Source organism: Podarcis tiliguerta (genome assembly GCF_965153285.1).
Source record: "Podarcis tiliguerta genome assembly, chromosome: 10".
In the NCBI taxonomy this organism is placed as follows: domain Eukaryota; kingdom Metazoa; phylum Chordata; class Lepidosauria; order Squamata; family Lacertidae; genus Podarcis; species Podarcis tiliguerta.
In genome coordinates, this window is record NC_139543.1 from 37,730,253 (window position 1) to 37,848,702 (window position 118,450).

At 43.9% G+C, this 118,450-nt stretch overlaps 2 protein-coding genes across 5 annotated transcripts; both read right to left on the reverse strand.

Moving 5' to 3' along the window:
• Positions 1 to 40,736: 40,736 nt before the first annotated feature.
• On the reverse strand, positions 40,737 to 47,943 carry DUSP6 (dual specificity phosphatase 6). The gene is made up of 3 exons (XM_083400992.1): positions 46,589 to 47,943; positions 44,413 to 44,850; positions 40,737 to 42,274 (listed from the first exon to the last, which is right to left on the reverse strand). The coding sequence occupies exons 1-3, from the start codon at positions 46,998 to 47,000 to the stop codon at positions 41,967 to 41,969; spliced, it is 1,158 nt and encodes a 385-aa protein (XP_083257118.1). The 5' UTR covers positions 47,001 to 47,943; the 3' UTR covers positions 40,737 to 41,966.
• A 32,458-nt stretch (positions 47,944 to 80,401) lies between these two features.
• On the reverse strand, positions 80,402 to 107,537 carry POC1B (POC1 centriolar protein B). 4 transcript variants are annotated; one of them, XM_083400972.1, is made up of 12 exons: positions 107,392 to 107,529; positions 105,363 to 105,447; positions 104,141 to 104,312; positions 103,194 to 103,373; positions 102,900 to 103,007; positions 100,977 to 101,092; positions 96,920 to 97,053; positions 95,236 to 95,304; positions 94,777 to 94,929; positions 91,628 to 91,708; positions 82,461 to 82,706; positions 80,402 to 80,667 (listed from the first exon to the last, which is right to left on the reverse strand). In XM_083400972.1, exons 1-12 carry the CDS (start codon positions 107,494 to 107,496, stop codon positions 80,569 to 80,571), a joined length of 1,548 nt encoding a protein of 515 aa, XP_083257098.1. In that variant the 5' UTR covers positions 107,497 to 107,529; the 3' UTR covers positions 80,402 to 80,568. The 4 variants fall into 4 exon arrangements, with proteins under 4 accessions (XP_083257098.1, XP_083257099.1, XP_083257101.1 ...); XM_083400973.1 differs by lacking the exon at positions 107,392 to 107,529 and adding an exon at positions 107,271 to 107,387; XM_083400975.1 differs by lacking the exon at positions 107,392 to 107,529 and having other exon boundaries at positions 104,141 to 104,293; positions 105,363 to 105,437.
• Between the last annotated feature and the right edge of the window lie 10,913 nt (positions 107,538 to 118,450).

Sequence of the window (118,450 nt, forward strand, 5' to 3'; positions counted from 1 at the left end):
TTCTAAGGGCAGGGATCGTTCATGCATACAATGCCATCACCTCTTCCTGCTTCCGCCTGACCTTCAGGAAAAGCTTTGCCATTAAGAATGTGTCCAACTGTCCATCTTGTTTCTCAGAGTTCATGGAATGTGGAAGAAAGCATTTTTTACATTCCAAAACTCTCAGGGGCAGATCTAGGGGGCATGGAGAGCTGCAACAGTGAGGGAGACACAGCAAATAGCTTTACCATCAGTTGAGCAACACCATCCTATACAACCTCAAGAGCTAGCACATTTGCAAAGCTAAGCAGGGTCCGGTATGATTTCAAATTGGATGGGAGACCACATGCTGCACTGCAGGGGTGGACTGGATGACCCTTGGCATCCCTTCCAACTCAAAAATTCTATATTCTATTATACATGAGAACAGTCTGCTGAATCAGGTCTCTGGTCCATCTAATCCACCATTCTGTTCTCAGAATAAAACCAGGATAACAGCTTTATCAACGGGTAGTTTGGAGGTGCCCTGGGTTGTTGAGTTCCATTTCATAGGTTAAAGGTAAAGGTAAAGGGACCCCTGACCATTAGGTCCAGCCGTGGATGACTCTGGGGTTGCGGCGTTCATCTCGCTTTACTGGCCAAGGGAGCCAGCGCACAGCTTCCGGGTCATGTGGCCAGCATGACTAAGCCGCTTCTGGCAAACTAGAGCAGCGCACAGAAATGCCGTTTACCTTCCTACTGGAGCGATACCTATTTATCTACTTGCACTTTGACGTGCTTTCGAACTGCTAGGTTGGCAGGAGCAGGGACCGAGCAATGGGAGCTCACCCTGTCGTGGGGATTTGAACTGCCGACCTTCTGATCGGCAAGCCCTAGGCTCTGTGGTTTAACCCACAGCGCCACTCGCATTCCATATCTAGGCCTGAACTTAAAGTTATAGCAGATCCTCTTTTTCATCTCCTTTAACAAGTCTACAACAACATCAACAAAAGGCAAAGGGAACCCGGTTGTAAAACTAAATTGCATGGAGAAAACACTACATATGTTTCTCTATTACACAAGCGAATCCACATTATTTCTCTTTCATGATTTTGCAGCGAATGCACTCAAACAGGAAATGCTAATCCTGTTTACCTTACGCCTTCTGGCCTGGCTATTTCCAAGTGAAATGTTCAGGAAGAAGAGAATGCCCAAAGGAATCTGCCTGCTTTTGAAGCTGTCTCCATGATATCGCTTGCAACAAGCAGCTGTAGAACATTTATTGGTGGCTCACAAACATGTTGCACCTCTGGCTAAACCCAAAACATTTGAAGCATTGAAGAGAGAACACTTCTCAGACAGGAAATGTTAAATATTTAATGGCGATTTATCTTTCCGCCCCCCCCCCCCAACTGCTTGGCATGGAATCTTACAACCCCAAGCTTTCTATATAATATAAAAAGTACACCTGTCATTTCCTGAGAGAACATGAAACTAAGACTTTGCAAAAACTAAACACAGCTGTGACAAATTGTCTACATTTCCAAATGTAAAGATTTATTTATAGTGAATCATGCCTTGCAGACCACTCTTTCATGTGAAAGCACTTTGCATTTTTTAAAAATTAACATGATCAGAGAGGAATTATTACAGAAGAGAAAACAATGAATATGACACCATAACTGTCTGCATTGACTTTGACATAATATATTAACTTTGCCATTAATGCCAGGATCCATATTTAATGTAAGGTTGATTTCCAGTATTTTAAAAACCTAGGACAGTTCTCTTTTTAAAAAATCCTGCCTGAACACCATTCCATTTTCATGAGAGTCGATTGACAACTAATGGAGGCCTTATGCCATTTTTTAAAATAATATTTTTTATTTGTTTGTTTTTTTTGCATAAAGATTATACATCACAAGTATAACAGTTCCAAAGGAAGAAAAAAAGAGGGGGGAAAGGTTCTCTTGAACCTTCAGACAACAACAACAACAACAATTTTCATTTATAGCCCGCCCTCCCCAGCCAAGGCCAGGCTCAGGGCGGCTAACAAGCAATAATAAAAACAAGCCGAATGAACACAACCCAAAAACAAGACCAAAATACAACATTAAAATATTGAAACATTAAAATATTAAAATGCAGCCTCATCACAGGAGGAGAGAGGAAAAAGAAAGAGGGGGAGGGAATCAAATGAGCGTTCAGGAAGGAGCAGAACACACAGTACACTGTTTTTCAAATATCTTACATTTTCTATCAGTTTGCATTAACTTTCACATCTCAATTAATGGTACTATATTTGTTTGAGGCCCAGCTGGCCCTGCCATTAGGCAGGGTGAAGACACTGCTTCAGACGGCAGAATCCCCTGAGGTGGAATGCTCCCAGATGCCCAGCCTGTCCCACCGTCTCTGCCAGGGGCAAGATTGTGTCCCTTTTGGGTGCAATCTTATCTGAAATCAGGGATATCTTGTCCAAAGTTGGTGCTGATGGCGGTGCAATGGGGCGTGTGGTGCTGGTGGCAAGAGCAGGTAGGTGGTGGTGGTAGGAGTGGCAGCAGCGGCAGGCCCAAGTGGCACTTCCTGTTTCTCCTCAGGCGGCAAAATGGGATGCACCACCCCTGGTTTGAGGGCCCCATTTTAGATACTGAAGCTGTACAGTTGCTTATACTTCTTATTACAGAAGGAAGACTATCCGTTGCACAAAAATGGAAATCGTCTGGAGAACGAAACAAAGCTCTGTGGTACAGAAATGTCTGGGAAAGTGCAACAGCTTTTGGGCTGTTTCATACATTACGCAGCAGTGACACCAATAATGCATTCAACTCAAAGCCTTGGCCAGTCCTGGTTGCCAAACTACATGTTACCCTCCCCCCTCCCTCCCTCTCTCCATGGGTTCCATTTCTAAATTTTATTCCTGCATCTTTAACTGTAATCTATCTGCTATATATATCCATAACATCCAAAGTTCATGTTACTTTACAAGTGTCATTGTATTCCTGCCAATGATTTCAGCTGCTTACAGTGGTCTCTCAAATATGTTAAAAAGTTGTTCCAGTCTTTCACAAATACTTGGTCTTCCTGGTTTCTGATCTTTCCCTTCAATCTTGCCATTTTGGCATATTCCACCAGCTTGGTCTGCCGCTCTTCTCTGATCGGTACTTTTTCTTCTTTCCAGAGTTTTACACCATTTTATACTGGGGGACTGGGAATGCCAAATGGTGAGAGCTCTGCTGCAGTCATATCTTGGTTGTGGACTTCCCTTAGGCAACTGGTTGGCCACTGTGAAAACAGGATGCTAGACTAATATGAAGCTTTTGTCTGATCTCCTTGTTTTATGTTCATAAGATGCTACTGATATTGCACGTCCAACATCTTATTCCACAACCAATGCCATTGGGCAAGCTATTACTCTTCCCCGTTCCCCTACACCCTTGGCACCCAAAAGGAATCCTGTGTCCTATTTGCAGCGATTAATAATGAATAAATTTGTCTAGCCAAATCTTTTTGATCTGAATCTTTGTCTGCCTTGTTTGTACGAATTGGAGGAGAGGGACAAGCAAGGGTCTTTTCACTTCTTCGTAGGAGAACACATGGCTTTCCATAATTAGATCCAGTTTCAATCCTATAATTATGCCACAATGAAACAATGCCAAGTTTGTTAAATGTTAAGCTGTTCACTGTTTTAAAATGCACTTTTTAAAACAGATGGTTTTCAGGCCTTCGGTTTTCTCTTCAAAACAGGAAAGTTGTCATTGCTTATCCAGGAGACATTCAGCTCTATTTCACTTCTTCATCCACCTCATGTTTTCCCGCCATTTTGGTGCTTACTCGGTGCCCGGCCACTGTGTGCATTTCCTTAACTTGGAAAAATGTGGGAGTAAATGGTAATATTTGGGGTGGTATTCCAGCATACAGAATTATTTCCTGCTGTTTTTGTGTGGGAATCCTGGTGCTACAGAATAATGTATGTGAGGAAAGGGTGCAGGAGTAGTGACATTGTCCAACAATGTTTGTTGTTGTGTCACACCATGGACACTGGTGTGAATGAAATCTAGCATCAGATGCTGATATATTGGTAAACAAAAAACCCAAAAAACCCTGATCCATAATATAACAGGTACCATAGTGTGAAAAGAGTGTTAGAAAACGGAACAGAAACACTAGATTCATAATTAGGAAAACGAATGCAATATCCCCCATGTCTAAATGGGCCATGAGTTGCTTTGAGCATTCCTGTATGATCTCTCAGCCTAACCAGGCTCACACCAAAAAATTACAGAGAACTTTGAAGATTTACAAATCTATGAAGCTAAAGTAGTGCCAGCCCAAGACATTCTTCTGTCTGAGAGCCTGAGCAGAGTCATGTTCCCCACACCAAGTCAAGATACATAAGATACCAAAGGTCATCCACATTATTCTGATATTTGAGATAGAAAACCCCCACAAGCGTCCTCTTTCCTCCAACTGTAAAAAGACAATGGCCACAAATGAAATAACTAGCACCTTCCTGCCGTTTCACGACCCCCAAAAATCTGCTGGCTGAGGTTGTCATTTTATCCTACCTAGCAGTATGGTTGGCTCCTTCCATTTGTTCCAGAGAGTAAATGAACTTTCCTAAGTAGGGTAGTGGTGTGTCCTACTTTACAGAGGACACTCCTCCATTTCAAGGACCATCTGCTCCAAATCCAGTATAAACATAAAGAACCATAAGAAGGGAGAGGGCTTTGAGGTTGCCCATCAGTGGGTAGCAGACTGAGAAGGCATAAGGAAAGAAGGCCCAAGGGTTCTTAGCATATCTGGACTTGAGTAGAAATGGGGTCAGAAGGGAAGCATAGAAGCCAGGCAGACCCTGAGTGTGGCATAAAATTCAAGTAGAGTTGCCTGGCCTAATACTGTAAATCTAAGAACTGCATTGCCTACTGTACAACAGCTTTACATTGGTGGCTTGTAGAAGTCAGCCAGCCGAGACCTTGTAGATCTTGAGTCCTTGAATACTTGGTAGGAGGAAACAATTCACAGCTTAATCAGGAATCAAGAAGCCAGACAGATAAGACAGGGCCCCGCATGTGATTTGTTTGTAAATGCCCTTCTGGGGGGGGGGGGGAAATAGTCCCAGTTGGTGGTCATTTTATCTGCAGTCTAGACAAGATTGGTGTCCCAGAAGACACCAGGCTGGTGTCCCAGAAAAGCAGGCTGTTCAGCCCTTGCAGTATAGAAGATTTCAAGAAGATAAGGCACATCTTAAGAAATAGAGTTTTCCAAAAAGAAACGTTGACAGTTACTAACAGCTACATACTGAGAACAAAGCCTTGTTAACAGTCTAATGTGGTTATTATTCTTTGCTGATTGATTCAGGTCAGGGCTGGCGTCAGCACTTGGCATCTTTGGACAGCTGCCAGGGTCCCAGCGCCCTGGCAGGAACCGCTGCTGATACCTAGCCTGTTCTGCCTATTGTTTTATCCCTTTGGCCTGGCCAGGCAGCTGGATCCTGCCACCCTTTTAATTTCCAACAATATTCCAGATGTGGCCATTATGCAATTCCTGGGAGGACACCTTTCTTTAAAAAAAAGGTTTGCCCACTGCTCAGCTGATTCCTGTGCACATGCCCCATTTCTACAAAAGTAACACATTCGAATCAACTAACTGGAAAGCAAAACAAGGCAAAAGAGAACACCTAAGTGGTGTGGATGGTAACAAGTGGATTCGTCTTCAGCTTCAACTGCAAATGTCAGGTCTGAATGGAGAAAACATGGATTCCAAGCAAGATCCAACACAAATGTGGGAAAGTCCTCTAACACTTCAACAGGGTTTGAGACAGGTGCATATTTCTGCAGAAAAGTTAAATAATACAGACATGTTAATTGATCATTTCCCTATATGGACCACATTTACATTGCCTTGGGTTAAAAGACAGGAGAACAGGTATCTATGTATTTTACTTAGTTCTTTTCTATTCCCTAAACTAGCCAGTCTGGTTTCAAAAACCATGGAGTGCAACAAACAATGAGTTTAATGTGTAATGAAAGACCAAGGAATTGGGGGGGGGGCACACACACTAGGGAATCTAAGTTTATCCATTCTAAAGTCAACCTCCTGGCAAATAGAAGGGGAAGAAATGGAGGCAGTGAGAGATTTTAATTTCCTGGGCTCCATGATCACTGCAGATAGTGACAGCAGTCATGAAATTAAAAGACGCCTGCTTCTTGGGAGAAAAGCGATGACAAACCTGGACAGCATCTTATAAAGCAGAGACATCACCTTGCCAACAAAGGTCCGTATAGTTAAAGCTACGGTTTTCCCAGTAGTGATGTATGGAAGTGAGAGCTGGACCATAAAGAAGGCTGATCACCAAAGAATTGATGCTTTTGAATTATGGTGCTGGAGAAGACTCTTGAGAGTCCCATGGACCGCAAGAAGATCAAAACTATTTCTGAAGGAAATCAGCCCTGAGTGCTCACTGGAAGGACAGATCCTGAAGCTGAGGCTCCAATACTTTGGCCACCTCATGAGAAGAGAAAACTCCCTGGAAAAGACCCTGATGTTGGGAAAGATTGAGGGCACAAGGAGAAGGGGACGACAGAGGACGAGATGGTTGGACAGTGTTCTCGAAGCTACCAGCATGAGTTTCACCAAACTGCGTGAGACAGTGGAAGACAGAAGTCCCTGGCGTGTTCTGGTCCATGGGGTCATGAAGAGTCAGACACAACTAAACGACTAAACAACAACAAAACTCAACAAAACAGAGTTGCTAATGGCATGTCCCTTCCAGGAAATTTCATTGAGAAAGAAATAAAAGTGAGAGATCTGTGGTGCAACAGTATTGTCCCAACATTAAAAGAGTTATTTGAACATGAGATTCTCAGAACTATTTCAGAGGGCCAGATCAATTTCTTGAACACCATTATCTGGGAGTAAGTAAAGTGTTCTCTATCAGTCTTACGTTTTTTTTGTAATCTGAAGATGGTTTTCTGTAGTCTGCAGTACAGGAACAAATTGGAAGAGTGCAAAATTGGCACCACATAGCACCAGCATTTCTGTATTGTTGTGTTTCCATGGTCACAATCAGGCAGGTAGCACAGAATGGCTTTGTAAGGTGCTTTCAGTTCTAGGTCATGCTGCCTCCTGACATCACCTTCCAATATACCTGTAGCCAAATTTCTATATGATTTGCTTCATCCTGGATCACCTTGCTGACCCCATGGTCTATGCTGAAAAAGATGTGTAAGAACTCTGCAGAAATTCTTAAGAGCTTTTCTGTTTTGAGAAGAGCTACTTTTTAGAGAACATGTAACATATCTGTGGCTCAATTCCTCTAGAAGGCATGGAAGCAGGGTCAATGAATGTTCATTGGCTGGATTGAGACAAAAAGACACTGGTTACTTTGAGCCACGATCCCAGTGACCATAGGAGCATAGGAAGTTGCCTTGTACTGAGTCAGACCATTGGTCCACCTACCTCAGTTATGTCCACACTGACTGGCAGCAGCTCTCCAAGATTGTAGACAGGGGTCTCGCCCAGCCCTACCTGAAGACACTGAATATTGAGCCTGGGACCTTCGGCCTGTGAAGCAAATGCTGTGCTAGAAGAAGAAGAAGAGTTTGGATTTGCTATCCCGCTTTATCACTACCTGAAGGAGTCTCAAAGCGGCTAACATTCTCCTTTCCCTTCCTCCCCCACAACAAACACTCTGTGAGGTGAGTGGGGCTTGAGAGACTTCAGAGAAGTGTGACTAGCCCAAGGTCACCCAGCAGCTGCATGTGGAGGAGCAGAGACGCGAACCCGGTTCCCCAGACTTACGAGACTACCGCTCTTAACCACTACACCACACTGGCTCTGAGGTGACAGGCAGAAAAAGAGATGGTGTCAAGGAGCTCCCTGTCTGACTTAGAACAGGATCCATGAGTAAGGAAGTACTTCAGACCTTCTACATCCATGATTTGGAGGGTGATGGATATGGTGATGATGTAGCTTAACACCCTTGTCCCTACTCTCCCTGCTCATGTGTCGTTTCTACACATGAGCATAATGCCCAAATCAGGCCATTGTAATTTCTCTAGTAAACAAGGAAAGGGGTCTTTGTTTTCTACCACCCGCTCAGCATCTACAGGTCTTCCTCCAAAGAGAAGAACAAGCACATGAACTTCTGCTCCATAATGACACATGCTCTTATGGAACAATCTGATTTAAAGGCTGAACCTCCTGCTGGAAAAGCCATTCCTTGGAGAGAAGATGAGTTCTTCTCTTTGGGGTCTTTGTTTTCAAGGGAGAAATATGGAATTAATAAATTCCATGTAATTACCCACACAACCAAGTAGTAGGGACTGCTTAATGGATGCTGCCATTCCCAATTAACCAGATGTTTTAAGACCAAAAGGAACTGGTAAGCAACCCAAATGGGTACACATGTTACCAATTAGTATGTCCAATGGGGCTGGAATGAAAGCATGCCTTTAAGCTTTGATTTTATTCTCTCATTAGCTCCAGACAATTTTGTAAATTAAAGCAGAGGACACCCCCACCCCGCACAAACTACCCCCTTATAAATGAGAAGGCCTAAGGCGTTGTTTTTACATTTCGGTAGCTGAGTGTCTCAAAGCTTCACATGAATGTTCCTGTGGAGCTTTTAAGACACCGGTAATTGACAGTTCCTGTCTGCTCTCTTTAGCCTGTGCAATCAAGTTAATTTGTGCTGGTTTCAAGCTGCAAGGCATATTTATGGCCATTTAGGACTATGGGTCTAGCAGACCATTATGTGTTGCATATACGATGTCAGGAGCCCACGGGAATTAAGAGGTTTCTGCACAATGCCAAGGCAGAGGGTAATCTTTTTACCATAGCCAAATCACAGCCAAAGACTGAGAAATCAAGTTGTCATAAACCATAATTCCATATTAAGCTGATTTTTTAAAGTTTAGGTTGAGAGGTTGTGGCTGAACAGGGATTTGAACTTGTTTCCTCTACATCTCAAGCCATCACTTCATCCACTGTGACCCAATGTGCACAATTAGGTACCCATTAGTGTATGAATGTTTAAATATGACTCTCTTTCAAGGTGGCCTCATCTGAGTCTGAGGACACGGAAACTACAATTCCTTTGTGAATATTAGCAGACATTTTCTGTAACAGTGTCTGAACGGAATGGTACTGCATGGTGGTGCAGATACCTGTAGGTTAATCCAGAATGTAGACCTATTTCTTGAGGAAGGAAGGGGAATAAGCTCAGTGGTAGTGCACCTGCATTTCATGAAGAAGGTTCTATCCCTAGCATTTCCAGGTAGAACTGGGAGAGGCCCCTGCCTGAACTCCTAGAGAGGCACTAGTTGTGATCAAGACGGACCAATAGTCTAAGCCCAGGGGTCAGCAACCTAAGGCCCATGGGCCGGAAGCGGCCCATGGAGGCTGTTTGAACAGCCCGTGAGCTGCCCCTGAACTGAGCTGCCCACTCTCACGCTGCACTAAACTGGCATGGGGACTAGCTTCCGTGGTGCCATAAATTGCGTCTGCGCAGTCGCCAAAAATTGTGGGCAGACACACGATACGGCCCACGGAGGGATCTCTGCGGGAACAATCTGGCCCAGGCAAGATAAACCTTGCTGACCTCTGATCTAAGCCAACTTTGCATGCTCCTCAGTAGGCAGTAAATCTGTGTCTAGACTGGCCTATTACAGGTAGAGATTCACAAAATGAAATAATCCTCAATTATTTGGAAAGGATATACACATTATAAGTTTTCATGTGGGCAGATTTCTGTAGAGCTGCATCCCCTCATTGGAGTCCCAGATGCAGCTCAGATGCAGGGGAGGACCACAACTACACTGGTGTGTGTGTGTGTGTGTGTGTGTGTGTGTGTGTGTTTCTGTCTGTGTGTGTGTATACCACCCGCCATGCAAAAATGGCTTTCAGGGTGGTATACAAAGACATTTTTTGAATGCAAACACAGGAATATAAAACATAACCAACACCACACTAAAATTAAAAGGGACAAAACCATTTAACCAGCTAAAAAAAACCACCATAATCTAAAACGCCTGAGCAAATCCAAAGGTTTTAAACTAGCACCAGAACTTGCTCCCCATTCTCTTGAAGTTGAAGCACCTTGTGTTTTCAGTGTTCCAAAATACTTAGCTTCATAACATGCAGTTGCTTAAAGAAACCTCCCCTTTCAAGCTCTTTGGATGGTGATAAAATGCTGGACCCTCAGCAATCCCAACAGCACTCCAGGGGACTTGTTTGTGTGCCCAGCCTAGGAGAAGCACCTGGGTGTGACAATACCTGGCTCCTTTGGCAAGTTGTGCTGATACTAATCTGAGCAAGGAAAGGCAATTTCTTATGAAGTATGACAGGCTGGGAAGGAAGCGAAGCTTTTAAGAAAATGAAGTACCAACAGCCTGTGTTGGGCTTTATATAGCACCTGTTCATTGTCCTGGTATCTAAGCACTGAACAAAGACCCAGATGAAAAGCAAGAGGCCTAGAAAGGTATTTCGTGACATGACATTCATATTCTCATCTTGCAGTGACCTTTCCCAGGGACCTTGTCAGCCGGGAATAAAAGCAAGAAGTTCCTGTACAAGTGAAAACTGCGGCCCCAGAGAATAGTTTGCGGGTGAGGGGAATGAAAGAAACAAGCCAATGGGAAGGCAGAAGAAAGAAGCATAGAACAGCAGAGTTGGAAGGGACCACGAGGGTCATTTGTTCAACCCCCTGCAATGCAATAATCTTTTGCTCGATGCGGAGCTCAAACCCACAACCCTGAGATTAAGAGTTTCATTCTGTACTGACTGAGCTATCCAAGCTGGAAGGGAGGGAGGGAGGGAGGGAAGGAAGGAATGCTATTGTTTTGTTTTTTAAATATAGGTAAAGGTAAAGGGACCCCTAACCATTAGGTCCAGTCGTGACCAACTCTGGGGTTGCGGTGCTCATCTCGCTTTATTGGCCGAGGGAGCCAGCGTACAGCTTCCAGGTCATGTGGTCAGCATGACTAAGCTGTTTCTGGCGAACCAGAGCAGCGCACGGAAATGCCGTTTACCTTCCTGCCGGAACGGTACCTATTTATCTACTTGCACTTTGACGTGCTTTCGAACTGCTAGGTTGGCAGGAGCTGGGACTAAGCAATGGGAGCTCACCCCGTTGCGGGGATTCGAACTGCTGACCTTCTGATCGGCAAGCCCTAGGCTCTGTGTTTAACCCACAGCGCCACCTGCGTCCCCTTTTTAAAGATACCAGAGGAAAATCTAACAGGATACTGAAATCAAAAAAGGGCTACCAAAAAAATCAAGGGAATGGAGCAACTTCCCTATGAAGAAATATTGCAATATTTTGGGATTTTTAGTATAGAGAATTAAAATGATATTTAGAGTGGTATATAAAATTATGCATGGCATGCAGAAAGTGGGTTTTTTTTCCTCTCCTTCCCTCATAGCACAAGAGCTCAAGGACATCAATTGAATCTAATTGTTGCAAGATTCAGGACAAAGGAAACTACTTATTCACATAGTTAAAATTCTGGGATTTCCTCTCACCAAAGGTAGTGATGACCATCACCATGGATGACTTTAAAAGACAAATTCATGGAAGATAAGGCCCTCAATAGGGATGCAGGTGGCACTGTGGGTTAAACCACAGAGCCTAGGACTTGTCGATCAGAAGGTCAGCGGTTTGAATCCCCGCGACAGGGCGAGCTCCTGTTGCTTGGTCCCTGCTCCTGCCAACCTAGCAGTTTGAAAGCATGTCAAAGTGCATGTAGATAAATAGGTACCACTTCAGCGGGAAGGTAAACGGCGTTTCCGTGCACTGCTCTGGTTCGCCAGAAGCGGCTTAGTCATGCTGGCCACATGACCAGCTGTACGCCGGCTCCCTCGGCCAATAAAGCGAGATGAGCACCGCAACCCCAGAGTCGGTCACGACTGGACCTAATGGTCAGGGGTCCCTTTACCTTTACTTTACTGTAAGGCCTTCAATGGCTACTAGCCAAGATGGCTATGTTCTACCTCCACTGCCAGAGGCACTATGCCTCAGCATGCCAGATGCTGGGAAGCACAATTTGGGAACAGTTCTGTTGTGCTCAAGTCCTGCTTTAAGGCAGCACTTGGCCTCCATGGGAACAGGATGTTGGACTAGATGGGCCATCAGCCTGATCCAGCAGGACTGGTCTTATGTTCTTAAGATGATAACAAAAAATTGTCTCCATTTTTAAGGAGCTGGGGGCAGTGAAATCTTTATATTTTTAGACAGTTGCTGCGTCGCTTGTAGATTATGGTATGAAGTACCATTTCTGGCCAAACTGGAAAATATATAGAGGCTGCCTGAACTCCCAAGTGTTGCTTGAAAGGCAGCTTGTACCTTGACTGTACAAAGGTAGAATATAGATTCATTGCTCTGCACACTTTTGCCTTTGGTCCCACCTGCCACTAGCTTATGGTCCCCAGAATGTTATCCAGAAGGTGATGAAAAGAAGAAAAGGTTCTTCCTCAGCCCTGTTGAAAAGGAACAATTCATATAAACTAGTAAAGTTGGTCTCAGCATGGGCTGACAATACTTTCTCCTGGTTTTGTTCTTCCCAGGGGTAGGAGGTGGGACAGTCATGCTCGCTGGGAAAAGTACCGCAGACACATATGTGGGAGGGGAAATCCAGTCTTAAAACAGCACCCTGGATTCATCCTTGCTGATTCATAACTTCCTACATGCATTAAAAAAAACCAGTTCAGCCATTTCCAAGAGATGCAGGCTAACAACAACAAAAAGTGAGATGAAAAATTCAGGCACCATTTAGTTCCTTTCTTCCCATGAATTTTTTTGGGGGGAAGAAGGGACATCTCTTTGATCTAAGCTTTGCAGGACAATCCAAATGACAGCCAGAGTTCAAACAAGAGCAGCTCTAGGAGTGCTCATGAACCTTCAGCATGTGGAGATATGCTCGGAGTTGTCCTTTTTCAGGTGTGTTCAACAGAGGGAATGCTCTCCAGTTTTGCCTCAGCTGGCTTTGTCTCCCATATTCATGGTGAAGCCAGTTGCACTTGCCCTGACAAGGCTGCTATAATGGGGGCAAGCAGGAACCTGGAAGTTGTCTCAGACTGAGTCAGACCATTGGTCCATCTACTGTAGCTCAGAATTGTCTACACGGTAGCATGAAATCTGGCCCCAACTTCCTACAAATCCTCAAATAAATATACTCCCAAGCCTCATCAAAATGCAGAACTAACATGGACTCTATATATATAGACTCTATATATAACTCTATATATGGACTCTATATATAACATGGACTCTATAATATGGACTCTAACACCATAGCAATCCAAAGAGGCACAAAACAAGGATGCCCACTGTCTCCCTTCTTCTTTATCCTGGCTCTGGAACCCTTAGCAATCTGAATCCTAGCAGCCACAGGCATCAAGGGAGTGGAAATAAAAAGCAGAACCTATAAATTAGGGCTCTTTGCAGATGACCTAATGGTCACAACACCAGACCCCTTAAACACAGCAACCTCCCTAATCAGAGAACTCAACACATTTGCAGTGGTGTCGGGCCTACAAGTAAACTTTGCAAAGTCAGAAGCTATGTGCTTCAACACCCCTCCTCACACCCAAAAAGAACTCACTAATGTCACCAAGATAAAACTTTGCCACACCATGTTCAGATACCTAGGGGTACAAATAACCAGAAGCCTCAATAAATTATACCTCCACAACTACAAGCCCCTGTGACGCCAAATTAACAAAGACCTAAAGAGATGGAACAACACAAATTTCAATCCCTCAGACAAAATAGCCATGATCAAAATGACCACCCTCCCAAAACTAACCTACTTATTCTAAACCCTCCCAATCTGGATTTCCCAAACCCAACTCCACAGATGGCAGAGAAAACTACACTCCTTTATCTTCTCATACAAAAAAACCATGAATAAACCCCAAATACATGCACCTCCCCATCTCAGAAGGAGGATGGGGAATCCCCAACATAGAAACATATTACATTGCCAACCAAATATGCCATATAATCCCATATATACTAGAAGATGAGACAAAACAATGGATACACCTAGAGAGGGACACAGTTGAAAGTACCTGCACCACAGCATACCCTCTCCTCCCAAACAAACTAAGGAAAATTCCCACAACACTTAACAGGTACACATAGACCATGCTCAAAAATCCACCAACAGCATACAAATCAGTGTGGCTAACCTGAACCAAAACACTCACCCATCCCACTCACACATGAAAACAAAGACCACCACAGCCAACCACAATTGAACAACCGCACCCTAGGCCAACCCCAACCTCTCGCACCAGCAAAGGAACACAAGTGAACAGCAGAGAACCTGCACAAGCAACGCTGACACCAAACCCTACATATATTAAGTAAAATAGAAACATCATCACCCGACCCCACCCCCACCCATCTTCCCCCCCTCCACCCCTTCACCCCTTTTCTTCCTAATGTCTCAACAAATGAAACTAATTTGTAAAAATGTTACATGGAAAAAATACGAGAGAGAGACATTGCACATACTTTTGTAAATCAAGAAAATCTTTAATAACAATACATTTTTTTAAAAAGAATTGTCCACACTGTCAGGATTGTAGACAGCCGACATTCCCAGCCCTACCAGGAAATGTTGGGGATTGAACCTTCATGCAAAGCAACTGTTCTACTGCTATGCCCTTTCCCTTTGCAAGTACTGTGCACACATGTGAAGGAACCACATTCTGCTAGTGCAACAGGAAGTAGTCCCATCTTGGACAAGCACCTGCCAGTCTTCCTTGCTATTGAGCTAACATAGCCAGGCAATCCTCCCACGCACAGAGTGACATGTCCTGTGTTATAGAGGACAGCGTTCTATTTGAAGGGCTGTCCTGGTCCAAGTTTAGTTTAAAGATAAAGAAGCATCACATATGACTTTGAGGGAAAGAATGTGCTTCAAATGCTTTCAAGACATAGTGTGTACACAACCCAGAGGGCAAAATGAGATCTAATGGGCTTAAGTTGCGGAATGGTAAATTGCTGTGGAGTATTAGGAGAAACTTCTCAATGGCAAAAGCAGCTGGATAATGGGATACATACCTAGAGACGTGGTGAGCTCTCCTTTTCTGGAGGTCTTCAGGCAGAGGTTGAACATACATGTCTTGTGGGAAGCACTAGGTCTGATTCTGCTGCGTTGAGCACGTGGTTGGATTAGATGGTTGGTCTAGAGGACCCCATCCAGCTCTATGATTCTATGAACATAGGCCAGGAATGGGGAACCTCTGACCTTCCATATGTTTTTGGACTCCAACCCTCAACGCCCCCAGCTAGAATGGTAAATAGTCAGAGGCAATGGGTAGTCCAACAACATCCAGAGGACCACAGGTTCCCCTTCTCTGTAGAGCAGTACAATGCCAAATGCTAAGCTTTGTGAGATACAGCATATTTACAGAAGTAAAATAGAATGGTCTTCAACAAACTTAATCCTCAGGCTGTGTACACATTACCAGCTTAAAATGCAGCTAGGTCATTCTTTGGATCAATATGGATTAAAGTTGGCTTGGGGTGAACTGCATCAAAATGCAGTATTTCGCAATAAAAATGGTCACATGGCTAATGTTGCGCATCCACCACTTTCCAAACCAGGGGTGGGATGCAGAGGAAATAGGGGTATGTACGCACAGCAGACGTAAGAGAGAAAATGCTTTCTTTCCAAAGCATCTGCATATCTTACTGTCTTCTCGCTATGCATCTAAAAAGGAAAACAAATGAACTGCACTTCGGCTTCATCTGAAGGTACCATTCATTTTTATAATGGTTTCAGAGCCTGGAAAAAACCCATTAACTTAATTGTAACTTGTTCCGCCCTCTTACTTTTTCTTGTAGCAATAAGAGGACATGTGAGGAAGTTTTTTTAAGTGTCTCATTTAAGCACTCATATCAGATCTGAGGCTGCAGCCTTGTTTTCAGTTCTGAGAACATAGGTCCCTGGAAACCCATTATTATGTAATCTAGGTATAAGGTACCCCAACCAATCATACCGCTATATTGCCTTGGGGAAATGATGTATTTCCATAAAGCTGAGCCATGGAACACTTTCTGGGGTCATTTGTGTCCTCAGAAATATTGGAGGAATCTCAAACAGTGTGTACCCTTTGCCTCCATCAATTAGATCTTCAGTTTCTAGTATTTTCTGTTATTTTCTTGAGCTTATAAACATTGCATCTTTTGGGGTATATGGGGTGCTAGGGGAGGGCTAGTACCTCTGATGGGGGACACGTCATGCATCTTCTGGGGTAGTTTGTTCCCCTTTGATCCCCACCCTGCACTCAGCTCTCACCAGTGGGGCCTAGAAACTGTCAGCATGTGACAGTAGCCACAGCCTGTGAAAACAGCTTCAACTGCCCACCTCAGCAGGTGAGGATAGCCAATGGGTCTCAAACCCTCAGTGAGTTTGGAACTTGCCCTGCATTTGAAGACAGGCTCTGTCAGATTGAGCAGAAGAGACTAATAGTGGGTCCAATGGTCAAGAAGGTGGTTTGTAAAGAGAAATGAGGGGCAGGTGGGGATTGTCAACCTGGGAAGACAGCCCATCTAGGAGAAGGAAAACTCTGATCCTAAACTTCTGCTGCCTTGCAGGATATCTTCGGGAGAAGAAAAAACTAAGGGGTAAACCCAACACAAATCCAGAGTCCCTAAGACGGTTGGATGGTGCCTTGTACACCAGCTTCCAGCAACTCCTGCAGTCAAGCTGGTGCCAAATGTATTGCTCTGCTTTCCTTTGGACCACATCAGAGAGGCTGAGGGGGAGTCTTGTCACCTGGGCAGCCCAGGACCTCCATACACATTGCCCAGGCCAGCACCCTGGGAAGGTCACTTTGGTACTGCTAATGCAGTGGTTTGACTTCACCCCCAGAGGCACACTCCATTGTCTCTCAAGACAGACGGATGCCAACAACATTTAATGTTCTACAAATCTGATGCACCAGTTTGGGGTTTTCCTAAATATTAAGCAGCTTATAAATACTTGTAAATAATGAATGATAAAGAAGCATTTGCCTCAAGGCAACCTTCCAGGAGCTGCATGCCCACGGTGGGCGGGTCAGAGGCAAGGGTGGGCAGAACACATATTGTACATTTCAGCTCCACATACCCTCTCTATCCAAACAAGGAACAGACTTTATCAGACAAATTCTAGCCAGGCAAAAACACTTGGGGTGGGACGCAAAGCCAGTGAGGGCTGTGGCCTGGGGAGAGATCCAAGGGAGATGGAGGGCCATTTTTCTCTCCCACGTCTGAGGTTCCCTGTCTCTGAGCTAGACAGACTGTGGTTTGATTCTGTATAAGAAAACTCCCTACATCGCACCAAAGTACTGTATTCCCCTTCCGAACACCCTGTTACTACACTGCTTAGCATTTGGGAAGCCATGAAAGGCACTAGAGAAGGAGAATCTCAGGTTTCACGTCTCCTTCTGTTTCCATGGACACCGTTTTCTAATTCTGTGGTGGATGCGTTTAAATCTCCCAACCTTGTTAATTCTGCTCTAGGAGCTTCTTTGCTTAATATTTTGCACAAATGCCCTGAAATAGTTTGGCATCAGCAAAGAAAGTAAACAAAAATAGAAGATAAAGCACTTCTTCCAAATATGTTCAAGTGGGCAAGGTGGTGAAGATGAATGGGAGACACAGAAATCCTTAATCATCCTCGTGGCTCTCACAGAAGCGGTCCAGGCTAGAACAGTCTGGATAGCTCAGTTGATTAGAGCGTGGTGCTGATAATGCCAAGGTTGCAGGTTCAATCCTTGTATGGGACAGCTGCATATTCCTACATTGCAGGGGTTTGACCAGATGATGCTCAGGGTCCCTTCCAACTTTACAACATAATAATAATAATGATAATAATAATAATAATAGGGCAGAACGATGGGGGTGGAGACGCTCCTTCAGGTCTGAAGCCGTTTAGGCTGAGGCCGTTTAGGGCTTTAAAGGTCAACACCAACACTTTGAATTGTGCTCGGAAACATACTGGGAACCAATGTAGGTCTTTCAAGACTGGTGTTATGTGGTCTTGGCGGCCGTCACCAGTCTAGCTGCCGCATTCTGGACTAGTTGTAGTTTCTGGGTCACCTTCAAAGGTAGCCCCATGTAGAGCGCATTGCAGTAGTCCAAGCGGGAGATAACTAGAGCATGCACCACTCTGGCGAGACAGTCCGCAGACAGGTAGGGTCTCAGCCTGCGTACCAGGTGGAGCTAATAGACAGCTGCCCTGGGTACAGAATTGACCTGCACCTCCATGGACAACTGTGAGTCCAAAATGACTCCCAGGCTGCACACCTGGCCCTTCAGGGGCACCGTTACCCCATTCAGGACCAGGGAGTCCTCCACACTAGCCCGCCCCCTGTCCCCAAAAAACAGTACTTCTGTCTTGTCAGGATTCAACCTCAGTCCATTAGCCGCCATCCATCCTCCAACCGCCTCCAGGCACTATGATCTAGGGCACCAGAATCTCTTCAAACAATACAAATGCCATGAGTCTTTTGACTGCTTTACAAAAGTTGGTTGTCATCCAAATCACCTCCCTTCACCTTGCAGTGGCACAGGTCCATCCCTGGCTTTGAGCTCTATTCTTCCCATTTCCTGTCTTCTCCCTTCTGGACACAAGGTAACTCCACCAGGTAACTAGCATTGGTTGTCACTTTAGTTTGATCAAACAAATTTTGCCATGAAGGTTTTCCACCGCTCTCACAAAAAGGCAAATAGCACAAGCTGGGAGGCCTGGAAATTATTGGTCAGGGTAAATTTAACCACGTCTGTGATTCTACGGACACAAAAAGCCCTGCTTCACTATGCCAGAGACCCATCTAACCCAGAATCCTCTTCTCAGAGTGGCTAACCAGATGCCTGTGAGAAGCAGAGGGGCCAACTTGAATTACCGTGTTTTTCACTCCATAGGATGCACCCAACCATAAGACGCACCTAGTTTTAGAGGGGGAGAACAAGGGGAAAAAATTATCTCCCTTTCTGTGCAGCGCTCCTTCAGCAAAGTGGCAGGAGAAACAGAGTCCCTTCCATTTCTCCTCCTGCTTTGCTGAAGAGGCACTGTGCTCCAGAGGCTTCGGGCGGCTATCCCTGAAGCCTGGAGAGCGAGAGGGGTCGGTCTCCTCTCACTCTCCAGGCTTCACGTTGCTTTTGCTGAAGCCATGGAGCCTGCATTCACTCCATAAGACACACAGACATTTCCCCTTAATTTTTGGAGGGGGAAATGCATCTTATAGAGCAAAAAATGTGGTAAATATTGGGTGCAGGTAAGCCCCATGCTGCATAATCAATCAGAAGACCTGGCACATGCAAACCCTTTGAATGGCAATGCCCATCAACCGGGGAGGGCAGCCCCCTCAAATATTTTATTGGGGGGAGCAGGGCGGCGAAAGGACCTTGGCCCCTGGGAGTTGGCTCCTATGCCTGCAAGTAGCCCCTGAGAGTCTCTGCCCTCTCGCCTCTTGTGATTCCAGGCAACGGGCGTTCAAAGGCACCCTGTCTCCAACACGGGAGAGAGAACAGAAACCGTCATAGCTAGTTGCCATGGTGAAAAGCTCTCTTCTGAAGCTAGTCTTTGCTGGGGGAGGGAGTGCTTGGATGTCAATGAGGGATTTCCTCCGTATGCAGAGCTACAGGGGATTTTCCCTCAGGGCTTCGGCAAGGGAGGAAAGGGCCAAATTTCCCTTCCATACCTGCTGCACTCCTAATAAGTACTAACTCTTGATGCTGCCTGTGTTTGGGGATGGTAGCCCGAGAGGAACTCTGCACTTTAGAGGCATTAATCCACAAGCATAGTTTGGCCATTAAGTTCTTCATGGCAGAGCTCCTCTTCCCCGCTTTCCCCAGAACCTCAGCCAAGGATTAGTTCCTTGGCTCACCAGAGCATTTCCTTTTGCCCAGAGGCTTCCTGTCTGGCATCACAATCTGCCTTCCATATCCCAGGGCTGGAGGCTCCTCGGCTGGTTCTCACTCTCTGCCAACTGGCTGCCTGTGTTTGCTTTCCTTCCTCTCCTGTCTTCCTTGCCTCGTAGCTTCCCCTGGGTTCCTTTCAAAGCCCCATCTGCTAGAGCTGTGGCGTGAGTCATCAGGACAGAGGAAGCTCCTTATATACTGTCAGATGCATTGCTCCGTCTAACTCTGCACCCTCGACACGGACTGGCAGGATTTCGGATTGAAGCCTTCCTCAGCTCTGCCAGGAGACGCCGGGGATTGAACCTGAGACTTTCTGTATGCAAGCCCACTGTTCTCCTGCAGAGGTACAGCCCTTTCTCAAAGACATCTGCTTCCACAAATAGCCTTGGACTGTTGCCTCGCAGCTCATGCTTTGAGCAGTCCTTGCATTTGCCCAGTTTGCTTTTATATCAGGGGAGCTGTGTTAGAAAGGAATTAAGCAGGCTCTGCAGTTGGAAAGCAAGGGCCTGGATTGGAATAGCGGCTGGGGAAAGGTGTGCTGGCCCCTCCTCCAATTCCATTTCTTCCACTCTTCCATTTACTAGTTTAAACTAGTTTAGTCTCTTGTTTATTTGCCCTGATTAAGGGTAGGGTGGGGATACAGGCCCCTTCACACACACCCCTACACACCCCTTCAAACAAGATAAACAGAGACAGGGGCAACACTCAGAGATCCGCCATCACTGATCCACGTTTGGCCCTCACTCTCCATCTGAAAGCCAGCCAGGAGCATTTGGGGCATGTTAGAATGAATGGCCTTGGTCAGATTTAAACTTTCCACTCACCTTGCCAGAATTTCATGCCCACAGGAACAAGAGGGCCTGACACACTTGGTTAGATCTACTGTCCTGCAATGGTTTGTTTTGTACGCATTCGTATCTGATCGGGAGAAAACCGTCCACAGCAGTTACAGTGTTTGTTTTCTGCATCGCATCGTTTATATGCAGACGGCACATTCGAAGCATCAGAGACCTCCTGCAATTTCAAAAGACCATAAACACCATTTGCAAAGAGAAGTGTTCTCTGCTAAATTCCTCTATCTCTGGCAGAAGGTGGCAAAGCCCTTCTGTTTTCTTAGACAACCTTTCTTTTACTGCTCCTGTCCCTAGAAAAAAAGGAAAAAAAGTTTAAGGAAAGTAAAAGGGATGTAGCCCAGCAGTAGAGCATCTGCTCTGCATGCAGAAGGTCCCAGGTTCTATCCCTACATCTTAAGGAAGGGCTGGGAATGTCTCCAGTTTGAAACCCTGCAGAAATGCTGCTAATCAGTGCAGACAACTGAGTGAGAGGAACTCATTGTGCAGGGTAATGAAAGTTAGCCAGAAACTTAGTATTCCGTGGGCAGCCATGGAAGCACATCACCACCCTGTAGGCCTGGAATGGTCAGCTGGAAGTCAGCATGAACAGAGCTTTGCTCCCAAGTAAAAATGGGTGAAAAGGTGAAGGACCCCTAAACGGTTAAGTCCAGTCAAAGGCGACTATGGGGTTGTGGCGCTTCAGGTCCAGGGAGCTGGTGTTTGTCCACAGACAGCTTTCCAGGTTATGTGGCCAGGATGACTATGCTGCTTCTGGTGCAACAGTGCACTGTGATAGAAGCCAGAGAACATGGAAATGCCGTTTACCTTCCCGCCACAGCGGTACCTATTTATCTACTCACCCTGGTGTGCTTTCGAATTGCTAGGTTAGCAGAAGCTGGGACAGAGCAACAGGAGCTCACCACCATCGAGCAGATTCGAACTGCTGACCTTCTGATCGGCAAGCCCCAGAGGCTCAGTGCTTTAGACCACAGTGCGACCCACATCCCAAGCCTTTTGCTTGCTTCAGTCCCATAATATTTGCTTTAGCATCTATAGTACTTTCTCTCTCTTGAGAGAGAGGGGGGAGGGAGAGAGAGAAGACCCCCCCATATCATTAAACAGCTATATTTCCTAACAAGCTGTATGATAATATGCCAAAATCCTTGGGATTTCAAGCATAAAAGCATCCTCTGAAGGCAAACCTCGTCACCATGGTGTTCCACAAGCGGTAGGAAGTTCCAAGAGCAACCTTAGTTCATTTCCCTCTGGTGACATCACCAGTAGTTTAGAGTGTATTTTGAAAAATGGGTTTTTTTATGGTGCCCACAACAGTTTCTTAGACCTCCAGGTATACCCCTGGGCTCAAAAACGTTTGGGGGGTCCTGCACTGCACACATGCCATGGGGATGCTGTATAAAAATTAAAATAAAGCCTTCCAGTCCAGAATGTCACGTCTGGAAGTGCTTACCATGTGGCTCATTGTCATCATCTTGAGAACCTTCCACGCTCCTGCCAGATGCTCCTAAAAGTCCCACTCAGTATGGAAGTGGGTCACGTAAATTCACAACGTGGCAGCAGTCGCCCATGGGATGATGGAGATGGTTTTGTCAACTTTGTAACACCGAAGTCTCTCAAAGCCACTTGCTTAATAGGTACCCGCCTCCTCAGCTGTGTCCCATGTAAATAAGCCAGGGGAGTCTAGAATATATGTCGATCAGTATCAGCTAGGTAAAAGCACACTAATTCGCCTCCATTACCAAATTTGTTCATTAAAAAATGATGAAACGGCAAGCAGAGTCGTGACAGTTTGGCACAATGTGGGTGATCAGCCTTTAGCAGCCTCCAGCTACAAATAACACTGTTCAGGAGCGCTCTCCCTTAGATGGAGAGAAGAGAGACAATCACTTTTCTGACACCTTGGAATAAAATTAGATCCCAGGATTGCAGATAAAAATAGACTGAACAAATGCACAAGAATCTGGGAACTGAGTTACTGTCTCGTTAACGAAGGATATACACAGTCGTGCCTGACAAGCGTTGTGTTCAAAAGTTGAAGGCTCAGATTTTGGGGAAGTGAAAGTCACCGGGGGGGGGCAGGGAGCACCAAAAGCCCATCACTTCCTAATGCTTAGTAAGTGTTGTCAGAACTGATAGCACTACCACAGTTCTGTGGGGCAGGTGCTGCATGCAGAATATCTGTACAGCCTTTTTGCAAGAAAACATGTTGTTCTTTTGCTAAATCAGGATAAGCAATTGTTTTAGACTGCAGTCCGAACCCCACTTACATGGGAGTAAGCCTCAATGAAATGGTTAGTATTGTGCTGTTAGTCAGTAAGAGGGTCACAACTTTGACTCCAAAGAAAGCAGGCTGTGGGGCTAAAAAGAAACATCATTTCAGACAGTGACATTCTACAGGGCAGAGAGGTGTTAATCTGGATATGGGATGACACAGAGCCTGAGGAAACACGGTACTTTTTTTCAGAATGCATAAGGAGAGAAATGTTGCAAGCAATGTTTAAAACAGGTTCAACCAATCCAAGGGATTTCTAATAAAAGATATGCAATGGGACCAGCTTTCTCACTGCACTTTGTACCCTTCTTCTTCTTTGGCAAACACTCGTAGTCAAGTAAGATTGCCTTCCATGAACACGGTCTTAACAGTGAGTCCATAAGTGACGGTGGAGGCCGATTCTGGATCCACATGTCCTTCCACAGTGGGGACATAGGTTTCTAGGCTGGAGTTGATCATGATAAGGGTTTGAGGTTTCTGGGTGGGAGCTGATCATGGTGAGGGTTTGCCAAGCGTGCCTTCCTCTTAGCATGTTTCTCCCTTTCATCCTGAGTTCAAGTGTCTTCAAAACCCATGACACCTTTGGTAAAGGCTCTTCTCCAATTGGAGTGCTCACAGGCCAGTGTTTCCCAGTTGTCGGTGCTTATACTACATTTTTTTAGATTTGCCTTAAGAGAGTCTTTGTACCCATTTCATACCTGAGTGGTACATCTGCCTTGCCATTTCCACACAATGCCTACTGCCCTCCACAACACACCCTGGCTCCATCTCTGAGTGCTATTTCTGAGAAGTAGTGAACACTGCAACAAAGAGCCATCCTTGCCCACTTAATGTTCCTTGCATTGTCTTTGAGGTTAAGAGGAGGAACTGTGGGTGTGATTCCATCTGCCTCTCCATCCCACACAGTATATCATCTGGAAAGTGCTCCAGCGTGATGGAATAGACAGAAGGAGTCGGTGAATTTAAGCCAGCTACTTCTTCTCAGCACAAATAGCCTACATCAAAGGGTTGTTTCGGAGAATAAAAATCAGGTTGTATCATGTATGCAGCCCACTCTCTGGATTTGTTCTGTTTCAGATGATTCACTTTGTATTGTTCTTTTTAATTATTATTTGGAGAAAGGCCATTCATAAATACTTTAAATCCATCCATCAATCAATTAATTTCTTTGAAGGAAGAATGCACTGAAAATGTAATAACTTAATAATACAGTATTTAGAATTTCAGACCTGTCAATCACCTCACTTTACGTACACTTGGATCTCTGTTGGACTGTTATTAAGTAGGTTGAAACTGTTTATTGATTATTATGCATGTTTTAATTGTATTGTATACTGTTTTATTGATGCATTATTATGGAAACAGTTTGGAGATCAATTTGTTAAAAAGCAGTATATAAAAGCCTCGAATAAATTAAATAAGTGGTCAGGAAACACATAAAGAAAATGGTTGTCCTTCAAAAAGTTGCAGTGGTGTATTTCATTTCTGGCCATTCTTCTGGTATTAAGAAGCGACCTAGTGGAAGACATAGCTAGTTTCACATTACTAAATTGGTATGAATGAACGTTTCAATAGGTCAAAGTAAGCACAACAAGTTCTGTGCACTATGGTATGATTTTATTTCCTATTCAAGCTATTAAACTCATGGAAGGGGAGTTCCCTTGGTTTATCGTGTACTATGGCTTTCAATATCTATCAGTATTGTTCTTCTATCCCGCCATTCAAATTTTATTTCTTTGTTTTTCCCTATGTATTTTAAAAACTCAATGAAAATGTGTCTCTAAAAATACATTGGTATGAAGCTGTCTGCAAAAATGTGTAGTGGTTAAGAGCGGCAGACTCCTAATCTGGGGAACCGGGTTCGCGTCTCCGCTCCTCCACATGCAGCTGCTGGGTGACCTTGGGCTAGTCACACTTCTTTGAAGTCTCTCAGCCCCACTCACCCCACAGAGTGTTTGTTGTGGGGGAGGAAGGGAAAGGAGAATGTTAGCCGCTTTGAGACTCCTTAAAGGGAGTGAAAGGCGGGATATCAAATCCAAACTCTTCTTCTTCTTCTTCTTATGGAGATAAACAATTCAGAAGAACCACAATTATGTTATATCTGATGTTATAGAAACAAACAAGGCCTACTTGATTTAGATTAAGAAAGCAACCAAAATTGAGAATTTAGGCTATCAAAAATACCACATGTTTAACTGGTAAAATAAATAATTTGATTCTGCAGTCTAATTGGAAGCTAATTTTATTACAGAGTAAACAAGTAGCTTTGCAATCATATTTGTTTAATGTTACATTTAGTTCATTTAAGAAATACTTTGTTGGGGCACAACCCAATGTGCCATATCACAATTTTAAAGCATGAAGTGACTTCAAAGAATTTCAGCGTGAAGCTTAATTAACAACTGAAAGCCTTGCATTCTTTACAAAACCTTTTGACCTTTGGGTGACATTTAATGACCAAAAGTGAAGGGATGACTGACTGCTTAACACTTTGCCAAAAGATCTAAAACTGTCTTGCTGTCAAAACATTTTCAGCTACTTGTTACCAGAAGCCACTACCATGATCTATCAAAGAACAAGAAAGTAGAGTGAGCCACCTCAAAATATTAGTGCTATATACAAAGTTTATGAAATCTGTTGGAATTGTGCTTTGAAGTGGGAGCCAATAATTATGGTCTAAGAGACTATGCCTGTTGCCTTTGTCCATGGAGTTTTCTTGGCAGGGATACTGGAGTGGCTTGCCGGTTCCTGCTCCAGGTGGATCACGTTTGGTCAAAACTCTTCACTATGACCTGTCCATCTTGGGTGGCCCTGCACGGCATAGCTCATAGTTTCTCTGAGTTATTCAAGCCCCTTCACCACAGCAAGGCAGTGATCCATGAAGGGGAGGAGGAGACTCTTGAGAGTCCCATGGACTGCAAGAAGATCAAACGTATCCATTCTTAAGGAAATCAGCCCTGAGTGCTCACTGGAAGGACAGATCGTGAAGCTGAGGCTCCAATACTTTGGCCACCTCATGAGAAGAGAAGAATCCCTGGAAAAGATCCTGATGTTGGGAAAGATGGAAGGCACAAGGAGAAGGGGACGACAGAGGACGAGATGGTTGGACAGTGTTCTCGAAGCTACAAACATGAACCTGACCAAACTGCGGGAGGCAGTGGAAGACAGGAGTGCCTGGTGTGCTCTGGTCCATGGGGTCACGAAGAGTTGGACATTACTAAATGACTAAACAACAACAATAACAAGAGACCATGAGGATCTGGGAATAAACACAATCCTCCAAAATAAGACCAACCTAAGTAGAACCAGTGTGGTGTAATGTAGAGTATCAGATGGGGACAGTGCCAGATTTATGTATAAGCTAAACACGCTATAGCTTAGGGCCCCACTCTCTTGGGGGGGGGGCAAAAAAATTAAAGGGGAAAAAATGTACATTTCCAAAATATTTAGATCGAAAACAACTAAAATAAAACCTACATACAGCAGCAGTGTTTTGTATTGTGTAGGCTCCTATGATGTAAGTATGGTAATAGGCCCTGCCTGCTAGCCTGCTCCCTAAAATATCACTGGTTTGCTCATTTCTATATATAGGGTGCCTACATTCTGCATGGACTGGTTGCATAGCAACATGTGCAAATGGCTTTAGATACCTATTAGGTCCATAAATTACCATATAGCTTATATTCAACACAAAAACCAGTGACAATTTGTTGTTGACAGCTGGACATATAAAGGGCCCCATTACCTTCAGTAGCTTAGGGCCTCATCAAACCTAAATCCGGCCCTGGACGGAGACTTGGGAATTTAAACCCCACTCAGCCTAACCTTGGGCCAGTCACTGCCTCTCAGCCTAACCTACCTCACAGGGTTGTTGAGGGGATTAAATGAAGAGAGGGACAACCATGTGTGCCATCGTTAACTCCTTGGAGAAGAAGGTGGGATGAAGATACAATAAAATCTAAATAAATAAGGAGTGCTACACACAAATAAGTGCTACACAGACTAGACCCACTTAAATTAACAATCATGACAAGATTAGGGCGATAAATCTCAATCAATGTTATCTGAGAAAAACTTAGTTGAATACAACCCAAGGTCTTCTGGAACCTTAAAGACTAACACAGTTTATCACAGCACAAGCCTGAACTCTAGTACATGAGACGTGGGTGGCGCTGTGGGTTAAACCACTGAGCCTAGGGCTTGCCGATCAGAAGGTCGGCGGTTCAAATCCCCACGACGAGGTGAGATCCCATTGCTCAGTCCCTGCTCCTGCCAACCTAGCAGTTTGAAAGCACATCAAAGTGCAAGTAGATAAATAGGTACTGCTGTGGTGGGAAGGTAAACGGCGTTTCCATGCGCTGCTCTGGTTCGCCAGAAGCGGCTTAGTCATGCTGGCCACATGACCCCGAAGCTGTATGCCGGCTCCCTTGGACAGTAAAGCAAGATGAGTGCCACAACCCCAGAGTTGTCTGCGACTGGACCTAATGGTCAGGGGTCCATTTACCTTTACATGAGAATGTATGAGACACAAAATGTGCTAGTCTTCATTGATTTTACTGCAACACACCAGCACAGCTATCCTTCTAGAAGTTGTTACAGTAATTAACTGGTTCTTAACATGAAAACTGTTGCTTGGCCGTCTTATGAGAAATGCTGTCCTTTAAGAAGGTGATAAATGGACAGGGCGATCGGGTGGTCTCTTGGACATTGCTCATATGTCACAGGAGCCCATCTATAGCTAAATGATGAGAATTCTGGCAATCACACAAAAGAGGAACTCCAAGGAGCTCATCTATTAACAAGCCAGTGAGAAGTCAATTGGCCCCCATGCTTGCAGTAAAGAGTAATGGCCCTGCCATCATTTCCTTGGCTTGGGCCTCTCAGAATGTAGACTGTTTGCATTCAGTCAACACTCCCATTTTATAGGTCTGCGGAGCCAAGCACTGCTAGACATTTGAACCTTGGGCTGCCTTCTGTCTGGCTACACCCTCATCTTCTGGAGCCAAAATCTTTTTAACAACTACACAATAACAGGTAATTAGGATGAAGTCTGCTAATCCTCTCTTTTAGGCCTTGAGGCGATGTATTTAGCAGAATCAGCTGGGGTGAAGGTTGAATTGCTGTTATCAAAGCCTGAGGTCACTATGTGAAAGGCTGAACTATGGGGTCAAGGAAATGTTAACTGAATAAAGGAAAGCCCAGTCAGGTAATGTTCAGATTAAAATCACTCCATTGAGACACTGGCTGTGGTTCCCTTTCAAAACAAGTCAAATGTGTTTGATGTCTCTGGACTAGAGGAAAGTTGACCCATTCTTTAAAAACAAAAGAGCTTTCTAACACTAGCTGAGACAGTTTTCCACTCATATCTATATCCCTATCTTAGGGTCAAGTTAAGATCTTAAGTCGGTATACCAATTATACTGCACTGTTTATCACTTGTGCAGAGGAGCTTTTGATAGCAATTACAATTAATCTCAGCGGTTTTATCCAGAGTCAATACCCAGGCACAGAATTTCCATAGAGGAAACTTCCAGACAGAGAAGCCACTCTGCCACAATTTTGATGTAAATAAAGGGAAGTGTAAAGAATTATACTGCGGTGGTTGTCGTGGAAGGCTTTAATGATATTCCAGTCAGGAAGCTAGTGGAGAAGTTTATTGTTGCTCAATAAAGGGACAGCTACTCTAAATCAGGGACATCCCTGGGAAATAGGGACACTTGGAGGATCTGAGATGTATGATGAGGCCTTCCTCCCCAATGGGGACATGCCCCAGCCAGTAAGTGCTAGGAGTTAGTCTGAAGGGGGCTGCCACACTCACACATGGAGTTTTTAACACAGGGATGGGTGCCTAAGTCAGCCAAGGTTGATCTAATGCACAATCTGACAGCTACCTTAATTCAGAGCAGGGACAGCCAGTTTGGTGCCCTTCAAATGCTGCTAGACTACAACAAACCCCAACATCCCTGACCGTTGGCCATGCTGCCTGAAGCTGCTGGCAGCTGAGTGTCTCCTGCCCCTTCCCACCCACAAAGCCAAGGTGCAAAGGATCCAAGACTAGTTAACTTGTTTTTACACCGGAGTCAGAAAAACCCCAAAGTGCTTCTCTCTTTTCCCATCCTTAAAAATGCAACAATAAGAAATTAAAGAGCTAATAGTTTGCTGCCCTTTCATGATCCTCAAAATCATCTGCCTATAGGGTTGCAGGTGGAGTAGGAACTAAGAAACACAAGTGCGGGTCATCTGGGAAGAAGGCAATATTGCTTTTAGCCCAGCTGTGTGGTACTATCTGCCATCTTTTCCATTACAGTAAATACCTTGGTTCTTGAACTTAATCCACTCGGGAAGTCCTTTCAACTCCTGAAACCATTCGAAAACCAAGGCGTGGCTTCTGATTGGCTGCAGGAGCTTTCTGCACCCGAACGGAAGCCGCGTCAGATTTTCAGTTTCCCAAAAATGTTCGCAAACCAGAACACTTACATCCAGGTTTGCGGCATTCGAGAGCCAATTTGTTCGGCAACTAAGCCATTCGAGAACCAAGGTATTACTGTACATCCCTGCAACTTAGCAGGATAAATCAAACCCCTTAAAGAGGCAAGAAAGTCTGTAGTTTCCAAAATTAACTCTCCAGTCCCATCTGTTGGTACCATGGCAATAGATGTTCTGGACATCCCTGGCATGTCTGTGTGGACAGCGTCTCTTATAATCGCCTCATTATTTTCTTTCCGCGACTCAGTGACGTGGGTTGTGATGACACTTTAGGTGTATAAATTGAGAGAGACTATTTTCCCTAAACGAGACACAAAATTGGCACAGGCAGGTGCCAGAACACTCAGTGAAAAAAATGTCCGTCATGTAACTACTCCCACATTGATCCAAAATGCAGAGATGTGGGCCATTAAAGGAATATTAACATCTAAAGGTGGAAAGCCCTCTATGCAATATAGTACATGGCCACCACCTGGTTTGCAGGTGACAAATCACATGGTAACTGGAGGGAGGTGGGGGAGAGAACCCCAGATTTCTAAAAGAAGTCTTTTAAATAGTGAATCATAACAGCGGCAGGCGCTAAAGAAACCTGCATATCGTTTTGGAAATTGTCATATGATGTCCTTCCTCAGCCAATTTCAAGTTTGCTTGGTTTTTATTTTTAACTAAAACCCATTTCTTGCTTCCTATATTTGGATTCCATGGTTTGTTTCTTTCATCCAAGTTTTAGTTGCATACGAAGAGATGCAAACTAGAATTCCAAAAGGACTGAAGCTTTATTCCGCCGCCCCCCCCATTGTATATCATCTATATTCGTTCCCCATTTGTGCAGATCTTCCTGCATCAGCAGCTATATGGCAGCATTAATTAATCATAGAAGCAAGTCTAAAAATATCTCATATATATATATATAATGCTAATTTGTTATTGAGCTGTACAAACCTGGCAGACAGTAGCAGAAATAAACATAGAATCAACTTTTCTGGACTCCAAAGGACACTGCTACACCTTTATTACTTATTAAATTAATGGCACAGTCTCTTTTTTAAAAAAATGCAATGAAGTGGATACATTGTAACACACAAGACAATAGACACAAACACATAAGTAAATGGAGTAAGCAACCATTTTCTTCAGCACAGATATTTCTCTGATGCTTAAGACAGTCATTCTATTTCTACTTACTCTAGATGTTTCCTTTCCTTCTGCACTCCTTATATCCATCTTTCATTTCCTTTTTAGCCTAAACTCTCAGCCATTGCACATGTGCATGCGCGTGCGCACACACACACACACTCCTTCATGGATCCTGGCAGAGAAAGAGATGCTGTTATAGAGAGGGCAGGTGGGCCTAGCACTTCCAGTGACAAATCAAAAGATATTGTATGTTACTTTACCATAGAGACCACAAATGCAAAACAAGATCCTGGAAGAACAGTAAAAGATCCCATCAAAGAGAGTGTGACCCACTCTGAGAAACTGGGAATTAACTGGCAGAGGAGGATGAATAGCACCCAGCTGAACAGCTAAAGAAAGACAGCGAGTAGCCACTTCAAGACAAATTGAACCCCAGTCTAATACTGTAGTGTCAAATCTTCTCAGTTATTCTCCTTCATTTGTTCCTTCTGTCTGCTACCTCACTGCAAAGCAGCAGTTACTGAAGATCTTTATTTATTAAATTTATATCCCACACTTCCTCCCAAAGGAACCAGGGTGGCAAACACACAAGAGATAAAACTGTTAAGACTTCATTAAAACATCATTGAAAAAATTCCAGTGAAGATGCAAATCTTGCAGATGAAACAGAGCTTGCCCCTGTGGAATCTATTTTACCTCCCTGTTTTCCATCACTTTTTATTTCCCCCCAATTGCTGTCTTTTGTTTTTTAAGAGTGTGGGGTTCTGGGAAAGGAAGCAAAAACCACTAAAACTATCTGTTCTGTTTTTGTCGTCAGCATGAATCTGGATGGGACTACCCAAAACGCACAACTTTGTCTTCAAAATGAATTTTTTAACAGTAATTCAAATGGTGTGATTAACGGAGACTGCAGCAGGGAGTGGAGGTGAGGAGTAGAAGTAAGTCTGTTCTTACATAATAATTGTAAACCCATCAACGCTGACACACACATGCACATTCTGTAAATAGGTCTATACACACACGAAAGAGAGAAACGGGAGATGTTTTTAACAGACTGAAACCAGCATGGATTTCTTTAACAGTCATGCTTTTGGCCCCATGAACAAGGTCTTCACCCCAGTCTCCTGCTGAAAATAAACAGACCTCCCATCTAGTATCATTTTTTTGTCATTATATCTCCAATATCTGCATGCTGGATAGCTCAGCCAGCTGGAGAATACTTTGTCTTGACTCCTACGGAACTGACACAGTTGTGAAATAAATTAGCCTTATTTCCCCTCCCAAATATAGAGCTGAAATTCTTGCTTCCTGTCTCCAGTGGGTTTTCTCCCTCTTCTAAACATACCCTTCATTCTCTTGTTACACATTATTATGAATTATGGGAACATGTGTCGGGCACATGCCTCTAGACACACAGGCGACTGCTGTAGACGACAGCAGGCTTAATGCTCAAACCTGCTACCTTGGTGGCTTCCCTCCCCCCCCACCACCTCCTGCTCCTGAGGGTTGAAGAAAGACCAGAGCCGTCTTTCCCATTGGTCTTAGTGGTTCGTTGCAGTGGCGTAGCGTGGGTTGTCAGCACCTGGGGTAAGGCAAGTAATTTGCGCCCCCTAACCCATGGATTTGCGCCCCCTAACCCATGGATTTGCGCCCCCTAACCCATGGATTTGCGCCCCCTAACCCTAACCCCCAGATGTTGCGCCCGGTGCGGCCGCCCCCCCATGCTACGCCACTGGTTCGTTGCACCAGGGCGCCGGCCTCTGAGGGATGCCCTGGTGAGTGGGGGAGCTGCGCGTCTTTGCTGGCAGCCTCCCCTTTCCCTGCACGCCCGCCAGCTGCGCCCCGCCAACTATATGGCTGGCGGGCATGCAGCTTCCTTCCCAAGCCACCGCAGGAGGAGAGCGATCTCCGCAGAGGCTTGGAATGGAAGCTGCGTGGCCTCTGCATCTGCTAAAAACGGCCTTTCTGGCGAAAGGCGGCGTTGCAGCCTTCCTGGGTTGCCTTCTCGGGCACCCCAATGTCAGAGAGCATGTCCACCAGCACGTTTTACTGCTTGATCACCGCCACCATGCTGGGGATCAGGGCAGTGGGGGAGGCAGAGAACATCTTCCACCGCCTCCTCCCTTGTTTTGGAGGGATCTTTGCACCATGGCACCAGGTATGCTTAAGATGGCCCTGAGAAAGACAATTCTCCATAGGCTGTCTACGTAGCCAAGCTCATCAGCACAAGGACAGTTTCCTTTATGCCTTTCCAGCTACAAGAAATGGGCTGCAGAAATGGAGATCCAGTTCCGATGAAGCAGGGAGCATTCTTGTGCCCCTTTGCCCCTTTGCCCTTATACCTGTTTTATCCTTTGGTACTGATGCCTACCTGCAGAGCATCTCTTTTAATATTGCCTACTTATGATGATTTATTTATTTTCATGATGGTATTGGGGCAGATGATAATAATAATAATAATAATAATAATAATAATAATAATAATAATAATAATAATATTTATACCCCACCCATCTGGCTGGGTTTCCCCAGCCACTCTGGGCAGCTCCCAACAGAATATTAAAAACACGATAAAACATCAAACATCAAAAACGTCCCTAAACAGGGCTGCCTTCAGATGTCTTCTAAAAGTCAGATAGTTTTTTATTTCCTTGACATCTGATGGGATGGTTATCAAACCATCAATTCTAGCACGCGGGGGGGGGGGGCACCTAAATTGTATAATTTGGCATCTCAAGGATGGGTATTACTAATTGTATTATAATTTGGCATTCTTATAACGAGGCTATTATTGGATTGTTGTAATTGAAAACTAATAAAAAAATATCATCAAAACACCTGATGGGAGGGCATTCCACAGGGCAGGCGCCACTACCAAGAAGGCCCTCTTGCATCTGCAAAAGTATATGAATACTCATATTGCTTGGTTTCCAATCAGTGCATACCCCGTACCTTGCTGCTGAAATCCTGTAGGTTTTTACCTGTAAATGTTCCAGGGTGTTTTTGTCCCATGGTTGTTGTGCTATAGCGCAAGAGAGGGCAATAGTGCAACAACACTGGAAAAGCATTACAGAACGGCTAAGAACTCAGAACGCTGTGTCAACGGTCCAGTCTAAACCCACCATGGATGCACTATTGATGCGTCAATGGCATATTGCAGAAATAAAAACCCTGTTTGTAGAAGCAACTGTATGGCAGGTTGTATTTTTGTATGTATGTGGGAAGGAAGGGCCCTATTGTGAGCCTTATGGAATGTGCAGAGACATTTGGGAGGGGGCGGGAAGCAGAGAGACAACATTGTAGGTATTGAAAAGGGATGGGGTGCTCAGAGTGAGAAGCTATATTATTATTATTATTATTATTATTATTATTATTATTATACCCCATCCATCGGGCTGAGTTGTCCCAGCCACTCTGCGTGGCTTCCAACACATATAAAAACATAATATAACATCAAACAATAAAAACTTCCCAATACAGGGCTGCCTTCAGATGTCTTCAAAAAGTTGTGTCCTTCTTTATCTCCTTGACATCTGGAATGCAGTGCTTGGAGGTAATAAAACTTCTAACTTTCTTCAGAGATCCAAATACCCATATACAAATGTGGTTACAAAGTCAGCCAAATTGTCATAGCGTATGCAAAAGAGTGGCTTCAAGATGCAAATGAGTGTTTGGAGTCAGTCTAGGAAGGCAGATCCTTTGCTCTGATCAGAGAAACAGAGGAGATTTTCCACTTTAAAAAAAATCTTTCAAATGTTTAAAGAGATATTCAGTTCTCTCCCTCCCCCCCCCTTTTCCTATCTTCTTGTTGCAGCTGGTATGCACACCAATTAACACAGAGAGACGACTTAATGAAAGGATCCTCCCTTGCCCCTTCCAATTTCCAGCTGAAGACTCCGCCTCCTCGCAACTTGTGGGGCTTTTGCTTCAAGTCCAGATAATTTATGACTCCATCTTTCAAATGATTTTATCAGCTGCTTCAGCAGCTGCCAAAAGAAACACCCAACATACATCACAGACCTCACTCTTAACTCCATCAAAAAAAACGAAGGAAATGGCATTTGGCAAGGAGAGGGGGATGGGAGAGGACAGGATAGTTAACCTCCAACTGGGTGTGATAAATGGCAAGGAGGAATGGCTTTCCTGGTTAGCTGTGTCGTAAAATCAAACAGGCTGTGTCCTGCAAGAATGCACTCCCACCAACACACACATATAACATCCTGTAAAGATGGTAAGTTCTACATCTACTTGTCTGCATCCCCCACCCCACACACTATTTATTTATTTACTTACTTACCTACCTACCTACCTACCTACCACTTAATTGCCAAAATGGCTTCTAGGTGGTTTACAAGTAAAAGAAAAGTTAAAGGTAATGTAAAGGACGGTTAAGTCTAGTCAAAGGATGGTTAAGTCCAGTCAAAGGTGACTATGGGGTTGCGGTGCTCATCTCGCTTCAGGCCGAGGGAACCAGCGTTTGTCTGCAGACAGCTTTCCGGGTCATATGGCCAGCATGACTAAACCGCTTCTGGCGCAACAGAGCACCATGACAGAAACCAGAGCGCACGGAAACACCGTTTACCTTCCAGCTGCAACGGTACCTGTTTATCTACTCACGCTGGTGTGCTTTCAAACTGCTAGGTTGGCAGAAGCTGGGACAGAGCACAGGAGCTCACCCTGTCACAGGGATTCAAACTGCTGGCCTTCGGATCGGCAAGCCCAAGAGGCTCAGTGGTTTAGACCACAATGCCACCCGGGTCTACATCTATATCTACAAATGAATGAGTTGCAAAATACCCAGTTTCATTTTCCCCCTCCCCATTTCTGTTTTATCTAAGAGGAAGGGAAAAGGAAACTCTTGTGACTAGGGGACTTTTGAAGTACAACTTGCAAACAGGATTCATTCTATTTCCGCAGGTGACGAAAAACATGTGGCCGCATGTGGCCAAAACCAGCCACCTTTTTAAAAGATGGTTTGAAGACGGTCTTTTTAAAAGATGGCTTACGGTTTTGTCTGCTTCTGTTCTTGCTAGCACCCGCCTCAAATAAAATAACTGCTCTAAGGTGGGCAGCTGGAGGCTTCAGTTATGTAACATGAATAAGGCACCTACTCAAGACTCCGTGGGTAGCACATTTGGCTGTAAATGCAAACCATTTTGCAGGCACCACGCTGATAAAAATAGCACTTTTATCACACTTATATCCCACCTTTCATCCAAGGAGTTCAAGAGAGTAGGTGCACATGGTTTGCTCTTCCCATTTAATCCTCACAACAACAACCCTGTGAGGAAGGTTAGACCTAGAAATGATTAACCCTACATATATATACACACACACACACACACAGAGAGAGAGAGAGAGAGATTTGAACCTTGATCTCCCCTACTCTCACTTTACCTACTCTATCACTTTAACCACTATCCTTTACTATCTCTCTTTTTGCATACAGTAAAAAACCACAATCCACTCACTTTTCCCTATGCCAGAGGTGAAGAGTCTCCATCTCAGTAGCTGAGTATGGCCCTCCAGGCTGCTCTGTCTGGCCCTCACGACTCTCCCCATCCCATACCTCCATCTGCCCAAGACATAACCTTCCCTGATCTGGCATCTGGCTCCACACACACACACACACACACACACACCAAGTGTTTTGCTGCCTGCTTCTTTCTTGCCTGGATGGAAGATGAAGAGGTCTTTACTATGTGTGTACATAGCATATCCTGACTCTTCTGGTTGAAATGTAGCCTACCCCTGTACCAAGGTCAATGTCTCCATCCGCTTTCTCCTCTGCCTCCCCCCCCCCCAGGAATATGGCCCCTGGCAAGTTGTCCAGAAAGGAATGTGGCCCTCAGACTGAGGCGGGTTTCTGCAGCCGTGCCCCAGTTGAGTTTTGCCACCCTTGCTAGCGACTGGAGAGACTCGAGTCCCATTGCTTCCCTTGCCCCTTGCCAGAGAGAGACAACAACAGGCCTTCGCTGTCAGTCAAGCAGAAACTCTTCCAGTGTTGTGAATCAATGATGAGATGCAAAGGTTTTGCAGTGAATTCCCCCCTCCTTTATTTTAAAAGGAGTGGGGCGGGCAGGACGGTGGAGGGGGCAGGAGGAGGGAAAAAGGAAGCCGTACACTTTGCTGAATGGGAGCGGCTCAAATTATGCTCAGCTGGTTTAGTTCACACTGTGACCCTGCCTGGCTTCCTGCTATTCAGATGTGTGACTTCCCCTTTGTGGTAATGGCCTGTGGCACTGGGCCAGGGAACGTTATTAATTTCAGAAGTGGCCTGACAGCAAACCCACAGCGAAGCGAGAGGAAGTGGCAGGGAGGCCATCTGTTGGTTTCGGCAGAACAGTAGGAGCCCGGCTCCGTAGGCTGAATGAGGAAAGCAGATTAATAATCCACAAAGAGGAAACTGCCTAAAATTATCCACAGACCTTTTTTTTTTTTAAAGGGAAAAAAGAAAGATCACTTGAGCTGCAGCTGGACAGGAAATTGCTAGGGCTGCTTGCACTTTTCTGCTTTGAACGACACAGAACAGGGAAGGCCGAGAACAGTTCAAGGCTGGCTTATAGGCAACAAAGCAGGTCTCTCTGTAACTCGCCTCATTTATAGGCACTCATTCAAGGCTCAGCAAAGTTGACTTGCCCCACCACCACCCCATTCCACTGCAATGTTTTGTTTTGCATTCCCAACCTTACAATTGCCATCTTTGCGTGGGTCAGAATTTCCCCCGAGTCCGGAAGCTTCCAGCTCTTGAAGGGTGCTGCCTTATTTCTGTGGTTCCCAAACATTTTTAGTCCACCGCCCCCTTGGCTCCATAAATTCATAGTCACCTCACCCTTCTCTACCCTCTGAAAAGCATCATTCAGAACTGTGGTTCTCACAACCCACTAAAGAAGGACAAAAACCAGGAAATAGTGCATGGAAAGTATTTTTTGACGCATTCTGTCTAACGAAAACATAAGGGTGAAGGAAACTGATAGCGCAAAATATTTATCTAGAACTAGTTACCAAAGATGCACAATCCATTAGTACAGCAGTGAATTCACAACAGAATCATTAGCTGTTACCCAAAATTGGCTGTCCTGTGACAGCTCTAAATTATGAATACAAACAAACGGGACCAAAGGAAATAGATTTGAAAGTGATAAGAGCAGTAAAACTTTAAAGGTGTAGTCCGTTTCGAGGGCCTGTTCCAGCCCGCCGGTTGGTTTATTTTGGCCCCTGTGGCAGTTTATTTCCTGGGGTAAAATCCTAAACTTCAATCCTAAACTCAACAACTTTGGGGTAAAATCATAAAAAAAAATCTCAACAGCTTCAGTCCTAAATAAAGGTTAACAACTTTGGTTGGCCCTATGATTGGCCCTCACGGCCCTTCACTTCATCAAATCTGGCCCTCTTTGAAAAAAGTTTGGACACCACTGCTAGGCAGTGGCTTGGTCAATCATAAATCAAAGATCAGCTCCCTATTGCCTGTTTGTCCCTTAGCAACCCCCCTCCAGTAATCCCACCCTGCAGGAGGTAGTACCACCTGGTTTGTGAAACCACTGAGCATCCCTCCTCATAGGTTTGTAGGGAAATTAGACCAACATTGTACCAAATGCCACCCCACACTTTCCAGTGCATTTCTCTATCCCTAGTCATATGACAAAAAGTCTGCAATCTTTTGGGAAATTGGGTTTCTTGCCCAAGGCTTTCCAACCCACAATCATTGTGCAACCCTGAAAAACAGTGGCTGTCTCTCAGCAGCCAGCTCCTCCTTTGCCGGGCTACACATGAACCTTGGCTGAAATAAACAGGAAGCGGCAGTGTGCAGCATTTCGGTTTCTGCCGTGTGATTTGTTTCCCTTTCCTTTGAAAGAGAGTCATCTCGAGGCTTTTAGGGAAGGGACAGGGCTGTTCACACACTGGTTGCACGAAAATTGCTTCGCTCACCTCCCCAGCCTTGCTTTCTTTGTGCAGCTCCAGCCCATGGGTTACCCAATGGCACAATCAGCTGGCCACACAAGAACAGGGCATTTCATTTGTGGAATGCTCTCCCCAGGAAAACACACCTGGTGCCCTCTTGGTCAGTTTGTAGGCACCAGGCTAAGGCATTATTATCTACCCAGGCCTTCCATAGCTAAGCTAATCCCCATTCATTTTTCAGGGGGTGAGGTAGGACTTGTTCTTTGTCTTGTGTTTTTCGATGAACTTCCTTAAATCTACAGTGGGCATTATTAAATAGGCACAGGTAGACCTGCAACAAAATTTTGCAGTTCAGAGTACTTCCTATTCAAGATGTTTTCTACTATACAGTGGTACCTCAGGTTACAGACTCTGCTAACCCAGAAATAGTACCTCAGGTTAAGAACTTTGCTTCAGGATGAGAACAGAAATCGCACGATGGCGGCGCAGCAGCGGCGAGGCGGCAATGGGAGGCCCCATTAGCTAAAGTGGTGTCTCAGGTTAAGAACAGTTTCAGGTTAAGAACAAACCTCTGGAACGAATTAAGTTCTTAACCCGAGTTACCACTGTATTCCATTGTAGTGCTCCAGCCCTAGGTTTTCCATTTCCCTCCCTAACAGTTATCATGCTATGGGCAATGAGCATGGTCAGTCCTGGCCAATGCAGGCAATGTGAGCCTACGAATGACTATACAAGACACATCCCAAATCATACTGGGTGCTGCAACTGGAATCCACCAAAGAATAATCCACTCTGCTGCATAAACTAAGCAGAGCACTTTTAATGTGTTCAAGAAGTGCTTCACATACATTATCTTGCTATAATCATTACCGCAGCTATAATCATTTTTGTGTGTGGAGGGAGACAGGATTAGGGATGTTTGATACCAGTTTGATACTCTTTTTGCAATTGGTGAAAGACCCTCTAGGGTATGAATGAAAGGTCCCATTAGCCTAGTGGTAAAGGGAACTGGATGAACGCAGAAGACCAGGCTAAAATCTTAGTTCAGGTATCTCAGACTGAGTCCTGTGTTCAAAAAAATGTAACTGAGATCTTGTGGAGGATGCCCAAGAGAAGAAATTCTCTCTACACATTAGGAAATCCTGCGTCAATTTTCACTGGCAGAGGAATCAGCAGCATACTCTTTATATGGGAAGTGAAGAGAGTGCCATTGCAGTAGAGAGGTCACCTCCCCTTCTCCATGTCTGAAAGAAATGCAACAAAAGGAGATGAGACTTGAAGATGAGGGCATGTGTTTAAAAGTCATGGAATCCTTTTTCTAAGCCCAGTAAGGGAGAAGAAGCTCTAGAAACAAAATGCAGACCAGCTAAAACAATCTGTATGTCAGGTACAAGCATATGGTTAGGAGAAGATGAACAGCTTTATTTAAGACTAAGAAAAAAAGGAGATAGAAGGAAAGTAATTCAGCGTTTTCTTCACTTAGCTTGAGCCTAGTTCATAAATGCACCTTTGTCACAACAAAGGCTAGCATCAAAGGATGATTTGCATTTGTGAGCAAGCCACCTAAGATCTTCTGGCGCTTACCTGTCCCCCACAGCCTTGTTGCATCTTGAAAATTGCCAACAAGGTGATTGTACTTTCGAATACACATCACAGCCCAGAAAGGGTGAAACATTCATGGCAACAGAAACTATGGGTGAAATTCAGACATACATCCAAATGGTGTGGGTTTTTTTTATTAAAAAGAGAGGATTTAAATTGCTTTGCCTTCTATAGCATGTTTATCTGCATGTACACCCCTCCCAGAGGTGTAGGAAAGGGGGTGTGGTGGGTGCAGTCCACCACAGGTATCATGACTGAGGGGGGTGGCAAAATGGCAGTCGAGTGGGAGCGCACCCACCCTGGGCAGCACGGGCATATGCTGCTGACCCCTCCCCCAGTAAAAATGGATGTGGATGCCTATTCTGCCGTGTTTCTGAAAGCACATCCCATTGAAAGCAATGCAGTGCAAATAAATAGCCCACATTCAGACACGCGCTTCCAGTTTCTGATCCAGCAAGTTCAATGCATAGAGAAGTTTGCTTGGGTGTACTGATCATCTCCACTTTTAAAGGTAAAAAAGTCAGCTAGCTGCACCACTCTTCGGCAAACGACAAAGCGCTGAACGATGGCAACTCTTACCAAGAAACAAACCAGTCTCATTCTCAAATAGCCAAAAATAGTTATTTATTAATAATTTATGATCTCAACATTCTTAGAATAAAATCCCAACTTTTACACTGGCAAATCAGAGACACTCCCTTATGGACAATTGTGTGCAAGACCTTCTTGCATATTACACAGGTACACATGCTCACACCCACACACACTTCCAGTTTTATACAAAAATAAATGCAAGATATTGCATTTGAGGTGAAGCTCCCTGAAGAGTTTGTACAGAGGTAATGCACTGTTTAGCACAAAATCGTTTTGTTTTTAATTTGATAATTTACAGAAAAAAGAATCTTCTGTTCTGAAGACGTAACTCTCTTCCAAAAGAAAATGCAAATTAGGCTATTTACAAAAGGTAAGGCCAAATTAAGTCATAATGAGACCCTATGTTGATGGCACACCCCTGCAAAAGAAAATTATATATATATATAATCACCACAAAAGATACTTTATCCATTCACAAAATGCGAGTAAACAAACCCCAAAGCATAGACACAGATTCCCTAAACAAGGAAGCAAGTTTGCCTCATTTCAACAGTAAAATCAAGCATGCTGCAAAAATGTATCCTCTGCATACAAAAGGAAGAATGGAGAGAAATGACACCCCTTGCGTTGACCTCTTGTACCTATCATTTTACTGATGTCGCTTATCGATTCAGGATTTAAAACTTTTTAACATCAACCAAGCCAAGCATTACAAAGCCCTTGGCAAACAAAAATTCCAAACACATTTGAGCTTAAACCTCTCTTTGGCTCCTCTAAATCAAAATTGCGGGGGGGGGGGGAGGGGGGGCACACAATTAGTCTTCACTGAAGACAACACAATATATTACAAATGCATTGAATACATTTCCCCCAGTCTTACATGTGCTCATATAGTGTCCATTCTTCCCCCCTATCTGTGTTTGGAAGTCCTCAGTTCCAAGTCACTGTATAGGTGGCGGTTTGTGCATTGAGCAAAAATGCGTGGCCTACCTAGAGGCAAGGCCTGAAGAGTTTATGGTGGTTGTTTCCCCCCCGCCCCCGGAGAACTCGGCTGGTTCCCTCCCTTTGCAATAGCAGATTCCAAACTTTGTTAACCTTTTTATTTTTAAGCACACAGGCCGGCTACTGCTCAAGAGCAGCATCCACAAAAGAGAGCTGGATTCCTTTGCTGCTGTCAAAGAGAAGCATCGTGGAGGAATGATCACACAACCCAAGGCTGGAAGAGCTGGGACGTGGCTGGTGCTCACGTGGACTGCAGGGAGTCCACCTGGAAGACATTTTGGTTGGAAGGGGTGGTGAAATAGAGCTGCTGGCTGGGGACGCGGTTGTCACAGGGGCAGTTCAGCCCCAGAGTCCTCTCAAAGTCCAACAGCTGGCCCATGAAGTTGAAGTTGGGGGAGATGTTGGATTTCTTCATCTTGACAATGTCGTAGGCGTCGTTCATGGACAAGTTGAGCTTCTGCATCAGGTAGGCGACCGTCACGGTGACCGAGCGGCTGATCCCTGCCAGGCAATGCACAAGCACGCCACAATTCTTCCCACGAGCTTCATCTGTGGAGGAAACAAGACAAAGACAAGAACCGTGAGATCTCTCCTCTTCTCCCAGCCTAAAGGTCATGCCACTAGAGGAGACCAAACGTGACAGAGAGCTTTGTGAGCTCCTCATAGAATTTGCATCGCCTTCCTTCCTACTCCCATCCTCCAGGCTCGCTTTGCATAGCGTTTTCAAAGCCTTGCTTTATTTGCTCTCCCAATAACAGACTTATTTCTATTTTGACTGGGCCAAAGTCAAAACGCAAGAGTTCTAGGCAGAGGTCTTCTGAACTCAGGCCATGAACCTACGCCAGCTTTGAATACACCAGGAACAACATGAAAGCAAGTTACACCTTCAACAGAATTATGTGGTATAGCCTTTGTTCAAGTGTACCAGGCAGCCTACAGGGTGAGACCGACTGTTCGGATGCTCAAGAACTAAAACATACTCCCTGGACACCGGAGACTCAGCTAGGAGCAGCATAAATGGTTCTAGCCTGATTTGACGTGCAAAAGGGAATATTTTTGGCTTCCTAGGGAATATTCCAGAGGGTAAACCTATAATCTGAAGTAAACTACAAGAGGAACTGCAGTGTGCAAATCTGACCATGCAGTTTGGTTACAGGCTGGTTCTGACCATATTCCAACCATGTTATTCTGCAGTTGGGGGTCAGAGGCACAAAAAGCAGATGTGGTTTCCCCCCCCCCCCCTTCCTGCCTATGTGTTGTAACATGAGCAGCAATAAACAACAACATGCTGTCAGTCGCAGAAGCAGCTTATGGTGGGTTTGTGGTTGATGATCTGTGGTTTTAGAAGATTCCATCAACATTGGAAGGGCTTGTTTTGTACTATAGAAATGTGAAGTGTTTTATGTGACTTTTCTGCTCTCTTTTACGGTATAATGTGTTTGTGTTGACATTGTTAAATGTAAATTGCTTGGTGACCTTCTCAGGTAAGTGACTAATACTAAATAATACTTCCTAAGTTCTAATACTAATAGGTCACAAAAATAATTTGGTGTACATTCGCCCTAGCATATAAATAGGGAAACCTTACAATGCCACCTTTTTTTTTTTTTAATGGAGACAAGCAGATTGCAAAGGTCTATTAAATTATTCTCCAACTGTTGTGCAGTGCAGCTGAACAATGGAGGTATTCAGCTGTTTTAAAAGGAAGAGAGAAGTCACAGGGGACAGCCCATTAGGAGAAACAGGATGTCAACATTGCCAGAAAATGGGTTCCTTTGTAATAGGAAATGCATTATAATGCCTGGAGATTAGTTTCTTTGTGGCTTCCAGCCTACAGTTTCTTCTTGCTGGGCTCAGATTACCTACATTCTGCTCTATTACCAGTATCACTCAATCAGATTACAGCACAGTATTCACTGGCAGATAACACAATGACCCTCCCCAAAGAGGGGGTGGGGAGCATAACTGAACTAATTCACAAAGAGAAGGGGAAGGAGTCTAAATTTACTCATCAGCACTTCTCATATATTTTAGGGCAATACCTGCTTCTGAGAAAAGAGTGGTTTTTATGGAACACTCTAGATTAAATTCAATAGGGCATGCTTCCACATGAGTAGGTACAGAAATGAAAGCTTGGAGGCTCTAGGGGGTATACTTCTGAGTAGATGTACATAGGATTGAAATGTTTGAGGGAGCATACAAGCCTAAGGAATTGAGGAATCAGGTCAGGCAGAGTTAAAGAAAAAAGGGAATGAATGCATCCAATTAACTACCAAAACACTGGAATCTCTCTATATTGTGTTTTTAAAAATTACTTGCTTTCTTTTAAAATACAGTTTTCCTGGACAAAATTGAAATACGCTGGCATGGAAATTATGATTTTAAAATACAGGCAGGTATCTAAAAGATCAACTTCTTCTTACAAGCTTTAACAATAGCTAAACCCTGGCAGAAGTATCTATTTCTTAGATCCCCAGAAGGCTGAAAATTACATTAAAATAAATAGTAAACAAGGCATACTGCTAATAATTTGCAGCATAATCCTGTACAGTTCTACTCAAAGGCAAGTCCCACTGAATTTAACAGGGATGACTCCCAGGCAGGTGCATTGAGGATTGCAGGCATAATTATGCTACCACAAGACACACCCAACACTCAATTTGCAATTATTATAAACTAAATCTCACCTATAAAAGAGATGGCCTCAGGGAAAAACTGAGACAAGTTTTGGCTCCAGTGGTCAGAGATGGGGATCTGCTTGTATTTAAACTCGCCGGCATTCTCAAAGAGATTAGGCAGGTTGGGGGTGACATTCAAGATGTATTTAATGCCAAACTCTTCTAGAACGTCCAAGTTGGTTGAATCCTTGGCACAGCCCAGGTAGAGGTAGGGCAAGATCTCCACCGGGAAGGAAGGCTGGTTATTGGACAAGGGGCTGCCGTCAGAGTCGGTGGCACTGTTAGGGTCTCGGTCAATGTCAGATTCAATGTCCGAAGAGGAGTCGGAGCTGATTCGGAGGCCACCCAAGCCCAGGACTGGCAGAGGGGGAGAACTGCTGCTACATGAACTGTCCAAGTTAGTTTCGCAATGCAGAGCATACTCTGCCTGGAACTTGCTGAAACCACCTGGGAAGGAAAGAAAAAAAGAAAGGAAATAATTTGGATGAGAGATCACATTAAGGCTTTCCGAACCACTACCACCCCACACACCACCGGGGTTCAGTTCTATAGCTGTAAGATGCAGAAGCAGAAAGCCACACAACATACAGTTTGAGGAGAGACATAGCTCTGTAGTGGTATAACTGGTTCAATTGACTTTTGCCTGAAGCCAGACAGTGAAGGCAGCCCTGACCAATGGCCCTGCTCATCAGAAGACAGCTCCCGCTGTTTCACACCATTAGAAATAAAACTGGGAGCTAGGGAGGTTGGGAAAAAAGAAGGGGATTCCCCTCTATCACGGCTGTCAGATTAAGGATTAAAAAAATAGTAGTGGCAGATGCTGCTCCTGTGGAGTTCAGTAGAGGAAGGGGGATTAGGAAATGAATGGACAGTCCTGAGAATGACAGAATGGAGATGCTGCAAAATGCAAAGGAGCCATCGCTTATTCCGCCATGGAAAGCAGAATTCTGTTGCCCACCAATAAATACACTGGAGCCTTTTACTTGCACAGGAAGGAACATTAGGCAAAGTGAAATAGCCCAGATTCAGACGACAAATTTCAGAGTAATGTTAAAGGGCAGGCAGTTGCCAGCATTTCTGTAATGACACTTTTTAAGGTTTTTTTGCCTAAGCGGTGTAAAATGCATATTCCACCCATCATAAAAGAAATGAGCTATAAGGAGGAACCACTGAACTGAAGAGGACAGCACAGAAGGGGTTATAGCTCTTCCCCCACTCCACTTCCTATCCCAAGATTTTGCAAGAGCCTTTGCTCTTCCAAAGAAAGGGAGGGAGGAAGCAATCGGGTTATCAAAACCATCCCTTCAGGGCCTGTCTCCTTTGAAGCGGCTGCCTTTTAAGTCCAGGCAATATAAACCAGGCCCTTTTACTGCACCACCGTATCACCCCTAGTCTCCCTATACGTAACACTTTGACCTAGTAACGCCAGACTCATCCCCGGGGTTTTGCCTAGTTTGACTGGAGGGAGGAGGAGCAAGCAGAAGATTTAGAGCCGCCGGCAGATTTCGGAGTGACTTTGCGATAGATCAGCAAGGATTTAAAACGAAAAGGCTCGGCTGAGCTGGGAGGGGGGCAGGCGGGAATGGAAAGGGTGTGTGAGCGAACTGTCCATGAGTGAATATCGGTCTGAAAGGATTGTGGACTCAATTCAGGTGCTAAACATCTCCCGAGAGATGGACCCAGTTCCTTCTGCTAACCCACCCCCGCAAACCCGAGTCGCTCTTTCACACGAGTTTTTTTTGCTAGGAAAAAGATCTAACAGCCTTCAGGAGTTGGGATTTTCAAAGTTTGTCCCTCGGATATATTGCCCCATGTTAAACAACTTAGGCAAAGGGGTTTGTGGGTGTCCTGCCCTATGGCTTTCCCTGGCAGGTTTTAAAAGCAGTGAGATTTGCCCAGCATGGGGGTGGGGGTGTTTTCCTCTGGGATTTCTTTCTCCTTCCTTCCTTCCTTCTCCCCCAATCAGGGGCCATCTGGCTCCGCTCCGCTGCGTACAATAGGGGGCGAGGATGTCTTGCGCCCAGACGCAGGGGGCTGGCGTCTAGACACTCCCCTGGCGGCTGGAGGGGAAGGGGGCGGTTCCGAAGGCGCCGGGGGGCCGGGGATGGAGGAAGAGGGGGGGAGGAAGGAAGGAAGGCAGGACTGGATTCCGGGGAACCCGCTCCCGCTCCGCTTAACCCCTCACCTTCCAGGAAGAAGGCCTTGCAGCCGTCGTCTTTGAGGCGCTTGAGGAGCAGCCCCAGGACGGAGTCCCCGGCCGTGTTCTCGTTCCAGTCGCTGCTGCTCTCGTCGTAGAGGACGACGGTGTCGGTGCCGCAGCGGCGGGCGAACTTCTCGCGCTCCTCCTCGCCGCTGGCGAAGAGGGCGCGCAGGGGCAGGTTGCCCTTCTGCAGGCGCCGCAGCATGATGCCCGGCAGCGCCACGCTGATGGCCGACTCGATGTGCGACGACTCGTACAGCTCCTGCGGGCGGCAGTCCATCAGCAGCAGGCGCTCGGTGCCCAGCTCCAGCTGCTCGTTGAGCCACGCCACCGTCTTGCACAGCGCCATGTCCGACACCACGAAAGGAGGAGCGGCGGGTCGGAGCGTATCTAGCATCGGGGAAGGCGGGCGGGCGGCAGGGGGCTGTGGAAAAGGCCCCTCTCCAAAGGGCCACGCGGACCACCGGGGCAGAGGGCACGGGCGCAGCCGGGGCGAAGGCAGCCGCAACTCGGGAACTCCTCGGGCGAGCTCCCGGCCTCCGTTAGCAGTGGAGAGAAGGGACGGAGCAGGAATCCCCCTGCCTCTTCTTTTTGTCAATGAATCCTCGAATGAACCTCCCTAACCGCCTCTGCTTTTTTGCTTCCCCCGAATAAAAATCCAATTAAATGTGCTCAGATGCCTTTCTTCCGTGCAGCAAAAAGGAAATGCATTTAAATAACTCGTTAGAGAGAAGAGACAGACCCTACACTCGCTACCGGTGTTATTGCTTCTCCTGCTTCTCACATCTTGCTTCACGGCCCCCCTTCTCCTCCTCTTTCTTCCTAAGTCCTCGAGATGCGATCAATGTCCCTTTTAATCAGCCCTGCACGCTCTGCTGCTGCTGCTGCTGCTACCGCTGCTCTCCTCCTCGCTTCGCCCCTTCCACCCCGCGCCAGGCAGTTCCTCAATGGATACAAACATGGAACGTCTCAATGGATACATTCTCTCGGCCGGCCAATCAGCGCTCGCGGAAGGGGCTGTTTCCGTGGAGACGGGCCGGCTGGAACAGGTTGTGTTGATGAATTGTTAATGAGTTTGTCATTCACAAAAACGGAAAGGAATTTCCGCTCCGGATAAGCCGAGTGCAAACAAGCAGCAACAGCAGCTCAGCGGGAGGAAGGAGGGAAAGGAAGGCGCGGGGGGAGAGAGGGAGAGGGAGGAGGAGGAGGAGAAGAGCTAAGAGGGGAAGACACACAGCCGCTAGAGCTGCGCGTCTGCGGCTCGAGTTTCCTTCTGTTGCAGCTCACGCAGAGCAGCCCAGCGATTACACAACAAATGGTCCAATTAGAGGAGGAACAAAAGGCAGCCTCTCCTCTTCGGTGTTTTCGCTGCACAAGCGCGCTCGTTAAGGGCACTTCGCAGCCGCGCTTTTCCTCCTTCGGGCTCCCTTCGCAGCGAGGCGGGGGAACTTTCGGGACACCCCGCGTTGCTTTTGCAGGGCTGATAAGATGCAAGTGCCTTTTGCAAGCATTAAGGGACCCCCCCCCGTCCCTTCCCCTTGCCTTGGATTTTTCCCCCCGTGGGCGAAACGGGAATAATGACTGGCCCACGCGTGCACGCTTTATTTTCCGCCCTCTACAAACACGTGCGCTGATAGTAACCATAATACATGCGGGCACACAAGTCCTCCAAGTCAGGAGACTGGAATTGAGAAAAGGAAGCGGGGGGGGGGGGGAGCCCGATCGCGCCAGTGAGTGACCTCAAAAAGTCAGCTACGAGAAAGCGCGCCGCCGGCTTGCTGCGAGAGCCTCAGGTTTTATTCTCCCCTCCGGGCAAGCCGAGTTAATTGTGGAAGAAGGAGCCGGCTTTTCATTAGAGCGGAGCGTGGGCCGGAGTTAATGGGTAGCGGAGCGGACAGAGCCGCTTGGCATTTGCAAGGGTGGCTGCTGGCGCTCGGTAATTGTGACCCATTGTTCCCACAGCCTGAAATCCAGGCCGGGAGAGCGGCTCTTCCTCCCCCTTCGGCCCGGGCGCTTTTCTTGCTATTAACCCTTCCTGGGCTTCCAAAAGGAATATTTCCCACGCATTAAACCCATTTCCCCGCGGAAGTGCTGCGTCTGCCACCGCTTCCTCGAGGGGGCCTTGGGGGAGTCCTCGTCGGAGTCCGATCCCCCCCCCCCACGCGTGTTTACTCGGAAGGAATGCCCGCTGGCTATTCAGACGGGGCCAGCTTCCCAGAGGGTTCGCCTGCTCGAAAAAGAGGAGCAAGGGCGAATTCGTTGCGAGGGAGGCGAAAGGCCAGCAAACCACCCATTAAGTTCGAGTAGGCACCTGACGAAGTGGTGCTTTAGCTCCGCGGAAGCTCCAGCCACCATAAGCTCATCGGTTAGTCTTTAAGCACACGGGGCTCTCTGCTCTTGGTTTCGCTACACGTCCTAAGGGCTGCTACACAGAGTCGTTATTGCGGGGTTGGCTACGTTAGCCCCCGCCAAGGACGCACCAGGTCCAGGCTGGGCGCAAAAAACCCGCCTCTCCGCAACGATCCAGCTCCTTTCCACGGGCGCAAGTACATCCCTGCTGCTGCTGCTACTACAATGCATGTCAAAGATACAAGGGCTACTCTCCGCCATCAAGCTTAGTGCAAGCATTTGCTGGGCTACCCTGGGAAGAGGTTTTCTGCTTTTTCTCTACTGTCCCACAGTGATAAGGGGGGGGGGGCTTTCTTAGAGAGTTGAGATTTTGCTAGGTATTACAAATGGAGGGAGCTGACCAGAGTGGCTGGGGCAATCCAGTAAGATGGGCACCATATATTATATTATTATTTATTTCGTTGCATCAGTGTGGTCTGCTAGGAAAAATGCAAGTTAGGTGCACCTGGGTGTTGTTGGCCTGCGGTGGGACACAAACATCGCTATATGGATTTGGCTTCTAAACTGCTGTTGTGATTATGAGGGTGGTGATTCATTTGTAAAATGAAGTGAGAGGTTTCTGCAGTCCCCTGACAAGAACATGACCCTAGAACATGGGCAGGCAAACTAAGGCCCGGGGGCCAGATCTGGCCCAATTGCCCACGGACGGTCCAGGAATCAGTGTTTTTTTACATGAGTAGAATGTGTCCTTTTATTTAAAATGCATCTCTGGGTTATTTGTGGGGCATAGGAATTGGTTCATTTCCCCCTCAAAAAATATAGTCCGGCCCCCCACAAGGTCTGAGGGACAGGGCCCCCTGCTGAAAAAGTTTGCTGACCCCTGGCCTAGAAGATGGATCATTTCTTTATTTGGGCTGGCTTTTAAGTCATTCCCAGGCAGAAACATAACAGCACTACAAGATAAAGCAACTTAAGATTTCTTGCTACACATGCACACCCTTGTGCTTTCCCACTCTGTCCGCTTTCCTTCCTCCCCAGAGCACATTAGGTCACATCAAACACTAATAGCGGAATATCCTGTTCCCACATAATGGGAGAACGTGTGGGAGCTGCCAGGATGATTGTGTTGTCCACGGCATCGGCTTTTATTGCTCTGATAGAAGTTAGTTTCCCCTGCCCCTTCAGCACAGTATAGGAAGGAGGGGGTGTATGCCACCAGGAACTTCTACCATTGTGTGTGTGGCCTGGGTGATAACAAAGTTGTGGGGGGGGGCAGTTGCTTGAAAGGAATGTCGTCCAGCAAGCTTCAACTGGACAGCTAACAGGCAGAACAAGTCACAAGGACTTTACTCTGAAACAAGGCATATAAATGACCATCCCTTTTGAGACCATAACAATAGGGAGAAGACCAAACCATCAGGCTGCGCAGCTCCTTAGAATAATCAGCATGAATTATATCTATGGGGATCACTGTGATATACTGTGAACACATAGGATCATTCCAGTATGCAGTATGGTATGTTGCAGGTCCCAGGATATGCCTCATCTGTGATACCTTTGGAGCAATATTAGGTTAGCAACAGAGAGACAACAATAGCGGGGAGTATAGGAGCATGAATCTGGATTTGTAATAAAAGACCTGTGACCTGACCCAAACCAAACATTTCTCATTTGCTGAAAAGCTTACACTACAGGATGGTGGGTTTTTCAGCAAGTGTCTATAGTTTCATCAGAACTGATTCTTTATTCAAACTAGGTGTTTTTACCTGCTGAATAGAGGCTACTTAGATGTTTTAAATGGTTATGGATGAGATTAATCAGGGCTGTAAGAGAAAAATGGTATTGGCAAGTGTGCAATGGAAAGGAAATGACCTAAGTCTCATGGAGTCACTTCTCTTATTTTGGAAAGATTATCCAATATCACACCCTTTAAACAAAAGTTTCCTGGGTGGCTGATGGGTTTATGAAGTTACAAATAAAATTTGCGTCATATACCGGATGTGATGTTGCTTTGTTATTAATTTGTATATCGGCCTTCTTCCAAGGAGCTTAGAATTACGGCACAGTCCTGCTCATATCTACCCAGAGGTAGGTCCTACTGAATTCAAGTGGATTTACTCTCTGGTACAGGTGTATAGTAAAGGTCCGTATAGTTAAAGCTATGGTTTTCCCAGTAGTGATGTATGGAAGTGAGAGCTGGACCATAAAGAAGGCTGATCGCCGAAGAATTGATGCTTTTGAATTATGGTGCTGGAGGAGACTCTTGAGAGTCCTATGGACTGCAAGAAGATCAAACGCATCCATTCTTAAGGAAATCAGCCCTGAGTGCTCACTGGAAGGACAGATTGTGAAGCTGAGGCTCCAATACTTTGGCCACCTCATGAGAAGAGAAGACTTCCTGGAAAAGACCCTGATGCTGGGAAAGATGGAGGGCACAAGGAGAAGGGGACGACAGAGGACGAGATGGTTAGACAGTGTTCTCGAAGCTACAAACATGAGTCTGACCAAACTGCGGGAGGCAGTGGAAGACAGGAGTGCCTGGCGTGCTCTGGTCCATGGGGTCACGAAGAGTTGGACATGACTGAACGACTAAACAACAACAGGTGTATAAGATTGCAACCTTTGCCTCACAACAACCCTGTGGGCAATAGTGGCAAGCTCCAAAACAGCCGGTGAGTTTCATAGCTGAAGAGGAATCTACAGTAAATCTGGGTCTCCTCAGCTCAAAAACCATGCTCTATGCAAGGCTTTCTTTGCACAACCTTGGCATAGCATTGCTGCAACGGGTTCTGTAGAGCAAAGAACATTTTGGAGGTGGCACGGGTGAAGGAAGACTCAACCAAATGGCGCTTCTTTTTGTTCTCAGAGTCTGACTGATTTACATTTAGCTCTGGCAGGGATGTGATGTGACAGGCAAGCTGCTGCGCCATTGGCAGCTGGAGGGCGTGACGTTTGGGCAGTTGACTTGCTTTAAAAAAAAATACCCCAGAGGTACAGGTTGTGCTGGAGGCAATGGGTGAGTAGCTGGCTTAGACTGAACCACAGGATGATGCCGGAAGGCAATCGGAAACACCATGTTCTAGTTATAAAACATGCACGAGCCCTAGCACTGAGGGGGAGGGCAGGCATATCTACAACAGTCTGTAAGATCGTAAGAACAACTCTGCTGGCTGAAGGCTCATCTCAGCCAGTTCTCTGCTTTCAAAGTGGCCAACCACGTGCCCATGAGAAGCCTCTGAACAGAACCTGAACCACTGCATCACGGTCCCCTACCTGCAAATTTCAGTAACTCGTGTTCACAGCTATATTGCCTCTAACAGGGGAGGTACAGCATCACCGCCATGTTCAGTTGCTGCTGCTGGCTCATCCTCCATGACGTTGTCTTTTAAAGCCATCCAAGTTGGTTTTAAAAATTCATGCACGTTTACTTGGAAGCCAGTTCCACTGAACTCACTATTTTGTAGAATTTGGGTTGATCCCTATAAGGCAAATGAGGAAAATCTTTTGCCCTCTGGTCATTGCTGGACTACAACTTCCATCATCCTTGACCAGGCTTTGATGGGTATTATTGCTCTACTATAGATATGTTGCAATACAGTTCTGTCATTTTAACCCCTACCTTAGAGGCACGTGGCTTGCTCTTCTTTTACCTGGTCCTCTCTAAAGATCGCCAAAGTGTAAACTTCTTCCTCATGACACAGCACTGAAAACTCTTACCTGTTCTCTCTGCAAAAGAGTTGTTTTCTTCTGGGTTTGCAGGCTCCTCTTATTCCAAGCCTCTCTCTAGGTAGTTGCTCTGACCCCTCGGGACTTAAGTCACAAGAGAACTGGAGGGTTGTTTTATAATCTGAAGAAAGTAAACAACTTCCAGTTTTCAACACCAGTGCAAAAGTTTAAATGACGGGGGGGGGGGAGGGAGAAGAATGTCTCAAATGTTGCTTTTCTTCAGTTCACATTAGGGAGACAGATGTGTTACAACAAACAGGCATTGCTGTTCCAAAATGGGGGCAATTAGGATGCCATCGGAGATAAAATAACCCAGTTTTCATGTGGAAGTTTTCTGTAGGGAGTTGAAATAACGTATATACAGAAGTACAAGCCCAAAACAACCAAGAGCAGGTGTTCAGGGTTGTATAAAACCCTGAACCAGATTGTACAAAAACCTGCTGGATAGCTGGCTGTTAGGATACGTATGAAACAAAGTTGTTTTTGCTCATCTGTTTATTGGAAAGGACTAACACTCATAAGTTTAGGAAGACTTTTTACTATCTTTAGATTTTTATGGGCTATGTAGCAAATGGTGCTTTATGACAAGTAACAAGATTTTTCATCCCCATTACAGGTGGTGCTGTTACACTGCTCATAAAACCATTCATTTTTCTCAGTTTATTATATTAATATAGTGGGCTAAGTGCCACAGGTATTGCACAATGACTGGTTGAACTGTGTCTTCTTTTCCCTGTGGATTTTAGCCTGGAGTCAATTTTAAAAAGACAAACTTGTGAGTTCCCTCCTCTGCTCTGCTTCACGAATGTGGCCAAGACGCAGGCCTACCTTACTGAACCCTGGTGTCTCACATCCCAGGGTGAGCCAGCATGGTATAGTAGCAATTAGAGTGTCTGAATAGAACCTGGGGGACCAGGATTCAAATCCCTGCTTGGGCATGAAGCTCCCTGGGTAACCTTGAGCCAGTATAACCTACCTCACAGTTTTGCTGTGAGAATCAAATGAGGGGGAGAAGCACATATGCCACTCTGAGCTCCTTGAAAGAAAAGGTGGGATATAACTGCAATAGATAAGTCACAATTAGCTCTTAAATAGGGTGGTTACACCTGGTATAACCAAGTGAAGAAAGGTAAAGGAACAATCTGATTTAGGATAATCTGCCATGCCTTGTTCCTCAGGTTCTTCCACACTTCCTCCTTCTTCCTCTAATGGGCAAAGCAGACAATTCTATCACAGTGGGGGTGGGGAGCTCCCTCCTTCAGTTTGGGTTCAAGTGCTCTGTGTGCCCGTTCAAAATCATCAGCAGAGATTATGAGGTCTAGAAGCAGTGATTTAAGCCAAAGGGCAATAAATTGTGCAGGATTATTCTCTTCCATTCCCTTGTCAAAAAATGAGTAAATATAAATTCATTCTTCTATTTTGATTTTCGCCATCTTCAAGCTTGTTGCATATCTCTATCTTTATCTGTCTGTCTGTCTGTCTGTCTGTCTGTCTATAATTCTTTGATCTTTTTTGTCATGGATTTTTGGCTTAGTTCTTTTGTTGCTATTGTTATTTCTGTTACAGTTTCCTTGCATTAAATTCTGTCAGTTTCATGCTTCCATTGGAAGCATTCATTCCTTCCAAGTATTTTTAATAAGCTTCTTTATGGATTCTTGTTGCACTGCAAATTCTTCTCGTAAGACAATGTTATGAGGTTGCGGTGGTGGGGGAGTAGGCTATATGCAGAGACTCTTCTAATACCCGGGCTCCCATTCCAAATCTTGGAATAGCCAGGTTAGCTTCCTGGTGAGGTAATGGGTCATTAAGGTAACAAAGGAAGTGGATCTGTGCTAGACAAATGGGTGGGAGCCCCTCCCCCTGAATTGCTGGTAGTTAGAAAGAGAAAGGTCAGAGCTGAAAACAGAGAGTTGAGTGATGTGAGCTAAGCAGCAATGCAAATAAACCATCTATCATAAAGATACCACAGTTTCCACTGACCCTCATGCCGAAGGAAACACAAACTCTGGGTAAGTACCTGGAATCTCATGGTGCTCAGAGATTGGGTTTGCGTGCAACAATATTTTTAACACTTTCTTTCCCCAATGAAGATTTTGAGGAAAGGGTGTCTTGGCTAGTGTCCTTGTTGAAGTGAGCCTTCTATCTTGGGGCAGGCAGAATTGAGCGAGGTCTTTTATTTGCAGCTTTTCTGAATCCTCTTGTGTTCACCTCTCTCTTTCTTCAAGGCTTGAGGTGGGGTTTTTTAGACAGCAGGGCTTTTGCTCTAAACAGTTCTTCTGAGCCTTGGAGCAGAGCTTCAAGTTAAGTGGCAATCTTCTTTCTTTCCTGGCCATGTCTCCCCCACCCACAGCTGCCATTCCTTGTTGGTCTGTACTCTATAGATTCTAATCAGGGTGTGTGTAATGGGGGAACTTGCAGACCCCACAGCTCCCCGATGTTGAGGATGCATTGCTACAGGAGAAGGGTCACACAGCATCTCTTTGCTCATTTTTGCAGAAAGGGATTGAAAGAGCTGGCCAGTAGTTCTCGCGACTTCTGTACAAAAGCAAAATGGATGACACAGCCGATAGGCTGCTGTGAACACGCTGCTTTAACAAATGGGCACTGAGGGCAACTTCCTTGAATGACAAAGCTGGAACTCCGGGCCAATCAATGTATCAATCAATTACAGTTATTTATATCCTGGCTTTTGAGATACTTCCAAGGAGACTTATAAATAACACCCAGACACATTTTTAAAGAGCTCAATAAACTATATCAACATGTAACAAGCCAACAGGACTTCCCCTTAGGCAGATAGCCCAGAGGTAGGATTGCAAAGTACAGCAAGTATCGGCTCTGAGATGGTCTTTACCTTCCGACCTCTTTCCTGGAATCCTTCCCAGAGGGTGGTTGGTGGCCGATGACCCTCTGGGTTGGGAAGAGTCTGACTGAAGTAGGCTCTGAAGTGGTTTTCACCTGCTTCCGTCTCTCTCCCAGAATCCTTCGCTGTAACAAGACTTTAAAGTAGCATGACTAAACTTCCTTCAAAAGTCATATAAGAATGCCGTGCATCTTGAGGCAGGAGAACGGCATTCTGAAGGATTCCTCTAGCCTGTACTTCTGCAAAACTGTTCTTTTGCCCCAGCTTTTTTCTTTTCTGCAGGGCACAGTTCAGGTTTTCAGATGGTGGTCCATAATATGGAAAAGGTTGTGGAACATTTGAGGATTTCTGCTCTTGGCCCTACACTTGCTTTTTCCCCTCGTTGACAATGGAAGAAGTTAAGATTACCGTATTTTTTGCTCTATATGACTCACTTTTTCCCTCCTAAAAAGTAAGGGGAAATGTGTTTGCATCTTTTGGAGCAAATGCAGGCTGCGCAGCTATCCCAGAAGCCAGAACAGCAAGAGGGATCGCTGCGCAGCGATCCCTCTTGTTGTTCTGGCTTCTGAGATTCAGAATTTTTTTTTCTTGTTTTCCTCCTCCAAAAACTAGGTGCGTCTTATGGTCTGGAGCGTCTTATAGAGTGAAAAATACAGTAGTTAGTCTATCTCCTTTCCTGTTCATTCATGGAACTTGGACAGTTTTGCAAGAGGGCATGAGGAGTTTTCGGAAATGGGGCCTGTATAAGACGAAGTACTTTGCCAAACCTTTCACATTTGTTAGATGAAGCTTTCCTTGAAGTGACACCCACTCCTTAACTTTCAGCATTATAAATCTTTTCTGGGAATAAAAATTTGGATGGAATTTTGCATAATAGGAACACTCCATGACTCACACATGCAATTTTGAATGGTTTAGGGTCTATTCCAGTGCGTGGGTGTCTGTGTAGGGCAATTATGTAAGTGTCAGGATAGCTAAGAACTTTTGACATTTGTGGCAGCTTAACAGAATTCCTCTCATGCTCTCAAATGCTTGTGTGAAGGATTTTACGCACTGAACTTCCCATGCATCTATGAAATGATTAGCAGGATTTTTAAATTAATGTCTGATTTATTATTGTCTCAACACATTAGGGTGCGTTGGTTTTAAAGAGAAAAAATATTTTAAAGTAGTGAGAAGAGAGTATTCTTATACAAATTGTCTGGAAACTGCATTATAGAATAAAGCTGTTCTATATTCCTGACATTTTCAATGCTAATTGAATTCAGCACATATTTGAAAGAGAATGTTTGGATATATTACATGTGGGACCTGCAACAAAATGCTGCAGCATGGTTGCTCACGTACACTATCCCAGCCATGTCTCCTTCCAGGACAGCCTCATTCTATTTTCCCTTCCACCCCCGACTACAGACACAGCATACATTTAAAGCACTCTCATACTTACTTAGGATTTGTGGCGCTCCACAAAGTATTTTGGTAAATTTAGTTTGTTAGCCTTCATCCAATTGTGTGCAGTGGGGGAATCACATTTAAGAGTTTTGGTGGCGTATCTTCTACCACAATGAGATTTCCAGTGTACAGGGGTGATATTTTGGCCCCAGATATGTCTGTTATGTCAGAAGGCCCAGAGCCAGAAAAGACATATTCAGAGGAGGTAGACTTTTTCTGTGCAGTGATGATTTGCCCATTTCTGTTTATTTATTAAGCTTGTGGCTTTAATTTTCAGTTACAAACAACAAAAACTATTAAAGTAAAAATGTGATGAAAATATTGAAATATTGTTTAGAAACAACTTTATTACAACTGACATTTAATATTAATGGTTTTGTGGGGTGCTTTTCTAACCCAATTCAGAAACCTGCAGGAAAATTCTCCTTACTCTAATGTCCCCAAACAATACGGTTATATGGTTTGTGCCAACATGTTGACACCTCCAAAAAATACATTTAATAGTGCTGAGAGTCTGTGCATGTGTGTGTTAGTACATTAGGCTCCCTTGGCTTGTCACCTGTTTGTTTGTTTGTTTGTTTGTTTGTTGTTTGTTACACTTAAAATAATATTAAATATTTCCTGTGAAATCTTGGACACAGCACCTAGTCTCCACGAAAAGCAATGAAGGAAGGAAGGAAAAGGTTTAAAGATTTGCTGTTTCATCAATCTGGTTTTTATGACTTTAGTCAACTATTTTTTACTGAGGCTTTCTCTTGAGCTCTATAAAATATACTTACACTTTCTTTTCATTTGTTCCCACAGCATGTGGCACAACCATGGGACTTCCTAGACAACAGCCTTACTGGGAAGTGAATCATTGCTATGAATCATCATCATTATTATTTAACGGATGAAAAATGGAAACTGAAATACTGGCCTACCTGTGGCTACTAAATCAGTTCATGGATGAAGGCAGCTTTGACCCCAGAGCTCTCAGGTCTGATTCTATCAACCTGTGTATCCACTGGCCAAGGCTAGCCCTCCGCTAGCTATTGTGCATCACATTTCATGGAACAACACCATCCCCAAATCTCTTTGTTCAGCACCTGAATAGCTCCCTTGCCTGGAGGCTTTCATAGAAACACACCTGAGACAGGGGTTCAAGATTTACTGCTCAGCGGTAGAGCACATGCTTTGCATGCTTCAATTCCTGACATCCCTAGTTCAAGACAGCCAATGCGATGCTTTCTAGATGTTGTTCAACTCCAACTCCCATCATCCCTGTCCATTGCCCAAGTGGCTGGGGCTGATGGGATTTGAAGTAAATATATATGGAGGGCATGATGTTGGCGACCCTCTCCTAGTGGAAAGTGTTAGCATTTCACTCCTCCGTTGCTGGATGTGTGATTGTTACATCACATGTCTGTGTAAGTCTGAGAATGGAAGTCAGTCTTATTTCTTCCGCTGTACTGTACTTTTGTACTGTTTGTGTGTGTGTCTCTCTCTGTGTGTGTCTCCTGAAGGAGAAGTGAGAGGACACCATGGTTGCTTTGCCCTGTATATATTGCTTAATAAATCACTTAGAATGTTACACTCACGCTCCACGATTGTTTCTGCTATACTCTGCTAGAGTGAGAATGCACATGTCTTTTAATATGTGTCGCAAGTGCGCACCGGGACTGATTTGTGAATGTCCCGGGCTGCGCTTCATCAGGAAGATGCCCGGAGAGGTCTGTCTCATTCTGAGGGCTGTGTGTGCCCCGCAGGCATGTTCCAACAGAAAGGATCAAGGGACAGGTGCTGCAAGCGGCTTCTCCATGAGATCCTGAGCTTCTGTCACCAGTCAAAGGAGACAAGGTCTGATAGAAACCAATAAGATTGCTTCCAAACTTCCTACCCTTTCTATAAATCAAATTCAAGCAAGTCACACTGACACCCTTGCCAGATAATACCCATTCTGCATTTGTAAGAACTCGGTCATTTAGTGTGACAACCACTCACACTTTAGAACTCCCCACCTTTTGAGATTAAGAAGGCTCCTTTGCTTTACTCCTTTCCGCTCCTGCTGAAAACATTCTTGTTTAGACAAGCCTACTTAGATGCTTAGAAAGTTGTGTATGGGCAATCTATCTGGAATATATTTGTATTTCGAGGAGTTAGTGATCTGACATGGTTATCCTTCCTGCCCCCTGTTCCTTCCTTTTCCCTATCTTTTGTTAAGCTGTTTGATGGCTGAGAACAGCCTTTAATGTCTTAATCAGTTAGGAAGAAGTGATAGGGCTAGGTACCTTATTTGATGTTGGACATTGCTTGGAGAAAGTGAGGCACTGGGAGAGGGTGGCTAATGAATACTCTGCACGTAGCCAGTCCGGCAAGCAACACAGGCTAACAGGTAGCTATCTATCAATCGGATGGTTGTGGGCAGAGTGTTAGGGAGAAGCTCGTGCACAGACTGATGGCCACAGGGCCGTGCAACCTGGGGGTACCTGGGAGAGTCCCTTCGCCACGTCTTGAGGGCTTCCAAGTAGCAGATTGAAGTGCTTGCTTGGTATGTACAGTATACGGTATATTGCTTGCTGTTTAGAACAAAACCTTTAATCTTCTCACTCACTTGTGTTTTGTATTACTTCTGAATCTCATTTTTAAAAGAACCACCTTGCATTCGGCAAGACAAGTTGAGGTAATGTTAATCCGTTTTAGTATTTTAACTTTAGTATGTTTTAAAGTAGGGCTGTGGGTTTTTTCTTGATTCTGTGGTTTTATATTTTGTAAACTGTTTTGAGGTTTGTTTGTTTTTAGCAATCAAGTGGTGCATTCATTTTTTAAAAAATAAATAAAATACATAAATAACCTGCCTGTCCATGTCCCGGGATTGGTGAGTTCTGGGTATTGCTCACTAAGTGCAATTCACTCGGGGAAGTTCTGTGTTATGACGTGCACAAGCCTGCATGGTATTGTTCTTTCTTTGGGAATTGCTATTTGCACTAAACTGACAGGTGGCGAACAAAGGAAGCTTCTCTTGCAGGATACGCAATAGCCAAATAAAGAAGGGATAGGGAACCTGCGAACCTCCAGACGTTCAACTCCTATCAGCCCCAGCCAGTGTAGCCAAGAGTCAAAGAGGATGGGAATTGTAGTCCAACACCATTTGGGGGGTCACAGGTTCCCCATCCCTGAAGTAGAAGGAAGAGGGAAATGGGGATTTCTCTTTGATATATAGGTAAAGGTAAAGGGACCCCTGAGCATTAGGTCCAGTCATGGCCGACTCTGGGGTTGCGGCGCTCATCTCGCTTTATTGGCCGAGGGAGCTGGTGTACAGCTTCCAGGTCATGTGGCCAGCATGACTAAGCCGCTTCAGGTGAACCAGAGCAGCGCATGGAAAGCCGTTTACCTTCCCGCCGGAGCAGTACCTATTTATCTACTTGCACTTTGACGTGCTTTTGAACTGCTAGGTTGGCAGGAGCTGGGACCGAACAACGGGAGCTCACCCTGTCACAGGGATTCGAACCGCCGACCATCTGATCAGCAAGCCCTAGGCTCTGTGGTTTAACCCACAGCGCCACCCGCGTCCCATCTCTTTGATATACATGTGCCTAAAAGGCATTAGAGTTGCAGCTATGCCTTTTAAATTTGTGAAAAAGTTAAAGTGGGCAGCTTTTAAAAAATGGTTTTGCCATTTGAAAATGTGTTCTAGCATGATGAATTCCTGAAGGAGAACGTCATCTCCCAACAGGGTTGCCTGTACCAAAAGCTCCAAAACCTTAGTTACCAGATGTGAACAGATGACAAAATAAACTACTTGGCTCCTTGGGCTTGCCTGTGTTTCAGTGCTGGGCATCGCCGAAAGGTCGAGGACATGAATGCCAGGCTATGCAAGAGCAGGCAAGTCCTTCTGAAGTCAGTTTTTATGCCAGCATAATAAATCCTTTCCTTTCCGGTGCTAGTAAACTAAGATTTAACCTTTCTCTCTCATTAAAGAATCTGGGTTGTATCAAATGCTGGTGCTACTCAGAGTGTAGACCTTCTAGAGCCAGTGAAGCTAAGCTGGGCATCTCACTTAATTGCAATGAATCTACACTGGATATAGCTGTCCTCTAATATTTTTTTGCAGATTAGATTAATTCTTTTTTCAGCTGTGTCACCATCCCTTTAAAAGCAAAAGCAAAAAACCCACACACAGTTCTTTCCATCAATAGACAGCACTTAATAGGACCGGCAAGGTAGGAAAGAAGAGGAAGTAGATATCTGGAAGCAGTAGAAAGGCAGTTCTATCAAAATAGTTGACTTATAATCAAGGGGGATAGGGTCCATGCTATATATAAGAAGTAGTAGCTCAATTTAAATCTTCACTTACCTGGGAGTAAGCTCATTTAATTCACTGAAACTTACTTCTGCGTAAACATAGTTAGGATTGCAGCCTAAATCATTTGTTCATGCCAATGTGTTTGTATACCATATGTTAATCATGTTTTCAGGGCGGTTTACATAACATAACATGGTTTTCAGTACTGCTCATTAAACCCAACTTAGGCGACCCGTCAGACTATCCAGCTCTCTGTATGTTGTGATGGGGGGGGGGGGGAATCAAGAGAAACAATACAGTTTGGGGGGAAAGTCAGTGTTTCCTAGGATCCTGTAGGGTTCTGCATAACATTCTAAATGACTTGGTTGCGACAACTAAGGTAGGGTGGCTTACATTGCCTTTTATCGCTGCACAAGGCCAACTCAAGATGGCAGGGCTGCCAGAGGATGTGTGCAGCATCCTTTAGGAATTGTGGGTGTCCTGGAATGCAGGTCTTTTCCTTTTCCTGCACCCCTGGTTTATAGTTCCCTTATTCCTGGTGAAATGGTACAAGGCAAAGGTGTCCACTTACGCTTTGCTGAAAGAGAGAAAATGCATCTCTAAAATAGAGGATAGGAGAGGACACTGGTTAGCATAACATTTGCACATGCAAATCTAGAAATACTATAGTTTAACTAGAAACACAATACATCTCATTGCAGCGAGGGAGACCTGTGTGGCTGCCTAATCTGCTGCCCAGGTTTAAACCACTGATGGAAGAAAGATGGAAACTAGCAGGTCTCCTTCGGCGACACACAGGAAAAAGGCCCGAGTCTATCTAATGTGTTGATGACGATGACAACAACAACAACAATAATTTGTTCTTTGTACTCCGCCCATCCGGCTGGGTTTCCCCACAGCCACTCTGGGCGGCTCCCAACAGATTAAAAACAGAATAAAACAGCAAATATTAAAAACAGCAGGGCCTCTGACGTTCATTTTTATATATGGGAGAAGAGGGGGGGGGTGTTCTTATAGCAACATGGCCCAGCTATACAGAGTTGGCCATTAAGGTTGTTTTGCCCTCTCCACAAGTCATGCTCATGAAAGTAATATTGAGCTTCATCCTCTGCATTGTAAGAGGATATTTATCTCACTCTTTCAAAGGTGGAAGAGAAAGGCAAGGAGGAAATCAGAAGCAGGAAGCTAGCCTGTGAGAGGAGGCTGGGGAAGAGCGGAAAGTGCATCTGTGAATGCCAGAAGTCCATTAGGTTTCAGGAAAGCGGAAGGTACAATCGAAGTCACTCAGCCATAGCTGGTGTAAAGCGGTGAGGCTGAATGGAAGCCTGCCAGTTCACACCATTTGAGTGATTAGGCTTGCATCCTTTGCCCTAAAAGAAAAAGAATAAAAACTCACACTGATCTCATTTAAACAGTAAGTCAATATGAAGCAATCCATGCCTTTTCCTTTGCAAGGGGGACTCAGTTGGCATTACTGGCTCCTCTGATCTGCAGCACCTGTGCTTTGGGAAGATGGAGACATTATCAGCTTTTTATCACTTAACAGAGGAAGGGATCCCTGGCCTGATGTTATTTATTCAGCTGGATGTATTGACTTTGTCTGAGAAGATCCTAAGTGGAAGGCTGGGGGTTGTGTAACTTCAGCCTGTTAATTACCAGAGCTTCAAAAACCTTGATTTATGAGCTTATGCCCATGAATGGTTCAGAGACATGAATCTGGATGCCTTTTGCTTTCAGTGGACCTGCAAAAGATCCTACAGTTAGAGAAATTGACATTGTGACCTCCCCAATAACATTACACTAAACCACATTGTTGACAGGCTTGTTTCTGGAACTGTTTGACAGGCAAAGGTAGCTCACGGAGTCCATTCTGATACAGTGGCCTTTGCCATTATGGGTTGTAGCCAAGGAAGTTTTACTCAGAGTACAGCCATTCAAAGGAATGGAACTCAGTTTGCCAAGTCCATTAATTTCACTGTGTCTTCTCTGAATATAATGTTGGATAACAACCCAAAGTTTCCAGGTAGCACTCAGAAGTTCTGATAAGTTTTCCTCAAAACAAAGAAACGGAAACACTTAATTAACCTAGGCAGGTAGTGGGGATTTTAAAACAAATTACCTCAGAAAACCAGAGCACGTTTGTTGCTTTTCACTAAGGTAGAAAGAAAAGCCATTAAAACAAAATCCTCTTCAAAGAAGATGAGTGACTTTTTGTTTTTGTTTTGCTGATATGGTACCCATGTTGGAACTATCCTGTAAATAATTTAAAGCAGGCATAGGCAAACTCTGGCCCTCCAGCTGTTTTGAGACTACAATTCCCATAATCCCTGACCACTGGTCCTGATAGCTAGGGATGATGGGAATTGTAGTTCCAAAACATCTGGAGGGCCAGAGTTCTCCTATGCCTGATTTAAAGCAATTAGTTATTGTTATTAAATAAAGGTAATAAACTAAACAGGGAAACAAATGTTACTGGTTTACTGCTCATGGTTCACACATCACAACAGGCCAGATTCTGGGCTGTGCAGGGTAGCCTGAAACAACAGTCAAGAATACAGAAGGAGCAAAATGTCCATATGCATCAAACTATTATTATCATCAATCATCATCATCATCATTTTGTTTTTAAAGGCAGCCCTACCAGGAATTTGCCCAGCATGTTCATACAGCAGCAGTACAATATCATGCCCTGAAATTGTCTTCTGTGAGATCATACCCACATAGCTTATGATGGTCCATCATACCTTTTGAAAGCAGTTTGTTTCAGAACATGCAAAGTGTGAGTGGAGGGGAAAGAGGGATGGGATGTCATGCGGTTTTCAAAAGGTCAAATGCAGATGCTGTTGGGAAAACACCTAGAAACGATTGTTCTCAAGAAGACAGGAACTTGGTCTGAAAACAGGATGGTCTGCCTCAAAAGACACTAGCAGATCCTAGTAGAGTTTGAGAAGGAAAACAAGCTGGGCGCCTCAGTGAGCTGCAAAGGGAAAACATCCCACTGGGTAACAAGACAGCATGTCGGGTAAACAGGAAAGGAGCAGTCAGCAGAGTGAGAGGTCTGGGGGGTGAAAAAAGGCTGGGGAGAGCTCTGATCTACGAGCACGATAAGGAAACTTGAAATGAAAGATCTCTTTGCACAGCCTGGCAAAAAGTGGCTGCATAAACAGAAAGAGGCATCGGCCTTCCGACTTAAAGTCGTGTGTGCTTCAGGGTAAGCAGAACCAGTCAAAATGAATGTTGGGAAACCATAGATTTCATTTGCTCTTGTATGAGAGACACGTCCGAATTTCACATACAGGAGGGTTACAAGTTCAATCCCTGGCATGTCTAGGAAATACGTCTTTCTGAAAGCTGCCAGTCAGTGCAGCAGACCAGATGAAGCAGTGGTGTGAATTGGCAGAAGGCAACTTCCTATGATCCTATGCGGTTGCAGCACTGAGGTAATCACATTTCCTGTCGAGATAAGGAAACCTTGTCCAATACCTCCTTGCTGGGTTCTGTTTTTCCTCTGAGTTGGCTATTTAAAAACAGGACTACTAAATTACTGACAGCTACTTACTGCCATGGGCTCTTCCCTTCCACACTGCTTGAAGCTGAGGCTTGAAGATGCAGCTGCCAGTTAAATAGGAAAAAGCAACTTGAGAGGAAAGGGTTGGAGAGGAAAATGGAGGGGCAGGAAATAGTTAAGCAGGAATAGAGAGGCTTTATTAGACTGAGGGCCACATTCCCTTTTGGACAACATGTTGGGGGCCACATGCCAGTGCTGGGCGGGGCCAGAAGCAAAAGTGGGTGGGGCAATGAATATAAATGTTAGCTTTGTACACTAGCTTGGTTTCTCTCTCTCTCTCTCTCTCTCTCTCTCTCTCTCTCTCTCTCTCTCTTATCCATACAGGTAAGCAAGAGGCACTATGAGGGTTCAAGCCAAGCAAAAACATTCAAGGGTGAGAAGCTGAGCCAATGAGGAATGTGGCCTGGGGAACGGAGTGTTTGCTTGAGGAGAGTCCCGAGGGCGAGTTCTGGATGGCCACATTCAGCCCCCAGGCCTCAGGTTCCCAACCTGTGAGGCTAAGCACTCACCCCCCTTCTTCCTGCACTAATCTCCACATTCACTCCTGCTTAAATGGGCTTGCGAATCACGGATTTGTCTGCACTGCATCTGTAGAGATGGGATCTGCTGAAACAAAAGGGTCTGTCTACTTGTGTGAGTCAGTTCTCCAGTAACCCAGTTCAAAATCATCTCTGGTGAGGAAAAAGAGATGAAACATGATGCTTCGAAAGAACCGCCTGAGCCATGCAACTGGAATGTACAAGAAAGGAGCCAAAACCGACTGGATAACAGCCGTGCTCAAACGATCCTTTGTCCTGAGCCAAGGCAATATTTTGCATTTGGAAGAATGATGTCAAGAATGTGGCTGTAAATGAAGTACGCAAGGAAGTTTTGACTTGAGAGAGCCACACACTGTGTTTTGAAGAGTTCCTACTAAACTCCCTGCCCCCAATATGCCTATCCACTACTAGTCATAATAGGGTTATTATCTAGTGTTAGCCAGATTTAGGGTAAAGGTAAAGGTAAAGGTACCCCTGCCCGTACGGGCCAGTCTTGACAGATTCTAGGGTTGTGCGCCCATCTCACTCAAGAGGCCGGGGGCCAGCGCTGTCCGGAGACACTTCCGGGTCACGTGGCCAGCGTGACATCGCTGCTCTGGCGAGCCAGAGCCGCACACGGAAACGCCGTTTACCTTCCCGCTAGTAAGCGGTCCCTATTTATCTACTTGCACCCGGGAGTGCTGCTAGGTTGGCAGGCGCTGGGACCGAACAACGGGAGCGCACCCTGCCGCGGGGATTCGAACCGCCGACCTTTCGATCGGCAAGCCCTAGGCGCTGAGGCTTTTACCCACAGCGCCACCCGCGTCCCATATTTAGGGTAGACCCACTGAAATCAATTTTCAGGGCAGATACACTGAAATCATGATTATTTTAGGATCATCGTTTTCAGTGGGGCTATTCTGCTTAAAATTTAGGTTTTGGTCCTCCTATAGCACTAACACCCTCTTCACTAAAACCACAAATGGTGTCCCAAATTGCAATATCAAGAGGTCTTTGTGGCATCCTCATCCAACTTTTCAGCTGCCCATCTGACACAGTCCCCTCCTTGGTCCCCTTCTCTTTGAAATCCCCTCAATTTTCTCTGGCGTTTCTTCGCTTCCTTGTTGGAGGATTCTTTTAAGGCCTCTGTGGGTGGCAGCTCTTTCTTCCTTCAAACTCCACAGGGCAAGGCTCTAGCAGAGGAGGCCCTTTCCTGCTCTCTCTCTCTCTTCCTCCACACTTGCTCTGGGAAAACTTATCAAGCGCTACAACTCCCATGACCACCACATTTTTCTCCGCATGACTCACCAGCACTCCCACCTCAGCCCCATTCATCATAATCCACCCCTAAACCTTGCTTGCTTGCTCAGCACCATTCTTTCCAACCATCTCAACCACATTGCCTCATTTTTGGATCTCTCATCACTTGCCCTCCTCTTGCCCTCAACTAATGGGATAAACATCTCCCTCCAAAACACTGCAAAATATCCATCATTTCCTCCCCCCTCCCCCTGTTCCTGTGGCCTAACTGAGCTCAGGCGTAGCTTTCTTTCTCATCCAGACTAATGCAAACTCTCTCTTTGTCTTTCACCAGTTGCAGACCCTTCACTTATATTTCAACATCCATGGTTAAAAATATCCATTTTAGTGGTGATAAAAGTTTCTCTCCAATACTCTCTGCCTTACTCCGTTGTCCTGTGTATGTTTGCTGGGCATCACTCACCATTCTTTCCAGCTTACATACCTGTGTGACCTCCATGAAATAATACAGTAATCACATGTCAATGTCAATTCAAGTTACACAGGAATAGTTTCTGATTCAAAATAAAGGCATGCTTAACCTACTGTGTAGTTTGACCCCAAGTATAAGCTTTGTTTTCCCTCCTAATTTCAGATTAATTGGAGAGACTACCCTCTTGCCATACTTATATACTTTGTAAGAAAGCAACCATGTGTTCAGCTAGTTATATTATATTGTTTTCATGTTGTTTTATTTCTAGGGAGGATCCGTATTTTTCGCTCTATAACACGCACCTGACCATAACACGCACGTAGTTTTTAGAGGAGGAAAACAAGAAAAAAAATATTCTAAATGAAACAGTGGATGTATGATTTTTGTGGCTCATGCTGTGGCCACAGACATGTGATCTGACAGTGAGTTTGGAGTAGCCCAATGCAAAAATCCTGAGGATCCATGTGGATCCATGCTTTGTAACCACGTTTTTGCACCCCAGGCAACAATGGGTGCATAATTTTTTGGTGCAAGATGTAGCCATGGACATGCTATGTGATCTGATGGTGAATTTGGGGTGACCCAGTGCAAAAATCCTGAGGATCCATGTTGATCCGTGGTTTGTAACCACGTTTTAAGTGGGGAGGGAAGGAAAAGCACTCAAGGGACAAGGAGCACGCGTGGGGTGTGTGGAGAAGGATGCTGCTAATAATGCAGAAGAGGGGTTTAAGGGGAGAAGGAACACGCGTGAGGTGTGTGGAGAAGGATGCTGCTAATAATGAAGAAGAGGGGTATAAGGGGAGAAGGCTCCTCTCCTCTCCCACTTTGCTCCTTTAAAGCAAGCAGGCTCTCTGTCCCTCTCTCCTCCCCACTCAGCGGCTCTTCTGCCGCTTTGCTGTTTCAAAGCGAGCCACGGAGGAGGGAAGGAAGGGGAACCATGGATCCTCTGCTCACGACTGCAGCAGATCCCCCCGCCACCCGTAGGCATTCCCTCCATAACACGCACAGACATTTTCCCTTACCTTCTAGGAGGAAAAAAGTGAGTGTTATGGTGCAAAAAATATGGTAATTGAATCTACTTAGAAGTCTATTCTGGCATTAAGCTATGTATAGACATAGAATAACAGCAACAAAACAATAACAATAAATTAATCATCATCATAATATTATTAGTTGTAAATACCCTGTGTTTCAGAGAACATAGTAGCTTCTCAATACCACAGACTTATTGATCTGTCATTAGTGCCCACATAAAAACAGGAGTTTTGTTTAGCTTCAGAGACCTGTGATGCTCTCCTTTCTGCATAACATTTAGAGAACAAAAAAAGATTGTTGTAGGTCATTCCCCTCCCCCTAGCATATTTCTTTTTTTGTACTTTAAAAAGCCTTCAGAAGCTGGTATTTCCTGATAGTGTGTGGATGGTATTGTTTCGGCGGCATAAGCAATGGCACTCACAGCCTGAATATCAGAAAAAAGAAAAGCAACTTCACTCATAACCAAATTGATTTATTTTTATAGAAAGAGCTACCTGTTATCAAATCTCTTTCTCTTTCTCTCCCCTGTTGTCACTGATTCCTCGGAACTAATTCTGCTGATTAACTTAATTCTGTCCTGGGAATTATATATTCATTTATTTTGCTTTCCCTGGGGGAGGTAAATAAGGCCAGGGTCCAGGTGAGAACATGGAATCCTTTGAAGGGCAAACCATAGTCTCTGCTGCTCCAGAAGGTCAAATCTAATGGGTTAAAGTTACAGGAGAGATTCTGTTGGCATGTTAGTGGAACCCTCTCAGGGATAGCAGCAGTTTGGCAATGGAAGCAAGTCTGCAGAGAGGTGACTGGGATCTCCCTCACTATTGGATTGTTGGACATCAATGTATTCTAGCTCTGGATTTCCCCCAAAACAATCATTTTTTATTATTGATTGTAAGCCATCTTGAATATGGCAGGATATGAATTATTATTGGTAATAAATAAATAAAGTGGCTAGACACGATGGCTTATCTCAAATGGTGGTGGAATGGCTTCTGCTTACACCAAGCAGGGCACCTGAATTCCACCCATTCTTCCTTTCTGATGCAGAACTCCCATTGTCCAAGCTTCTCCTTGGCACTGCGAGATCTGCTGAAACAGCATGGCGTATGGCACAGAGCAGGGGTGGCCAGCTCCCAAGAGACTGCGATCTACTCACAGAGTTAAAGACTGGCCATGATCTACCCCCTTTTTGGGGGTTAAGGTCAACGTTTTTGAGCTTTTTTTTTTTTTTTTAGGAAGGAAAGCCCTGTATTGTGGGGTTCAGGTCAAACTTGTTGAGCTTCTTTTAGGGAGGAGGGAAGGCCCGTTTTGGAGGGGTGAAGAAAGAGCCAAAATGTTGAGCTTTTTTTAGGGGAGCCAAAGTTGTTCAGCTTCTTTGGGGGGGGGGGAGCCACTGATCTGCCAGTGATCTACCAGACATCCAGTGATCTACTGGTAGGTCACGATCTACCTGTTGGACGTGCCTGGCATAGAGGACTACAAGTGCTAGGGTAATTGATGGAAAGAGGCTACAGCTCTTTTTAATATTAAAAAACCCCCAAAAAACGCAATTGTGCACCAGAATACATTTATCAACCAGATCTTCATGGCTCAGGTAAAGTCCTTTTACTTTGATTTTTTTACTTATTTAAATCGCACTAATCTCATAGCTTCACACCCACGCTACCCAACTTTAAGCAGTGCCAATCACAAGCACGAGAAGTAGTAAAGGCAGGCACAATGGGACTAACGCTCTTCTGGCAATTTGGAGCAAATAAAATATTTGGAATCAGCTATGAAATAAGAACTGGCAAAATGTGCAGCCATGGTCAGAAGCGTTTTGTGTCTTGATGTCTCAAATGTGCCCGTGAATCACACAAATGATCTTCAGCTTATAGAGCATTGCTCGATATATTCAGAAGTACATCCTGCTGTATTCAATCCAGCTTACTCCCACTGGCGGAGGAAGAGGGGTGCGGGGGGAGCGCACCAACCCCGCTCCCACCTGCTCTCCACGCCCCTGCCCCCCCCCACTGGAGCATGAAGCTCCACCACTGCTTAGTCCCAGGTAAGTGTGCAGAGGATTGCAGCCATTATCACCTTGAGTTTCGCCAGGGGAAGGGGACCTAATTTTTTATACCTATAGTTCTGGAAAAGATAGAAAGAGCTGTTGAAGGGAGAAATTGGCCATTTATTTCAATTTCATGCAAAGTGCTAAGATGACTTTCTTTGTAAATAGCAAGTACCCACTTGACATTTATCTAAGGGAATTCAGAGAACGCAGAGAACAGAACCGAGTTTGACTAAGAAGAACGCAAACCATCCGTAGGACTTTTGTTTAAAGTGGATTAAAGTGATTGCAGCTTGGCTGCTCTCTCTTTCTATGCTAATAAAACTAAAGCGCAAATTCATACCTTCTCTGTAGCTCAATATACGGTGTTCAGTCAGTGCCCAGGTGTCATCGAGTACAAATTTGCAACACAGACTTCCTTCCCCTCCCCTGTCCCAGGGCGGGCTGAGAACATTGACAGTGATCCTGCAAAATAGTCTGGTGAGAATATTGCACAGGGCCGGCTCAACCAAGAGGCAAGCTGAGGCAACTACTTCAGGTCACAGGATCCACAGGGGCAGCAGGCCCCAATGCTGATTTTCATTCCCAATGTAGATCTCCCCTCCGCAGTTCTTCCCTGGTGGGGAGGGGGCCCACCTCAGATTCCAAAATGCCTGATATTGCAGGCCAGGGGTCAGACCAACATGGGTTTCTCAAAACCATACATAATTTCATAAACATCTTAGCACATCCTCCTTGTATAACATCCCCCCCCCCATTTCCATATATACAGCCCGAACCTATGCATGTTTACTTGGAATAAATCACAGTTATTTAAAAGGGGCTTCCTCCCTAACAAGCACATTTTGGATTGATGCCTAACATGCCCCCCCCAAAAAATATACCTTTCAATGAGGGGAAGATACTTCAATTCCCCAGTTATCCAAGTTGCTCCTTTCTGTACCTTTTCCAGGTGTTATTGGGCTATATCTCCCATCATCCCTGACTAATAGCCATGCTGGGTGGTAGGTGAACCCACTTGGGGTTGAGCCCTGAGCCCAGAGAGCATCTCCCTGCCCCCGCCCAAACCCCTGCTCTTACAGCATCATTTTTGAGCTGGGGCACTGAGAACAGGAGTATTCAAAATACAGCTGCACTCTACATTTTTTATAAAGGGACCATGACATTGGCAGGTTCCACTCCTCCCCATCGCTTTCTTAACAATTCCCAATATCAAACTTCCTTTCTTGCCCTGCAACTGTTCTCTGAGTTGCCATTTTCAGTAAGCTGTCTGTCACAACCTCAGTATCCCTCTCCTGGGTAATCATAGCCAGTTTGGAGTCAAACTGGTATATATGAAGTTGGCATGTTTTGACCAAACCTTGTACTGTACTATATGCTGGCTAGACTGAATGGATTTTGCCAGCTGTTTATCAGTTGGGTTTATAACAGTAACAATGTAAATTTCCTTCCTCTCTGGTGAAACTGTTGGGACTGCTTCTTGCTGGGTAGGTGGGAAGGAATCAATTTGATCAAGATTACTGCAGCGAGACTCCAGTTTCCATCAGTAGTGATTTTATTGGTACTTCCCCAATATTCAATCTACTTAGACATTGTCTTTGTAACTTTGGCAAGGCGCTGCGATGTTATCTTTATGACGAAAGCGATGCATTATTTTTACATTTGTCAAGGGGAAAATATAACTCAATCATTACTAGAAATTGGGCAACCCAATATTTTCAAATTTTCTGGACAGCTTTAAGGAAGGGCATAACAATTCCATATAATATAATATTTTTAAGCTGCACAAATTGAATTATGTATACTTTTTAATGAAATGAATAATAGTAATAATTATTCTACTGCTGCCCAGACTGCTCTGTAGTGTTTTGTTTTGTTTTGAAGCAGAGTTTGTGCATTCCAAAGTTTTCTTTATTTAGACAAGTCTTGTACTTTTCAAAAGATGCAATCCTTTTATGGCTTCTTTAATGCCACTGTTTAACCACACTGGTATCTTCTGGGCTTGTTCATACTCTCTCTAATCCATTGTCTCCATTTGTAGCTGAAGCTCTTTTATACTGGTTTAAAATAGTACCCAACCTCCCTGAAGGGAATGGACTTTCCTGACGCCTCCCTCCACCTACTTTTTAAACAAAGCCCCTCAGTTTAAAGGATTCTTTCTTCTGAAATTGGATACAACTCTGTCAGACTTTTAAGGCAATTTTCCACTTGTATGTTCATTAAACCGTGCGTCGTTGGGGTTACAGTTCCCAAACTGTTTTATAACTGTTGGAATTTTTGTTTTGTATTTGGCTAAGAGGAAATAATACAATATAATCATATAATAAAAGGAGGATTCCCTGGTTGCCTAAATCCAGGTTGGGGCAAGTACTCTTTGGTGAGAGATGTAAAATCACAAAACATGCACAAAACATGCAGCAAAGTAAAGCATGAAAATGTAGGCTGTTAGCCCTCAAAATATTCCCTTCTAAGTTGCTTCCAAAGTACCTCACTTCTCTGAGCATAGAAAGAAACCACGTTTGGTCAGTTAAAATGGTTTGCTTCAAATGGTTTCTGGGAGACAGCGGGGGGAAGCAGACGTCTCTGAATTAAGGAATGGCTTGTTAAAATGATGTTCCCCGGGGTCAAATTTACCTCTCCTCCTGTGCCTTGTAGCCACTGTGTCTGGGGCAACAGACACTTAACAATAGTTAATGTTTGAAAGGTACAATATGTTCTGTGTAACCAGACTGCTCGTTTCCTCTTCCTAATAGCTTGATTGCTATTGCAGGACGTTGAAGATTTTTATTTACCTCATTAGACCACAAGAAACAATGTCATTAATATTTAAGCCCTGACACATTTTTAAAGTAAAGACAAAAAACCCTTAAGCCTTAGTAACCCATTAACTATTCTTTCTCTCTTTTTTTGAGGTCAACGTATTTGATTCTAGTGTGAAACAAAGGATGTTGGAAGCACTTCATCCTTGATCACCACTAGATACACAAGCAGGTCCTTCAAAAGGTTTCAGGGTGGAGAGCTCCTGTCCAGGGTCCTAGCCAAGCAGCCTTGCCCGTTTCCAGGATACTCCATTCTACCACCTTCCCTCTCATTTCCCCAATTTCTCTCTCCAAAGTGACACTTTGCATTCCATGCCCACTCAGCATGCTCATTCTTCATTGAATTGTTTGGAGGATTTGTTCTCTTAGGTCTCCCCACGGGGAAAAAAATCTGCAAAGCTTTGGGTTTTCATGACCCTGCTGCTATCTTCTTCTTTTGTATAGACATCTTAGTGGACCACAAGCTTCACATGAATCAACAGTGTGATGCAGCAGCAAAACAAGCTAATGCTATTCTAGACTGCATCAACAGAACTATAATGTCCAGATCAAGGGAAGTGACAGTACCACTTTTTTCTGCGTTGCTCAGACTACATCTGGAATACCGAGTCCAGCAAGAAGGCTATTGACAAGCTGAAACGTGTGCAGAGGATGGCAACCAAGATGATCAAGGGTCTGGAAACCAAGCCTTATGAGGAACGGTTGAGGGAGCTGGGTATGTTTAGCCTGCTAAAGAGGAGAATGAAAGGACATATGAAAGCCATCTTTAAATATCTTAAGGGCTGTCACATGGAAGATGGAGCAAGCTTGTTTTCTCATGCTCTCAACCTGAACCAATGGTTTCAAGTAACAAGATCTGAAATTCTGACTAAACACCAGGAATAACTTTCTGACAGCAAGAGCTGTTTGACAGTGGGACTCTCCTTCCTTGGAGGTTTTTAAGCAGAGGTTGGACGGCCATCTGTCTTGGATGCCTGTATTCTAGGAGTTTGGATTAGATGCCTCTTTGGGGTCCCAACTCTACAATTATATGATTCTGGCTACAAAAGGAGCTGCCCTCAGAAAACTGATTATGTTATTAGTATACATGACAACGTGTGCACACAAGTTTATTTTGTTGCTAATGGCCTGCGCTATCCTCAAGGTTTAAGAATGAGCATCTGCTACCACAGGGTTTCTGCATCTCTCTGCCAAATGAGGCCCCTTGTGTATTCAAGAGGAGCTGTCACTTATCACTTAGACAGGGGCCAACTTACAGGCACAGGCAGGCATAAAGCAGACCTGTGTTATGTGTCGCAAGTCCAGTTGTCATGCTAACATGCATCACCAGTGGCTTCACCATGTACAAAATTGCTGTATCATCATTTAGCGTCATGGACATTTATTGGATAGCGTGGGATTAACATTCTAGTACTGTCATTTCAATTCATTGGGCAGTGAATTTACCTACTGAAAATGGAAGCATGATCAAAAGTGGGCTTTAAGAATAAGCTTGTGAGAGGAGGCTCGCTTACATATCGTGGAAGATTCCCTCTAATTAAAACATATTCTGCTAATTAATACCACCGTAAAAGCGGCACAACTGCACTCAACTTAATGAGCCTCCTCTGGTTACATTGGGCGAGCTGGCCCATTTCGATGAACCTTAAAAATACTTCTCTTGTTAAGAGCACTGTCTGTGGCAAGGAAAGTGTTCACGGGAGAGCACTAGGAAATATTCTATTGCCATATGTGTACAATATGGGGCTTCCTGAACATTGCTTTCTGTTACATTAGCGAATCCCATCTCAAATAATTGCCTGTGCACTTCCTAAATGGTTGGTTAAAGCAGAAGAGCGCAACAGATACAGCAGGTAATTAAAGGTTTATTTCTTGTTAACCCAACCCAACAGCAGCACAACTGGGGAATGGCTTCTAAACAGCTTTTAATAATCTTACAACAGGAGGCATGTTATTCCCTTCTTCTGTATGCCCCAAATAGCTGAAGCCAAAGACTGAGGAGAGTGAGTTTGACAGAGGCCTCTACAAAACTTGTGACATATAAAGGTTGTGTTGTCATGAAGATCAATACAGTCTACCATGTCTTAATGCCCCTCTGAGATAAATTATGATACACTATAGCCTGAGTTTACTCCATGGGTGGGGCAGTATGAAGAAACATGTAGAGACCCAGTTTATGGCATGAGACTGAAGAAGACGCCCTTCCAATCCCTCCTGCCCTATAATTCTGCACATGATGGTCACAGCATTACTGGATCTGCTTCTGAAAAATGGCAAGAGCCATTTCTCTCATTTTTCACTCCAGCGAGCAAATGGGTTTTGACAACAAGATGCAGAATTTGTAGTTCACTGAGCAGATTGTTTGCAAGGATGAAAATAGCCACCGGAGGCAGATGTTCCAAATACTCTCCAACATTCATTCATACCTACTTCCAAAACGGAGACTTTCATTTCCTTTCATCGTGTCTCAAGGCATAGAGGGTTGGAAAGAAAAAAAAACCCCGAAACCCTACAGTCATTCTAACTTAAGATGGCAAAACAAATACTCTGCCAATCCGACAGAAACTAGAGGTCTAGGTCATAGGTAAAGGTAAAGGGACCCCTGACCATTAGGTCCAGTTGTGGCCGACTCTGGGGTTGCGGCGCTCATCTCGCTTTATTGGCTGAGGGAGCCGGCGTACAGCTTCCGGGTCATGTGGCCAGCATGACTAAGCCACTTCTGGCAAACCACAGCAGTGCACGGAAATGCTGTTAACCTTCCCACTGGAGTGGTACCTATTTATCTACTTGCACTTTGAGGTGCTTTCGAACTGTTAGGTTGGCAGGAGCAGGGACCGAGCAACGGGAGCTCACACCATCGCGGGGATTCGAACCGCCGACCATCTGATCGGCAAGCCCTAGGCTCTGTGGTTTAACCCACAGTGCCACCCGCGTCCCGTCTAGGTCATATACTTGACTAAATAATTCCACCTACAAGTGTGGACAGAATGCTCACAAGCTCCAGGCACACCTACCAAGCAATGTAGCCATGTGTCTGCAGGATTCACATAGGGCTGCCATACGTCTGGGAGTTCAAAGGCGGAATTGACGTTCGGTGGAAATTTCCGGAAGGCGGCACTTTGTTCTGGATCTTAGATCAGAAAATTGCAAATTTTTTGGGTGTTTTTGAAAGAAATAAAAGCTCAACAACTTTCAGGGTGTTGTGCGTGAACACACAACATATATGTGATACTGCATTAATGTTTTCCCTCCACAGCTATGGTCAGCGGTGAACTAGGCCATAACATTATAGAGATGGAACGGATTATGGACACAAACGTAATTTTCTACAATGGCTGAATTTGCTTGACCTCAAGAGCATCTCCCCATAAGAAGGTGGCAACTAAAAACAAACTCTTGTTGTTGTATTAGGATCTAACGATGGGGAGAAATTACAGTTACAAATTAAAGCATTTTTGCAGCAAAGTCCCCAAATCTGCCCACTGCATACAACTGCAAATCCAGCTTCACTCAATCAATTTACTCCTTGGGCGCAACTGAATTAGTATTTGGCAGTCAATTGGGAATATTACATTTTATACTTGCATTTGAAAAGCAAAACAAAACTTCTGTCCAAGCCTGATGATCCTTCTAGTCATAATAATATGCCCCAAAATATATTCAAAAAACAAAACAAAACTGCAAGCGTGACAGATGTTTTCATCGAGAAAGAAATACTACCTGCCACAGTCTGTCCTGTTTCCTGCCTCAAAGGGGCCGGCAGCTTTAATGTTTTGTTGACAGAGATGTGAGAGGAGGGAAGGGAACATGAAGCAGCAGGCCTGTTCCATGTGCCTCCGCTGGAGTTTACCTGCTTTAAAAAAAAACCCCAGCTTACAGATGCTTTAGCACCTTTTGAACTTCACGGAACTTTTTCCCTGACACAATTGCTCCCAGAAACAACCGTCTGGTGCGAACATGCTTTGCTGTGCTTTCTAAATGATTTATCTTGCCACAGACCTTGATATTCAATACAGGTGAAGCAATAAAGACAGTAAAGCTTTCAGGTTCGACCATCAAGGGTTGGAAAAGCTTCAGTGGAAATTAAATAGCATCAAGGTGGTTCTTGAGCCTTTCCTCTTTTGTTTTTCCCCCTTTATCTCTTCTCAAAGAAAAAAGGATTTACACAGGGGATTTGGGAAACAACCTTAGCTGGAGGTACCTTTGCTTTGCAAGATAAAGCACAACCCTATGAAAAGATGACTCAGTCACTGCTCCTGGCATTGTCTCTGATTTCTTAAAGCTGGATAGGAGTTTATGGGATTCATTTATCTCCCTGATCCATTTTCTATGGCCTCCTTATTGAAGCTTCTTCGTGGTAACATCTGGAAACTGATAAGCGTCGCATGGGGCTGAAAGCAAGGGCTGAACTACACATTACATGCAAATGGCAGCGGTGGGTGCTTCTGGGTGAAGCAGCTCTGTGAGAGGGCAGCCCCCAGCAGAGAAAGAGCAGGAGGAGAGCTGCGGTGACACACGCATTGTCAAATGGATTTTTTGCAATGTGCTTCACGTGGGGCTGTCCCTTGGGCTTGGTTCAGAAGCTGCAACCAGCGCAGAATATTGTGGTAAAGCTGGTGAGTAGCAGCTAGTGGCAAATATGGTACAGTGGTACCTTGGGTTACATACGCTTCAGGTTACAGACTCCGTTAACCCAGAAATAGTACCTCAGGTTAAAAACTTTGCTTCAGGATGAGAACAGAAATTGGGCAGCGGTGGCAGCACGGCAGCAGCAGGAGGCCCCATTAGCTAAAGTGGTGCTTCAGGTTAAGAACAGTTCCAGGTTAAGAACGGACCTCCGGAACAAATTAAATACTTAACCCAAGGTACCACTGTAAAACAGTTTGAGGAATTTCACCGGTTGCCAAGAACAGCTGGCAGGAAGGCATGTTCCATGGACCTGGTCTCCTGGAAGTGCTGCTGCTTACTGGAGTGGTGTGGGAGCGACGTGGCAGCAAGGTTGCGGTGGGCGCATCTGTAGGATGAACTCCGCCAGGGCATCCCTACCGCCTTGCCCTCGCCACACCAGCCCAGAACTGCTATTGTTGGAGGCAAGGCCTGCAGCACTGCTCCTCCCCCCTGGCCTCTTCTGCTTGCTGCCAGTTAACTATCAAGCCAGGTACTTGTGTTGATCCGTAAATGGCTTAGGGCCCAGGAAGGCAGTTGCTGCATCACCTCCTCCTCCCCTATATATGCCAGCCTACTCCTTGAGATCAAGTGGACTGGAGACACCTAACAATGCCATGCTTGCCATTGGGGTGACATGGAAGAAGACATTCTTAATAGTGGTACCCCAACAGTGGAATGCCCTCCCCTCGCAGTTTGGTTGGTTCCAACAGTGATGAGCTTTAAGCAACTTGTAGAGACATAACGGGACGCAGGTGGCGCTGTGGGTTAAACCACAGAGCCTAGGACCTGCCGATTGAAAGGTCGGCGGTTCGAATCCCCGCGGCGGGGTGAGCTCCTGTCGTTCGGTCCCAGCTCCTGCCTACCTAGCAGTACAAAAGCACCCCTAAGTGCAAGTAGATAAATAGGGACCGCTTTCTAGCGGGAAGGTAAATGGCGTTTCCGTGTGCGGCGCTGGTGCTGGCTCGCCAGATGCCGCTTCGTCACGCTGGCCACGTGACCCGGAAGTGTCTTCGGACAGCGCCGGTTCCCGGCCTCTTGAGCGAAATGAGCGCGCAACCCTAGAGTCAGTCACGACTGGCCCTAATGGGCAGGGGTACCTTTTTAGAGACATAACAGGACTTTTTTTCCAGGGGGAACTCACAATAACTCAGTTCCGGTACCTCTCAGGTGGGCACGATTGCCATTCTTAGAGAACAAGGGAGGCATTCATGGTGAGTTCCAGCACCTCTTTTTCTAGAAAAATAGCACTGGACATACTGAGGCATTTCCTTAAGTTGACTGGAGGTTTTTTGTCGCTCTCCTGGTGCTGCAATGCAAGCTGACACATTGTTGCCATTTGATTCTTCAGATTTTATTATGTATTATATATTTTATGTTGCATCCCAATCTGTGAGGGGGTTATAAAACCTTCAAGACTGCTGCTTTTCCACTACCATTTCCCTCTGCCATAAAACAGAGGCTGCTGCTTCTATGGGTGGCAATGCAGCTACAGAAGGAAAGTGGTCATGGTGAAACCACCCTCACTTCTCTGCTGAAAACCATTCCTCTATTGAAGCCACTGGCACTTTGTTGAGCACAGGTCTGAACTTCAGTGTATCCAGGCAGAAGCCCAACACCCCCCCCCCCCTTATTCTACAATATCTTCTCTTTACAAGGCCTCCAGGCCCAAACAAACAAACCCAAAGGAATACATACATAATTTGTGGATGTGTGATAAGAAGAATCTGGTGGCATATGCAAAGAATCTCAGATTTAGAACACAAAAGAGCACTTTTCTAGCCCGCAAGGTTTCAAATAATTAAGAAGTTGATACAGATTTCAGTTTCCTGTAGTCAGTGAGCATGGTTTCCACGCAACTTGTACAGCCTTTCCAGGCAAGCTCCTTTTAGTCTGATGGCGCCCAGCCCAAGGACTTTTCTGTTGACCCTATGTGCAATAATTATCCTTGAATTTATCCAGTTCCTCTTGAATACTTTAGTCATTAGTCATTAGGGGAGTGAAAGAAATTTGGGGAAGCAAGAATTATGGCCAACGTTCCAGCTAACAACCTGGTATGAAGTCTTGTCTTATTTTGCTCCTCTTTAAGGCAGACAAGGGGAAAGAGAAAGCACTCTATTTGGGGCAGAAATGATGTCACTGCAGCATTCTTGCATGCCACATTGTTCCTGCTCTTATACCATGGGTAGGCAAACTAAGGCCCAGGGGCCGGATCCGGCCCAATCGCCGTCTAAATCCGGCCCGCAGACAGTCCGGGAATCAGCGTGTTTTTACATGAGTAGAATGTGTCCTTTTAATTAAAATGCATCTCTGGGTTATTTGTGGGGCATTCATTCATTTCCCCCCCTCCAAAATATAGTCCGGCCCTCCACAAGATCTGAAGGACTGTGGACTGGCCCCCTGCTGAAAAAGTTTGCTGACCCCTGTCTTATACTAACTCAGATCTGCTCATGCATCTAGCTCAGTACTGACTAGTAGTGGCTTCCCCGGGTTTCCTACCTGACAATGCTGGGTTATAGAATATGGCACCTTCTGCTGCAAGATGCAACCTCATTTTTCCCGTGAGTTAAGGAATGCCCTATATACATCAACAAGAACTCACACCATGATGCATGGGAAACGAATGGGGCAGATACTGTGCCGGCACCTGGAGAACATGCACACTGGAGATCAGCAGAGTTTTGAACTGTGCTCAGCATGTAAAGGATGGGCAAATATCAGAAAACAGATTGGATATTCAGAAAAACACAAATATATATTTAATAAACGCACACACACACAAAATTACATGTTCAAAATGTTATCAATGATTTTTAGGGAAATCACTTACACCAAAGAGGCACATTTTATTTGCTTCATGTCACTGTTTTGTCTTCCTGAGAATGCATTTGCATTGTTTATTTTCAATCTCTGACAGAGAGTAACAGTTTCTCTTGGTTCTCTAAGCACTCTTTCAGTTTATCTTCCGTCAAAGTCAGACGCTGCTCCAAGATTGAGACAGTCTGTTAGGAGAACAGGGCAACAAGTGCTTGTTATTGATCGTAATGTTTTATTTACAAAATAACTTCTCTTAATACACTAAAGAAACCAGAGAACTGCAAGATTTGATTCAGATATTCCACCATTTCAGTAGCTCACGGAAACTTTAAAAATACATGGGGTTTTTTTGCCGTGCTAAACACATCATGGTCTTGGCATCAAAATAAAACAAACTATTGGAGAAGAACTCTAAAATCCAAATATATTTATTTTTTGACAGCGCATCCCTGTATGTGCTATGTATTCAGTTGTATCAGACTAGAGTATTGATTCGGAGAATAAAGCCTCCAGCTTCTATAACTCTGGAAACTAAAGTGTTGAGAGTTCCCCTTTCAAAGCTGATACCCACAGGGCCACATGAGATGTTCTGCACACACACCAGGGTTTTTCCAAATCTCTCCCTTCCCCCAAACAGGTGTAGCCCTAAACAGCTGCAGGTAAGGCATATGATGTGGAGACTGCAGCTGGGGAAGAATGAGTGACACACCCCTCCGTACCCTTGGAAGCGCCTTCTCAGGGGGTCCTCAGGTCTTGGCACGTAAATATTGTGAGTTATGAAGGGACTTCAGAAAGGGCTTGGATGGACCTCACAAATGTCTGAAATACTTTGTTGTATCAGAATCCAACTATTCAGTGATATCTGCTTTCAAATATATTCTCCACTTTATTGTGGAACACATTAAATTGAGAGGAATGGTGTTACTGAGAAGTGTTGAGCAAGTTTTTGTGGATCTGAACACACCATGTAAGACACGTTCTGTGCTTCTTGGGTAGAAATTGGGTAACGCTCTGATAGACCTTAATTACATCGACAATAACAAAAATGATTGAAGGATGTATTTTTTTCTTTGTCATAATTTTTTTTCTTTTCACAAGTTTTACAAATTTACTTAAATTTCAAAATATGTTTTTCTTAAAATTTTGACTTCTCACCCTTACCACAATGATGTATTTTATTCCTACCTTATACCTACTGCTTTATATAACATACTTTTATCTAATACAATTATTTTCTATTTCACCTATTATTGTTTTCATTCTGCAGCTGATGTATTTTTTCTAGGAGCTCAAAGTACTTCACATATAAAGCAGTTTGTTTTAAATTACCGGTAGTAGATCAATCTACTAAGGCATTTGCTAATTGGGGTGGGGAGGAATTTGTTATCTGTTGGGCTGAGCAATTTTTTTTATTGAAAACTTCTTTTTCGACACTATTTTAGCTCAGGTATGTTAATTATGGTGGCATATCCATCTGATAAAGAGTAGCAACTTTTATTAAATTTAAAGTGCTTCAACTTCCTTCAATATCTCAGAAAGACATCTATTGACATATGATACGCAATTTCTTTCACTGACTGATTAGAAGTCCTACTTCACAAACATAATATTGGTAATTATTACAACTCTGTAGATAGTATTATTATGCATGTATGATCAACGAAGGGCTGAGGCAGAGAGACTGAGTGTAGCCTGCCTCAGGTCAATGAAGGAGTTACCATTTGTGTAGGCCCACCTGAGAAAGTTTTTGAATAGAAAGTTTTTGATGTCAATCTTTAAAATAGATAAATGTTGAATTGAGGGCCCAGATGCGTAAGGAGACAGGAAGAGTCCTGCTAGACCAAACGCAAGGTCTAGCTGGCCCCTGAAGGAGGAACAGGGCTATTTGTCACTTCACCTCTAGCCCCAAGAGGCCTAGTGATTTATTATTTATTTGCAGGCACTCCAGTACATGCAATAGTGTTGGGTTTTTACTCACAAGAGTAAGAACATCCAGCTGCTCCACAATGTGTTCCAAGGCGTTAGTCAAAACTGGAGAAATGCCTACTGGCTCATCCATGGTGTGCGCAATGTATTTACTTCCGTCTTCCAAACTTGTCCTTGTTGCTCTTGGTGAGGATAAAACTGAATGCTGCTGCATGTCTTGGCTGTTCATTCCATCTTGCTGCATGATCACTCTCTCTTGTTGCATGGAAGGTTGAACTAAAGGGATACTTGGTTTTGTCTTTGATTGAAAGGAAAAGCAGAGAGGGTGGTAAGCTTGAAAATCTTCAGCATCCTTTTTTCCCTTTCAGAAGCAAACCTAAGAACTGCAGTTGTTACCCTGCTGTACCTGTTCTCACAAAAAAACAGGAGGTTCCTCCTCAGCCTGCATCTTTTCTCTCTCACATTTCCCCAAAAGGACTTACCAGTTTTAATAACTCGTATTCATCGTTCTTTTATTCTCTGCTGTTCTGGAAGCTCCCAGAAGTATTTTACTTGTAGCCTTTCACTATCATGAAGTGGTTTACAAAATAAATCTCCCTGGTGACTGCTAGCAGGAAGACTCACCATGAGACTGAACTAACACACAGTGATTAGAAGCCTAGTTTTGCATGCCCTTGAGGGTTGGTTCCCAAGGCTGCAAAGCAAGTTATTTATGAGTTGGAGGGGCCTACTAGGCAAGCCCAAGCTCTCAGGGCCACCTAAAGTAGCTCTTTAGATCTCAGCCACAGTTAGAAGTGTTACTGTACCAAAGCCGTTTTTCCTGCATGGAAGCAGTTTCGGCAGATTCCACTCTTGAGTGTGCCAAGTAAAAGGTAAAGGTACCCCTGCCCGTACGGGCCAGTCTTGACAGACTCTAGGGTTGTGCGCCCATCTCACTCAAGAGGCCAGGGGCCAGCGCTGTCTGGAGACACTTCCGGGTCACGTGGCCAGCGTGACATCGCTGCTCTGGCGAGCCAGAGCCGCACACGGAAACACCGTTTACCTTCCCGCTAGTAAGCGGTCCCTATTTATCTACTTGCACCCGGGAGTGCTTTCGAACTGCTAGGTTGGCAGGCACTGGGACCGAACAACGGGAGCGCACCCTGCCGCGGGGATTCGAACCGCCGACCTTACGATCGGCAAGCCCTAGGCGCTGAGGCTTTTACCCACAGCGCCACCCGCGTCCCTAGTGTGCCAAGTAGGCTGAGGTTATTACAGACTCCAATGCAAAATCAAATCAAATCAGGACTATTCTTAAATAAGGTTGTAGGGGTGGGGGGGGGGCAGAGGCATTCTGTATGTATGTTGAAACACATATGGAAATAAAAGGAAGATAAAGTGAATTCTCTGTAGCTTAAATGATGAAAGCTAAAAAAATAGAGCCAAGTATTTAGCATCACAAAGCATCAGAGAGAAACAAATTCTCTTCTCCACATCAAACCAAGGATAAGTTCTTATTTATTTGTTTGTTTCGTAAAACTGATATACGGCTTGATTGTAGAAAAAACCTCAGTACAGCAGTCCTGCACGAAGCTTCTTATAGTCAGTGTCCCTGCCATTTGACAGATACAACAAGCAGGCCTAGTCAAAGAGACCAGGTGCTGCTCTATCTGAATCTAGGCAAGAAGGAATTTCTTCCATGTAGATCTGCCATATAGCTAATGACATCAAACACTGGTACAATTCAAAGGCAAAAGCACATCCTTAACAGAATCTATTTAACTCCAAAGTACTGTATATCAGTTGTAAGAATTTTGCCTGCAAATAAACTAAGTCATAGTGTACTGGAGAAAGTTCATGCCATGTTGTTCGACTCAAAAACCATCTGCATTTAATCTCTGGCCAGGCATCACACACATAAAGCATATCTGACAGCTTCCTGTGGAATACCAGGAATGATCTCATGACAAACAAGGATTTGAAGATAGGCTTTCTAATGAATCATGACGTTGGTGAGGCATGTACTTTAAAAATAGGATGGCCAGCTCCCAGTTTGCCTTCTGATGTTGAACTTTTTTGCACTGCTCTGTTGCATGCAAGGTGAAAAACACACACACTACCTCTTATTTAAGAACAGACTAGATACGTAAAATGGGAGTTCATTAAGAACTAGATCTTCACAGTGATATATGCTTAAGGAGTAGCTATTATAGAAATAAATATCAGTATATCTGACTGCATTGTTTGGGAGGAAGCTTATGCATTTTACTCGACAGTCCAATAGTTTATTAAATCACAAAACCAGATGACGATAATTGAATTTTGTTCAAGCAAAATAAATACAAATAGCCAGTTTGTAATCTTTATTATTACTCCTACCATATTACTTCTTTTGTAGCCATTTGGTTCTAGTCCTTTGATATTACTTTCTTTTTTCACACATTTGAAGTGTCAAAACCAACCATATCTTTATTATAGTGCCATCTGAATTCATGACACCTTACAAAGAATGAGACAGCAGGTCTCTATCTTCAAGGCATATACAATCATACCTTGGTTTTCAAACAGCCTAGTTCTCAAACGTTTTGGCTCCCGAACAATCGAAACTTGGAAATGAGTGTTCCGGTTTTTTAATGTTCTTTTGGAAGCCGAACATCCGACGGGGCTTCCGCGGCTTCTGATTGGCTGCAGCTGCTTCCTGCAGCCATTCAGAAGCTGCGCTTTGGTTTTCAAATGTTTTGGAAGTCAAATAGAATTCCGGAACAGATTCCATTCGACTTCCAAGGTATGACTCTGTGTGTGTGTGCGCGCGCCATGTGACTGTGAAAGAAAGCAATTACTATATACGTTTTATGTATTCCATCCCAGCAACCCTATCAAACCTACTGGAATCAGCAATGGAAGCAAGACTTGGTGGGCTGCACCCTAAGCAGGTTAGGCTTTTAGTTGATGTCTGGCTTTTGTACAATGTTACCCAGGGATGGGACATGCCAGTTTCTGAAGTATAACACAGAGTTTTCAATTAAAGTTCATATTCCCTTGATTGATACAGAGTTCAGAAAATGCCTGGATATACAGAATAATAAAATGTTAGTAATAATTTCAATGTATAAAAAAGAAGTGATAAAAACTACTCTCTTAAGGTTAGGCATTTTAATATGTTCAATTTCTTGTTCGACAGACCGATCCTATGATTCAAGAAAAGGCCAAGCCGAAGGATCTTTCTACTAGCTTTACACTACAAAGATTGTTTAGCGCAGATCAAACAATCACATCACAGCAGTTACACACAGTGAAGTTTGTATTGCTTTGGGGGAAGGGGAAGAGAGAGAACATGACCAACTCTTAAATTGTGCACTGCTTTCTATTCACCTTCATAAGCCACAGAAGCTCAAAGTCTGGCACAAATGTACCCTGCCTAATTCTATAAAACAGGGAATGGATAAGTACTCAAGGAAAGCTTCCCAGGGAGACAGAAGTAGAAGTCGCTTCATATATTCTTGCAGCTTAAGCCCTAGGAATGAGCTGTAAATCTGTGGCAATGCCGGGACCCCCACAAACCACAAGCGGCAAGGCTAACAGGATTACCAGCTCCCTTAATGAAACCGACATTTTCACAGCTCACTTCGTTATTATTACTAATTTAGCATAAAGCTGGTCAAGCTTTTGGAGGGCACCAGGTCATTTCAGAACAAGAAAAAATAAAAATAAAACCTCATCGACTTGATTTTATGATAACATATGCAAGGGAAATAAACTCAGCTCCCCAGTTGCTGCCTTTGCAGCTGTGGTTGGGGAAGACGGTTTTATTTCTTTATTTGCTGAGGTTGACAGCTGTGCTATATTTAGCACAACTACAATGGCATTAAATAGCAGCTGCTTTTCAGCCATGGTCTATGGGAATAGTAAGTGGGTCTATATGGTCTGTTTGACAGATCTGGGTTTGGGGTGCGAAATATGGAAAGCCCCATGAGTGTTGTGCTTCAGATTGCAAATGGTCTTAAAGGAAGCTTCCTGAATAGCTCATAAATCAATGGTTGTTATTGCTTAGCATTTTTAACACAGGGGAAAAAAATCTAGCCTATTACAGGTGTGCGCAAGGGCTGCAGATGCGCACAACAGGAAATGCCAATATTCACTAGTTCTGTGAGCTTGATTAACCTGTCCCATCCTCTTCAGTGTCAAGCTATGCCCCAAATATGAGACGCTGGAGAGAGCAAGGCATTTTCTACCCCAGTGAAGAAATGTGCTCTATTAGACCAATATGTAGGTATTGGTTGCATATAATCACTTGCATAGAATTATACTTCTGTGTAGATATGAATGTTAAAACATTGCATTTTTATATTAAGCCAATGTTTTCCATGACCTTTTCATATCCTAAATTTAATTTACATTTAAAAATGCGAGCTGAATTTTCATCTATCAGCAAAGCAGGTTGAGTTTAAAAAGAAAAAAGGGGGAAAGAGGGCACCACCAGAGACTAAAATCATCAGGCTCTGGGCTCCCAAAGGTGAGAAATTCCCTGACAGGAAGTCAACTCTAAATATAAATGCTTCAGGAAGGAGAACATACAAGTGCCTTCATAAACTACAAAAAATTCTTGTGAAGACCAGAGGCGCCAAAAATAACAATATGATCTCTACAGAGAGGGGTAAAGAAATGTCATAAAGGCTGGTTTTCAGTGTCCCTGCAAACAGCTGCTGCAGGAAGCTCTTAAAATGAGAAGGACAAATAACTCAAAACCGCTGAAACATTCCCACTATTTGCTATCAAAATAAAAATGAGCCAAGTTTTATTTGCAGCAAGTTTTTTCAGACCATAGTTAAGACCTTATAGTGAGGCCTTTTGGCAAAGGTGCAGAGCAACCTATCTCTTTCCTGGTGTGGAGTTCTAGCACCTTCTCCAAAAACAGCTTAACAAGCTCTACCCCTCCTTCCTGCCTTCCCTATCTTGCCTTTGATGCACAAGAGGACATGCCACATGAATACACCATCTTTGTCAACTGGATTTTCAGTCTGAAATGGTGCAGAACTGATATATATGGAATCTACTCCAAGCTAAAAAGTTCACCAATGCTGACTGAACATTTCCTTTCCTTACAAAAATGATTAGTTGTAGTCCACTTGAAACACAGAGAATACTTAGGGAGCAATATCACACTCTCTTAATAGTGAGCCATCTTGGCTGCAAGTCCTGAAAGACCTGCTCCCTCCCTGCCTTGCAGGCTTTCCCTCACCTGGCCTGGGAGGGCAGCACCTGGACTGACTCCAGCTACAAAAGCTGAGTGTTGGACCTTCTCTTGTTAGCATAATGATTCCATAATAGGCCTTTTAGCAGCTAATCTGCTAATCCCTTAAGCCTTTAATAGCCGCTAAACCGCTAATAGCGCTAATCCGCTAATAGGGTTGCTTCGCAAGACGAAAAAACCGCTAGACGAAGAGACTCACAGAACGGATTCTTTTCGTCTTGCAAGGCACCAATATATATATATATATATATATACACACACACACACACACACACACACCAAAATCCAGCAACAAGGAATGTTGAGTGTCAGCTGGAAATTTAAAAAATGGAAAAGGTGGAGTTACTAACAATTCAAGTTCCTAACAATTCAGAGAAACGTACTCTGAACAGAACACTACCACTGCAGGGTGCAGAGATGATATGCTGTAATATTTTGTTGTAGGTTGAAATAATATTTTGCATAGATAGGGATTTTGAATGGTCACACTGTTTTGCATCCAATCACCCTGGTAAACCTTGCAATAGCTCTGTAAGACTGGGAACAACAATACTAAACTTATTGCAAATTGTGGGAGGACAAGATGGAGATGGGCAAACAATAAGGGACGAGGGGAAGGAAAACTCTAGATGTACATTACAAAAACATTGGGACTCTTTGATGGAAAGCACACATATTGTTGTCATGTGTGGGACTAAGCTCAGGAGGAACAAGTTCTGCTAGTCTGAAGAATAAGGGACAGTGAAGAGCACCGACTATCTCGGTGCCTGAGATATCACAGGTGATGTTTCCTAGATTGTACAAGCTTTCTTTGAGAAAAGTGATTTAAACATGTGTTTCTTTGAAGGCATAAATGTGCAAATAGCAGATAGCTCTTCAGAGGCCTGGGGAAGACAAGAGTGTGTTGAGGAAATGAGCATCCACTACAGGGTCAGGAATGCATGGCATCTGAAGAGTGACAGCAAGGGAAAGGTCACCCTTCAGAAGCTAAATACTTTGTTAGCTTCTGTTTTGATGTAGGTCTGTCAAACCCCTGGTAACTTTTGAGCCAGAGGCAAGATTTGAATCCAGCACCTCCAGATTCACAGGCTCAGCTTGGTTTCTTTCCTGCTACACCATAAAAGATTACAGTTTGTCTGAACCAGTTTTCAATTGTAATTACGGCCCTACTCTAGAACCACTGAATTTCTATGCCTTAGCTTTATCTTGACCCAGAATCTTACCACTCTCTCCCAAATCCTTCATAACACCACTGTGTGTGTGTGTGTGTGTGTGTGTGTGTGTGTGTGCGTGAACCCTCTCAGATTCCAAGAGCCTTTTGGCCTTTTGTTCAAACAAGTGCATGTCTCTCATTTACCAAACACAGACTGCATGTCTTTCTTCAAGGCTGCATTCTTAACATAGGGACACAATCCAGCCAGAGAGTTTAAACTGCCATGCTGTTTTCAATGGGTTGACTTCAGAGGAAAACAGGCATAGAATTGTTCTGTTAAAGTGCTCAGTTTTAGCTGGAACATGCACAAGGGGGAAATGCAACAGGTTTTTGCACCTTGTAGGCATGGGCGTAGCCAGGATTTTTGTTAGGGGGGCAGGCCTTTTGTTAGCGGGGGGCAAAACCTCAGTTTGCTATGTATTTTTATTGAATTTTATTGATGGGGGGGGGAGCTGCCCCTCTCCCGCCCCCGGCTGCACCCACGCTTGTAGGTCAAGACAACACACACATTCCTGTTTTGACTGCCCATTTTCAGGGGATGGGTGTTTTTGGTGGCATAATTTGCAACGACTGGGGGGGATGGACATCCCGCTCCCCATCATGTATGTGACATTTATCCTTGGCTCAGCTATATCCTACTCATTTTTAAGTCATCTGAAGGCTGTGCACTCCCATATGCGGTGTGTAATGCACATATATCTAAGATTTCCAAAAGGAGAGCAGGCAGGCAGACATACACGTGGTTATTCTGCAATGGCAAGGTTATTTCCCTTATCACCACCCATCTATATTATGTGTGGGTAAGTAGGGACGCGGGTGGTGCTGTGGTCTGAACCACAGAACCTAGGGCTTGCTGATCAGAAGGTCGGTGGTTTGAATCCCCGCGACGGGGTGAGCTCCCGTTGCTCGGTCCCTGCTCCTGCCAACCTGGCAGTTAGAAAGTACGTCAAAGTGCAAGTAGATAAATAGGTACCGGTCCGGCAGGAAGGTAAACGGTGTTTCCGTGCACTGCTCTGGTTTGCCAGAAGCGGCTTAGTCATGCTGGCCACTTTCTGGAAGCTGTACGCCGGCTCCCTCGGCCAGCAAAGCGAGATGAGCGCAGCAACCCCAGAGTCGTTTGCGACTGGACCTAATGGTCAGGGGTCCCTTTACCTTTACCTAGGTAGGGTACTGTACTATTGTCACTGAAGAGGAAAGCATGGGCTGTTGTGCAGAGGCTCATGCTTTGATTCCCCCAGAAAAATGGGCCTTACAAATATTCCTAAAAGAGTCAGCTATACAATTAGAGCAAGGATTCAGATCCAGCACTGCTTCTCTCTGACTTCCTTTGATTTCAATGGGGCACATCAAGATGGCTGATGGAAGCCTTCTGTGTCCTGTTTCAACTATTTGTGCTATAGGCATTGAATGCTTAAAAAAGAAATTGTTTACATTTAATGTTAAAAAAGTAAAATTGTTTGTAAAGGGTTCCGTGATTCGCAACAATATTTTCCACTTTGGAAAGCAGGCACAATTTGCTACCTAACCATACTTGATGGAATCTGAACAAGCTGGGCCAAAGATATGTGTGCCTACCACATTCAAGTTTAAAGCAGGGCAGTTACAGATTTACAGAACTGCTGATTGCCAGCTTCATTAGCCGCTGGTTATGCTTACGGAGTGGCAAAGGCATTGAGATCAGTAGTAAATCATCTTGTAGGTCAGCAGGAAGCTCATTATGGGCAGACAGTCCAAGTGACAGAAGCACTTTCTGAGAGTGCTAGAGTAGTAATTTCCTGTGTGAAAGGCCTGCTGCTGTTTCTGCATTCCTCAGGGTACAGCTCTCAGAGAAGGTTGCTTTTCCACAGGAAGAGGAAGGAAGCAGTTGTTCAAGATGGCTGTGAGGAATTTTATATATGCCTCAGAATCAGCTGTGAGAATAATGGTCACAGCTTCGATTCCCAGAAGAATGGGGGAAATGAGAAGGTGTGAAGGAGAGAATTGGTGATGGAGGCAGGATGTCACAGTTCACAAGTAAAATACACGATGAAGGTACTATGGGAAAGGAATACAGAGTGAGCGCCCATGCCCAAATCCCACAGAACCCCTGAGGTGTTAATGCAGCGACAAATAAACCCCCCTTTCACACAAAGCGCTTGGTAAAGACTATTAATGAACAACACAGTGGTGCACATTTTCACTTAATTTCAGAACACATATTGTAGATCTCTAGGATCTATTGGTCACTATTATTTGTCTTTTCAAAGCGACACCTTTGGTCAAGAAAATACTCCCTAGCTGCAGTATACAAAGGGGAGGTCTCACCCAGAAGTGGAGCAGATCTTTACATACTTGTAGTTCACTGAACCAGAGTAGCCACCAACAGCTCTTGCCCTGGCATCTTTGGCAACAGTCTCACAGGGCTGAATTAAAAACCCTGGTATGCAGCATTTTTTGGTGATGGTCTACAAAAATCACATAATAAGAAATCTGAGAATAATATACCCAATATATAGTTGCTGAGGCATGGACATAGGAAGTCAAAGTATTTAGGGAGCAGCAACATCAAAACAGAAAGAGAGCCTTTGGGCATAAGGTAATCTGTAGCATTGGATACCCTTGTAATTTGGCTGGAATGAAATAAATAAGGCATGAGTACCAGATGCTGTGCAGGATTTGGAAGTCAACCCTATCCAAACATATGTACAGCTTTTTAATTGCTCTGGATTAAAAAAAAAGTGTTAGAATCAATGTTTGGATTATATTTTAGTTTGTAATTCATCCTTGGAAAACTTACCAGTAAAACAGAAGGTGAGGTAATATCTATGACAGGAGGGTCAAGTGTTTGCATATCTGTGACGTCATAGCTGGGATCTATCTGTTGAAAATCAGAGTTGAAAATATTATGATTGTTTCATCTACAGAAAAATGGACACAGGATGAAAGACCACATGTCAAGATAATATTCCCATTGTCAAACTATTAAATGTGTATCAAAATCACAGAACTGAAGAGTTGGAAGGGACCCCCCTTTAATGTAGGAATCTCAACTTGTAATCTCAGTTAGTAGCAGCCATTTACATACAGCACAATTTTCTTCTGTATGGCTTGGTTTCTGCCAAGGTAACTGGATTTCTCCTCAAGGTGTTTGGAGCAATTACTAGTTATAAGCCACATTCTTGCTTCTAAGATGAACCAGTGCTTTTAAAAATGTCAGAAGCCTTATCCACAAATGCAGAGTGCTAACAGCAGGACTCTCACCGTGACAAAGCATCCTAAAATCACACAAAGCACACTAAAATATATCTGAGACAGTCAAGAACAGATCAGTCACAATCAATGACATGATGTTAAAATATCCCTCTGTCACATCAAAACCTTTAAAAAGCTTGCCGACATAAATTTTTAAACATCAACAATTATGTGCAGATGAAGCAATCGGCCTGGAAAGCCCCATTCTAACCTGACATTGTTTCAACTTCTTCCATGGATGAGACTTCAAGCAAGGCCTCACAAAGCCTAGAGGAATCTAGTGCAGTAGCTTCTGGATAACTGCCAAACAGGGTCCATGTGCTCCTGTCTTCATTTAACTTGTCAGGAGAGGGGCTAAGGCATTTGGTACCAACCGAAGCTTCCAAATTTTAGCAGCTTCTGGATCATAAAGCTATTTTAACTCTCTTTTTCATGTGTGATTTAAAACAGTTTTACAAAACTGGTGTGTGCATGTGGGTGCAAAATAAAGAATGGCAGAAGGAAACTGAACAGTTTAGGAAATTGAGGCCCAGAGAACTTTTAATGGTAATCTCTTTCCTGTGGCTGTAAAATTAATCTATATCCTGGTCCTTCATCACATATATTGCCCAGGTAAGATTGAAACTATAGGACACAGTGTGACATTTCCAGTATTTAAAAATATATTCATTCTGGAAAAAAAAAAAATCTCATACTGGCTGTGCAAACTATTCTTAAATGTTAGTGCCATCTAGTGTCTGTTTGCCTTAGATGACAGCTATTGATTAAAATTTTTTATGGAAAGCATATAGAGCAGGGGTCAGCAAACTTTTTCAGTGGGGGGGAGGGGGAGGTCCACTGTCCCTCAGACCTTGTGGGGGGCCAGACTATATTTGGGGGGGGGGGAGAGAACGAATTCATATGCCCCACAAATAACCCAGAGATGCATTTTAAATAAAAGGACACATTCTACTCATGTAAAAACACACTGATTCCCGGACGGTCCGTGGGCCAGATTTAGAAGGTGGTTGGGTCGGATCCGGCCCCTGGGCCTTAGTTTGCCTACCCATGATATAGAGCTATCCTATACTATACAGAATCTTGGATGATGATACAATGATGACATGACATGACCTATCAGCATTATTACTCGGCATCAAGAAGATGGCTGAGAGTATTATAAACCATCTACAGTTGGTAAATATGGAATAGCCATATTAAAAGGTGTTATTTTTCATTAATGGGAATACTTAATAAACCCAACAATTATGGTGACTGCCTTTTACTGTATGACACTGTTCCCTTCTTTTTGCATGTGTGCATGTATTTCTGTCCTTCTCTGTCTACACCTGTGCACAAATATTTATTTAGTTGATAAAGATATGTACTGATCTATTTGACTCCTAGTAAGTTAGCTTGATCCCAGCTCCTGCCCACCTAGCAGTTCGAAAGCACGTCAACGTGCAAGTAGATAAATAGGTACCGCTCCACCAGGAAGGTAAACGGCGTTTCTGTGCGCTGCTCTGGTTCACCAGAAGCGGCTTAGTCATGCTGGCCACATGACCCGGAAGCTGTCTGCGGACAAACGCCGGCTCCATTCGTCCTATAGAGTGAGATGAGTGCACAACCCCAGAGTCATCCGTGACTGGACCTAACAGTCAGGGATACCTTTACCTGAGTTAGCAAAAACGTATAAGACAAGTACAAATACCTGCTGGAAATGTAAAGAAAAAGAAGGTACCATTTGCCATATGTGGTGGTCGTGTAAAGTAATAAAAGCATTCTGGGAAATGATATATAATGAAATGAAAAAATGTTTAAAATAACTTTTATTTAAAGAAACCAGAAGCTTTTTTTTAATTAGGAATTAGAGGTACTGATATCCCAAAGGACCAGAAAAGACTTTGTCTGTATGCGACGACAGCTGTGCGGATGCTACTACCCCAGAGATGGAAAGAAGACAAAGTCCTGACCAAAGAGGAATGGCAAACTAAGCTGGTGGACTACGCCAAAGTGGCAAAAGCGACCAGAAAGCTCAGGAATCAAGAAGACAAAAATTTTAAGAAAGAATGGGAAAAAAATTGTAATATATCTAGGAGGCCACTGTAAGCAGATGAAAACATTAGCAGGATTTTAATAACACTTGTAATGTAACAATCACTGTGGACAATATGGGCAGAGACAAAACATGGATCACGAAATAATATGAAGTTGAAAATGTTGACACTAAGACCCAAGGAGGGAATGGGGGGGGAAGTCGGGCGATTCAGAGAAATCTCAAAATGTGGACATTCATTTGGTATTGTTATAACTTTATTTTTGTAAAACCAAATAAAAATTATTTTCAAAAGGAAAAAACCAGACTTGAACTGGTTTAATGTACATTTCTGCATTAAAGGGAGGGGTGAATATTGGGGTCTGTGCTGGTACTGATTCAATGATTACAGATTTGAGTTCCCGGGTGAACACATTAATTCTTTACTGATTTGATAACAAGCTAGTTTTTGTTGGGCTTATTTAGGAACATGGGGAAATGGACCATATAAAACCTCAGGGTCTGCAAAAGAGTAGATTGAGAGGGAACGGAATGGAATAGCCTGGAAGAGAGAATGGTTGGCTGACATTCCAGGAAGCAATATTTTGCTGCAGGTCTCACTTGCAGGCAACTACTTGCTAACTTGTAAATAGTTAGAGGTTAGAAGCCATAATGTTTACCTCAACAGATTGTGGTTTTGCACCATGGCGATGAGGTGATCGAGGGTAAATATCAAGAAGGTGAGGGGGTTCATCCCCATGTAATTTTCGCATGTGATTTTTAAGAACTTTCTTGTATTCAAATGCATCAAAGTTTGTTTTCCAGAACAATACCTGTAAAAAGTCATAAATAAAAATATTGACTGATGTTTAACTCACACTTACTGTTTTGGTTTTGTGGTCCTTGCATTTGGCACGAGGACACAGGAGAGATACTGCGAAATACTTTGCCTCTCTTAGGCAGGGAGGCATCTCAAGGCAAGACCTCGCAGATGCGCAAACAAAGGGGCAGGGGCTCAAATTATAATAATGTCAGTAAGACTGTTAAGAAAGTATTAATGAAACACAGTAAACTCTTAATTGTTTAGAGCATCTAATAAAATCATGTTTCACGTTAAGAAATCAAAATCGTTAACAAACCTGTGCATCCACACCACCAGAGACAAATGTTTCTCCACCTTTTGAAAAGGCTACAGAGAGAACAGGTCCCTAGTCAAAAAGAAGAAAAGAAGCCAGATTAAAAATAAAATTAAAAGACTTCATAGTGTTTATAATTTTAATATATTTTCCTCCTCCCCTCCATAATAATGCCTATCCTTTTCTTGCCCATCATCTTTCCTATTCCTGTATACGAGTGTCTCTGCCCCCATCATTCAGCCCGGACACTGAGGTCTAGTGCTGAGGGCCTTCTGGCCCTCACAGAAATAAGTGAAAGGACAGAGAACCAGGCAGAGGGCCTTCTCAGCAGTTGTGTCCACACTGTGGGACACCCTCCCATCAGATGTCAAAGAGATAAACAACTACCGTATTTTTTGCTCTATAAGACTCACTTTTTCCCTCCTAAAAAGTAAGGGGAAATGTGTGTGCGTCTTATGGAGCGAATGCAGGCTGTGCAGCTATCCCAGAAGCCAGAACAGCAAGAGGGATCGCTGCTTTCACTGCGCAGCGATCCCTCTTGCTGTTCTGGCTTCTGAGATTCAGAATATTTTTTTTCTTGTTTTCCTCCTCCAAAAACTAGGTGCGTCTTGTGGTCTGGTGTGTCTTATAGAGCGAAAAATACGGTATATGACTTTTAGAAGACATCTGAAGGGAAGCTTTAAACGTTTCTGAGGTTGATGTCTCATTTCAACTTGTCAACTCAAAGCAAAAAGGAAAAGGAAAAGGGAAAAAAAGGAATTTTTGATTAATGTTGCCTGTGTCACAGGCAGAAATTACATTTAAGCCCCTCTCCTCTTCTACAATGCAGTTTATATTGAGACCATAACATTGTTAGCCATTCATTAGCATGGCTTTTGCTCCCTTTGAAACAAAAATATAAAACACGTATGATGTTCATTACCCTATCCCCTGTGAAGTCCTACTGAGCTTCATTCTAAGCTCTAGGCCAGTTTCAAAAGATATACAGAACTGAGCGAGACTGCATACAAATTGGAAGCTCAGATAAACAATATTGGTAACACCCAGCTTCACTTTTTCTATCCCTTCAACTCTGTTTAGGCTGTCTCAGGACTCAGCTAAGCAGATACCACTCCAAATTGCACGGTTGCTGCATCCCTGTGATAGCGGCTCATCTCTCAAGTCCTGTGTGAACTAATGCAGTCATGGCTGGCTGTGACAGGTAGTATAAAAAAACTACAGGGCACCAGGTTGGTGAAATCCAGGCCACTAAGTAGGATAGAAATTTAATAAATGGTTCTGATTCCCAGCAGAAGCGAAGTGCCTGCAGAATCAGCAACCTGCATTAGCACACTGCTCATTCGAATTAAACCAAACTTTATCTTCCCTTTGGCTTCACTTGATGTGTGAACCAGGCCTGTGTAACTCAGTTCAGTTCTCTTAGCCTTAAATCAGTGTAGGAAATCCGTTTTATTGTAACATGTGAAGTAAAACAGCTGAAGATACACCTGCTGAACATTTTGTGTTTGCTAAGTTTGCTGAATGGTTGTATTCACAGCCCAAGCACATCCATCGCCACACTTTTCACATTCCAGTAACTCTGTGTTTCCGCTCGAAACAATTATGTCTTTCAAGAAAACAGCAATGTATGAGGGGGTCCTTAGAAGCCCAAACAAGCAAGAGGGTAGAAGAGAGAACAACATGCTACCTCATGCCCATGAAGCGTATACAAGAGCCTTCCTCCTAAAAGATCCAAAATCTTAACAGTACTGTCGCTGGAAGCTGTGAGGAGATAGTTGCCAGAAGGATGGAAAGACGTGCAGTTCACGCCGGCTCTGTGAACTGATTTAAGTAAAAAAGAATTCAGATTTGGATGGCAAAGAAAGGAGCCAATATCTGCACTGGCTAACACCGCAATCCACAGCATGCTTACTGAGAATTGTTTTCAAAGGCACTTACTCCCAGATACATGTTCATAAGAGTGCAGCTGAAAACTGATTCATCAATATAAATAAAGTTCATTCTCTAATGAACAACACCTTTTGTTTTAATTCTGCAGTAATCATTAAAATATTTTCGACCTATCCCTGCCTCAAACCTTCCTGACTTATAGCCACTCTATTATCCCTAAACCAGGCATCGCCAAACTTGGCCCTCCAGCTGTTTTGGGACTACAATTCCCATCATACCTAGCTAACAGGACTAGTGGTCAGGAATTATGGGAATTGCAGTCCCAAAAACAGCTGGAGGGCCAAGTTTGGCCATGCCTGCCCTAAACTATGCCTATAGTTCCCCCTCAGCTGTTTCTCCTTTGTGTTGCATTGTGGTTAGGACTACTTCATTCTATTGAGCAAAACCCAGCAACCCTGTGTTCTTCTGCAGAATTGCACATAAAGTTGTTAACAGATGCACTTAACAGTGCCGCTTAAGATGGAGGCATATGATCATCAACTGAGGCCCTTCTCCTTACGCCTCCTCTGCGAGAGGTCGGCAACACAAGAACAGGGCCTTTTCTACAGTGGCTCCCTGCTTGTGGAATGCTCTGGCTTGCGTGACACCTTTGTTACATATATTTAGGAAAAAGCATTCCTCTTCTCCTAGGCCCTTGGATACCTAAACATCCCATGGCCTTTTAGACTGTTTGTGTCATGAAGGGGGGCGGTATTGTTTTGTTTGTTACTATGTTTTGCATTTTTGTGTTTTTAAATTGTAAACCTCCCTGCAATCCTTGGATGAAGGGCAGTATATTATAATAATAATAATAATAATAATAATAATAATAATAATAATAATAATAATAGCTTTGTGACTCACAAATCCAAAATATTCAAGAGGTAGGCTGGGAACAGAAGGCATCTAGTCCTTGGGCATGGCTTTCAAAGAAGATGCTGCCTTGCTTGCTATACTCCAGGGCAGGGATAATCAATGTGGTACTCTCCTGATGCTATTGGACCACAAATCCTATCATTCATGTTCACTGGCTATACTGGCTAAGACTGATGGGAATTGGAGTCTGTCAACATCTGGAGGGGAAAATGTTGCTTACTGTTCTAGGGTAAAAGTCCAGCTCTTATAGCTGAATCCCTGAACCAGCTGTCTAGAAACGATTTTTAAGAAGGTTGGTTAAATGAATGATTTGGAAAACCACCCATTTTCAAGGGGTTTCAAACCATGTGTAAGGGATCTGACATGGGTTTCTGAGAGAATGGCTGTACTTTCGGATTCTCCTGCCCTGGTTTTAACTGAAGGAGCCTGTAGACCAGAGCCGAGGAACTTTTTGGGTTCCATGGGAAGTATCCATATTAGATCTAGCCTTGTGGACCCACCTGTCAATCACCTGACACCCCCCAATACCACCAGGTGATTAGGACCTTTGAAGCATCAAAGTTGAGACTTCAAAGCACCACACAAAACTTGCAAAGAGACCTGCACAGTGCTTTAAAGTGTCTGAGGCTTCAGCTTTCTGCAAGCACTGGTTATGCAAAAGAGATCCAGACAGCTCCAACTCTGCTACCCATCTGCTGGTGGTGGAGCCGACATCAGCTGTGTGAGCCAATCCTATAGGCTTTGGCTTTGCTGCAGGTAGTACACAATGAAATATATCGTATAACATGAGTAAACAAGAGCTTTTGGCTTCTGAAAGAAATGAATCTCCACACACTAACAGAGAATGATTACTGGGTTAGGGATGGGTCTTTGGGTACAGAGAATCTGAACCCCCTTCAACAACCAAATGCAAGAAAAGCAGAGCATAGAAACACAAGCTGATTTTATTTTTCTCTCCTAGGTCTAGCTCAAAGTATCTACCTTATTGAAAAAGATACTTGTGATTTTATCTACACTACTGTGCTGCCATCCTGTGGCTTAAAGTAGCAAGAACACTTAGTTCTTATTGAGGGAAAGCAGATGGATTCTTTTAAAGCCTTGATCAAGAGTCCCAGGGGTCAGCAAACTTTTTCAGCAGGGGGCTGGTCCACTGTCCCTCAGACCTTGTGGGGGGAGGACTATTTTTTTTTTTTTGGGGGGGGGGAATGAACAAATTCCTATGCCGCACAAATAACCCAGAGATGCATTTTAAATAAAAGGACACATTCTACTCATGTAAAAACATGCTGATTCCCGGACCGTCCGCGAGCCAGATTTAGAAGGCATTTGGGCCGGATCCGGCCCCTTAGTTTGCCATGATCAAGAATAAGGGCTCATCCAGACTTCTGTTTGTCCTGCCACTTTTGCCTGGGAAACTCTGGTCTTTAGCACAGAATTGGAGCAAACATCAATCGGGTTTTCTGCAAGCTGGTATTTGCTCTGATTTAGTGCAAAAGAGCAAGTTTTCTAGGGGGAAACGGCAGGACAAGCAGAAAACAACTCTGACCCATGCTTTCTAGGTGCAGTATTGAGGAAATGTGGTTGAGCCCTGAAGTTTAAGAAAGAATATGTTGGTCAAAAAGGAATGTTTCATTAAACAAACAGCAATAGCCAGACTATTAAACGATAAGAATATATAGCAAATGTAACTAATTTTACAAAGGCATGTTACTACATGGCTACACGTTTTAATTTTTGTTTTTCTTATTTACGATGCAGGACCGTATGAGAAAAATTGAGTGTATTGAGTGTATTTTTATATTTATATCTTGCCATTCCTTCAAGATGAGGGATCCACAAATTCACAAAACCCATTGGGTAGCCCTCCCTGTTGTGGCATGTTTGGCAAGCTCCTGTCCTCCCCCTAAACTTCAATCTGAGGATTGAAGAAGAGGAGAAGGAGAAGTTCTCCCTATGGTTAAACCGTGCATTGGAGGCACTCCAAGTTACAGCACAGTGTATCACAGACAAGCCCCCACCTTTCTCCTGCTCTTGGAGCTAGGAAGGGGTGTGTGGGATTGTTCCTACGTATGGACCGTGCTTCTCTAAAGCTCAGGGTAGCATCAGAGGGAGCTGGGGGAAGGGCATGGTTGTGTCTGCAAGTTTTTGCTAGCTACCAAGACCAGCCAAAAATCTGGGTACCACTGACACTAGAAGCATACAATGGGTTATCCTATAAAGTAAAATAGGGCTGAGAGGTTGCAGATTTTACATGGCCACAGAATGAGCTTAAGAGGTGAGCTGGGATATTAATTCCAGCCACTGTGGTCCTCTATGGTTTATCATTGCTACAGAGTTGCCATCTTTTCATATTTACACACTCAGTGCTTTGGGGGTCATCATCTACTATGGCCCTAAAGTGGAAATTGTGTCAGCATTTTGACCTTGCTAAATGTGAATTTACTAGAATGGTACACTGGGCAGTCTACAGATTGAACTAATATGTTTCTCAAGAAGATTTAGTGGGCAAGAAAAAGCCCATACTGATTCAAGGGCAGTGTTGACACCAAATAAAACCAAAGCAACAGCATAAATGGAACATAAGGGAACATACTTTTAAAATGGCTCATGCAATTTATTAATTACATGTTGCTATATTAGCCATATGCTTATCAAACAGTCCTCTTTTAAAATATTAGTTTCGTATTAATGTATGCTTCCAGATGCTCAGAATGCCAGATTTAAATTCCTTCTGAAATATTTAAGCCAAGTCTGTAACATAGGCTTGCTTTATTATCCCCAAGTAAAAGATAAGAGACAAAGGCTAGGCCAGTGAAGTTAGCAGCAGAGATATGATTGTAACTGGAAACTTTCTGGGACACAGCCGGCATTCTTAGATACTAAGACCTCTGCTAGCTTTTAGAGAAATTACGAAAGGAAGAGGTTTAGTAACCTTTTACCTCGGTGCTGCTGCAATAATTTGTTTATTCGAATGTCCCAGATCTTCACTGCATGATCGGAGCCTGCGCAAGCTATACACGTACCATCAGGACTGAAGTCCACATAGTTGGCAAATCTACAAGGAAACATTAAAAATAACAATTTGTCATTTGTTAAAGAACAATGCCATCCACTTGGCTTACTTTATTGGCCCATGTTTTTAATGAGTTTCCATCACATCTTAAGGACTCAGAGCCATGCTATCTGCCCTCACTATTGTCCTGTGAGGTAGGCCACACTGAGATACGTTTATTTATTTCATAGTACTTATATTATGATTGTAAAACAAAAAAAAAAACCTCAAAGCAGTTTCCATAAAGAATAAAATGAAGTTGTTAGCAGAAGCTATCTTACTGAGCAGGATTTGAACCTAGATACTCCTTGGCAAGATACAATACTTTCTCTTGACAGCCATGCTGGGGTCACTTGCATGCCAGAAAGTCCCTCTTTTCACAGCAGTGATGGGATGTTGCTTCCCTGACTTTCTGGCCTGCTTAAACGCCTATCTCCTGCTTCCCAAACTCATGTCCCACTGAGTGAGCCCCTGGAGACTACTACTGTCAGTGTTTTTCTGTGGCTGCCTTTGTCATATTTCCTACCCCTTTCTCTTGGTTGCCTGGCCAAAGAGTCTGAATCTAGATGCTACCCCAGGATGGCTGTGTGCACTCTCAGCTTGCCTCCTGTTCAGGGAGTAATGTCCTCTCCTTTCTTTCTTTGTGCACTAGGTTGCATGCAAACACAGTTTTGGGGCTCGAGGAAATTTGAACTCCTACCTAGGAAGTGGCAGAAGAGGAATGGTTGATACTGGCTGTATCAGTGGGGCTGATGGTTAGGGGCACTGTGCACACCTAGGCTGGGCTCATCGTTGTGAGTTTATTGACTCCCTCCATCTATGGGGTGGCATGTGCATGTTGTCACCAAGAGTTCCTGACTGGTGAGCATCATGCTAAGCTAAGTAGACTCTGCATGCCTCTTTAAGAAATCCTACTGCTGCCGCAGAGATTTTCTTCTCCATCACAGAGGCACAAACACAGATTGCATTTCCTGCACTTCACTTCCCAGGACAAGGACAAGGCTTGCCCAATGGAAAATGGCCCTGATTCTAACCACTCCTTTCTGCCCACCTCTTAAGGTGCCTTGAATTTCACAAATATGTGAAACATACACTTTTGATCCCCTGCCATCTTTCCAATGGCTGAGCTCCTCAAGCTGTCAATCATTCACCTCCCAAGTCCCACAACAAAAGTGGAACAGTTTTGGCAATGTTTTTGCTTTCACTGTTGAAAACCCAAGCGATCTCCACCATGTAAGAGAATTTAGCTTGTGCAGTTTACGCTAGCTTAACGATACTTGGTGTTTCATTTTGGCCTGTACTCTGCTTATCTCTTTCCTAAGCTTTTTATTTTTAAAACAAACTCTAATTAGGAAAACTAGGGATTGGCTTACTACTTGGCGTCATCCAAATTATTATGTGTTCCATATCTAAACAGCATACCTTTCAGGAAAGAGAAGTAGTAAAGGAAGGTATCTAAACACAGCAGACTGGATTGTACTAGGTTTACGTTATCTGAGACCAAGGGCTTTTCATTATAGCCAGAACATGGCTATAGAGCAGAATGGAAAACTAAAGCACACCAGAAGCACATCTAATACGTTACAGCACAGTAGATTACTCCAAAGAGCCTTAAAATACAGTGACAAGCATAGTTACAAACCCCCTTCGGGCCTTGTCTCTGAGTTTGGAAGATTGGTCGTGGAGACAGTGCAAATGGTGCTGCACCTCCAACACTTTGCTTTTCACAACAACTGAAGAGGCCTCTAGCAGATCTGCAAGTGTCACTACAACACTGCCACATTTCCTTCCATATATGAAGACTGCTTACCCTTCATGATCTATTATATCATCAACACAGGTTTTGTTTCTTAAATCCCAGATTTTAACAGTTTTATCATCGCTGCAAGAAACTATTAATCTTCCATCTGGTGAGTATCTAGAAAGGAAAGAAATATACCGCAGCTTTAAAAACGCCGATATCTAGCATCTAAATCAATTGCCGCTTGCAAAGTTAGTGACCATTTTATCCTGAATTGAACAGACATGTGAAGCTGTTTTAAAAAGACAAAAAAAAAGTTACTGCTTTTCAGAAACCAAGAAGGCAAAGCATGCAAACACTCACTTGGCACAGCGCACCCAGTGTGTGTGCTGGAATAAGGTAAACAAAAGACGTTGGCTGTAAACACTCCAGACTTTTACAGACTTGTCGTTGGATGCAGTAGCTAGAAACTGACTGTCGTACGAGAAGTTCACGCTGCGGACTGCTGATGTATGGCCTTTTAATGGTGTGGATTCACCGTGACTGTATATAAAATATGTTGCACATGCATTAGTCCCACAACTGCATAACAGATTAATCCAATTTCCCCCCACCCTCAACCCAAATCAAACCTAGCTTGTATCCTCAAACAGACAGCTTCCCTTGCTTCTTTGTCCCAGTGCGAAACCCAAAACCTTTTACACAAAGTACAGAAGACGAGAGCAGAGCTGGGGGACTCAAGGGCCAAATCGAGTCCTCCAGAACTTTCTGTCTAGCCCTTGGGATTCTTAGGCCACAGCCGGTCCTTTGCCTGCCCTGCTCAACAGCCTCTTTGGCTGCTTTTGCCTGGCTGGAATGTGTCTGCAAACTGTCATAATGCATTTTGCTTGCCTCAATGGAGATGTGTGTGGGGTGGAATATAGAAGCCTCTGACTTCTACATGGGTAGAACACAGCCTATTGTAGAAAGGTAAGAATAACATCCATGGCTCCACCCATATTTGCCTCTGGCCCCACCCACCACTTGCATACAACCTCCAGAAGGTTTCCCTTGAAGGAATCCAAGTGGATAGCTCAGTTGGTTAGAGTGTGGCGCTGATAATGCCAAGGTAGCAGGTTAGATCCCTGTATGGGACACCTGCATATTCCTACATCACAGGGGGTTAGATTAGATGATTCTCAGGGTACTTTCCCAACTATGATTATATGAATCTGGCCTCTCTGAACTAGAGGAAGCAGTACTATGCCTAAGCCCAACATCTCTTCAGAAACCAAAAACCCTGGAAATAGTTAATTTTCAGTCATACTTACATACATGGAATCCATAGCCTGGCTGTCCTATCTTGAGAAGCAGATGCCAGCAAGTTTCCATCTGGTGAAAACTGTACACTGGTCACACCTTCCAAGTGACCCACAAATCTGAAGGCTTTGGTGTTTGGCTTCAAGTTCCAGATCATAAGAAACCTATCCAAAGAAGAGGTAGCTGGCAAGAAATAATTATAAAGCTCCACACTTAGATATCAATTTTGTGTTCCAACATAAAGGTCTCAGTTACTTTTACTACCAATTTCATGAACTGATATAAAAATAAAATACAGACTCTAATGAAGTCCAATCATTCTAGTTTGAGATATAGGACAATAATTCCACAGCGAATTCAGCCAAATAACAAACCATGTTACCTATTTAGTGTTTGGATGAAGAATGGAAATGGGTAAGCAAATAGGGTTATCACCACTTATTTGCATATTTTACAAAGACATTATTGTAAGGTGACCATTGTTAAATGCACTGTTAAATCCTCTTGTCATAGAGCTGTGATACCATAAGCTTATCCTTGGTTAGATCATCACCCACAAGGCATTAAGAGGCCTGGAGCTGAAAAACGCTCAGAAGTGTTGGCATCTTGCCTTAAGTCGCCAGAGAAGGTGGAGGGCATCAAAGCAAAACCAGTGCACATGAAACAAAGCCTGCAATTCTGTGTGCATTTCCTTGAACTCAACTGAGCTTATTGTTTCTCAGTAAACAGGGTGTAGCACACACTGCAGAGCAGCAATCCTATGTATGCTTATTTCAATAAGTGACTCACCCTCAAATAAAATGTGCATGGCTTACAGCCTCACAGTGCATTCTCAAGGTCACCCATAGTGCAATCCTAAAAACATCTACCAACAATAAATCCTCCTGAGTTCAATGGGACTAACTCCCAGATAAGTGTGTACAGTATTACAGCCTTAAAAGACTAGTTACCCAACACTTGCACTACCCTCCCAAACTTGCAATCAAGGCAAATAAAAGTACCCCAATAAATGCAGAGGGAGGGCTCTCATTCTGATACCTGGTGTTTTTGTTGGGAAATATATATTTGCTGTTAATACAGTCCTTAACTCTGAAGTGTTGAAGACAAATCATTTGGGTCAGAATTCCAAGGCATTCAGTCTCAGATTTACAACTGCCCAACAGGCAAAAGCTGAATAAATAATAGAGACCACACAAATCATTTGTTCATTTATGCTTCAATAAGTAAGCTTACCAAGTGCTCTAGTAGTTGGATTGAAGGCAACACAGGTGACTGCATCTTTGTGGCCTTTAAAATGACGGATCAAGACCGGATCCTCCTAGAGGAGAAGAAAACCTTCTGTAGTTTTCAAAGTTTATTTTAAACAGTCACCTAATCTGATCATTGAATTGCTAAATCAATCAATCAAATAGCACAATCAAGCTGTTAGTGCCACGAGAGTTGAAGACCTGGTTTGCACATAACACTTAGCACAAATATGAAAGCTCCTGGAAATGAGATTGCAGCTGTTTTGTCCTCTTCGATGCCTGCTGCTGCAAGCTCAGCCGTGGTTTGGCTTGGTGCGTTGTCTAAACCCAGGGCTCATAGTTATAGCCAAGCTTTTTTCTATGGCTTCTCACTCTGCTATTTTTAAACAAGCCAGATATAGAAACAGAACAATGATACCTTGTAACAATGAACTTAATACATGAAATAAATGTGTTAACCTCTGTAGAAGCCTGTTTTCTATTCTGTAAATATATATGTGTGTGTGTGTGTGTGTGTGTTTTATGAAGAAATAATTCATTGTCTCCCTTCTCTTACTCTCTAATTGTTCGGTCAAGTCATTTTTGAAAATACAGTAGTGCGATCCTAACAGAACTCTCTAAAGGGTAATGTTTGAATAAACATGTGTCGGACTACACTGTTTGGCACACACTATCAATGCACCTTTCTAGTCAGCCACGTACAAGATTCTGCCCAGCAAGGCTTTCTGTAGCTGTCCAGGTGGTCATGTGCAACAAGAACTGAGGTGTGCATGGGGTGTGTGGGATGGAAGAGCACAGTTCCAGGACTCCCCACCGCACTTCAAGCAATAGCAGTGACATAATATGACCAGCCCTCCTTTCTCAGGCTAGTGAGTGAAAGGATAATGAATATTTCAAGTTAGCATAAGAGCCCTTCAGGATCAGGCCAGTGTCCAATCTAGACCAGCACCCTGTTTTCACAGTGACCAACCAAATGCCCACCGGGAAGCCTGCAAGCAGGTCCTGAGCGCAACAACACACTCCCTGACTGCGGTTTCCAGCAAATGGTTTTCAGAGGCATTATAGCCTTATCCTGCTTGAACTTGCCCAATCCTCTTTCAAAAGCCATCCTAGTTGGTGGGCCATCACCACTTTGTGCTCCCTTCTTGCAGGGAAGCACAGAGGAGGCCAAAGGGCGAGCAAGGTGGGGGCGCTCCTTCCTTTTGGTGCAACTCCTACCTCAAGCTAGCAGCTGAAGCGGCACCACTTCTTTTGCAAGGTCGCTCACATTTATTTTCTTTCTCAATAGTTTTTATCGAAGATTTTGTGTGTGTGTCTTACCAAATAAAACAAATAGGTCGTTCGCATTTCTGATCAAAAGATGAACTTCTGCTGGCTGCAGATCTTTGTTTTTGTTTATATATATATATATATATAATTTTTATTAAATTTTCTGTTTTACAATTTAGAATACTCATTTAAACATCCTTAAAATATCAACGACTTCTCTTTCCACGGTTCATTTTACAAATCATAAATCCCTGCGTATTTTACATGAACTAAACCATTCGGTATTCCATTATTACATCCATCACAATTCATTTACACTGTTGAATTTATCTTAATGCTGCGTTTTCAATGGCTGGAGATCTCTGTATGCGTCTCCATGCTGCACCTCCTACAAGCCACGAAGAAAGCACAAAGGTATTTCCCTCCCAGCTCTTCGCAGCCAGCAGCTCTGCTAACATCGGGGGGCGGGGTGGGATTGAACCCGGGGCTTCCCGTGAGCCCCCGCGCTTCGTTCACTACACCCGCCGACGGAACTCCCCGCGACAACGACGGGGAAGAGAAGCAGCGCCCTGAATGCCCACCGTCGCTGCCGGCTCCCCAGGGGACCCGCCCTAGACTCTCCTACCAGCGCCGCCGCCGCCATCGGCCTCCCGGGGCCTCCGCTGCCCCGGCCAACCACCTTCCGCGGCCCTGTCAAAATCCCCGCTCTCCAGACCATATCAGTCGAGTCCCGACCCCAGCCTCACCCGCAGAGATACGCGGGCGCTCGAGGCGGGGAAGGGAGGAGGAAGGAGGAGGAGAGCGAAGAAGCGCCGCTCGGCCTCCTTTCGAAGCCGAGCTCGCCCATCCATGCCATCGGCGTTCGACGCGCCCTTAAAGGGGCCGGCTCTCTCCGAGGAAGCGGAGGCAGTTGCCTAGTGACGGCGCGCGCGTCGCGGAGCTTTCGCAATGGGAGGGAGAAGAACGCAAAGAGGAAAGGGGGAAACGTTACCTAGAACTACGGAGAGAAGCGAAGGGAAGAGTTGTAGGCCACGACTCAAAGGGGTTTCTGGCGGGTGCGCTTCGGCTTGAGGAGCAGGTGAGAGTGACGTTAGGTCAGTTAAGAAGTTCAGAAAAATCGTACTTCATGGATCTGGGAAGGGGGGCAACTTTTTCTCAGCTCCCCGCTGGGGAAATGCAGACGCATCTATGCATATATGTGCATATGCACATCTATGTCTACATGCAGAGGAAGCTGGAGAAGTTAAAAGGTATGGTATGACGGATGTGCAAGGCTTTTTTCTCTCTTTGCCTTAAGCATGCAAACACCACCACCACAACCTACTTCTGATATGTGCGAAGAGCCTGGAATCTCTTGCATGCAAAGCGGTTGCTGTGCCATTGAGCTTAACAATGTGGCTGTCCAGTCTAGAATTATAAGTAAGGGAGAAATTCACCAGGACCAGTTCCCCCCCCCCCCCCAGAAAAAGCACCAGCTCTTTAGTTCTTGGCGCAGAAGTTTACAAACAGGGATTGGGGAGACGGAGTGGCAATCTCTCCCCCCCCCCCCCGAAACTCTATGTCCATTATGTGTTAAATCGAATTAACATTTATATTTTCCATTTCCATGCTAAGCTGGGTAAAGTTCACCGCAAAATCATTTTCTGAAAGGACAAGGGCTTTGACACTAAGAAAAAAGTGATCGCAACAGCGGCGTGCTTTGGCCACCACGATGCATGCAGGGTTTAGATTAAGATTTGTTATTTCCAGCTCATTATATAAGCTTTTAAAACTTAAAACTGTAGTGTAGTTAGCCTACCCAAGTGTCTTGCCATCTAGAAAAGCTGAATTGGTGTTCATCCTCAGAGACTCACTACACCAAGAACAGTGATACTAGGGGGAACCAGACGCAATCTGCTTGTGGGGCATGACAAAGAGCTCACTCACACCAATCCTGTGAGGTGGGGCAAGCTGGGAGGCACTGCTTCTTATATTTAGTCCTTGATAGGCTAAAAGGAAAGGTGGTGTAGAGATCCAGACTTTGAGTAGTTATAATGATCTGAGCTGCTGGTGGAGATACTATCCCAAATTCCTGACTTGTTACAAGTAGCCAGAGCCCAATCTTCAACTCCCAGCATCTCTCCTTGAAAGCTTGGAGGGTGGGAAAGCAAATTTGTTGGGTAACATTAACATGAGCAGCTCCTGCAGCTGGACAAAATGTCAGAGTTCAAATAGAAAGATCATGTTTATTTAAATCAGTAGAAGAGTAGAAGAAAGGGGAACAAGCTTTAAAAGAAAGCACATACAACTAAAGCAGTCCAAACTATTTACGAAAAATATATATTCATGCAAAAGCAGCATAGGTTCATCCTACGCAAGTTAAGGCAGTCTTCTTCAACCTTTCGTTCGGTCCCCAGACGATGATGCAGCACAACTTCTTTTATCTCTGACCATTGGCTGAGTTGGCTGGGAATGATGGGAGTTACTGCCCAGCAATATCTGGGGATCCAAGGTTAAAAAAGGGAAAGACAAGAAAGCATTGGATCCTCACTCCTTTTATCACAGGAAATATCTGTGGCAGGATCGGACTGGTAGGGTCCAGGATCCCAGCAGCAGGTGGAACTAGAGCAAATGGCAGGCAGAGCCAACTAATTCTGGCTTTGTCCACATCTTCCTCCATGGTGAGTTTTACAGGGATTGAGGAGGAGGAAGCTGACAGCCAGGCATCCCACCCCCCAACTAGTTGCAGGAAAGAAGACAGGCAGGTAGGGGGCAGGCTCAAGATATTTTGAAGGTGTGGCAGTACCGTATCTGCCCTTGTGGACAGGGCAGAACCCCACTGGGTTCCATTGAAAGGCGTTATAATTTCCCTACAATTCCTGAAAATTCTCAGCTTGGTGTCCAACATCTTGTAGCAGCAAGTCATGTGAAATAGCTTGGCCAAGTTCCACCACTCTGTCAGCTTACACAGAAGACTCCTGTACTCACTTCTTCCTTCTACTGACAATCATCAGCATGGGATTTCTGACTCTGCTCCTTTAGGAACAGCACCGTTCAAAACTTGAGCCACCATTTCAGCAGGAAAACTTTCCTCCAGTGCTCAGATGTCATTTGACAACATTTGCCTTAAATTAATACACTATGAAATTGTAAAGAATTGCACACTTGCACCCCTTTCCACGCCACCAATTCTTTTGTACAGATTGTGGACAATTTCAGGGTGCCCATTCTGAATGGAGAATTGCCAGAAAGAAGTATGCTGCTTTCTGTACACACATGACTGCAATGGCAATGCATCTACAGCAAAATTTTGTTTCAAACGAACTTAACATTAGGAGATTGATATCTATGCAACTGAAGTAAGAGGTCCTAATATAATGATTCTCTCCCTCCCCCCAAAAACACCTGGGCACAAAGTAACAAGAGTACCCATTTTATTGCAAGTTCCCTAAAGCATGCTGGATAAAAACCCTAGAGAATTTACACTGATTTAATCATCATCGTTATTAAATTTATTACCCACCCTTCACTAACAGGTTCCATAGCAATGCATAGCTAGTCCCATTGACTATTCACTGCTTCATACATTGTTAACCTAAGATGATGAAACATCTGAGAACTGCTGCTGCTGCAGATATACCTGCCTGTACCAAGCTTGCCAGCAAACACTGCCCACAGACCTCCTGCATGTTAGGGAGATAGGCATCCTGTTTTCGCCACATGGTCTCCTTCCACCTCCTCAGATGTCTCACAAGGAAGGGAGTTCAGGCAACACGGGTCTATAAAGGTGCATTCTAGACTGAAGCAAGAAACCACTCAGACAGGCACCCTAAGGTGATCAGAGGGAAACAGTATATACAGTGGTACCTCGCAAGACGAATGCCTCGCAAGACGAAAAACTCGCAAGACGAAAGAGTTTTTTTGTTTTTTGAGTTGCTTCGGAAGATGAATTTCCCTATGGGCTTGCTTCGCAAGACAAAAACGTCTTGCGCTTTCCGTCAATGCATTCCTATGGGAAACCGTCAATGCATTTCCTATGGGAAACCGTGCTTCGCAAGACAAAAAATTCACAAGACGAAAAAACTCGCGGAACGAATTAATTTCGTCTTGCGAGGCACCACTGTAACTGCATCACAGTCAGGAAAGACAGCTTCAAATGATTCATTTCTGGTGTCAACTCATTTGTTGCACAGAGCATTTGTAAGCCAAAGAAGAAGAAAAACAGCCTGTGTTCAAGTATTATTATTTTATAGATCCCCACCATTCCTGACCAAGTACTGTGAATGAAAAACCAGTATGTATTCTTGTGTTGTGATAAGAACTAGAAGTTTACATTCTGTAAATGTGCAGTTCATTTTATAAAAAAGTGCAATTAATATTCATCACATAGTTTCTTTTATTTGCCATACATGCAATAACTTCAAAAAGAAGAGTGAATCGAGGGGGGGGGGGATGCAGCTCTTTCATGCCAAGATGCAAGAGGATTCCTTGTGAACAAAACTATGTTCACCACTATGCATTATTTTAACTTACTGGTATATGTAATGAAATGGGACAACAGCAAGCACCCTCTGTTTCAGTATTTCTAAATTATAACTTCTGAGAGATCCAACAGAATTTGAAAATGTAGTGACAAAATGGACAAAAGCAACAACTTCTAAGTAAAGATGTAAGATATGTATGAATATAGATACAAATTATTTGTATCAAAGTAACAGCAAAAATGAGACAGAATATTCTGATGAATACGGCAATCTGTGCCATCGAAGACATTATGCACGTTTAAAAGAAAGTTCCCTGAAACTGTTATTTAAACACCTGTGTACTTTAGTCACACGATATAATTTTGCAGTTAATCTTTGTTACTACAACTTCTGTTACTACTTTTTTTAGTTGTGTACCAAAATAGAGATATTTGGAAATTAAACTAAATTGGTAACAGGGTACAAATCTGCAAAATATCCCGTAATAAACGTATTTGGATATGTCAAAGATTAGTGGATGCAGAGCAAGTAAATATACTTGCAATAAATATACATTTAATCATCTGTTACAATTAGAAGAAATAATTTATTCTCAAGATGGGTAAATAAGTAGATTATAAGAATTTGGGAACTGGTCCACAGGGTAAAGTTAACATTGGGAGGGTACTTGAAGGTAAACAGATTGCTTCATTTTTACTAGTGTAAATAATAATCAGATATTCATCCATACAGGCTATTAGAAACAAGTTAGTGATTTATAGAATAATTCATTTGCTTAGCAGTTTTGATGGTTCCTTTTTTGTTCCTTTTGTTGTTGTTATAAAAACTAATTATACATACTTGAAAACTTTTTTTTAATACTTGTATGTTATACCAATAAAAAACCCCCACTAATCTGAATAAAGCTGCAAGGTTTATGTTATTTAAAATCTAGGTTTAAAAATAAAGTGCTCCTGAATTAATATCCATGTTTTTTCCCTTCAACGTGCTCCCACATTTCTGAGATGAAAATTTCCAGGGGTAATACTACAATATTTTGTTTCCTTTGGATGAGAATGTGCTAGAGACTTGGGGCAACGTTATTATTTATTTACTAATCTACAGGACAAGCATATCAGAAACACACAACAGGTAGCTAATCTTCTAGCCCTACAAAAGGTTTTCAGATCATGCCCTTGCATTCAAAATCGCTTCACTTTTAGCCAGTTTATAGCTCCTTTCTCCCCAAATATAAAATTGCAGCAACTTGTTTCAAAGTTTTTTCCTATCTCTTCTCCAACCAGGTTGGTGAGTATTTGCATTATTTGTCATTTGGGTTCTATTCATGGAACATTATTTGCCATTAGACAAAAAGCAGAGACATCACCTTGCCAACAAAGGTCCGTATAGTTAAAGCCATGGTTTTCCCAGTAGTGATGTATGGAAGTGAGAGCTGGACCATAAAGAAGGCTGATTGCCGAAGAATTGATGCTTTTGAATTATGGTGCTGGAGGAGACGCTTGAGAGTCTCATGGACTGCAAGAAGATCAGACCTATCCATTCTTAAGGAAATCAGCCCTGAGTGCTCATTGGAAGGACAGAACCTGAAGCCACCTCATGAGAAGACTCCCTGGAAAAGACCCTGATGTTGGGAAAGATGGAGGGCACAAGGAGAAGGGGACGACAGAGGACGAGATGGTTGGACAGTGTTCTCGAAGCTATTAGCATGAGTTTGACCAAACTGCGGGAGGCAGTGGAAGACAGGAGTGCCTGGTGTGCTCTGGTCCATGGGGTCACGAAGAGTCGAACACGATTAAACGACTGAACAACAACAACATCCATAATACAGCTATGTCCATATATGAAATACAGGACAAGGAAGAACTGCATTTACACCAAATGATAAATGACCTGGGAAAGATAATGATGAGAATCTACTGAGGTTTTAACAAGAGGAAGAGTAGGATGTAAACATCAAACTGCCAGTGTCTTCTCTAAAGTGTGGTGCAATAGAGAGGGCAATTCCAAAAGGCTTCAGAAAGTGATTAAGGGAGTTGAGCAACTCCCCCATGAGGAACAGCTATAACATTTGGAACTTGCTCTCTAAAGCTTAGTAGAAGTGCCAATTATCCAAATAAGCTGAACTGCACCATATGAACAGGGCCACAATTGTTAATATAGCCTTCTTCAAGATTCTGGCTCTTTCTCTCACATCGTAATTTCTGTTTCTGTGCCCTTACAAATCCAGTTTATCTTCCCTTGCCACCCTCAATTCCAAGGCAAATATTCAACATTTCCCCATCCCCCCATCTTCAATAATCCCAAACACATGCACACTACAGAGTGCATCCTGTCTTGCTATACCCAAACATCCCAACAGATCACAAACCTGTCAGAGAGTAGCTCCTAAGTATGTGCTACTGATTTGGTTCAGAGGAGATTAATAGTAGAAATCGCCAACATGGTGCCCTCCAAAAGTTGTGAGCTACAACTCCAGTCACTCCCAAGCATTGGTCATGCAGGCTGGGACTGATGGGAATTGTAATTCACAACATCTGGAGGGCACCATGTTGGCCACAAATGCAGGCAATGTCTAGAAAACCTAAGGCCAGGTGCCAGTATTTTCCAGTGTCTAGGGACAGAGATGCACATCCATGAATTTGGCAGCTGCTGTTGACTGAACCTGACTTTGACAGGGCAAAAAACACTGAGGATGATTGCTTTTAAACTCATGGAAGTTAGGTTTAGCCAGTGCGGCGTAATGGTTAAGGTGTTGGACTATGACCCCGGAAACCAAGGTTTGAATCCCCACTGGGTGACCTTGGGCCAGTCACTGCCTACGCCAAAGGGTGCAGGCAACTCACTGGAACTCGCTGATCCCCAATTATGATGGGGATCGGGGATTACAATTGTTCCCCATGAACAAGGAATTCCCAGGAAGTGTGGGTCATAAGATCACTTTACAATTGTTCCCCATGAACAATGAATTCCCAGGAAGTGTGGGTCATAAGCTCACATTAAGTCCCTGCCCTGACAGGATTGAAATGGGGAGGTGGAGCATGTAACACCTTAACACAGTTGGTGGTATGAAGTATTCTTGGCCACTGATCAAAGAGGAGCAAACCACCCACACTCTCAGAATGTTTCCAGTTTTGCTTAAAATCTGATACCTGTCTAGCCTAAAGGTAAAGGGACCCCTGACTATTAGGTCCAGTCGTAACCGACTCTGGGGTTGCGGTGCTCATCTCGCTTTATTGGCCAAGGGAGCCGGCGTACAGCTTCTGGGTCATGTGGCCACCTGTCTAGCCTACAAATGTTTAAAATTAGCTGACAAGTCCAAACATTGACCCACCAGGTTCAAGCTTCTGTAAAGTTATTAGATGTTGCTGGTGAGCAGCTACACCATCTAACTGTATTGCGTCCAATTCATGGCTGTGCAAGACCAATTTATAGGTGACTATCACACACATAACCTGGAGCATCAAAGTAAACCACTGATGCTTTTTTTTGTAATTATTAGAACGATTCTGCAAAACAAGAATATGCCTAAGATGTGACATTATTATAAGAGCTGAAGAAGAATGGTTATTAGCAAAGCCAGATAAAAATAAACATTATTTTCACCTGAACAGAAATGCGAACACACCTGCCCACACTTAGCTGGAATCTTCTTATAAAGACAAGATTAATGATGGCCAAGTATGGTGGTTTGATGAAATATATGAAATTCCAAGGCAAATAATTAAGAATTCTGGATAACAAAAGTACACAAAACAGAAGTGGCATGTTTCAAGAGGGACTATTAAAGGGAAAACATAATATCTACTAAAAATACCGTAATAAAAAAGGCAATGGCTATGCTAAGTGAAAATAACATTCATTGGTCAAATTCATTTGAATCCTAAATTCAACACAAACACTTTTAACATAGGATTCACAGTAAATACAAGGAAGTCTTCTAGTGTGGAATTTTACTGTTTAAAGGTTCCAACCACACAGGCCCCTTTCCAACATACTCCATTCCACCGCCACCCCTCCAATAGCCAGCATTCTACGGCCACAGCATGCTCAGACCTCATTAGGGATGGACGAATCTGCCAATTTAGGTTTCTCTCTGTTTCTTACTTCCCCCCATCTCAGATTCAGTTTTCCACATTTCCACAGCCATTTCTGAATTTTCTTTTTTTAAAAATCTTCACAAAAATTCAGTAATTCAGAACACATTTCTGCAAGCAATTTCACCTTTTAAATGCTGTACGTTGCCTTCACTAAAGTCTGCAATGATACATACATTCTTTGGCTGTAGAACTGCATTGTAAAAATCAGAGAAATGCAAATTTCAAAGGACGGCTTCACAACCTAGTGCGGAAAGTACAAATTAAAATGCAAACAAAATTGAATTTCTAACCCAAACCCCCTCAATGCACTGTTTGGGTTTTGTTTTGCTTTTTTGGGGTCTCCTCAGGGTTTCTCAAGTATTTTGCTTCCCTCGCCACCCTGTTTATAGCCCCTCTTGTGCATGAATTATCTGTAAAAATGATTCACACTCTGAGAATGAGGTTGCTATTGGTAGATAAAATGGCTTACATTATAAAGTGTCCGACGCTTCCTGCAAGGATCACTTCTGCTAACGAACGAATGTAAGATACAGCCAGTATCCACCCAATCCTTCTCAGTGACAGCCCCCCTCAATGAACCATTACAAGGGGTTTCCTGGTCCTTAGGAGAAGCAGAGTGAAAGCATGAGATGTCCCATGTGAAGGAAGCAGAAATGCCCCAGTGAATGAAATTCTTTGGAACCAAGGCACTAGTTACTAATTTATATACCGTAAGTGGGGTCGATGCTTACCGCTGTTTTTAGACACAGTTTGGGTGTCTAAAGTTCAATGGGCATGTCTAATGAGTTTATCTCATACTGATGTTAAGGGAACTAAATCTGTGAGATTTTAGAATATGATGCCACGGGAGACAAGGATCATTACGTCAGCCAAGGCCTTAAAATCATAGACTAACTGCAAACATTGATAGTCAACTAATGTAAGACTATCTTCAAGACTGCCTGCCCCCATACACACCTGTAAGAAATTCTATTTACGGTGAACTATCACACGGCAATGACTCCAAAACAGGCATTTCCTTCTGTTGTTCCTGTACTAGGGATACCTTCCCTCTGCCATATGTGAAGCAACAACTACCAGTTGCTTCAGATGTCTTGTAAATATCTCTTTTTACCCAGGCTGTCCCTGATCCATATGATTGGGCTCCCTTTTTTTTGTTTGAATTTTTGTTTGTATATGTTTATGTATGTTTTGCTGGTTTTATATTGTATTTTTTTATCAAGAAGATATTTATTGTTTTATGTTGTACTACTTGAAATATATGTTTTTAAAGGCTTTTAAATAATAAATAAAAGGTAAGTGGTGCATCAGCAAAATTGAAGTATTTCCGAATTCTTTCAGACCATTATTTGGAGAAATGAAATACATCCTCAACCAATATTGTGGGATATTGCCCACATCTGGCCCAGATATACAGGAAGAGGCACTAAGCCAAGGTTACAAGAGTTTAGAAGCATACCCTCCAACACTGCAGAAGGTTGGACTAGATGACCCCACCAGGTCCTTTCAACTCTACTGTTCTGTGATTCTATGATAGTTTGATTTCAAAGTGTGAGTAATTCAGAAGAACAGAATATGTCTGTAGCTGTGATGCTCTGCATTGTGGCCTGCAGTGTTTTATTTGCAAATTACTTAAGCTACTACAAAAAAGCAAGAATGTGGTTTCAGAGAAAATACACTGCTGTTTTTGAGACTGAATTTTTATTTCTAAAAATTCATGACAAATTAAGCAGCTTATGTGAGACTATAACTGGATTAATGATACTTTGATAAATTCTATCTGTTATGATCCTAAATTAGTCTTCCTCAACCTCAGCCCTTGATGTTTTTGGCCTACAACTCCCATGATCCCTAGCTAGCAGGACCAGTGGTCAGGGATGATGGGAATTGTAGTCTCAAAACATCTGGAGGGCCAAGATTGAGGAAGCCTGTCCTAAATCAAACACTAGTTGTCTATGAAAAGTGCTAGAATTTCTAAACACTGCAAAAAAAGAACAAGAGGAAAAATGATCATCTTATGGAGAAAACACAAGAGGTCAATGCAGAGACAACCGAGTGAAAGTTGTCATGAGTTTTACCCTTTTCTATTGGAACTACCTTATAGTCTTAAAGTACACAATTAGTTTTGCTCTTTATTCACAAAGAAAAGCAATTCGGCTGCAGAAAAGAATTCTGCTGAAAAACCAAGGAACAGTGCTCTAAATTAGTCATTACTGGAGCCCACAGGTGTCATATCACTATAAGTTCATTTTGCATGGCATGTTTACAGTATTGCATGACATATTTACAATAGTTAAAACACTCAGCTGGAGAAATCCAACTTCTTGTCTGCTGAGCAACTGGATATTGTAACCATATCCATGTAGCTCACCTGTGCTGGAGGAGTCTTCTAATTTCTATTCCAATGATGGTGCAGCAGAAGAATTCTTGTATGGGGACATACCTGGAAAAATGAGTTGCCTATGTTCTAAGTTCCTAGAATGTCAATTTGACCCTTTCAAGCATGAGACACGTGCAACAACTTTCACCAAGTTCAATTAGTTCTGGTGCTAAACCTGAATTGGAGGCTTCACCAGAGTTTCTGGGTCTAACATTATGTGGATTGAGTTCTCCGACCCACTCACAAAAGAATAAAATATTTACATAAAATTTGGATACGCTGTGCGTGAGATGCAAATTTGTGTCTTCTTTTGTGAGAGGAGTGGAGAGTCCAAATATAAATCTGTGGTAACTCCTGTACTAAAATGTTTGACGGAATGTGAACAGGTGAAACTTTCCCCACAATTCTACTTCCATACTAGTAAATACTTAACCTGTTGAATTATGGCCTGCCACACAGCTGTTAAAGGCATAATAATTTACCTCTGATGCCAACCATAAACCAAAGCCTAGGCTGCAATCCTGTACCTGAAAATCCTTTACATGAAAATAAGCCCATGAAACACAGAGACGTAATTATGTGAATATATGTATACTGTACCATTGTACTGTAGGATCAACTATGCAGTGAATTCTGGGCGGCTTTGGGAGAAATGTAATGAAGTAAATGAGCGTGTGTGAGTGCCTGGTGGTTTAGCTAAGTAGGAGATATGCCAAAGCAACTTTGCAAAGTTTTCACATTTTGCACTTTCCGTTGGGTGAGTAGAGATTATTTAACAGCCACAGTAGTATTTGCAGAAAATCGCTTATTGTGAGTACCTGGTGTCTCATGAACTCACCACAGCAAAACTGCATCCTGGTTGAAA

Bases quoted from the DNA above. Each gene is read 5' to 3' on its own strand.
- POC1B (XM_083400972.1), bottom strand. From the start codon at position 107,496: ATGGATGGGCGAGCTCGGCTTCGAAAGGAGGCCGAGCGGCGCTTCTTC. The intron at 105,448-107,391 runs GTGAGGCTGGGG...CTTCTCCTCTAG, and splicing joins GCGCCCGCGTATCTCTGCGG to GAGGATCCGGTCTTGATCCG. The intron at 82,707-91,627 runs GTAAGTTTTCCA...TTTCAATCAAAG, and splicing joins CCTCACCTTCTGTTTTACTG to ACAAAACCAAGTATCCCTTT.
- DUSP6 (XM_083400992.1), bottom strand. From the start codon at position 47,000: ATGCTAGATACGCTCCGACCCGCCGCTCCTCCTTTCGTGGTGTCGGAC. The intron at 44,851-46,588 runs GTGAGGGGTTAA...TTTCCTTCCCAG, and splicing joins CAAGGCCTTCTTCCTGGAAG to GTGGTTTCAGCAAGTTCCAG. The intron at 42,275-44,412 runs GTGAGATTTAGT...TTTCCTCCACAG, and splicing joins TGAGGCCATCTCTTTTATAG to ATGAAGCTCGTGGGAAGAAT.